This window comes from Podarcis pityusensis, assembly GCF_964106645.2.
Source record: "Podarcis pityusensis genome assembly, chromosome: 9".
NCBI classification, from domain to species: Eukaryota; Metazoa; Chordata; class Lepidosauria; order Squamata; family Lacertidae; genus Podarcis; species Podarcis pityusensis.
The window spans coordinates 74,554,964-74,676,859 of NC_138034.1; the positions used below are offsets into that span (position 1 = coordinate 74,554,964).

A 121,896-nucleotide genomic window follows, 5' to 3' on the forward strand; every position below is an offset into this window, starting at 1 on the left:
GAGCCACTTCCAGCCCCGACTTTACCTGCCCCACAGGTAAAGTCATATGAGATCAGCTATAGGGCAGGTGGGCTTGGCTGGCCAGGGTCGGGTCTACCCCACTCTCACAGTCCAGATTTGTCAAGAAAGGAACAGCTGAATGCACATATTTACGCTGGGCCATGAACATTAGGAAGGTTTTCTACAGGCTCCCAAAAGCAACAGTCTGGCCCCAACCTGCTTCATCCATGAGGTAGTGTAGCTGCTTTGGGTACTTCTCAGATTTGAGGACCCTAGGCCGCAACAGATGGTAGAGGTTGCAGTGTGCTCATCCAAGGAAGGGGTTAATTGCCTGAGTACAAAGGAGCAAGGCACATTCCAGAAGAGCTCCCAGAAGAACCAGTTGGGAAACGGGTGGTGCTGTGGTCTAAGCCACTGAGCCTAGGGCCTGCTGATTGGAAGGTCGCCGGTTCAAATCCCCGTGATGGGGTGAGCTCCGATTGCTCAGTCCAAGCTCCTGCCAACCTAGCAGTTTGAAAGCATGCAGTGCAAGTCGATAAATAGGGACCACTGCAGCGGGAAAGTAAACGGTGTTTCCGTGTGCTGCTCTGTTTTCTCCAGAAGCGGCTTAATCATGCTGGCCACATGACCCAGAAAAACTGTCTGTGGACAAATGTTGGCTGCCTCGGCCAGTAAAGTGGGATGAGTGCCGCAATCCCAGAGTTCTATGTGACTGGACTTAACCGTCTGGAGTCCTTTGCCTTTTTTTAACAAACCAGTTAAAAGTCTCTGAGCATTTCTTCAGGGACAACCCTACAGTGCCACTGGTTTCAATGGGAGAGAGTACATTAAATGTTTATCTCACCAACTGAAATCAGGAGGTGAAAGGGCTTAGTGGAGACCAGAACCTATCCTTTCCTTTTAAAGGTCTCCACTGAAATGAAGCAAGCAAGAGTGAATTGTAATTCTGCCCATTACCCTTTTATATTTTCCTAGAAGACTGGAACTTACACAGATAGGTCAGCATTATTGCCCCTATAACGGAGCCCATCACAAGCACTGCGCCAACATACAGGGAATATGAAGATTCGAAGAACTTTTTCACTTTTTCCTGCAAAGGTGTTAGTTCTCCTTGATGGACAGGAGGAGAGAAAATACTGCTTTAGCCATCAACAGACAACATCCCAGTGCCACCCCAGTCAAGAAATTCCTTATGATCTCTGGCAACCCATCTAGATCAACATATGGCAGTCAGCTTCCTAAACCCATGGTGGGGGGTTGCTCCACTGTGAAATGCCAGGGGGCCAGACCCTTGGAAGGTAAAGTGGATGAAGGAATCTGGCATGGAAGTATTGCTTCTTGAAGATACTTTTCTGCCCGTGTTCCCTGTCTGGAGGCCTCAGGAGCATGAAGAGACATCACCTGGGACTAGAAGGATCTTGGTCTGACCCAGCAAGCTCTTGCTATGTTCTCATAGAATAATAGACGAAGGCGGAAGGGACTACGAGGGTCATCTAGTCCAACCCCCTGCAATGCATGAATCTTTCCCCAATGTGGGTCTCAAACCCATGACCCTGAGATTAAGTGTCCCACTCTGCCCACTAAGCATAATGTTCTTATAGTGAAAGGTAGAGCTGAGGAGAGACTTCACGTCAAGAAGTTGATCCTCAACTAGCAGAGTGGATTGGACACCCTCAATGTGTCTGTTACCCTGGCCTGGAACAAGAACACAGCATACTCATGGGAAGATTGGGGTTGTGGAGTTCCATCTGGCTGCCCTCCATCAAGTAAGTGGAAGGGGCTGCAGCAGTGGATGGGTTGTAGTGAGGGTGAGGGCACATCAAGGAGAGCTTTCAGTTCCAGCTGGGGCTGTTCACTGCCAGCAGCAGATGGTGGACACAAACTCAAGTTCATTGCTCCTCAGTTGGACGTGGTGGATGCCCTGGACCTATAGAATATGCTTGTCCTCACTCTGGTCCTCCCCATCACAACTTTCCTTTACTGTTCCTTCCTCCTCCATGTGCTAATGAGCATACAGACCTGGTGCTTTTGCAGCCTTGTCTCCTGCGGGTGGTTCAGCTTTCTCTGGCTTATCTATATAAAGACAGGATGAGTATAGTAATGTTATATGATGAGATGAGATGATCAACATAAAAATAAACATCGAGCAACAGCCCGAAATATCTCAGCTCTGTCAATTGTCTACAGTACAATGTATTGGAGGGAACATATCAAGTCTGCAGATCTCTGTGTTCCTGTGAAGAGAAAATAGTAACCGAAGGGATTTACCTGGTGGCTTTTTAGGAGCCATTGAACTGGTTTCTTATTTTATTCGCAACCTGTGGGAGTATAAAGTAGACAGTGAAGTCAATGTGTTACTTAAAAGCAGAGTCACAATGGGCAATTCATAGGCAGTGTTGCCATGGAGACCCTCTCCCAGTTAATATAATTGTTAGAGGGAGTTACTGTAACAATGCACTTACCTGCATTTCTTATCCCTCTGATCTACCTCTCTACAATCCCACTATAGAACTCTGCAGGCATCTTTTAAAGTGTTGTGTGGTTCACAATAACACAATACATTTGTTAGTCTTTAAGCTGCCAAAATACTATGTATTGTTTTTGCTGCAGAAAGACTAATAAGGCAACTCTGAAGATGTTCTTATAATGCTAATTCCTTCATCCTTGACCATGATTGTTTAAAGCAGTTAAGGAATCACGGGTTCACTGCTTGTGCTATTAGAAAAGAATTTTGTGTCTCTCTCTCTCTCTCTCTCTCTCTCTCTCTCTCTCTCTCTCTCTCTGTGTGTGTGTGTGTGTGAGAGAGAGAGAGAGAGAGAGAGAGAGAGTACATATGTGCTTGTTGAACTTAATTCATTCTGGGAGTCCGTTCGACTCCAGGAACCATTTGAAAACCAAGGTACGGCTTTCAAATGGCTGCAGGAGCGTCCTGCCCGCTTGCATTTAAGAGCTTAATTCATTTAAGTTCTTAATTCATTTAAGAGCTTGCAGGGCAGCAGTTGAAGAAGGAGCAAAAAGGGTTTTCTTGTGTGTGTGTGTGTGTTTCTTTGTGGCTGATTGGCTGCTCTCCCTGTGCAAAGGTCAGAGGGGGCAGGTTTTCTGTTGAGGCAGGTGATTAGCTGTGGGAGGAGCTTATCAGAGCTTGCAGGGCAGCTTGATCCATCTTTTAGATTTAGGGGAGCTAGTCTCAAACGTTTGTTGGGGGAGACCTAGGTTTTTTTGTGGGGGGAGTTATTTTTCCTGTCTTCACGCTTTTTATGATGGAGGACCGCTGTAGCCACCCCCAACGACACGTTCTCAAGATGGAGGGGGAGGGAACAGCTGCAGTCGCCTGCGGTTCCTGGGCAATGTTTGCCATCTTGCCAAAGGTTGCAGGCAGCTTTACCTGCAGCAATTGCATGTTGATTGCCCTCTTAAAAGACAAAGTCCAGCAACTGGAGGAACGTGTAGCTACGCTCCAAAGAATTAGAGAGCTGGAGCTCTTCTTGGAAGCAACAGAGCACACCGTCTCCACCAAGGAGGAGACCGGGGACTACCCTGAGAAGGACGCTAGTTCACCAACACAGGAGCCAGATATATGGAGAAACGTGACTCAAAGAAGTAGGAGGCCCAGGGTTCGCTCTGATTGTTTAGAAATACACAATCGCTTTGAGGTCCTCTCCCCTAGCATGGAAGACGAAGAGCAGACTCCATTTGAGGATCTCTCCCTCATTACAGTCGATCAGGTATATGAAGACGAGCAGCAAAGTCAGTCCTCAGGGAATGTGCAGGCGACATTGGAGCGGACAGCTCACGGAAGAACCCCAACCAAACCTAAGAGGAGGCGTGTAGTGGTGATAGGGGATTCCCTACTGAGGGGAACAGAAGCAGTGATCTGTGGGCCTGACAAGATGTCTCGGAAAGTGTGCTGTCTCCCCAGGGCTAAGATCCAAGATGTAACTGAACAAATACCCCCTCCTCTTGGTTCATGTGGGAACCAATGACACTGCAAGCAATAGCCTCCAGAAGATCAAAAGAGACTACGAGGCTCTGGGCAGGAAATTGAAGCAATTAAATGCACAAATTGTCATCTCATCAGTCCTCCCAGTTGAACGACGTGGCCCAGGTACCATCCCAAACATACCAAACAGTCCATTGTATATAGCCAGGCACTACGTTACAGCCGCATCTGTTCCAATTCTACAGACAGAGACTCTCACCTAAGAGATCTGCAGCAAACCTTTTCAGAACTAAAATACCCAGCAGATGAAGTTAGACAACAGATCAACAGAGCCAGACTTATACCCAGAGAGAACTTGCTGCAAGACAGACCCAAAAAAGAAAATAACAGAACACCTCTAGTCATCACATACAGCTCCCAAGTTAAAACAGTACAACGCATCATCAGAGATCTACAACCTCTCCTGGACAATGACAGTTCTCTTTCTCAAGCTCTGGGAGGAAGACCTTTCATTGCCTACAGACAGCCACCCAATCTTAAACAACTCCTAACCCACAATAATACTACAACCAGACTTAACACGGACACTGGCACCAGAGCCTGCAATAAACCCAGATGCCAACTTTGCTGCCACATACACCCGGACAACACCATTACTGGCCCCAACAACATCACACATACCATCTCGGGACTATTCAATTGCTCATCATCTAACATTGTGTATGGCATCAAATGCCAACAGTGTCCTTCAGCTCTCTATATTGGACAAACAGGCCAAACCTTACGGCAAAGAATAAATGGACATAAATCTGACATCAAGAATCACAAAACAGAGAAACCAGTAGGAGAACACTTTAATCTCCCAGGACATTCTATACAAGATCTCAAAGTAGCTGTTTTACTACAAAGGAATTTCAGAAATAGACTGGAAAGAGAAGCTGCTGAATTGCAACTCATTACCAAACTTAAAACCATGGAGAAACCTGGTTTGAACAAAGACATTGGATTCTTATCCCATTATACATGACTAAGCCATTTCTCACCTTCTCACCCCTTGCCTTTTCCTGTAAGACCCATTACAGTCGTTAAGAGTCGTCAGCAGGCTCATCCCAGCTATCTGCCTATCTCCCATTCCCACCACCCTTCTGAGTAATACCCCTCCCCACCTTCTCACTATATAGAAGGATCTGGCAACTTCTGTTTCAGTGTATCTGAAGAAGTGTGCTTGCACACGAAAGCTCATACCAAGAACTAACTTAGTTGGTCTTAAAGGTGCTACTGGAAGGATTTTTTTTATTTTGACTATGGCAGACCAACACGGCTACCTATCTGTAGTTGTACCTCAGTTTTTGAACAGCTTAGTTCACAAAGAACTTGGAACTTGGAAGTAGGTGTTCCAGTTTGCGAACTTTTTTTGTAATCCGAATGGGCTCTGTTCTGAGTGTTGCACTTCCGTTTTGAGTGTCACACTTCCATTGCACACTTGCTTACTTCCCAGCCCAGCCTTCCCTCACTCAGTGCTGGGGCCGCAGGCAACACCCAGAACCAGAGGAGGGGGTAGATGTTGCTGCAGCAGCAGCAGCAGCAGCGGCGGAGGGACCTAGCACTGGTGTGTGTGTGTGTGTGTGTGTGTGTGTGTGAGAGAGAGAGAGAGAGAGAGAGAGAGAGAGAGACATCCCTTGCCTGCTCACTTGCCGCCTGGCCCGGCCTTTCTTCACTCAGCGCTGGGGCTGGGGTGGGTGCTGGTGATACCCAGAATCTGAGGAGGGTGGTTGATGCTGCAGAGGTGGTAGTGGAGGACGGACCCAGTGCCAGGGGGGGGGGGGTTGGCATCCCTTGTCCACTCGTTTGCCGCCTGGCGCTGGGACCCTCTGCCACCTTTGTCGCCTTATCATACCACAAGCAGGTATGGTTTCCGTATTGATTTCCATATCCTTCCAAATCTAATGATCTTGTGTTCTTTAAGGATAGCAATTCCCTTAACCAAATCAGACTGAGAACCCACCTCTTTCTTTAACATCCATTAATAATTTAAATTTAATCCTCTTTCCCCCTGCCAGATAAATTTTGATAACTCTTTTTGCCATTGTTTGAAGCAGCTCATATTACATTTCACTAGGATTGTCTGAAACAGAAATGACATCTTAGGAAAGATATTCATTTTTACCACCAAAATCATTCCCATTAGAGGAAAAAGATATATGCATGAAATTGGCTAGAATATACTGGAAAGGTGAATACGATACAATACTTGACTATACTACACTCAAATGCTGAAATGTTTCTTTGATTGTCCTTGAATCTTCCTACCACACTTCCCACCCTCTCCTGCCACACTATTGTAGCATGCAACCTCCTGTGCCTCTGTCTTTACACGAAAGGAAAACAGTGCCTAGTCTGGAGAGAACTGAATAAACAATTTCTACCCTAAAAGCTTCAGGAAAGAGAAGGCTGTGATCCTTTAGATAAACCTTGATCTAATATCACAGGAGTCCTTTCCAGACCTTGCAAGGTATCAGTAATCAAAAGGACAAACTAGAAACCAGATCTATCTGTTCTAACATTGCTAGGTAGATACACACAGTTAATCTATTGAAACGTACACAGACTGAATTCTTCCACACTTTATTTCACTGCCCAACTAAGCCTTTGCAGGTGTAAAACAATGGCTCTTTTCCAGCCTCGGAATAGCAGGATTGACAAGGTGGTATAGAGTGCAGATTATCAATTATTTCATCCACTTTTTAATAGGTTTCCTTTTGCAGATGCACCGTTTTAGGCCTTGGCACAAAACATCATGCCAACACTCATAAATTTTGTCGCAGCCCCTTGTGATGATGACACAGTTGTTCGAATCTGGTTTTGCAGGACCTTTATTTCTTGGACGATTAGTATCCCAGTAGCTGAAAAGGAGAGGAGAAACTACTCAGTCTGAATACTTATTTTATTGTGTACCTCTTAGAATCAAATACTTGCCTATCCTCCACACACTTATTCATTATTTTTGCAGTAACCCAGAGGAGTATTCTCTTTTGGTCTAGCAGACTCCCCTTCCTCTCTGCCCTACCCTGTAGTCAGAGCTTACACACTTTCTGCACTACCACCAACACCAGATGAGTCTCATTTTATTCCCCGTATCAAGAAGTTTTAATGATTGCTTTTTTATGTTTTGATATATGCTGTGAGCTGCCGAGAGTGGTTGGGGGAAACTAGCAGATGGGTGGGCTATTATTATTATTATTATTATTATTATTATTATTAGTGTCTGATTGGAAGGCAAATCATGTGCTAGCCTGCAGAAACATGTACATCCAGCCAGCACTTATTGTGCTTTCCTCAGGAAAATAAGGGGGGAAATATTCTTGCAGGCAAACCCTATAAATTAATAAATGGTAGGATTTTGATTATTTGGAGTGTTGAAGGGAAGATTGCAGGCCAGTGGAAAAATACAGGCTAAACCTCCTTTCCAAGGCAGTGCCTCAACTGTGACAAAGTTGCACGGAGTGATGGCCTGGGACTCGGGCTCGGACCCGGAACCAGAGGAGTCTCAATCCGCACTGGATCCTTTGCCTCAGGCGGCATCTGAACCTAGTCTGGGGCCTGATTCTGAAGAGCCTCAGTCTGCACAGGTTCTTCTGCAACAAGCACCAGCTGGTCCGTGTCAGGGGCCTGAGCCTGCTCTGGCTCCAGATGCAGGGATGACCTCGTTGCCTTCAGCTGGGCCATCACTTACAGCTGCTCCACTACCAGTTGGGTCAGGAGAGGCTGAGGCAGTCCCTGGGTCCATTAACCCACCGACATCTCCGGAGATGCAGAGACTAAGGTCTGAGAGAAGGAGAGACCTGAGTACTCGCAGGAGGAGTGCTTGCCTTTGGGCGAGACAGGGAGGTGAGTCACCGGGGGATCAGGACCAGCTGTTACCCTGACAAAGAAAAAAGGATGTCGGACCCCACCCCAGGTTGTGGGAGCAACATTGCTGTTTGCTAGAACCTGCCTGAGACCCTGAGCCTGACCTTGCCTGGTTTCCTGCCTCGTGTCCTGCCTTGGCCTGTCAGACTGATTCGGGACTGGACCTGGACCGTGTTGCTCGGGTCACCCCTGGGCCCAGCACACACAGCTTACAGAGAGGGCAATCCTAATACGCTCCTTTTGCAAGAGGACGGTCCTAATCAGATCCACCAAGCAATTTGATAGTAGCATTTTCCAGTCTTTGTCTTTTGTCCATTCAGAGAACAAAGCAGGAGAAGACAGAGAGGGAACAGGGGTTGTGGTAGGTGTGTCTACCATTGGCAAGTGCCACAGCTCAGTAGCAGAGCATCTGATTTGAAAGCAGAAAGTCATTTTATGACTTATTAAATGTCTGCTCTATGTTTGTGCTAGGGAAGTTGGGAAGAAGCTTTGAAAGTGGGATACTTTGCAGTTCACTGGGAAGGGGACATTTTTCAGGGTTTATAGCTGACATTTCCGCAGTTTTCTTTGTTGCATCTTTTGCTGTCTTAAATCTCTGCTGGGGTTCTCTCATCAAAGAGTACTCACCCCACACTTGGGTCTTGGCTTCCAGGATTCCCAACACACAGAGTGTGGGCTGCCTTTGCACTCTGATTGAAGCAGGGGTGTCCAAACTTTTTTCTAAGAGGGCCAGATTTGATGAAGTGAACGTGTGTGAGGACCGACCAAAGTTGTTGTCTTTTTTTTGGATTGAAGTTGTTTAGCTTTTTTTAGGATTTTACTCCAGAATATAAACTGCTGCATGGGCCATATTAAGCTAACTGGCGGACTGGATTAGGCCCCTGGGCCTGACTTTGGACATGCCTGGTAAAGCATCAGAGAAGCTTGAAAAGCAATTGCTTTGGTGCACCCCAGGTCCCTTCCCTCTGGACTGCTGGAGGAAGTGGAAGGGTGGTGGCGGCAACGGCCAGAGAATAAATCCCACTGGTTGCACTGCAGGGTTGTTGTGTTGCAGCTCGGCAACAAAGGTGGTGTGAGAGGCTCATTTAATCACACCTTTCCTGCCCGTGCATTTTGTTCTTTTCTATTTTAATTTTGTATTTTGTAAAGCACTTTGAAGCTCTCTGGAAACGAATTGGTCTATAAATTAAACCATCATAAAGAACAATATAAACACAGAAACATCTTGGCTCTCTTCAAATACTTATTGGTTATGAAAGTTCCCAGATGAGGAGGAGTTTGGACTTACAGAGTATCGATGCGAAAGCCCTTTTGATAGCAGCGCCAATCTGAGCCTACCATGTTAATTCCAATAAAATAATCAGTCGGTCTGGGCTTCACTATGGATACAGCAAAGGCCTACATCACAGAAAAGAAGAAAGTCTGGATAAGGGGGAAACAAAGGAGCAAAAATGCCTAGGTCTTGGTCTCATTGAGGAGCAGGAAATTTCAGCTGGTAGAAATGCAATGGACAGATTGATCACCAGAACAAGACAGTTTGCGCATGTAACACCAATCAGGGCACAACTGCACTGGCTGGTGATTAGTAGTCCAAATCGAAGTGCTGGTGTTGACCTATAAAGCTTTACATGGCTCAGGAGCCAATACCTTAAGGATTGCCTCTCCCCTTAGGAACCCACCATACCCCGTGCTTGTCATCTGAGGCCCTCCGCAATGTCCCAGAGAGGTTAGAAGGATTGCAAAAAGAGAAGGGGCCTTTTCTGTGGTGGCTCCCAATTATGGAATGTTCATCCCAGAGAGGCTTCTCTGGCGCCATCATTACATGCCTTTAGGCATCGGGCAAAACCATTCCTCTTTCCCCAGGCTGTAAAGTAATCTATAGCCTGTAAAAGTGTGGGGGAGAGGACTGTTATTATGATTGTTTTATTATTAGGCTGTCTGTTAGTATGCTTTTTTATTACTTCATGGCAGAGTGGGGATTGAAATCCCGGTTTCCCAGGTCTCATGTCTGTCCCTTATCAGTCTCTACAACCACGGCAGACGCCGAAATCTACCCCCAAAGTCACACTCCTCAATTGTCTCTGAAGAATTTATTGCATGATCTGCTCACCTGCTCCTCATCACTTTCAACACATAACAATTTTGTATCGTATTTCATCCTTTCGCAGTATTGTATGCACTGTTTCCAAGTCCTTGGGGTGGCAATGAAGTCAAATATATATAGGGCTCCATGCCAAACAATCCATTCCTCACGTAACCTGTGGTGAATGTCACCTTTGAGCAATGCCCAGAATGTGAGAGGAATAAAATGAGAGACAGGACAAGTGAGGTTGTAGTAGAAGCCAGCTTGTAGGACTCTGCAGAGTTTAAAACACTGATATTAGGGGGAACATTGGGAGGAGCTTGGGTGGGGGAACCACCCCCACTGAAGAAAATCTAGCATTGTCCTCAAAGACCCAGTAGGACCCACTGGCTACGCACTTAAAGAATAAAGTTGCTCAACTTCAGAGTGCATTTGTTTTCCCAAATGTTGCATTTCCTGTTGAAGAACCCAGGGGGTGGTCCCTGCAGCATTGAAAGAAGCAGTGGTGTGACCACTCCTAAAGAAAGCAGCTCTGGACCCTTTGGATTGGAACAGCTATGGGCCGTTGCCAATGTTCCCTTTTGGGGGAAGGTAGAGGAGAGGGCCATGGTAGATGCCCCAATGGCTAGAAGTGGCTTTTACCAGCTGCAGCTGGTTCAACAGGTCTGGTCATTCCTGAAACATGATTCCTTGCCACAACAGTTCATACTTTGCTCAGTTCAAGACTGGATTACTGCAAAATGCTCTATATGAGGCTTCCCTCGTGCTTGACCTGCTGTTGGTGCTGAATGCTGCAGCATGATTGCTGACAGGAGTGAGGCCTTTGCTCAGGGATCTGCACATAGTTTATTTGGTCTGAGAAGTACCATTCATTTCCTTCCCTCTTTCTCTTTTTGCACCCATTAAAAATTCACTAGCCAGCTTTCTAACAGATTTGGGTCCACAGCCCAAAGTACCAGACACAGACTGAGAGGTGCAAGGGAGCTCCACCAGGTCTCCTGTGAAATTCGACCTTGCTGTAGCCAATTCCTTCTAGACAGTTTCAGAACTGTTTTTGAGTACAGAGTATATACCAAAAAACCTAGAACGACCCACCATTTGAACAGTAGGAAAGAAAATATAGGAAACAAAAGCTGTAGTACTGACATGATGGGAAAGAAAATACTTTTTCCTTACTTCACAGGCTCAGGATGAATTTCCTTAGCATGGAAAGGAGGACATGTGGGGACTGGTCTTTGATTCATGAGTCAGGTTCAGTATTTGGCCCTCAGGACAAATGCCTCAACAGACATGCTAATGCACCAGTCCTCAAAGGACTATGGAATTAACCAGACATCAATAATAATAATAATAATAATAATAATAAATATTTATTTATTTTTTATAAGATATTTATTAAGATTTTTTAAAATATTACAAAAAAATGAAAAAAATAATAACAAAAATACAAAATAAAAATAGTTAAAAACACACAGATTTTCCATTACTTATTTTCCTTTGACTTATTTCCCGGACCTCCTCATACCTCCCTTTTTCGTATTCCACTTCAATCTGTTGGTTCAGCAAATCCTTTAAAAGTAATAATATTAGATTTTTACCTATTTATAACCCTTTTTTCATATTCCCTTAAAGCATTACAGCTGGAAACCACTTAATTACTATCCAACATCATTCTAACATTCATTAATTTTACAATATTTCTGTAGATAATCTTTGAATTTCTTCCAATCTTCTTCCACCGACTCTTCTCCCTGGTCTCGGATTCTGCCAGTCATTTCTGCCAGTTCCATATAGTCCATCAGCTTCATCTGCCATTCTTCCACAGTGGGTAAATCTTGTGTCTTCCAATACTTTGCAATGAGTATTCTTGCTGCTGTTGTGGCATACATAAAAAAAGTTCTGTCCTTCTTTGACACCAATTGGCCGACTATGCTTAGGAGAAAGGCCTCTGGTTTCTTCAAGAAGGTATGTTTAAATACCTTTTTCAGTTCATTATATATCATTTCCCAGAAGGCCTTAATCCTTGGGCATGTCCACCAAAGGTGAAAGAATGTACCTTCAGTTTCTTTACATTTCCAGCATTTATTGTCGGGCAAATGATAGATTTTTGCAAGCTTGACTGGGGTCATGTACCACCTGTATATCATTTTCATAATATTCTCTCTTAGGACATTACATGCCGTAAACTTCATACCTGTGGTCCATAACTGTTCCCAGTCACCAAACATAATATTATGTCCAACATCTTGTGCCCATTTAATCATAGCAGATTTCACCGTTTCATCCTGAGTATTCCATTTCAACAGCAAGTTATACATTCTTGACAAATTCTTAGTTTTGGGTTCTAACAGTTCTGTTTCTAATTTTGATTTTTCCACCTGGAAGCCAATTTTCTTGTCCAAATTATATGCCTCCATTATCTGATAATAATGAAGCCAGTCTCGCACTTTATTTTTTAGTTTCTCAAAACTCTGCAATTTCAGTCTATCTCCCTCTTGTTCCAGAATTTCCCAATATTTCGGCCAATTGGCTTCCATATTGAGCCTTTTCAGAGCTTTCGCTTCCATCGGTGACAGCCACCTTGGGGTTTTGTTTTCCAATAAATCCTTGTATCTTATCCAAACATTAAACAGTGCTTTCCTGACAATATGGTTTTTATTTTTTTATTTTTTATAAAAAAATTTATTAAAGTTTTGAACAACAAAGAAAGAAAAAAAACATACACAATACATATAACAAAAACACACACACACAAAAAAGCAAAATTCAACAATAAAAGAATAAAAAACATAACAATTAAAAACAATATCTCTTTTCCATTTCCATTTTTTAGTTACTTATTTTCTGGACTTCCTCATACCTCCCCCTTTTGTATTCCAATCCAAATTATTTGTCCAGCAATTTCTTTTCCACTTTTTTAATCCCAATCTTTAGCTTTAATAAAATATTGAATTATATAACTTCAACTTCTTTAAACCTGATCTTTAGTCTTAATATCATATAACGTGGAGATTTTTCCTCTTAATGTCAAATTTCCATTTCTTTAAACATCTTTAATCCTAATTTTTAATCTTAGTCTATCATTGACTTTAATCTGTACAGCTGGAAACCGCTTATTTTCAGTCCAACATCACTCTAACATTCTTTAATTTTACAATGTTTCTGAAGATAGTCTTTAAATTTCTTCCAGTCTTCCTCCATCGACTCTTCTCCCTGGTCACGGATTCTACCAGTCATTTCCGCCAATTCCATATAGTCCATAAGTTTCATCTGCCATTCCTCCAGCGTGGGAAGTTCTTGTGTCTTCCACTGACAATATGGTTTTTAAATGCTTTATGCGCTTTGACCTTGTCATACCACAGATATCCATGCCATCCAAATACATTGTTAAAACCTTCTAAATCCAAAATGTCTGTATTTTCAAGAAGTAGCCATTCTTTCAACCAGCAAAAAGCTGCTGATTCATAGTAAAGTTTAAAGTCTGGCAGGGCAAATCTACCCCTTTCCTTTGCATCAGTTAATATCTTAAATTTTATTCTGGGCTTCTTGCCCTGCCAGACAAATCTAGAAATATCTCTCTGCCACTTCTTGAAACAGTCCATCTTGTCCACAATTTGCAATGTTTGAAACAAAAACAGCATTCTAGGCAATACATTCATTTTTATCACGGCAATACGACCCAACAGTGAAAGCTTCAAATTTGACCAGATTTCTAAATCTTTTTTCACTTCCGTCCAACATTTTTCATAATTATCTTTAAATAAGTTCCCATTTTTGGCTGTCATATTAATCCCCAGGTATTTCACTTTCTTAACCACAGTCAGGCCTGTCTCATTCTGAAACCTCTCTCTTTCAATCAGTGTTAAATTTTTCTCTAAAACCTTAGTTTTTAACTTGTTCAGTTTAAATCCTGCCAGTTGACCAAATTCTTTAATTAGTTCTAAAACCCTTTTAGTACTAGATTCTGGCTCCTGTAACGTCAATACTAAGTCATCTGCAAATGCTCTCAGTTTGTACTGTTTGGCTCCGACCTGTATACCTTTAACCAACCGGTCCCTTCTAATCATATTCAGCAGAACCTCCAGGACCCATATAAAAAGCAGTGGGGAGATTGGGCACCCCTGTCGTGTCCCTTTTTCTATCTTAAATTCTTCCGTCACCACATTATTTACAATTAATTTAGCCTTTTGTTCAGAGTATATTGCACCTATACCATTTTCAAATCCTTGGCCTACCCCCATCCCCTGGAGGTTCTTCTTCATGAAGCTCCAAGAGATGTTGTCAAAGGCTTTCTCCGCGTCCACAAATATCAGAACTGCTTTAGTATTTATATTCACTTCTAGTTTTTCCAAAATATCAATTATATTTCTCAAAGTATCAGACAAGTGTCTTCCTGGGAGAAAGCCCGCTTGGTCTTTATGGATCTCTTCCATCAATACTTTTTTCAATCTCTTGGCCAAAATGTCTGCAAAAAATTTGTAATCCACATTAAGTAACGATATAGGGCGGTAGTTCTTAAGCTGAATCTTTTCAGTCTCTGTTTTCGGTATAAGTGTAATGTACGCCTCTTTCCACGACTCTGGTGCCCTTTTCCCTTCCAATATTTCATTACAGACTTCCTTCAAAGGTTGTAATAGCCACTCTTTCAAATATCTATAATATCTAGAAGTCAGCCCATCCGGTCCTGGAGATTTGCCCAATTGCATATTTTGAATGGCACCTTCTACTTCCTGTTCAGATATTTTATAGTTCAACATTAATTTGCTTTCTTGGGAGATTTTTTGTAGTCCATTTGTCTTCAAAAATTTGTCTATGTCCATTTCTTTCTGTGGCCCTTGTGTGTATAATTGTTTAAAATACCTCTGGAAACAGTTTCTAATCTCAATTGGGTTATGTATATTCTTTCCTTCCTCTTCTAAGTTTGTGATAGAATTTAATTTTTGTCTTTTTTTCATTTGCCAGGCCAGCAATTTCCCACATTTATTAGCTGATTCAAATGTTTTTTGTCTCATTTGTTTAATTTTCCATTCTATTTCCTGATTCATCATTTCCATATATTATACTTGATATAATTTTATTTCTCTCAAAATCTCCTGCGACTTTGGTTTTGCTCTCAGTTTCTTCTCACTTTCTTTTATTTTCTCCAAAATTTTATCTTCTCATTTTGACTTCTCTTCTTTATTGCATTCTGTTGTATCAGAAACCCTCTCATAACAGCTTTACTTGCGTCCCAGATTACTCTTTTTTCTACATTGGTGTTCATATTTATTTCAAAATAATCTCTCAAAGTTTTTTGGGCCTTTTTATAGACTTCTTCATCTCTAAATAAGGTGTCATTCATCCTCCATCTGAAGGAGCCAGTTGATATTTGTTTCATCTCCATCCTTACAGCGTTATGGTCGGAGCAGGTTTTTGGGCAGATTTCCACTTTCTTTATCTTTGGTGCCATTCCTCTAGTTACGCATATTTGGTCAATTCTAGTCCATGTCATCTTGGCTTCAGAAAAGAAAGTTCCCTCTCTTCCCAGGGGGTTCTTTACTCTCCAAATGTCCACTAAGTCCATATTGTCTGTCATCTCAAAAAATGTTTTTGGTAGTCTACCATCCTTGGTAACTACCTGTCTTTGTGCCTTGTCCATGTTTGTAGATACTACTCCATTCATATCCCCCATCAGAATCAGATTGTAATCCAAATAGTCCAATAAAGTCTCATGCAACTTTTTAAAGAATTCAGATTTCCCCTCATTCGGTGCATAAATTCCTACGATCAAAAATTTCTCTCCTTGAACTTGAATTTCAATTGCCAAAAATCTGCCTTGTTCATCTTTAAAAATTAATTTCGGTGATAGTCTCTCCTTTGCATATATCACAACTCCTCTTTTTTTAACTTTGTCATATGAGATAAACTCCTGTCCCAATCTTTTATTAATCAGTAGTTTCCTGTGTAGCCTTGTTACATGTTTTTCTTGTAAGCAAATCAAGTCCAATTGTTCCTTTTTTAGTAAATGAAAAACACTTTTTCTCTTTCGCGGAGAGTTCAAACCATTACAATTCCAACTTAACAGTTGCAGAGCCATGATGGGGTTACTTCGCTTTACCTCCAACTGTGCCAAGTGTCTGTTCTTGTTCTGTCGATGGTGTCTCTTTCTCTGGGCCGTGCAATCCAAAAGATAAGTTTGCTATGTCCAGTATTCCTTTTTCCAGTGCTTTTGGCTCTTCTCCGGATTCCGCTTCTTTCTGTAGGTCTTCTTCGTGATCTTTCAGAAACCTATCTTTATCGTTAACTGATCTTATTTTTATCTTTCTTCCTTTGTATTTAAAGGATAGGCCTTGAGGAAATTCCCACCTAAAGAGAATTCTGTTTCTTCTCAACAGGGCTACTAGGTCTCCATAGTTAAACCTTAAGTCCAAAAGATGTTTTGGAATGTCCTTAAATATCTCCACACTTGAGTCGTAAATTTCCAAGGTCTTTTGATAGTGCAGATTCAAAATTTTGTCTCTCTCCTCTTTTGTTCGAAGAGTAATCAAGCAGTCCCTAGCCTTGTTCCTCCTTTGTCCTCTTCCAAGTCTAAATGCATTCACTATCTTAAATTCTTCCTTCCCCAAGTCCTGTTGCCAAAAATCTGTAAATTCCTGTGTAAGGAATTCAGCCAAATTGTCTTTCTCACGTTCTGGTACAGCCCTGATTCTTAGATTTCTTTATTTCTCTTTCAATTCAATCATAGAGAATGTCAATCCGTGGTCCTCCAATTGCTTATATACCGGTGGTATCTTCTCTTGAGTAGCAGTTGCTATATCTTTTGCTTCTTCGGCTATCTTTCGGGTCGAAGCAGATTCCTGTAATAATTTTTCAATAGACTCTGTATTGGTATTCACCTTCTGTCCCAAATTATTAATGCTTGTAGTATTCAGGTCAATTTTAACTGATGCTTCAGCTACTTGTTTATTTGTCTCGGCTACCTGCTTAGCTAAATTTTCCAAAGATTCATTAATTTTTCCAAGTGCATGTGCCAAAACGTCTTCGGACGACATAACTTTTGGTTTGACCTGTGGAGGAGCAGCCCCTGATGTTCCAGATGCTCCAGATATTGAAGCCCTTCGCTGCTGCGCAGTATCTGTCCGATAGGGTCTGCCAGACCTGGTTGTTTTTTCCTGTGCCAGCTCTAACTTTCCTCTCCCATCTGCCATAACACTCTCATGAAAATTCAAGGTCGATCCCACAGTTGAAAGGTTGTTTTGGTATGGAATTTTCCTCTGACCCAGTTGTTATTGTAGCAATGTCAAACCTCCTCTAGGGGGACACAGTAACCGCCAAAGCTTGCAACTTTTAAAAATGAAAATAGTCCTTATAAGTCCCCCAATTCATCTAAAAACAACAGTTTCAGTTGCACTTAAACAGTTACTTTAGAACCAGGAGAGGTTCAGAAACACTGTATCTCTTTTGCAGAGTTAGCTGTCAAAAGTCTACTGCTTACCGATAGGCTTTCCACTGAACGACGTTCTTTATCTAGGGGCAGTCCGTTCCCAGGTTTTAGGCAGCGGATTTTAGCTTCCTTTTCCCCTTTTTTTTGCAGATAAATACAGTTCAAACCTTCCCCCCTCCTCTCCTGCAATCCGGAGGGGAGACCGCTTTCCAGATGTTAAGATTTAAGTCTTTTTCCAAACGTCTTTCCGAGTTTCCGCTTCTTTACAGTCTCTTTGCTTTGATCTATTTACAAGAAAGGAAGGCAGACTTCCTGTTTATACCTTCCCGCTTCGGTGTCGAATTAACTTGTTATTTCTCCTTTTAAATCCAATTTAATCCTACTCACGGGTAGTTGCTTTCAAAGTCCAATTGTCCCAGGAAAAAGTCAGCGCTCTCCGATAATGGCTGTGCGGCTTCACTCTGCGGAAGAAGCAGTTGACTCTCAGCACTGCGCCGCTCACCCCGTCCCGCTCCGGAGCCCTTAAAAGGGTCCCTTCGCAACTTGGGGGGGCACAAAAGGTGCCCGCCGAGTCCCCACGTTCACAGGCTTCCCCCGCCTGTGATTTTTAAAGGGCCCCCGCTTTGCCGCAGCGGTAAGACCCGATCCCGCGGAGCTAGTCCCTCTGAGACTCAGAGGGAATCCGTCATTAACGATGGCGCTGACCCGGAAGTCCTATAATAATAATAATAATAATAATAATAAAATAAATAAATAAAATAAAAATATTTATACCCCGCCCATCTGGCTAGGTTTCCACTGTAATGGAGATGTTGCCCTCATAGGCTCAACAACATGGCCTTTTGACTGTCCATACTATTTAAAATCCTGTACCTGATAGAGAACTTGTACATAGTACACAGAGAACTTGTGACCTTACCTATGTTGCTGGTTCGCAGCTTGAGATGGTCACCGTGCAGTTTCACAGGGAAGAGCCCTAGTGGGCCAGAGCTAGTATGCTCATCCCTACAGCCCTCTGCGCATGTGCTCACTTAAAACACCTGAAGAAAGCTACCCATTCTCTGTTTCCAGCTGTGCTAATCTGACTGATATGTCAGAATGGGATTGGCACCAGAATGTGCCATTCTAGCCTGTAATGGAAAAGAGAAGTCCATCCCAATGGTTCTGAAATCGCCTATTGCCTCAAAGGTTCTTGCACCTTGATCTTGACCAATAAAAGTGGTTTCTGAGTAACTTACTAATAGCCTGCTGTAGTTCACTGATTTTCTTTTTCTCTTCAGATATTGCCGCAGATATATTCTCAGCTTTCTTGAATTTTGTGATATCTAAGAGAGTGGCAACAATTGAAGTCGGGAGGAATCTCAAACAGCCATGTACAGATACTGAACAGCCATGTTTCTCAAGATCTAATATTTACTTTTCATATATAGGAACCTAGGAAGTTGCCTTATACAGAATCAGACCATTCATTAATCTAGATGAGAATTGTCTATGCTGACTAGCAATGGCTCTCCAGGGCTTCTGAAAGAGGTCATTCCCACCTCTGCCTGGAGATGCTGAAATTTGAAACTGGGACCTTTTTTAACACAACAACAACAATGGCATTTGCACATCCACTGCGCTGGACTCCTTTCCTAGAGCTTCTGGATAGCTCAGTCAGTAGAGCATGAGACTCTTAATCTCAGGGTTGTGGATTTGAACCCCCCATTGGGTGAAAGATTCTTGCACTGCATGGGGTTGAGCTAGAAGACCCTTGTAATCCCTTCCAACTCTGCAACTCCAAAACGTAGGTTAATCAGCCTCATATAACCCACATGTTTAACTCTAAATAATGCATTAAGGTGTTCAAGCCATAGAGTATGCTGTCTTGCCAGACTCAGCTACATTGGGAAGAAATAGGTAATCAAGCCTATTGTTTTTCCCCAGGCTGCTTGAGAAGCTCAGTATGTGGTGAGGTTTGATCTGGTTGCTCAAGCTCAAGCTCTTGGGTTCCTGTACCAATACTCTAGGAAATTCCTCCACATTGTTGCTAAGCTACGTTTTCCTGGTTTGATCTGGGTGCTCAAGCTCAGCCACATGCTCCTCATGAGCCACTCTTGAGTTCCTGTACCAATACTCTAGGAAATTCCTCCACATTGTTGCTAAGCTACGTTTTCCTGGTTTGATCTGGGTGCTCAAGCTCAGCCACATGCTCCTCATGAGCCACTCTTGAGTTCTTGTTCCAATACTCTAGGAAATTCCTCCACATTGTTGCTAAGCCAAGTTTCCCTGCCGGGCACCTTTTCTGAAGCACATGGCTCTGACCTTTGAAGAGTTTGTAAGCAAAGCATTCTTTAACTTACCAAGTGTGTGTTCTTGTTTACTGGGGGAAGAGGGAAACTTTGGAACTCACTTGGAAGAGCCTATTTTAAAGGTCTAGCAGCCTATACTTTCATGCTGACATTTGCTGAATATTTTGTGACTGTGAATCTCTGCTGGGTTCTCTCACCAATGGGTACTTGCCCCAAACTTGGAGATTGGAATTCAGGAATTTTCTTTCTTATATCAATATATTTTTCCACCAACACGGCACACACACACACACACACACACACACACACACACACCCCATGCTTCTGGAGAAGTTGAGAATAGAATGAGCTTGAGGCAACCCACCCATTCCTCTTCGACTTCCCTGAACTGAGTAATGAGAAGAAATGGTGGGCTGTGGAAGGAGCTTCTGTGCAGACAAAAAGTAACATATGACTTACCATCTGCCTCAAAAAGATCCGGAAAGGTGTCTTCTACCATTTGCAGAATCTTTGTCGTTCCTTCTTCAAATATGGCTCTCCTTTGCACTTCCTTAACATCTAAAGGTGATGATGGGGAAAGTTGTTCATTGCATGTGGGAGAATAGCTTTGCTTCCCCCAGCACCCCTTTGGAAGGGATTAAGTTGCATTTGGAATGAGACTTCTGTCGTATAAGTTCCAATATGTAATGTACTTCCCAAAATTCGTAAAGGAAGAATTTCTCCTCTAGGAAGGTTCATTTTCAAGCCTCAAGATCTAATTTAGAGTCCTTAGCCCAATATCTTCATAGATAGATAGATAGATATAGGAATGAGTGTGTGGGGGTGTGTGTATTCTGAATTGCAGAGGTGCCGGGCCCTTACAGGAGATGAACATGATGGCTCCCTCATCTTGACAAGGAGATCGAGACCTAGAATCCCCTCCTCCCTCCACCTGACACTTGACAGAGGTGTTCTCCAGGACGTCTGTGGGTACTCCAGCCTCTCGATACCCTTGGGAGTTGAAGAAAGCATTTCAGCCTTGCGAAGCTCTCCTTCCCCCAGAGGTGAAGCAACCTGCTCCGGTACCTGGAGCGGCATTCGTCCCAGGGGGTGTGGAGTGCCACCCACGGGGGACGTGGTGTGTGTCCCAGAGGTCATGGCACCCGTCCCGGGGGCATGGAATGCCACCCGTAGGGGTGGCGTGCTTCCTGGGGGGATGCATACCGCTGGGGTCGGGGGGGTGCATACGCGCCCCGGGGGACACTGCTGATTGGGGGTTGGCATTTTGCCCCCCCTTTTGGAATGACACCCAGTACAGCCGCCCCCCCTCCGCCATGGAATGCCCCAGTCTCCCCCTTGACTGAGTCTCTTTCAGTAGCAGGAGAGTTGCTGCCATCTTGCAGAGTGGAAAAAGAAAACCAATTATGTGTGGGATTTCAACCATCTCCCCAAGCTGTATCATACTGTACTTGCAGAGCCACTTCCAGCCCCGACTTTACCTGCCCCACAGGTAAAGTCATATGAGATCAGCTATAGGGCAGGTGGGCTTGGCTGGCCAGGGTCGGGTCTACCCCACTCTCACAGTCCAGATTTGTCAAGAAAGGAACAGCTGAATGCACATATTTACGCTGGGCCATGAACATTAGGAAGGTTTTCTACAGGCTCCCCAAAGCAACAGTCTGGCCCCCAACCTGCTTCATCCGTGAGGTAGTGTAGCTGCTTTGGGTACTTCTCAGATTTGAGGACCCTAGGCCGCAACAGATGGTAGAGGTTGCAGTGTGCTCATCCAAGGAAGGGGTTAATTGGCTGAGTACAAAGGAGCAAGGCACATTCCAGAAGAGCTCCCAGAAGAACCAGTTGGGAAACGGGTGGTGCTGTGGTCTAAGCCACTGAGCCTAGGGCCTGCTGATTGGAAGGTCGCCGGTTCGAATCCGGTGAGGGGGTGAGCTGCCATTGCTCAGTCCAAGCTCCTGCCAACCTAGCAGTTTGGAAGCATGCAGTGCAAGTTGATAAATAGGTACCACTGCAGCGCGAAGATAAACGGCGTTCTCGTGCTCTGCTCTGTTTTCGCCAGAAGTGGCTTAATCATGCTGGGCACATGACCCAGAAAAACTGTCTGTGGACAACTGTCGGCTGCCTCGGTCAGTAAAGTGGGATGAGCGCCGCAACCCCAGAGTTCTATGTGACTGGACTTAACCGTCTGGAGTCCTTTGCCTTTTTTTAACAAACCAGTTAAAAGTCTCTGAGCATTTCTTCAGGGACAACCCTACAGTGCCACTGGTTTCAATGGGAGAGAGTACATTAAATGTTTATCTCACCAACTGAAATCAGGAGGTGAAAGGGCTTAGTGGAGACCAGAACCTATCCTTTCCTTTTAAAGGTCTCCACTGAAATGAAGCAAGCAAGAGTGAATTGTAATTCTGCCCATTACCCTTTTATATTTTCCTAGAAGACTGGAACTTACACAGATAGGTCAGCATTATTGCCCCTATAACGGAGCCCATCACAAGCACTGCGCCAACATACAGGGAATATGAAGATTCGAAGAACTTTTTCACTTTTTCCTGCAAAGGTGTTAGTTCTCCTTGATGGACAGGAGGAGAGAAAATACTGCTTTAGCCATCAACAGACAACATCCCAGTGCCACCCCAGTCAAGAAATTCCTTATGATCTCTGGCAACCCATCTAGATCAACATATGGCAGTCAGCTTCCTAAACCCATGGTGGGGGGTTGCTCCACTGTGAAATGCCAGGGGGCCAGACCCTTGGAAGGTAAAGTGGATGAAGGAATCTGGCATGGAAGTATTGCTTCTTGAAGATACGTTTCTGCCCGTGTTCCCTGTCTGGAGGCCTCAGGAGCATACAGAGACATCACCTGGGACTAGAAGGATCTTGGTCTGACCCAGCAAGCTCTTGCTATGTTCTCATAGAATAATAGACGAAGGCGGAAGGGACTACGAGGGTCATCTAGTCCAACCCCCTGCAATGCATGAATCTTTCCCCAATGTGGGTCTCAAACCCATGACCCTGAGATTAAGTGTCCCACTCTGCCCACTAAGCATAATGTTCTTATAGTGAAAGGTAGAGCTGAGGAGAGACTTCACGTCAAGAAGTTGATCCTCAACTAGCAGAGTGGATTGGACACCCTCAATGTGTCTGTTACCCTGGCCTGGAACAAGAACACAGCATACTCATGGGAAGATTGGGGTTGTGGAGTTCCATCTGGCTGCCCTCCATCAAGTAAGTGGAAGGGGCTGCAGCAGTGGATGGGTTGTAGTGAGGGTGAGGGCACATCAAGGAGAGCTTTCAGTTCCAGCTGGGGCTGTTTACTGCCAGCAGCAGATGGTGGACACAAACTCAAGTTCATTGCTCCTCAGTTGGACGTGGTGGATGCCCTGGACCTATAGAATATGCTTGTCCTCACTCTGGTCCTCCCCATCACAACTTTCCTTTACTGTTCCTTCCTCCTCCATGTGCTAATGAACATACAGACCTGGTGCTTTTGCAGCCTTGTCTCCTGCGGGTGGTTCAGCTTTCTCTGGCTTATCTATATAAAGACAGGATGAGTATAGTAATGTTATATGATGAGATGAGATGATCAACATAAAAATAAACATCGAGCAACAGCCCGAAATATCTCAGCTCTGTCAATTGTCTACAGTACAATGTATTGGAGGGAACATATCAAGTCTGCAGATCTCTGTGTTCCTGTGAAGAGAAAATAGTAACCGAAGGGATTTACCTGGTGGCTTTTTAGGAGCCATTGAACTGGTTTCTTATTTTATTCGCAACCTGTGGGAGTATAAAGTAGACAGTGAAGTCAATGCGTTACTTAAAAGCAGAGTCACAATGGGCAATTCATAGGCAGTGTTGCCATGGAAACCCTCTCCCAGTTAATATAATTGTTAGAGGGAGTTACTGTAACAATGCACTTACCTGCATTTCTTATCCCTCTGATCTACCTCTCTACAATCCCACTATAGAACTCTGCAGGCATCTTTTAAAGTGTTGTGTGGTTCACAATAACACAATACATTTGTTAGTCTTTAAGCTGCCAAAATACTATGTATTGTTTTTGCTGCAGAAAGACTAATAAGGCAACTCTGAAGATGTTCTTATAATGCTAATTCCTTCATCCTTGACCATGATTGTTTAAAGCAGTTAAGGAATCACGGGTTCACTGCTTGTGCTATTAGAAAAGAATTTTGTGTGTGTGTCTCTCTCTCTCTCTCTGTCTGTGTGTGTGTGTGTGTGAGAGAGAGAGAGAGAGAGAGAGAGAGAGTGTACATATGTACTTTGCTTGTTGAACTTAATTCATTCTGGGAGTCTGTTCGACTCCAGGAACCATTTGAAAACCAAGGTACGGCTTTCAATTGGCTGCAGGAGCGTCCTACCTGCCATTGGAAGCCACGGAAGCCGTGTCGGAAGTTTGGCATCCAAAAAATGTTTGCAAACTGGAACACTTACTTCCGGGTTTGTGGTGTTTGGGAGCCAAGCTGTTTGATAACCAAGATAGCGCTGTAATGTACTTTGTAAAGGCTTGAGGAAATGATTTAGGAGCAGACATAGTATGAATAGCTTTGTTTGAGTAACCTTCCCTCTATCTTAGTTATGTTCAAATGCTATGGCAGGTTCTTCAGTTTGGCCCATAGTTGTTGACTTTTTTCAGCAAAAATGCAAAAAGAAAAAGAAAAAGAAAAATGGCACTTCCAACATAGGCTGCCATACACCCAGATTTTCCTGGACATTTGTCCGATTTTACGCCCGGTCACTGCTGTCAGCTGCAGTATTCCGTATATGTCCGGGTAACCCTATGGCAATCCTAAGCTAACTTCACAGCATGAACTTTGGCTCAACTCTAGATAGCATGAGATAGCTGCATAAGTTTGCATGAGACTTCCTGAAATGGTTTACTTCCAAACTACAAAGGTCAGGTTCATGTGCTTTTCCACAAGCATGGGCATTAAAACATGGGGTTAGTCACAAAGTAGTAAAAGTTCCTGAATTATTGATACCGGAATTCAAGAGTGGCTTGTGAGGACCATGTGGCATGAGCTGGAGCAACCACCTCCAACCTCTTTACACACTGAGCTTCTCAGTAGGCTTGGGGGGGGGGGGAACTGTAGGCTTGATTACCCATTTCATCCCAAGGTAAAGTAAGTGGAAATAAGTAAGCCTGGCCGGACAAATTAGCTATGGTATTAACCCATTTATGCATTAGAGTTAAGAATGTTGGTTAGGAGCTACCAGCATGAGTTTGACCAAACAGCGGGAGGCAGTGGAAGACAGGAGTGCCTGGCGTGCTCTGGTCCATGCGGTCACGAAGAGTCGGACACGACTAAACGACTAAACAACAACAATACAGAATTCTTTTAAAATTCAAATCTACTAACTTGGGGGACCATCCCGCCACATTCCATGATAAGACCTTCAATGTATTGTTGACCTGCAGAATTCCTTATTGGAGTTATAACCTCATAGTCAAACAAGACTTGAACTTCATGTTTTCCCCAGAGGTTTGCATGGCATTGGGTGCTAAAAACTCTATTGAACTGTTCTTTAAGGAATCATTATATCAATCCAGTTCTACAGTTTGATTTAATTCCCTACCTTTGTCCACAAACACAGACCCGCCTCCTATTAAAGGGTTAAAAACTCCTTTTTAGTAGTTGGAATTTGGCTTGTTGATTTCAGGTCAGCGAGGCCTAATTCTTCCGGATTAAGAAATCTTCTTTGGAGTCATTCAACAGAAGTTATAGAATAAAGCCACTTCCGACATCAGGAGGAGGTGGTGTTGCAGGCTTCCAGCCCCCGCGCGATCAGGGGAATCCTCGGGCCACGTCATCCCCTGAGCCAGCCAATCGGCTGGCTCGGGGTGTGTGGCTTGCCTCATTTAAGGCAAGCGTGGCTCTCGGGATCTCCCTCTTTGGTCTGTGCAGCTGCCGTGGTTGTTATGTAGATGTGTTGGGGGAGGGAGCCCCATTAGCTAAAGTGGTGCTTCAGGTTAAGAACAGTTTCAGGTTGAGAACGGACCTCCGGAACGAATTAAGTACTTAACCCGAGGTACCACTGTATTGGCTTTCTCTGGAGGCCAAAGTTGAATAAGGGTGTCTCGTAAGGAAGTCATTCTGCTAATGATGTATTCCAGTGACTGGTAAGGGAGGGCTTAAAAAAAAGCGTTTGAAGGTCTCTTTTCATCGAAGTGCCTGCTTGATCCTGGCACCCACAGAGATCAGCAGAGATCTTTCTTGGCATTTCCTGGCAGTTGGTCACTGAGTTTTAGTTTTGTTCTGACTGCTGCGGTGGCTGAAATTTAGATGACTATTTGGATGGTTCAGCTGTTGTTAGTTATTCTGGCTAATGACTTCATCAAATTCATAAATGTATGAATGAACAAAATGCGCATAAATTTTTAAATAAATAAATACATGACAGTTCAACTTCTGTCCCCTGGGTGATAGAAAAGCATTTCTACCCTAAATGCTTCAGGAAAGAGAGGGCTCTGATCCTGTTAGATCAGGGGTGTCAAACTGAAAGTCATCGGGGGCCGCATCAGCAGTTTGGTCACCCTCAAAGGGCCAGTTGTATCTGTAGGACTATGTGTCCACTCTTTATTATCATAAATTATTGTCACTGCATTCAATTATTACTGTTTTTTGTAATAATGTAAGTAATAACTAGCTCTGAAAGCAGAAACATAGTCAGAATAATGGTAAGTAGATATTCAAATGTACACAGCTGGCTATTGCGGATATTGCGAATTCTCACAGGTTCCTCTCCTTCTCCCTGGGAACAAAACTCCAGAAACAATAAGTGAACTAGGCAAGAATTAGCTTCCTCTTCTTGCCTTCCCCTCCCACCCCCAAACCAGTTGCTTCAAGATCTCTCCTACTCACTCTGCCTAACAGTAGGGCCGGCCCCAAACGCATCCTCGCCAGGCCCCTTTTCGCTCTTGTTTTTATTGCCAGGCTTCCACACCTGGGGGCTTCCGAGGGAAGCAGCAGACACACAGCCTGCCCATCTCCCTGCCTGCTGCGGAACAGCTCGGCCTCTCGGACCAAAGCAGGAACACGGAAGCCGCCTAAGCCGCGAGCAGCATCTGCTGCAACCCCTGGCAGGTGCTCCGAAGCCAATGCGCCGGCTGCTGCTGCTGCTGCCCGCCGTTTCCTTGGAGGGAGATGGAGCGCGCGCCCAGCGTCCCCTCTCCTTCTCCTCCTCCTCCTCCTCGCTGCCTGCCAGCTGGGCTGGCGGCTGGGAGGGAGCGGGGGAGGGGCCGGGGAGGGTGTGGAGAGGGGAGGGGGCAGGGCTGCCTGCTGCAGTCACTCTGCTGCCACATGCCCCAGTCCCGGGAGGGAGAGAGAAAAAGAAGGCGCTGCTCTGGCGGAGGGATACAGCGTGCCGTATAAAAAGCGCGCCACACAGCCTCACACCTACAGCATTTTTGGCGAAGCCTAACCGGAGCCCGGCTTCTTCTCACCCTGCCGCTCCCGTGCATTTGCTAGCTTCAGCGGCTGCGCTGGGGACTCGGTCAGGCCCGCGAGCTGGCGAGCTTGTGTGGCTGATCTTCGCGTTGGAGGAGGGGAGGCGGGCGGGCTGCGGCGCAGCAGGATCGCCGACCCTCTTTGGGCACAGCTGGCCCGGATCGGTGGTCTCTCTCGCCTGCCTTCCCCCACCCCATTCACGGCTGCCTGCGCTGCGGGGTCTGCTCGGATGTCCTAAGAGGGGGGTGGGGGGTGGCGAGGGAGCCCTGACTTGCGCTTTCGCTCCTGACCCTTGATCCTTCTTGCCCAACCCAAATCTTCACCCTCCAACTCAGGCACCCACGCGCCCTCTTCCCAGCTCCGGGGCTCGTTGCAGTTCTCGCTTCCTCTCCGCAGCAAAAGGAAGGGAGGGGAATAAAAACCCGGGGCTGCGGCCGGTTCCTGTCTTTCAGAGAAGCCGCTTGCCCGGAACTAGAATATAAGTAGATATTCAAATGTACACGGGCCACATGACGAGGTCTAGCGGGCCGGATTTGGCCCGCGGACCTTGTGTTTGACACCCGTGTGTTAGATAAACCTTGATCTAATATCACAGGAGTCCTTTCCAGACCTTGCAACATATCAGTAATCAAAAGGACAAACTAGAAACCAGATCTATCTGTTCTAACATTGCTAGGTAGATACACACAGTTAATCTATTGAAACGTACACAGTCTGAATTCTTCCACACTTTATTTCAGTACCCAACTAAGCCTTTGCAGGTGTAAAACAATGGCTCTTTTCCAGCCTCGGAATAGCAGGATTGACAAAGTGGCATAGATTGCAGATAATCAGTTATTTCATCCACTTTTGAATAGGATTCCTTTTGCAGATGCACCGTTTTAGGTCGTGGCAATAAACATCACGCCAACAACTATAAATATGCTCACAGCCCCTTTTGATGATGACACAGTTGGTTGTATCCGGTTTTGCAGGACCTTTATTTGCTGGAAGATTATAACCCCAGTAGCTGAAAAGGAGAGGAGAAACTACTCAGTCTGTATACTTATTTTATTGTGTACCTCTTAGAATCAAATACTTGCCTATCCTCCACACACTTATTCATTATTTTTGCAGTAACCCAGAGGAGTAACATTCAGAGGAGAATTCTCTTTTGGTCTAGAGCACTCCCCTGCCTCTCTGCCCTACCCTGTGGTCAGAGCTTACACACTTTCTGCTCTACCACCAACACCAGTTGAGTCTCATTTTATTCCCTGTATTGCAAAGTTTTTAATGATTGAATTTTTTTATGTTTTCATATATGTTGTGAACTGCCCAGAGTAGTTGGGGGAAACCAGCAGATGGGTGTGATATTATTATTATTATTATTATTATTATTATTATTTGTTTGGAAGGCAAATCATGTGCTAGCCTGCAGAAACACATATAGCACTTACTGTGCTTTCCTTATATAAATAAGGGGGGAAATATTCTTACAGGCAAACCCTATAAATTAATAAATGGTAGGATTTTGATTATTTGGAGTGTTGAAGGGAAGATTGCATGCCAGTGGAAAAATACAGGCTAAACCTCCTTTCCAAGGCAGTGCCTCAACTGTGACAAAGTTGCACGGAGTGATGGCCTGGGACTTGGGCTCGGACCCGGAACCAGAGGAGTCTCAATCCGCACCGGATCCTTTGCCTCAGGCGGCATCTGAACCTAGTCTGGGGCCTGATTCTGAAGAGCCTCAGTCTGCACAGGTTCTCCTGCAACAAGCACCAGCTGGTCCATGTCAGGGGCCTGAGCCTGCTCTGGCTCCAGATGCAGGGATGACCTCGTTGCCTTCAGCTGGGCCATCACTTATAGCTGCTCCACTACCAGTTGGGTCAGGAGAGGCTGAGGCAGTCCCTGGGTCCATTAACCCACCAACATCTCCCGAGATGCAGAGACTAAGGTCTGAGAGAAGGAGAGACCTGAGTACTTGCAGGAGGAGTGCTTGCCTTTGGGCGAGACAGGGAGGTGAGTCACCGGGGGATCAGGACCAGCTGTTACCCTGACAAAGATAAAAGGATGTCGGACCCCACCCCAGGTTGTGGGAGCAACTTTGCTGTTTGCTAGAACCTGCCTGAGACCCTGAGCCTGACCTTGCCTGGTTTCCTGCCTCGTGTCCTGCCTTGGCCTGTCAGACTGATTCGGGACTGGACCTGGACCGCGTTGCTCGGGTTACCCCCGGGCCCAGCACACACAGCTTACAGAGAGGGCAATCCTACTACGCTCCTTTTGCAAGAGGACGGTCCTAATCAGATCCACCAAGCAATTTGATAGTAGCATTTTCCAGTCTTTGTCTTTTGTCCATTCAGAGAACAAAGCAGAAGAAGACAGAGAGGGAACAGGGGTTGTGGTAGGTGTGTCTACCATTGGCAAGTGCCACAGTTCAGTAGCAGAGCCTCTGATTTGAAAGCAGAAAGTCATTTTATGACTTACTAAATGTGTGCTCTATGTTTGTGCTAGGGAAGTTGGGAAGAAGCTTTGAAAGTGGGATACTTTGCAGTTCACTGGGAAGGGGACATTTTTCAGGGTTTATAGCTGACATTTCCGCAGTTTTCTTTGTTGCGTCATTTGCTGTCTTAAATCTCTGCTGGGGTTCTCTCATCAAAGAGTACTCACCCCACACTTGGGTCTTGGCTTCCAGGATTCCCAACACACAGAGTGTGGGCTGCCTTTGCACTCTGATTAAAGCATCAGAGAAGATTGAAAAGCAGTTGCTTTGGTGCACCCCAGGTCCCTTCCCTCTGGAGTGCTGGGGGAAGTGGAAGGGTGGTGGCAGCAACGGCCAGAGAATAAATCCCACTGGTTGCGCTGCAGGGTTGTTGTGTTGCAGCTAGGCAACAAAGGTGGTGTGAGAGGCTCATTTAATGACACCTTTCCTGCCCGTGCATTTTGTTCTTTTCTATTTTAATTTTGTATTTTGTAAAGCACTTTGAAGCCCTCTGGAAACTAATTGGAATATAAATTAAATCATCATAATAAATAAAAATATAAGCACATATATATCTTGGCTCTCTTCAAATACTATTTGGTTATGAAAGTTCCCAGGTGATGAAGAATCTAGACTTACAGTTTCTTGATTCTAAACGATCTATCATAGCAATGCCATTCTGAGCCTACCATCGAAACTCCAATAAAATAATCGGTCGGTTTGTTCTTCACACTGGATACAGCAAAGGCCTACATCGCAGAAAAAAAGAAATTCTAGTTTTCCTCTTAAAACCTTCCACATAATGCCCCTTCCCCAGGAAGACAAAGTAGACTATATATTGTTCTGTGTGTAGCAGTAGCTCACAGTGGCAGGATTTATCATAAACTACAGTATACACAGCCGTTCAAATACCTGAATGCAGCCATCTTGACTCAAACATGGGGAGCTCACTACATCACTGAAAACTCTACAAAGTCAGTGTGTGTTTATGGAGAAAACCCTTCACCAAGAGCGGAGACTGCAAGCACAATGATGTGTCTTTTTCTTCTCTGTGTTGCTGTGAGGCTTGCTCTTGTATGATAGGGCTGCCATAAGTTTGAATTTTCCCAGACATTACCAGGATTTGAAAGGTAGAATAGAGATCCCATGGGGAATTTCTGAAATGTGGCACTATGCCCTGGATCTTAGGCAAGTCGATTGAAAAAAATCGTCATTGTTTTTTACTTTTTTTTTTGTAGCTGAAACTGACACAATGGCTGCTACATTGGCAGACCCTGTGCTCATAAAACCTTAAAATCTGCCAGTTGGTGTTCAGGTGAATACAGGTTAAGAGGGGTAAAGGGTGCTTCTGTGGGTGCAAATGTTTACGAGATTCCTTTGGGGAAAACATATATCCCTTTGGGGTGTCATTTTCTTCCCTCAAGAAAAGCAAGAAAAAATAGAGGGGTGAGTATGTTTATATCTTTTCAGTCCTTTTCAGGAGGTCTGAAAAGAATGGGAAAGGCCAATAAGAATGATAAGGCGGAAACGATGGAGCAAAAACGCCTAGGTCTTGGTCTCACTGAGCAGCAGAAAACTTCAGATGGTGAAAAATGCAATGGCCAGATTGATGACCAGAACAAGTTCCCCTTAGGAACCCACCACACCCTGGGCCTCTCTCTCTTTTATTATTTTTGAAGATTTTATTAGACAAACAGATTCTTAAAATACGTGCAATACCAACAAAATAACATTCACTATGTTATAAAGATGATAAAGAATATAAATGTAAAAAGAAAAGAATGGAAAAGAACAGAAGAAAGAAAAAACAAAGAGAAAGAAGAAGAACGAATAAAGGCAAAGACATAATGATATCCACTGTTTGAGTCAGCAAAGAAAAGAAACTTCCGACCATAGCCAGTGTACTAATTTACAATTAAACTATTATTTACACAGTTGTGCGAAGTTGTTTTTCGTTAACTTAATTTAACTTTCTCTAACAAATACTTTATATTGCATGGCTCATTCAATAGCTGCCAGAAAGCATCTGAGGCCTTTCTCAATGTCCCCCACCCCTGAGAGGTTAGGAGGATTGCAAAAAGAGAAGGGGCCTTTTCTGTGGTGGCTCCCCAATTATGGAATGTTCTTCCCAGAGTGCCATCATTACATGCATTTAGGCAAAGGGCAAATTAATCTATGGCCTGTAGAAGTGTGGGGGAGAGGACTGTTATTATGATCATTATTTTATTATCAGGCTGTCTGTTAGTATACTTTTTTATTATTTCATTGTGTTTCCATCTCTGATATTCTATAATGTGTTTTTAATGTTGTACACCACCCTGGACTCTTTTGATAAAGGAGTATTTTGATAAATGGAATAAATAAATAAATACTAATATGCCACCTTTTCCTCCAAAAGAGCTCAAGGTGCTGCATGACCTTGTCGTCTCCCCATTTGTCCTCACGACAGTCCCGTGGGGTAAGGTGGGATGAAAGGCAGTCCTGACCAGTAAGCTTCATGGCAGAGTGGGAATTCAAATGGTTTCCCAGGTCTCATTATTCCTGGTCTCTCCATACAATTGTATTGTGAACTTGAGTACTTGAAAAGAGGTTTCTGACTCTTGCTCATGGAGCAGAGGAGCAGGAAGCCATAATCCCACTTACACATGATGGCAAGTTACCCAGAGGATCAGGATGGAGCAGCATCCTGCTCTGATGGGTCAATCCTACCTCTTATATATGAAATGTATATATAATGCCAGAGGTGCAGCAAAAAATGTCTGTCCCTTACCAGTCTCTACAACCACAGCAGACGCTGAAATCTACCCCCAAAGTCACACTCCTCCATTGTCTCTTAAGAATTTATTCCATGATCTGCTCACCTCCTCCTCATCATTTTCAACACATAACAATTTTGTATCGTATTTCATGCTGTTGCAGAGTTGTATGCACTGTTTCCAAGTCCTTGGGGTGGCAATGAAGTCAAATGCATATAGGGCTCCATGCCAAATGATCCATTCTTCAGCTAACTTGCGGTGAATGTCATCTTTGAGCAATGCCCAGAATGTGTGAGGAATAAAAAGAGAGAAAGGACAAGTGAGGTTGTAGAAGAAGCCAGGACTCTGCAGAGTTTAAAACACTGATATTAGGGGGAACCTTGGGAGCAGCTTGGGTGGGGGAACCACCCCCACTGAAGAGAATCTAGCATTGTCCTCAAAGACCCACTAGGACCCACTGGCTACGCACTTAAAGGATAAAGTTGCTCAACTTCAGAGTGCATTTGTTTCTCCAAATGTTGCATCTCCAGTTGAAGAACCCAGTGGCTCTATAGAGGATGTTTCGTGGGATCAGTTTCACCTTATGCAATTAGCTGATGTGGAGAAGGTACTGGCAGCAATGCATCCAACCCCATGGCCCCTCAACTCCAATCCCTCCTGGTTTATCAAATCTATCAGAGGGGGCTGACTGGTTGGGTCCAGATTGTGGTTAATGCTTTGCTGCAACTCTGGACCCTTTGGATTGGAACAGCTATGGGCCATTGCCAATGTTCCCTTTTGGGGGAAGGTAGAGGAGAGAGTCACTAGCCAGCTTTCCAACAGATTTGGGTCAGCAGCCCAAAGTACCAGACACAGACTGAAAGGTGCAAGGGAGCTCCACCAGGTCTCCTGTGAAATTCGACCTTGCTATAGCCAATTCCTTCCAGACAGTTTCAGAACCGTTTTTGAGTACAGAGTAATATACCAAAAAAACTAGAATGACCCACTATTTGAACAGTAGGAAAGGAAAGATAGGAAACAAAAGCTGTACTACTGACATGATGGGAAAGAAAATACTTTTTTCTTATTTCACAGGCTCCTCTGTCCTTCCGCAGGATGAATTCCCTTAGCATAGAATGGAGGACATGTGGGGACTGGTCATTGATTCATGAGTCAGGCACAGTATTTGGCCTGCAGGACAAGTGCCTCAACAGACTACTGTGTTCTCCAAATCAGCCTCCTGATTTCATCATGCTAATACACCCACGTGTTCCTCAAAGGACTATGGGATTAACCAGACATCCAACAAAATGGCCTCTTTGACTGTGTCCATATTATTTATAATCCGGTACATAATAGAGAACTTGTACATTGTACACAGAGAACTTGTGATTTTCCCTATGTTGCTGGTTCTAAAAAATGTTGGGAGCCTCCATGAGGACATTCTTCTTGAGACCGTCACCCTGTAATTTCACAGGGAAGGGCCCTAGTGGGCCAGAGCTAGTATGCTCATCCCTACAGCCCTCTGCGCATGTGCTCACTTAAAACACCTGAAGAGAGCTACCCATTCTCTGTTTCCAGCTGTGCTAATCTGACTGATATTTCAAAATGGGATTGGCACCAGAATGTTCCATTCTAGCCTTTAATGGAAAAGAGAAGTCCGTCCCAATGGTTCTGAAATCGCCTATTGCCTCAAAGGTTCTGGCACCTTGACCTTGACCAATAAAAGTGGCTTTTGAGTAACTTACTAATAGCCTGCTGTAGTTCACTGATTTTCTTTCTCTCTTCGGCTATTGCCATAGATACATTCTCAGCTTTCTTGAATTTTGTGATATCTAAGAGAGTGGCAACAATTGAAGTTGGGAAGAATCTCAAACAGCCATGTACAGATACTGAGCAGCCATGTTTCTCAAAATATAATATTTACCTTTCATATATAGGAACCTAGGAAGTTGTCTTATACAGAATCAGACCATTCATTAATCTAGATGAGAATTGTCTATGCTAGCAATGGCTTTCCAGGGCTTCTGAAAGAGGTCATTCCCACCTCTGCCTGGAGATGCTGAAAATTGAACCTGGGGCCTTTTTTAGCACAACAACAACAATGGCATTTGCACATCCACTGAGCTGGACTCCTTTCCTGGAGCTTCTGGATAGCTCAGTCAGTAGAGCATGAGACTCTTAATCTCAGGGTTGTGGATTTGAACCCCCCATTGGGTGAAAGATTCTTGCACTGCATGGGGTTGAGCTAGAAGACCCTTGTGATCCCTTCCAACTCTGAAACTCCAAAACGTAGGTTAATCAGCCTCATATAACCCACATGTTTAACTCTAAATAATGCATTAAGGTGTTCAAGCCATAGAGTATGCTGTCCTGCCAGATTCAGCTACATTGGGAAGAAATAGGTAATCAAGCCTATTGTTTTTCCCCAGGCTACTTGAGAAGCTCAGTATGTGGTGAGGTTTGATCTGGTTGCTCAAGCTCAAGCTCTTGGGTTCCTGTACCAATACTCTAGGAAATTCCTCCACATTGTTGCTAAGCTACGTTTTCCTGGTTTGATCTGGGTGCTCAAGCTCAGCCACATGCTCCTCATGAGCCACTCTTGAGTTCCTGTACCAATACTCTAGGAAATTCCTCCACATTGTTGCTAAGCTACATTTTCCTGGTTTGATCTGATTGCTCAAGCTCAGCCACATGCTCCTCATGAGCCACTCTTGAGTTCCTGTACCAATACTCTAGGAAATTCCTCCACATTGTTGCTAAGCTACATTTTCCTGGTTTGATCTGATTGCTCAAGCTCAGCCACATGCTCCTCATGAGCCACTCTTGAGTTCCTGTACCAATACTCTAGGAAATTCCTCCACATTGTTGCTAAGCTACGTTTTCCTGGTTTGATCTGGGTGCTCAAGCTCAGCCACATGCTCCTCATGAGCCACTCTTGAGTTCTTGTTCCAATACTCTAGGATATTCCTCCACATTGTTGCTAAGCCAAGTTTCCCTGCCGGGCACCTTTTCTGAAGCACATGGCTCTGACCTTTGAAGAGTTTGTAAGCAAAGCATTCTTTAACTTACCAAGCGTGTGTTCTCGTTTGCTGGGGGAAGAGGGAAATTTTGGAACTCACTTGGAAGAGCCTATTTTAAAGGTCTAGCAGCCTATACTTTCATGCTGACATTTGTTGCATATTTTGTGAGTGTAAATCTCTGCTGGGTTTTCTCACCAATGGGTACTTGCCCCAAACTTGGATCTTGGAATTCAGGAATTTTCTTTCTTATATCAATATATATTTTTTCCACCAACACGCCACACACACACACACACACACCATGCTTATGGAGAAGTTGAGAATAGAATGAACTTGAGGCAACTCACCCATTCCTCTTTGACTTCTCTCAACTGAGCAATGAGTAGAAATCACATTTGGTGGGCCATGCAAGGAGCTCCTGAGCAGACAAAAAGTAACATATGACTTACCATCTGCCTGAAAAAGATCCGGATAGTTGACTTCTACCATTTTTAGAATCTTTGTCGTTCCTTCTTCAAATATGGCTCTCCTTCGCACTTCCTTAATATCTAAAGGTGATGATGGGGAATGTTGTTCAACGCATGCGGGAGAATAGCTTTGCTTCCCCCAGCACCCCTTTGGAAGGGATTAAGTTGCATTTGGAATGTGACTTCTGTGGTATAAGTTCCAGTTTACAATGTACTTCCCAAAATTTATAAAGGTAAAATTTCTCCACCAGGAAGACCCATTTTTCAGCCTCAAGATTTTGTTTAGAGTCCTTAGCCCAATATCTTCAGTATATATCTCCTTTCCCATGCAGGTTTTTAGGGAATTGCTTAGAAAACAGAAGCAGCAGGAAGTCGTAGGGATACAATACTATGTGAGTTTCCTGGGGAAAGAATTTCCGAGTAGACAAGCCTTTACTGCTATGGTAGGGGCTTTTGAGGGAAAAGAATTTGTGAGGACATTTTCCCCATCAGGTTCATGTAGAAGAAAGTGATGTAGGAAAGGAAGGGCGAGCCTTTTTGACCCAGCAGGCCAGATCCATCTCTCTTCCCAGCCCCAAGGGCTAACTTTGAAAAGTTGTTTGGGACAACTCACTTGTAAATCATCTGATGCTATAATGATTTGACCTGTCAAAGTTGTTAATGAGCTGAATACTGGGGACAAATGTGTGGTGAAGGTGATCATCCCAGGAGTTATGAAGTAGAATAAAACCCTGGCTCATGACTGAAGAAGGCCCCAATGTCTTTTCTGAGAGCAGCAATGCTTTTTCTGTGTGGAATGTATGAGAAGCAGAAGTACTGACAAAGCCTTAGTTGAGCTAAGAGAGTGCATCAGTGTGTAGATGGCACAAGATTTGTTACTCCATGTGGCCAGCAATGCTGAGTGACCTCTGTGAATCTCCTTTTAAGAATAATTTTTTATTAACCGACCACATCAAATCAAACCAAATTACATAAATTCGAAATTACACAGCCAAATTTTAAATTTTTGTTGGGGGTACCCATATTTCAAATTCCGAAGGGGATCCAATCAACTTGCTTCTTACTGCTGTTTTAATGTCCACAAATCTAACCTTATGATGTTCACAGCACTATCCAGTCCTTTCTTATTGTTTTTCCACATCTCTTGTTGTTATTTTCATATATTTTTCCTTTCTCTTTGTGACCTCTGATAGTCTCCGCAAGCTGGTTAGAACAGTTTGTAATCCTGCGTGGATATTATTTTTTTTATCCAGTAGCCATATCCAGACGTTTTCCATATAACATCACTTCCGTACATCAAAACAGTCTTAGCGTCATTAATCTTCACCAATCTGCCTCCTTTCTCAAAACCTCTGAGGAGATTCACTAGGAATGCAGTCTAAAAACAAGTCCGTTCTTCCTACCGGCTATAAATCCTTTGGCAAGATGGCGACTCCGAATTAATTGCTGCGCCATTCCCAAAAGCTCTTATTGCTTCTCGATCTCCATAAAGCATACTTTTGGTTAAAGTTTATCTCCACACAGACCTTAATCATCCTGCTTGGGTCAGTTCAACCGATGATTCTATTGAGGAGGGGTTCTTGTAAATCACATAGAAGGAAAGTAAAAAAGGTCCCCCCCCCCATTCAGTCCCGTTGTCAACATACCCAGCCTTTGGTGTATCTTCATTGTAAAATATTCCTGTTTCTCCAACCCGTCGTCTTCTTTTGCAGAGGTCACTTAAATTAGCAGACTTCACTCCCCTTCTTCACTTGAAATATGTGCATTTGCTTCTTTTGTAATTAATTATTCCAAATTGCTGCAACTAGTGCGCGACCAGAGACAGCGTCCAGGAGAGCCGATGTCCACACGGGGGCATTCTGCCTAGGGCCCTCATCCCCTTCTTTCGAATTAGGGGGTGATTTATGGGCACAGCAGGCAAGGGCAGTGTTCCCCATTTCCTTGGGGCAACAAGGGAGGCTGCCTACTCCCATAACAGCCTCTTAATTACCTCGTGTGGGTCGGAGAGATGGTATTGTCGGCCATCTTCCAATGCGCCCCCTAGTGGCCCCCCGACCTCTGTGAATCTCCTGATAAGGCTTGGAATCATATTAACCCCCTGAAACACTGCAAAAGTGTTTTGTGCAGGTGATTACTCCATGACCTGCCATTTGTGAGCTTTTCTGTTCTAGTTTACCCACACACATTTTGTACAGCTCTGATCACTTTCTTCCCAGGGGAAGTTCAGGTCATTTCCATTTCCCAGATTCATTTTCTGTTTGGATTTTCTGCTGCTGTGTTCAAAACAAATCTTTCCAAACAGATCTTAGCCATTTGAATTCTGTAGGGGTCATCTCCCACTTAGTGGGACTCTTTAAGAACCCCATTTTCAAAATACTGCTGTGCATTGTTTTGAAGGCACCTGACCACAAACATGTATACTCAATTCACACACACCCTTGACCTACCCCCACATTATATTATTATTAATAATAATAACAACAACAACAAAACAACTATTATTATTATTATTATTATTATTATTATTAATTAATTATTAATTATTATTTATTATTTACTTATTGCTCTCATGGTATCTTGTAGGGCTATCCTTGTTCCCATGAGATCTTGCAAGTTCATCCCAGTAAGCAACTCTGAGAACATAAAGGTCTTTCTGTGCCAAGAAAACCTGGTACTTGAAAGCTCTCTGCCTTGAGAACAATTATTTGTGGGGTTTCAATCAAGTGGTGTTTGACCACATAACGTTGGTAATAATATTTATTAAGTTTTCCGTTTTAATAATCCAATGAGAATCACAATAAAACATTTCAAATTACCATACAATAAAAAAGGCCAAATATATTGCCAAATTATATTTCTTTGGGTGACTTCCCATGCTCTGAATTTCGTGGAGTGCTAATCTAATATCACATTGTATTTCTTAATTAGTCAATAAACCATTCCAATGTTAATCCTTCACTTAATTTTCATTTATGTTTACAACCACTGGTCTGTTCAAACTTTCGTCTTCATAGTTCTGTGTGAAATATTTCCCCTTGTTGTTATCCACATTCCAGCAATTCCATTTTCAATTTCTGCCAGCAGGAGCCATAATACACCACATCCCAGACAAAAAGATACCATTAGCTCCTGGCAGCCATCTGGAAATCCCCTCTGCAGTCTTGCACCATCTTTCAACATTCTGCTACCTCTGCAAAAACAAAGTAGCTCCAATCCAGAATTTTTTCCTTCCTTCCACTGAGGGAACAGCAGTAGTGTTCTTTCAAACCCACTTACGTATTTCAAACTGTTGCCTTTTGGGGGAGATTTACCAGGTAAAACTGCAAATACATATATATCAAAATAGAATAAAAAAGGCTCACCTCCCCCTGGGGCTATACAATTAATCCATCAATTAATTCAACGAGTGGGTCAGTCCTTTGTACTGTTGTTTCTGCTCCTCAGCGATCTTTAGTTTCATTTCTGCTCCCGGAGATATTTTAACTGCATCATTGTCCGCCATTAATCCCGGGCAGATATCCAGAACTCTCCTCTTGGTCTCCTTCCAGCTGTTGATGAGGTAATGCCTCCACACTAAAACGATAGCTCCATCAGGAATTCCTTTAATCTTTCCCTTATTGATCATTGCCAGAATCATAGTCAAAATATCACACAATCCGTTTCGTAATTAAGATAGTGTCCACTTACATATTTGAAGTTTTGGTGACGGTGAAAGTCTCTCCCCAGATCAAATCCTTCTCAGTGGCTAATTAAATTTGCAAAATATTTTATCTCCGCTGGTTCAGGACATGCCTGTTAGTTAAGTATGAATTTTTATATAAAAAAACAGGTGTCCTCTGCTCCTGGCCCTGTCTTTGGAGAGTTGCCACAACTGTGCCATCTACATACAGCACCCCTTGCCCCCTCCTCCTTCTGGACGGGCAGCAGGCATTGGACAATCTGCGGGTGGAGTGCCTTCCCCGACCCGGGGTTGGGGGGGTTGGGAGAATAATTAATCCCATATTATCCTCTATTACCAGCACAGAAGGGCTCTGGTGTAATTGGCACAGCCAATTGCCATGGCAGACAAACAGGAAGCGCTTGACCACATAACATTGAAACTGCGCTAGTTAATTGTGCCCAAGATGTGATTGTACTGTGCCAGCAAAGCCACTTTCAGCCCAGCTCTGAATTCCCATGAGATCTCGTGAGAGCATCCTGGAGCCCCTTAAGCAATTCTGAGAGTTTAAAAGCTCTTTTTGTGCCAGGAAAACCGGGTGGTTTCATTTTTTTGCCAATTAATTTTTATAAATTTTCCAATTTTTTAACAGGTTAACAACCAATTAATTCAAATTAAACACACACACACAGGACTTTCTACCCCGCTTTAGAGATGCTTCTTTCTCCTTCGCTGCTCACAGTAAAGTGCTTAAAGAAAAATAATTCTAATACTTTCCCATCCATTCTCTATTTCAACTGGCTGTGCATGTTCAAATCCTGCTTAGACTTTTATTGAACTATTTTCCCAATTGATCAAATAGAATTGCTCTTCCTTTATCAATCAATACAGCTTGTTCACCATGCCTTTATGCCTTCATGACATTTTAATTGATAATAATAATGATGTTGTCAGGGGTTCAGGAGCAGAGGCACAGGAAAGGGAGGAAATAGAGAGCGAGGGGGAGGAGTCCGAAGGTAATGTTAGCGATGACAGCGGTCCGAGGTCTCTGAGTCTTTCCAGCGAATCGGAAGATTCACAGAAAGGGGCTCCCATGGTCAGAGCAAGGGGGGTGCCGAGGGGGACACCCCAGGAAGAAGGGGCCAGAGGGGACTCAGAGAGAAGCAGTTGGAAATCAGGACCAGCGTCCACACCAGAGTGCAGTAGGGGGGAGGAGTCCCAGGCATCGGGATCAGGCGGCGCACTGCCAGTGGGAGGACATGAGTCAGGATTGGCCACGCCTCCATCGGGGAGCGAGGAAACGGTCGAGAGGAAGGTTGAAGGCTGGGCGCGCGCGCCAAGTTCAAATGTACAGGAGGGCGGTGCAGTTGGCAGCCCGGATAGGGAGCCAGGTCCCAAAGCCCGCCGAAAAGACGGGGAGGAGTCAGGGGGGTCAACGTCAGCGTCAGAAGAATCCAGGAAGGAAGGGACCCCGGGGGGTAGCAGGACCCAGAGGAGAAAGGAGAGACGGAAGAGGTGGAGTAAGGCTAGAATCTTAAACTGGTGTACAGGGGGCGGAGACTCAGATGGAGCTTCGCCGATCTAACCATGAGACGTAGAGTTGCACGCAGCAGCTTGAGAATGGAAACTGTAACTCAATAAAGACTTTTGTTTAATGATCGCTGGCTAGCGTGATCCTCTGTGAGCTAGGATCTGGAAGCAGCTCTGACAGTAAGCTCCATCCCTTAAATTGTGGGCATCTACGGCCTCGCGGAGAGGAGAGAAAGCGGGTGCCTACTAGCGAGCTCACGAACGGCAGACAATATGACGGCCGAACAGCAGATAGCGGAACTCAGAGAAGCAGTGTCACGACTGAATGCCGAGGCTCTTGCATCCAGGAAGAGAGAGGAGGACGCAGCTGCCGCCTACAGGGATCTCCAGGTCAGGTTGGAAGTGCTTACGAAGCAAGGGCAACTGACACCCAAACCGGAGGGGATTGGGTTGGGGAGACGAACAGGCGGTCTGGTCTCTCACTTCGATGGGAATTTGCAACAGTACCCCAACTTTAGAGCAGATGTAATGTGTGCACTGCAACTGCTGAACAAAGACTTTAGAGATGAGCAAGAGAAGGTGGGATTCATCATGTCCCATTTGCATGGAGATGCTAAAGCATGGCTGCGCAATTTGTGGAGAGATAAGGATCCGGCGCTCCAAAATGCGGATGCCTTTATTAAAGCGATGGATGGGTGCTTTTTATCAAGCATTGACGTGGATCTTGCTCGGCAGCAGATACATGGACTGAAGCAAGGGAGGGCCAGCGTAAGGCAGTACCATGCCCGCTTTTTCGCTTTGGTCAGTGCTCTGGAATGGGACAGAGATTCGGCTCCTGTAAGAGACCTGTTTTGGGAGGGATTGCACGGCTCGGTTAAAGATGAAATTGCGAGGGGGGAGAGACCCCGGACCACGCAGGAGATCGTTCAGAGGGCGCTGGCGGTGGGGGTGCGGCTGGAAGAACGTCCGTGGAGCAGGGACGAAGGGCGTGGAGGGCGCGAACCAGCCAGGGGCTCCTCTTTCCTTCCCAGAGAAGCAGCGTGTGCGCAATCCACGCCTCCGCCAGGAGGAGGAGCGGAACCTATGGAGGTTGGAGGTGCAAGGGCTCAGTCAGCAGCCAGAGCCCTAGCACCGGCAGCAGTGAAAGCGAAGCCTCCTAGAGGGAACAGGAAGTGTTACATCTGCGATGATCCACAGCATATGGCGAAAGAGTGTCCCCAGAGGCTCCACAAGCACACTGCAGCCTCAGCAATGGTAACTGCAGCAACGCAGCAAGGAGAACCACAGCAGGGAAACGACGGAGTCTGGCTGGAGAAAGAGGCACTGGGGCCCAGCCAGACGTGTCAGTGAAGCAGTCCCCAGAGATTTTACAGCCCATGGACCCCCTCCCGCCCAAACCAGTAGTGAGGCTCACCGCGTCGCTCCAGCTGCCCAATGGAATCACCATGGACGTGCCAATCACCATTGACTCCGGAAGCAATGCGGACTTTATAGGGCAGGACTTTGTCGACCGGCACGCTATACAGTTGCTGCCTGCCACGCTGCCCCTGCAGGTTGTCACGGTGGATGGCAGGGAGCTGCTAGGGGGGCAAGTGGTGAAGCAGACGCCACCAATGGTGATGCGACTTGGGAATCACAGGGAAATCATCAGCTTCAATGTCACTCAACTATCGGACACGCCCATTGTATTGGGCATGAGTTGGCTGGACAAGCACAGCCCGACGCTGGCTTGGTACCAGAGGCAGCTGACCTTCGGCTCTTCCTTTTGCGCTGAACACTGCATCGTGCCCCGGCAGGAAGGAGAGGAAGAGGAGTCACAGCTGCAGCTAGGCACGCTGCAAGCGGTTCCCCACAAGTACGCAGAATTTTTGGAGGTTTTCTGCGAGAAGGAGGCAGACAGGCTACCCCCCCACAGACCATATGACTGCAAAATTGACCTGCTGCCGGGGGCGGCGCTGCCCAAAGGGAAGCTGTATTCCATGTCTGAGGACGAACTGCAGGAACTCAAAGAGTTCATAGATCATAATTTGGAGCGCGGTTTCATCCGAGAGTCCAAGGCAGCGGGGGGCAGTCCGGTATTCTTTGTTAAGAAGCGGGACACGCCCCAAAAAAGACTTGTAGTGGACTATCGCATTTTGAACAGTGTGACCAAGCCATCGGACTTCCCCATGCCCCGAATCGACGACCTCCTCGCAAAGGTACGGAAGGGCAGCGTGTTCACCAAGTTGGACCTGCGAGGGGCGTACAACCTCATTCGCATGCGGGAAGGAGATGAGTGGAAGACAGCCATGTTCACGCCCCTGGGCACCTACGAATATAGAGTTATGCCTTTTGGATTGCAAAATGGTTCCCACGTTTTTCAAGCTTTCATGCATCACGTGTTGGCGGGGCTCCTCTACAAGACGTGCGTCTGTTTCTTGGATGACATCCTGATCTTTTCGGAATCGCAGCAGGAGCATGACAGACACGTCAAGGAAGTGCTGAGCAGGCTACAGCAACATAGGCTTTACGCCAAGCTGGAGAAGTGCCAATTCGATGTGACGGAGGTGGATTTCCTGGGCTACAAGTTGTCTGACAAGGGGCTCGCCATGGACAGCGGCAAGGTTCGAGCAGTGTTGGATTGGAAAAGCCCACGCAACCGGAAGGAGGTCCAACGGTTTGTCGGCTTCGCGAACTTCTATCGCAAGTTTATCAAAGGCTTTGCCATGCAGACAGCGGCCATCACGGACACGCTCAGCTCCAAGAAAAAGAAGTTCATCTGGACAGAGCAGGCGGAGCAGTCCTTTCAGGCACTCAAGCGTCTCTTCGCGTCGGAAGAGCAGCTGCTTCATGTCAACCCCAGCAGGCTGATGAGGGTGGAGACAGACGCTTCGGACAGAGCCGTGGGAGCAGTCCTGCTGCAGAAAGACCCGCAGGGGGCTTGGAGGCCGGGAGCGTTTTACTCCAGGAAGCTCAGCAAGTCTGAACAGAACTACACCATCTGGGACAGGGAGTTGCTGGCCATTCATGCAGCATTCAAAGCGTGGAGGCACTTCCTGATCGGCGCCAAGCACACGGTGCAGGTCTGCACGGACCACAAGAATCTGGAGCACTGGCGCACGGCACAGTTCCTGAACCAGAGGCAGATACGTTGGGCTGAGTTCTTTGCGAACTTCGACTTCCGAATAGAGTATGTCCCGGGGGACACCAACATCATGGCGGATGCTCTCTCCCGTAAGCCACAGTATCTGGAGGAGGCAACGCCAGCGGCCGCCATGCACGTCTTCGCACCGACAGTGTGGGCGTGCGCTGCTGCAACAGTTGACCTGGAGGCGGTGCGACGAGCGTTGCAGGATGACTCCTTCGCGCAAGCAAAGATGGCAGAGGTGCGCAAGGGCACGGCAGCGACCGACGAGTTCCAGCTGCGAGATGGATTGCTCATCCGTAAAGGGGCCATCTACGTGCCGGGAGACGAACTTCGCGCCAAGGTACTGCAGCAGCTGCACGACGCGCCCACTGCCGGGCACTTTGGCAAGGAGAAGACGGTGGAATTAGTCGCCAGAGACTTCTGGTGGCCCGGAATGAGAGGGGAAGTCGCGGACTACGTGGCGAGGTGTGACACCTGCCAGAGGGCCAAACCAGTGCACAGACCGCCGGCCGGACTGCTGGAACCGCTGCAAACTCCGTTCGAACCATGGGAGAGAGTGGCCCTGGACTTTGTCACGGATCTGCCCAGCTCGAGGGGCAAGACGGCAGTGCTAGTGGTGGTGGACATGTTCACCAAAATGGCCCACTTCATTCCGTGCGCAAAGGTGGCCACAGCGGAACAGACCGCCAAACTGTTCATAGACCACGTGTTCAGGGTTCACGGTCTGCCACGGTCTATCCTGTCCGACCGGGGGCGACAGTTCATCTCGAACTTCTGGCAGAAGCTGATGGGTTTCCTGAACGTCAAGATCAACCTAGCGTCGGCAAGACACCCGCAGACCAACGGACAAGCGGAGCGAGTCAACGCCATCATGCAGCAGTACCTGAGATGCTACGCAAATCAGCAGCCGGCAACATGGGTGGACTACCTGCCGCTCGCTGAGTTCGCCTACAACAACACGAAGCACGTGTCCACAGGGGTGACACCGTTCTTCGCCAACAACGGGAGGCATCCCAGGACCTTCCCGGGATTAGAGAGACTGGGGGAGGGGGAGCCACAGGCAGCGGAAGCCTTAGCGTCAGAGTTGCAGGAGGTTCACGAACAGCTTCGGAGGCAGTTAGAACTAGCAAAGCACGCATACAAACTGCAGGCTGACAAGCACAGAAGGGTTGGGGAAGACATACAGGTGGGAGACTGGGTTTGGTTAGCAGCCCAGGCGGTGCCGGCCAGATCGTTAGCGAAGAAGAAGCTCGGACATAAGCAGCTAGGCCCTTACCAAGTCGAGGCACAGGTCAATCCAGTGGCCTTCCGGTTGACACTTCCGGAGGGATCCAGAATGCACCCAGTGTTCCATAGATCAGTGCTCACGCCCTACAAAGCACCTCACAGATTTCAGGAGCCGGGCACGGCACCAGACCCGCTCAGGGAGACGCCCCCAAGGAGGGGGTCGCCAAGGGGGGAACCCATCAACGAGGTCACAGAGATTTTAGACTCGAGATGGGGGGAAGAGGGTGTAGAATATTTCCTCGCCAGAGAAGGTACCCCGGCCAGCGCCAACAGTTGGGTGCCGGACTATGCCTTGGACGAGCCTCTTCTCAAGGACGAGTTTCATGCCCTTTTCCCACACAGGCCCATGCCAGCCGAGTATTTCGACGACTGGCTTTTCACACCCACATTTTCAGCCAGCACATTCCAGGGGTTCACCTCGGACGAGGAACCGGCACTAGAAACACGTTCCCCGGAGGGATCACCCTCGGGGTCGGCCTCAGACCGTTCCTATTGGTGGGACGATCGACCAGAGGAGCAGTGGCGCAGGAAGTGGCTGGGGGGTCCTTGGCAGGCAACGTCCCCGGAGGAGACTGGGGGAGAGACGGACATGGACGTGTTGGGGGAGGACCTTGGGTTCGAGCACGGCGGCAAAGAGATGGAAGCAGAGGAAATCGAGGTCGGCGAGAGCACGGAGGACGAGCCGGACTTATCCGGCTGGATGCACGCCACGGGGGACGAACTGTATCCGGCACTCACCCCCACAACGACGGAGCACCCAGTACCCACACCTGAAGGAGGGGAGGGGGGAAGGGGGGGCTTCGAGGGGGGGATGGATGTCAGGGGTTCAGGAGCAGAGGCACAGGAAAGGGAGGAAATAGAGAGCGAGGGGGAGGAGTCCGAAGGTAATGTTAGCGATGACAGCGGTCCGAGGTCTCTGAGTCTTTCCAGCGAATCGGAAGATTCACAGAAAGGGGCTCCCATGGTCAGAGCAAGGGGGGTGCCGAGGGGGACACCCCAGGAAGAAGGGGCCAGAGGGGACTCAGAGAGAAGCAGTTGGAAATCAGGACCAGCGTCCACACCAGAGTGCAGTAGGGGGGAGGAGTCCCAGGCATCGGGATCAGGCGGCGCACTGCCAGTGGGAGGACATGAGTCAGGATTGGCCACGCCTCCATCGGGGAGCGAGGAAACGGTCGAGAGGAAGGTTGAAGGCTGGGCGCGCGCGCCAAGTTCAAATGTACAGGAGGGCGGTGCAGTTGGCAGCCCGGATAGGGAGCCAGGTCCCAAAGCCCGCCGAAAAGACGGGGAGGAGTCAGGGGGGTCAACGTCAGCGTCAGAAGAATCCAGGAAGGAAGGGACCCCGGGGGGTAGCAGGACCCAGAGGAGAAAGGAGAGACGGAAGAGGTGGAGTAAGGCTAGAATCTTAAACTGGTGTACAGGGGGCGGAGACTCAGATGGAGCTTCGCCGATCTAACCATGAGACGTAGAGTTGCACGCAGCAGCTTGAGAATGGAAACTGTAACTCAATAAAGACTTTTGTTTAATGATCGCTGGCTAGCGTGATCCTCTGTGAGCTAGGATCTGGAAGCAGCTCTGACAGATGTGATCCGCTTTAGCCCTAGTATTCTATTCAAGTTTTACAATCCTCACAAACATTGGGGGAAATCTCCTGATCGACCTTGTTATGTAGTTTCTTTTTCACAAAACAGACCTACACTCTCTACTTTCCCCGGCTTAATGCATTCTGCTCCCATCATTCACTCCTTGGTATGCTGCTCACTAACCCCAACAAACCTTGATTTTATCCTAGGGTTGTCATGTTTCAAAAAATTGGATTTATTTATTTTTTGTCAAAGCTATTGGGTTACATACACATACACACACAATTGTGATTTTAAGCTATTTTTAAGGAAATACACCAACACCCACACCAGACAAGCATTTCGTGCGTCCAGATTTTCCTGGACAATTTAGCAATTTCCACCTGGACACTGTTTCCGATGGCCAAATCCCAGCTATGTTGGGGAAATTCTGGATGTATGGCAACCCTGTTTTATCTATTCTCTAGTCCCCATTAACCCTGTCCATGCCAAATGCTGGAGGGAGAATGAACTTTATACCTGTGAAACATACAAATCGCTTCTACCCTTCATATTGCCTGATTCATTCTTGTTTACAAACTACCTCCAATTTTTAAAATATCAACTACATAAAACTCAGAACTGCTTCTTCCTCTCTCTCCAATTAGGTGTTGAAAAACATTATTCTCCCACACCAAGCACCCAAGAGTCTCCAGTTCTGTTATACAGCTCTCTTTAAGCAAAAACAGTCTTTGACAGGGTCTCTTCTCTTTAATCTGCCGGCATCTGTTTGACCCCCATGGCCCTGCCCAGATCCAATACTGAATACGGAGGCAAGAATTGAACTTGTACTTGTGAATCTTTAACATGTTATAATACATTCCCCCACCAGCCCAGCCCACCCCTACCCCATTATGCCGCCAAAAACAGTACCACCACCTTCTGTCCTTTGTGTCGCCAGACTCAGTCTCCTTTTTCTTTGCATACCCACAGCTTAATGTTCACGACTGCTTCTCCCTCTCTGTCTGGGTGCTTTAATTAACAAAGATAGCATCCTTATTCCGCACAGATGGTTTATCACACTCGACTGTATACCCAGTTATAATCCATCTGCTCCTTTGCACATTCTTTTCCACAGGTCGGGGTAGGTCTGGAGAAGTCCCTCGTAATCCTTTGCAATAACACAACTCCACTCATTCCCTTTAATTGAGCAACTTGGCGAATGCATCCAACATAGTTAATTTGAGTTTTAAACCCTTTCTTCTGGAATCCTTAGAATTCCAATGCTCGGGGGTGGGGGAGCAGCTATAGAAAACCCTTGCAATTAAAATGACTTGAAACATTGTCTGCCCCTTCCTTCTTGAACGGGCTCGTCTTCGCAGGGATAACATCTTTATGAAAGGGGAATCTGAAGCGTAACACAGTTGTAGAATGAGGCTGTCTTTGTTAAACTCCTTCCATTCAGTGGCAATCCATGTTTTAATTCTTGCCATAAGCAGTCCTTATGCATTTTGTCTCAGACGTTCTGCTGCCAAGAATCTCAAGGTTGCCCATCGGAGTCCGTTTCGCAAAAGAGGAGATCATATTTCCAAAGTCCTGTCTCTTCCTCCCCTCCATTCATTCCAAACCACAGTCAATGTTGCCAACCAGGAGAGATTCCCCTACTAAACCATTTACAGTTTTTCCTGAGAGCTCCTCCTGCTCTCCACAACCAATCCTCCTTCAGCACTGCAAGTTGTAAATCTTTATAGCCTCCTCACTCCACAGTGCAAGTTGTAAACTGCATCAAGTCAATTAGAGGCGAGTTCTTCTCCCAGCAAACTCCCCTCCTTCGCAGTCTCAATGCAGTTCACAAAGCAGTTCAAATCTTCACACACCCAGTTTTAGCTCACAGACTTCCAGCCTCATAAATCTCCTTTAACAAACCTTACTTGAAGTGTCTTGAAGAGAGGGTAGATTTTAAACCTTGGAGACATATATACTAGTAAAAACAAAATAATACCTCTCTTTTATCCATTTTCTACTATGGCAGGAATTTTCAACTGAGCCTTGTTCCTTCCATTTCATCTTGTACAGAGCACTCCTTCAGTTTTCAATCCAATATTCCGAATTGCAAAGGTGCCTGGTCCTTACAGCGGATGGACACGAAGGCTTCCTCATCTTGACAAGGAGATCCAGACCCAGAGTCCCCTCCCCCATCCACCTGACACTTGGAAGAGGGTCTGTGGGTACTCCAGCCTCCTGATACCCTTGGGAGTTCAAGAAAGCATTCCAGCCTTGGGAAGCTCTCCTTCCCCTTTCCTGAGTCTCTCTCACTAACAGGAGAGCTGCCGCCATCTCGCAGACCGGAAAAGGAAACCAATTATGTGTGGGATTTCAACCATCTGCCCAAGGTGGATCATACTGTACCTGCAAAGCCACTTTCAGCCCCGACTTTACCTGCCCCACAGGCGAAGTCATATGAGATCAGCTATAGGGCAGGTGGGCTTGGCTTGGCTGACCAGGGTCGGGTTTACCCCACTCTCACAGTCCAGATTTGTCAAGAAAGGAACAGCTGAATGCACATATTTACGCTGGGCCATGAACATTAGGAAGGTTTTCTACAGCCTCCCCAAAGCAACAGTCTGGCCCCCAACCTGCTTCATCCGTGAGGTAGTGTAGCTGCTTTGGGTACTTCTCAGATTTGAGGACCCTAGGCCGCAACAGATGGTAGAGGTTGCAGTGTGCTCATCCAAGGAAGGGGTTAATCGCCTGAGTACAAAGGAGCAAGGCACATTCCAGAAGAACTCCCAGGGGGAGGGACAGAACTTTCAGGAGACAAACCCAGCACAGATTAAGCTAGCAAATCTCCCGTTTCTTTACCGTGCTATAGACAGAGACCTGAAAGAAAGTGTGGCTATGAATTTCAGATGAGAATGCTTCCTCTCTTCCAACGAAGGAGAAAGGAACAGGGGAATGGGAAATAGGATGGAAGGCTACAAATGTGGGCCCAGGAATTTATGTTGCCTTACAAACCAGTTAAAAGTCTTACATGTTTATCTCACCAACTGAAATCAGGGGGTGAAAGGGTTTAGTGGAGACCAGAACTTATCCTTTCCTTTTAAAGGTCTGCACTGAAATGAAGCAAGCAAGAGTGAATTGTAATTCTGCCCATTACCCTTTTATATTTTCATAGAAGACTGGAACTTACACAGATAGGTCAGCATTGCTGCCGCTATAATGGAGCCCATCAGAAGCACTGTGCCAACATACAGAGAATATGAAGATTCGAAGAATTTTTTCATACGTTGCTTGAAGGGTACTCGTTTTCCTTGATGGACAGGGAGAGAGAAAATTCTGCTTTAGCCATGAACAGACAACATCCCAGTGCCACCCCAGTCAGGAAATTTTCCCATATACTCTGGCAACCCATCTAGATCAACACATGGCAGTCAGCTTCCTAAACCCTTGGTGGGGGGTTGCTCCACTGTGAAATGCCAGGGGGCCAGACCCTTGGAAGGTTAAGTGGATGAAGGAACCTGGCATGGAAGTATTGCTTCTTGAAGATACTTTTCTGCCCATGTTCTCTGTCTGGGGAGGCCTCAGGAGCATGAAGAGACATCACCCAGGACTAGAAGGATCTTGGTCTGACCCAGCAAGCTCTTGCTATGTTCTCATAGAATAATAGACTAAGGCGGAAGGGACTACGAGGGTCATCTAGTCCAACCCCCTGCAATGCATGAATCTTTCCCCAATGTGGGTCTCAAACCCATGACCCTGAGATTAAGTGTCCCACTCTGCCCTCTAAGCATAATGTTCTTATAGTGAAAGGTAGAGCTGAGGAGAGACTTCACGTCAAAACCTTTGATCCTTAACTATGTTCTCACAGAATCATAGATTTGTAGAGGCATAATGGACCACGAGGGTCATCCAGTCCAACACCCTGCAATGCATGAATCTCTTCCCAGTGTGGGGCTTAAACCCATCACCCTGAGATTAAGTGCCCCACTCTACCCATGAAGCTTAATGTTCTTGTAGCAAAAGGTAGAGCTGAGAAGAGACTTCATGTCAAGACCTTTGATCCTCAACTAGCAGAGTGTCTGTTACCCCGGCCTGGAACAAGGACACAGCATACTCATGGGAAGATTGGGGTTGTGGAGTTCCGTCTGGCTGCCCTCCATCAAGTAAGTGGAAGGGGCTGCCGCAGTGGATGGGTTATATTGAGGACAAGGGCCCATCAAGGACAGCTTTCAGTTCAAGCTGGGACTGTTCACTGCCAGCAGCAGATGGTGGACACAAGCTCAAGTTCATTGCTCCTCAGTTGGACTTGGTGGATCCCCTGGACATATAGAAAATGCTTGTCCTCACTCTGGTCCACCCCATCATAACTTTCCTTTACTGTTCCTTCCTCCTCCATGTGCTAATGAGCATACAGACCTGATGCTTTTCTTGCTCGTTTTGCTGTTCTTTTTTTAGCTTTCACTAGCTTCATACCTATATAAAGACAGCATGAGCATAGTAATATGATGTGATATATGATATGATCAAGATAGAAATAAACATAGAGCAACAGCCTGAAATATCTCAGCTCGGTCAAGTGTCTACAGTACAATGTACTGGAGGGAACATATCAAGTCAGCAGATCTCTGTGTTCCTGTGAAGAGAAAATAGTAACTGAAGGGATTTACCTGGTAGCTTTTTAGGAGCCATTGAACTGGTTTCTTTTTTTATTCGCAACCTGTGACAGTATAAAGTAGACAGTGAAGTCAATGCGTTACTTAAAAGCAGAGTCACAATGGGCAATTCATAGGCAGTGTTGCCATGGGGACCCTCTCCCAGTTAATGTAATTGATAGAGTGAATTACTGTAACAATGCACTTACCTGCATTTCTTATCCCTCTGATCTACCTCTCTACAACTCCACTCCTGAATATCATCATCATCATCATCATCAACAACAACAACATCAACATAATTTTATTTGTATGCCACCTTTCCACAGTTAAAAGCAATGCTCAAGGCAGCTTACAACATGACAAGATTTGCATAATTACAAAAGTCCTAAACAATACATAAACCACATCAAAAAATACACAACCAAATGGAAAACAATTTCCACATAAATCAAAATCTAAAACTAAGAATACAGCATTAATGTCATAGTTTAAAATGACATAGGTAAAAAATAACAGCATTTTTTAAAAACCAACAAACCGGACTTTCGGTCAGCGCCATCAGCTAATGGCGGATTCCCTTTGATCTCAGAGGGGATCGGCTCCGTGGAAATCGGGTCCTGTGTGCTGCGGCAGAGCAGGGACCCTTAGAAATCGCAGGCAGTGAAGCCTGCGAACGTGGGGACTCGGCGGGCACCCTTCAGCGCCCCCCCAACTCGTGAGGAAGCCTTTTTCGAGGCTTCGGAGCGGAACGGGGGAGAGGCGCGGTGCTGTGAGTCGATTGCTGCTTTCACGGAGTGAAGCCGCATTGCCGTTGCTGGAGAGCGCTGATTTCCATCCTGGAACAATTGGATTTTAAAGGATTACCCGTGAGTAGGTGGAATTGGATTGCTAAAAGACTGACTGAATCGGGCATATTTTAAAAAGACTGACGGAATTGGAAGGGGGGGGAAAGGACTTAATTGGCTACTGCGGCGGGTGGTATAACCAGGAAGTCTGCCTCCCGTTCTGTAAATAGCGTAAAGCATAGAGACTTTAGAGCTAAAGCGCTGGAAATAAGTTTGAAAAGAGCTGTTTTCCGACTTGAAAACTTTTCTGAATCCACCCCTCTAAAACCTGGGAACGGTCTGCCAGTGAGCTAAGTCTATCGCTAAGACTATTGCTTTTAAACTTACGTCTCAGCTGTCAAAAGCTGTCAAAAGAAGGTTTTGCTGACAGCAAGTTGGATATATTGTGGCCAGCTTTGGTGAAAAAATAACTGGAAGGTAACTTAATTGGAACTGTTTTCTTTCTTCGGCTGGAGTTCCCTCTGTTACTTTAAGAAGAAAAGTTACTTCTTTGGACTATTGCAACAGTGTCCACCTAGGGGGACTTTTAGAAATTGCAACAAGGGGAATTTTCCACTGGTAAACAGGAATAGCCTATCTGAGAGTGACCTTGGCTTCTTCATTGTTATGGCAGATGGGAAAGAAAAATTAGACGCGTCAGTTTTGAGGTCTGGGAAAGCTTGGGGGCACTGAAGGCAATCATCTGCTGGCCTTCCTACGACATCAACACAATCTAAGTCCAGCGGAATGGCAGAAGAAGTTTTAGCGAATGCATTGGCCAAGATTAATGAAACTTTATTACAACTCAGCACGAAGGTTGATGAGACGAATAAGAAGGTTGAAGAGACGAATAAGAAAGTTGATACTGCAAATAAAAAAATTGATTTAAACACAGAAACACTAGATAATTTGGGGGAAAAGGTGAATAGCAACACAGAATCTATCCAGAAATTACTGCAGGAATCGAAATCGACACAGGAAAAAACTGCTGCCGTGGAATTTAAAGTAGAGCAGCTGGAAACTGAGAAGGTCCCAGGCCTACAGAAGGAAATTGCAGATCATAAGTTGACGCTGTCTATGATTGAACTGAAAGAAAAACAGACGAATTTAAGGATTAGAGCTATCCCTGAGTTGGAGACGGGCACCCTGACAGATTTTTTGACACAAGAATTTGCAGAATTTTGGAAATCGGAATTGAAACAAGAAGATTTTAAGATCGTGAGGGCCTTCAGGCTAGGAAAAGGAGGAAAAAAGATTAAAATAAGGGATTGCCTGATTACCCTCCGATCTAAAGAAGAAAGGGACAAAATTTTGGGTTTGCACTACCAGAAACCCTTGACAATTCTACAATCAAAAGTGGAAATCTTCAAAGACATACCGAAACATCTTTTGGATTTAAGACAAGACTTTGGAGATTTGGTGGCCCTGTTGAGAAAAAATAAGATCCTCTTCAGGTGGGAATTCCCTCAAGACCTATCTTTTAGTTTCAAAGGAAGAAAGATAAAAACAAGATCAGTGGAGGAAAAAAATAAGTTTCTGAGCACATACGAAGAAGACCTACAGAAAGGACTTGGAAAAGAGCCTGCCGCACTGGACAAGAGTCTACAAAAAAAAGGGAAATCAATGCCACTGACAGATACAGACAAATTATTGGGGGCTTTTGGGGTGAAGGAGAGTAAGTACATTATGACACTGCAAGTATTAAGCTGGAATGTTAATGGACTGAACTCCCGGGAAAAAAGGGGGAGAGTATTCCATATATTAAAAAAAGAACATTTGGACTTGATTTGTCTACAAGAAACGCACGTGACAAGGCTACATCGGAAAATTTTGACGAATAAAAGATTGGGAGAAGAATTTATTTCATCAGACAAAGTTAAAAAAAGAGGAGTAGTACTTTATGCAAAGGAAAGCCTGTCACCGAAATTTTTATTTAAAGATGACCAAGGAAGATTTATTGCAATTGAAATACAATTACAACGTCAGAAGTTCTTTATATTAGGCATCTATGCACCGAATGAGGGAAAATCAGAATTCTTTAAGAAACTGCATGAAATTTTACTGGACTATTTAGAGTACGACATGATCTTGATGGGAGATATGAATGGAGTAGTGTCTACAAATATGGATAAAGCCCAAAGACAAACGATGACGAAAGACGGCAGACTACCAAACACGTTTTTTGAAATGACTGACAATATGGATCTTGTTGATATTTGGAGAACAAAGAACCCCTTGGAAAGAGAAGGAACCTTCTTCTCTGAAGCTAAAATGACATGGACAAGAATAGACCAAATTTGGATAACTAGGGGACTGGCCCCGAAGATTAAAAAAGTGGAAATTTGCCCTAAAATTTGCTCTGATCATAATGCAGTGAAGATGCAAATGACATTAACGCCAATTGGTTCTTTCAGATGGAGGATGAATGACTCCCTGTTTAGGAATGAGGAAATTATTAAAAAGGCCCAGAAAAATTTGAGAGACTATTTTGAGATAAACATGAACACCACGACCGAAAAAAGAGTGATTTGGGATGCAAGTAAAGCAGTTATGAGAGGGTTTCTGATTCAACAAAATGCAATTAGGAAAAGAGTTCAAAATGAGAAAAGGGATAAATTTTTGGAGAAAATAAAGGATGGAGAAAAGACACTGAGGACGAAACCGAAATCACAGGAGATTTTAAAAGAGATAAAGCTATATCAAGTACAATATATGAAATTGACAAATCAGGAAATAGAATGGAAGATTAAACAGATGAGACAAAAGACATTTGAATCAGCAAATAAGTGTGGGAAACTGCTGGCATGGCAAATGAAAAAAAGACAAAAACTTAACACCATTACGAATTTGGTAGTGGAGGGAAAGAATATACAGAACCCTGCGGAGATTAGAAAGTGTTTTCAGAAGTATTTTAAACAGTTATACATGCAGGAGACTCAGAAAGAAATAGACATTGATCGGTTTCTGAGAACAAATGGATTACAAAAAATCTCTCAAGAGAGTAAATCAATGTTAAATTGTATAATAACTGACCAAGAGGTGGAAGGAGCCATTCAGAACATGAAATTGGGCAAATCTCCAGGGCCAGAGGGCTTGACTGCAAAGTACTATAAATCTCCGAAAGAATGGTTAATACAGCCTTTGAAAGAAGTTTGTAATGAAATATTAGGGGGGGGGGAAGGCACCCGAGTCGTGGAAAGAAGCTTATGTTACACTTATACCGAAAACAGAAGCGGAAAAGACACAGCTTAAGAACTACCGTCCCATATCTTTACTTAATGTGGATTACAAAATTTTTGCGGAAATCATGGTTAAAAGATTAAAAAAGGTATTGGTGGAAGAAATTCATAAGGACCAAGCGGGCTTTCTCCCGGGGAGGCATTTGTCAGATAATACGAGGAACATAATTAATATTTTAGAAAAACTACAAGTTAATATTAACACTAAAGCAGTTTTAATATTTGTGGATGCGGAGAAAGCCTTTGACAACATTTCTTGGAGTTTTATGAAGAAAAATCTACAGGGAATGGGGGTAGGCCAAGGTTTTGAAAACGGTATAGGTGCAATTTACTCAGAGCAAAAAGCTAAGTTAATTGTGAATAATGTAGTTACAGAAGAGTTTAAGATCGAGAAAGGAACAAGACAGGGTTGCCCAATCTCCCCATTGCTTTTTATATCGGTCCTGGAGGTTTTGCTTAATATGATCAGGAAAGACCAATTGGTTAAAGGTATACAACTCAGAGCTAAACAGTATAAATTGAAAGCTTTTGCTGATGATTTGGTTTTGACATTACAGGAGCCAGAATCAAGTACTAAAAGAGTATTGCAATTAATTCAAGAATTTGGTCAAGTAGCAGGATTTAAGCTGAATAAGTTGAAAACTAAGGTGTTAGAGAAAAATCTCACAGAGATTGAGAAAGAGAGGTTTCAGAAGGAGACAGGATTAATATTGGTTAAGAAAGTGAAATATCTAGGGGTTCATATGTCCGCTAAAAATGTGAACTTATTTAAAGATAACTATGAAAAATGTTGGACGGAAGTGAAAAGGGATTTGGAAATATGGTCAAAATTGAAGTTATCACTGTTGGGCCGAATTGCTGTGATAAAGATGAATGTATTGCCTAGGATGTTGTTTTTGTTTCAAACACTGCAAATTTTGGACAAGATGGACTGTTTCAAGAAATGGCAGAGAGATATTTCGAGATTTGTCTGGCAGGGCAAGAAACCTAGAATAAAATTTAAGATTTTAACTGATGCTAAAGAAAGAGGTGGATTTGCCCTGCCGGACCTTAAACTTTACTATGAATCAGCAGCATTTTGCTGGCTGAAAGATTGGCTGCTTCTTGAAAACACGGACATTTTGGATCTAGAAGGTTTCAACAATGTTTTTGGATGGCATGCATACTTGTGGTATGATAAGGTCAAAGCACACAAAGCCTTTAAGAACCATATTGTTAGGAAAGCATTGTTTAATGTCTGGGTGAGATATAAGGATTTGCTGGAAAGTAAAACACCAAGGTGGCTGTCACCAATGGAGGCTAAGGCTCTGAAAAAAATTAATATGGAAACAAAATGGCCAAAATATTGTGAAATTTTAGAACAAGATGGAGATAGATTAAAGCTGCAGAGCTTTGACAATTTAAAAACTAAAGTACGAGACTGGCTTCATTACTATCAAATAAGGGAGGCTTATAATTTAGATAAGAAAATTGGTTTTCAGGTGGAAAAATCAAAATTAGAAACAGAATTGTTAGATCCTAAAACCAAGAATTTGTCAAGAATGTATAACTTGCTGTTGAAATGGAATACTCAGGATGAAACGGTTAAATCTGTTATGATTAAATGGGCACAAGACGTTGGACATAATATTATGTTTGCTGACTGGGAACAGTTATGGACCACAGGTATTAAGTTTACGGCATGTAATGCCTTAAGAGAAAATATAATGAAAATGATTTACAGGTGGTACTTAACCCCAGTCAAGCTGGCAAAAATTTATCATTTGCGCAATGATAAATGTTGGAAATGTAAACTGAATGAGGGTACATTCTTTCACCTTTGGTGGACTTGCCCAAAGATCAAGGCCTTCTGGGAGATGATTTATAATGGAATGAAAAAGGTATTTAAGTATACCTTCCAGAAGAAACCAGAGGCCTTCCTTCTGGGCATGGTCGGACAATCGGTGCGAAGGGAGGATAGAACCTTTTTCATGTATGCTACAACAGCAGCAAGAATACTCATCGGAAAGTACTGGAAGACACAAGAATTACCCACCCGAGAAGAATGGCAGACGAAAATGATGGACTATATGGAATTGGCTGAGATGACTGGCAGAATTCGAGACCAGGGAGAAGGGTCGGTGGAAGAAGATTGGAAAAAATTTAAAATATATCTTCAAAAGCATTATAATATTAAAGAATGTTAGAAAGATGTTGGGAAAAGAAAATTAGGAAGTTTTGGTAGATATGAGATAAAGGATTAAGTAAAAATGAGTTGATGAAATTGATGAAATAGAGGATGTTTAATTATAATACTTTAAATTAAATTACGCAAATGAAAATAAGATTGGAAGGATGTGCTGAAAAAGAACGATCTGAACTAGAATACAAAACTGGGAGGTGAGAGGAGGTCAAGGAAATAAGTAAAGGGAAAAAGTTATGTAAAGGTTTAATTTGTTTTTGTCTTATTTTAATGCAATATTTTTGTATATTTCTTGTTCTGTTTTTTTATTGTATTTTATTGTTCTTTTTTTTCTTTTTTTCTTTTTATTCTATGCTCTGTTATGGTTATGGTCAAATTTTTCTGTGTATCTTGTACTGTTTTGTTTTCCGGTTTTTTTGTAATTTTAAATTTGGAATAAATATCATTTAAAAAAATAAAAATTAAAAAAATAAAAAATAAAAAACCAACAAAAAACCCAAAAACGGAGCCCTCTCTGACCAGCAGCAGCAGCAGCAGCAGCAGTCCTAGGCCCTAGGCGAGGTGGTGAGTGACAGGACTGGGGCCCTCAGGCGCTCAGCAGGAGAGTCTATCATGTCTATAGAATGCTGCAGGTATCTGTTAAAGTGTACAGTGGACGCTTGGGTTGCGAAAGTGATCTGTGTGGGATGCACCTTTGCAACCCGCAGCGTTTGCAACCCGCTTCTACACACGCGCGGGTTGCAATTCGGCACTTCTGTGCATGCACAAAGCACAATTTAGTGCTTTTGTGCATGCGCAACCGCTGAAACCTGGAAGTAACCCATTCCAGTACTTCCGGGATTCGGTGGTCTGTAACCCAAAAAAACACAACCTGAAGCGGCTGTAACCCGAGGTATGACTGTAGTGTGGTTCTCATTAACACAATACATTCTTTAGTCTTTAAGCTGCCAAAATAAAATGTATTGTTTTTAGTGCACAAAGACTAATAAGGAAACTCTGAAGATGTTTTTATACTGCTAATTCCTTCATACTCGACCATGAATTTTTTTAAGCAGTTAAGCAATCACTGTTTTGTGTGTGTGTGTGTGTGAGAGAGAGAGAGAGAGAGAGAGAGAGAGAGAGAGAGAGAGAGAAGAGAGAGAGAGAGAGAGAGAGAGAGAGAGAGAGAGAGGGAGACAGAGTGAGTACAGTCATATCTTGGTTGTCAAACTTAATCCCTTCCGGGAGTCTGTTCAACTCCCATAATAATAATAATAATAATAATAACAACAACAACAACAACAACAACAACTTATTATTTATACCCCGCCCATCTGGCTGGGTTTCCCCAGCCACTCTGGGTGGCTTCCAACAAAATATTAAAATACAATGGTCTGTTAAACATTAAAAGCTTCCCTAAACAGGGTTGCCTTCAGATGTCTTCTAAAAATCTGGTAGTTGTTTTTCTCTTTGACATCTGGTGGGAGGGTATTCCACAGGGCAGGTGCCACTACCGAGAAGGCCCTCTGCCTGGTTCCCTGTAACTTGGCTTCTCGCAGCAAGTGAACCGCTAGAAGGCCCTCGGCGCTGGACCTCAGTGTCCGGCAGAACGATGGAGGTGGAGACGCTCCTTCAGGTATACTGGACCGAGGCAGTTTCAGGCTTTAAAGGTCAGCACCAACACTTTGAATTGTGCTTGGAAACGTACTGGGAGCCAATGGAGATCTTTCAAGACCGTTGTTATGTGGTCTCTGCAGCCGCTCCCAGTCACCAGTCTAGCTACCGCATTCTGGATTAGTTGAAGTTTCCGGGTCACCTTCAAGGGTAGCCCCACATAGAGTGCATTGCAGTAGTCCACGCAGGAGATAACCAGAGCATGCACCACTCTGGCGAGACAGTCTGCGGGCAGGGAGGGTCTCAGCCTGTGTACCAGATGGAGCTGCTAGACAGCTGCCCTGAACACAGAATTGACCTGCGCCTCGATGGACAGCTGTGATCTCTCTGAACAGGGTGACTGGGCAGTAAAATAGCAAATGCATTTCAGTGTAAGCAAGTTCAGGGGTGGGGAGTGCTTTTTCACACAGTGCAGTTAAACTTGATCTCCCTCCCACAAGAAGAAGGGGTGACTGTCAAGCTTAGATGGTTTTGAAAATGATGTTCTGGCCCTCACTGGATGAAGAATTGGAACTTGAGGTATGGCTTCTGCCAAAATCATTCATGCCGAGATCAGTGCAGTACGTAGGTGAAAGAAAGTTCCAAGACTCGGCAGATGTGACACATGGCTAACAAGCTAAGACCTTGATCCAACAAGCAACCCCCCCACCTTATATGAAAGCATAGTAGGCACAAATTTAGCACTGCAAACAGGCAAGCAAACAGGAACTCGTTCTGGAGGGCTGGACCTGATCTGTCTGGCATCTTCATGACCTTGGTGAGAGTGGCAGCTTTGAACCAGACTGGATGCCCAACTCCTGCTGAGAGGATGGGCTAAGGGCAAGCTCTAGCAGCACCAGAGGGGGGTCAGGATTGGAGGCGAAACTGGCACAGGAGGTGTGGGTGGAGGGGGTGCAACGTGTCTAGGTGACATATGAGAGGACAGAGTGGAGCACTGGTACTCTCCCCAGGATCTAACTCCCTCCCAGGGTGATGCATCTCTCTTGAGGACCAGACAAGTCCTGCTGGTGGGCTTCTCAGTGAGGCGTCTGAACGGCCACTGCGAAGACAGAAATTTGGACAAGATTGTTTGGCCTTGCAGGAATCTTCTAATGTTCTTATGACAGAGATTTTTCATGTGCCTGGTAGGTCCAGCCTGTGCAAAATATTTGCCTGCCTTGAACCCATTGGAAGTTAGAGAAAGACTATTTTGCTTGAATCTGGGGGATGTTAACCTGTGATATTGCAGTAATTGTTTCATGCCCTGTACAAAATACAGGAAATAACTTGTTGGTGCACATTTTCAATTTATTTCAACAGATGGAACTGTTCTTCATTTTATTGTATCCAGTGTTATCTGACTGCTTTTCTGTAGGGATGGTTGATTCTTACATCTTAAGGCATGGCACCCATAAACTTCGGATCAGGTGACTTCTTACAAACATATTTTGTTTGCAAAAAGCAAGGATAGTCATGCCAGCAACTTCGCGGTGGACACACCCTGCTAACTAAAATACAGTCTTCACCCGTTTCGGCATCTGGCTGGCGACTGGATTTATCCCAATATCTGAAAAGAAGAGGCAGCACTAATTAGTCCAGGAAGGATGCTTATTTCATTTCTACCTTCCAGCATTATATAAATGTTAAAAACACACACACCCTCTTTTATATTCGTGATGGTTTGCTCAAAGGTTGGTTTCTTTTCTCAAATCATTCCCAAGAGTAGGATCAGAACCACTGTAATACATTGTCCACAAGGTCACACTCCTGTCTTGCTCAGCTGACTCAGTCCTGTTGCCAGGCCTGAACCCAGATTGGAACAACAATTACTATTGCTATTGTTGTTGTTTTTATATTTGTACCCCACCCATCTGACTGGGTTGCCCCAGCCACTCTGAGCAGCTTCCAACATATATGAAAACATAATAATCTAGATGATTTGTGTTCTCCCAAGAATGTGTGCAGCTGTTCCACCACAACCCTCTCCAGCACCTTCCCTCAAAAGGGGTATTTGTGACTGGTCAATAGTTCTTCCTGTCTTTAATTACACAACCTAAATTTGCCAATATGTGACGGAATCCCACCCCACAATAGCAACTGCTTAGAAGAGCCCTAACTCAGCATGTTTGACATGGATTAAGGAATGGATAGTATGAAAAAAACCCACACTAGATAGTTGGATCTGGAAGGATATGGTTGCCACGCATATCTGTGATATGAAAAAGTGAAGGTCCGTAAACGGCTTTTTTCCCCAGCCAGAACTTAACCAAACTCAGTTTCGGCACCTCTTAGGTGGGTGCCATTTCCATTCTAAGAGAACAAGGGAGGTGATCAGGGTGAGTTCCAGCACCTCTTTTTCTAGAAAAATACCACTATGCATAAAGACTTCTTAAATCACTCTGTGATGAATTTATCTGGATTATGGACCAGGTATAATTATCTACTTGAAAGGAAAACACCACTGTGGTTATCCCCCATAGAGGGTTGTGCTCAAAAAGAAATATGAAGGAGAATTGGGGGGCTTACAAAGATATATTGTTATGCTGAAAGCAGTTATAAGCTTAAAAAAAGAAAAGAAAAGCAAGACCTGGTAGTGGGTTGGTTTCAGTATCATCAAGTAAATGAACTATTTAAGAAGGATGTGTTTTATGGAACAAGGATCTGGTACTGAATGGGGTTGCTTGACAGTAATGAAAGTAATTCTAAAATATTATTAGAATGAGACACTAAAGATGAATTGGTTAAGGCAACAATGACACAGTGGGCCAAAGACCTAGGTCATAATATTGATATGGCTACTTGGGATAAGTTATGGAATTTACGGCTTGTTATACATTAAGAGAAAACTATCTTAAAATCATGTACAGGTGGCATTTAATGCTAAATAAACTTGCCAAGATGTATAAAAATGTGTTAAGTAAATGCTGGAGATTTAAGCAGGTAGATGAGTCTTTCTTTCATTTGCGGTGGATATGTAAAAAATCTAAAGATTTTTGGAAAATGATATTAATGAAATGAAGAAAATGTTTAAATGGGCTATTCCCCAAAGACCAGAAGCTTATAATATATATATTATAATCAAATCAAATTGCAGATAGGTTTCAAGATAAAAGCAGCGGAAGAAAAATGACCAAAAAGTTGTAAAAGAGAATTTTTCATAATAGATGAAAATATAATGCAGTAGAAAATGTCTGAACAAAAATGCTGTTGTGGTGAGGGTGGGAAGTCAGCTTAAGAAACAATGTATTTGATTTAAAGGTTATTGTGAAGATATGTGATATAAACCCTAACTAGAGCTATTTTTCTAGAAAAAGAGTTTGCTGGCTCTTACCATGTTCTTTTAGAATGGCAATGGCGACCACCTGAGAGGTGCCAGAAATGATTTCCTGTAAGTTCCCCCTGAAAAGAGCCCTGGTGAGTTAAATAGACAAACACAAAAAGAGGCTGCCAGTCTACCCTCATGTAGGAAGTGAAGCCAAACATGCTATTTGGAAACAGTCCTGCAGTTGCTGAGAGGCTCCCTCAGGCCACACCGTAACCATCCGTGTTTGTATCTGGCCTTTTTTCATGAGGGGTGTGTATACTGGTGTCAGAAGCAGGGACACATGATCTGAACCACCGAGGTGTGCCAAGGTCTTGACCCCATATGCCCGTCTAATGTTCGTATACACCTTGTCAAGAGTATTTTCTCCTTTTGTTGCACACTCAATGTGCTGATGGAATTTTGGGAGTACTGCCCTCACATCTGTGTGATTGAAGTCCCCCGCAATAATGTGCACAGCCTCTGGGTATCTGCTCAATTTAGCATTGATGTTTTCATGCATACTACTCATGGCCCTGCATGCATGTGCAGTTGGTGCTATGTACACCGCTGTTAACACCACTGTTGTAAATTCCCGGGGAAGATAGAAAGGTCTGCATTTAATTGTCACTTTCCATTTATAACTTCATTTTTGTTTCTCAGAATCTCAGCTTTATCATTTAGTTGCTTCATTTCTCCGTACATTTGTATAGTGGGTTCTTCTATTTCATCAGATGTTACTTCTAGTCTTGACATAGTTTCATCTAGATCCTCTATGTCATTTCTTATTCCACTTTTCCATTTCAATAATCTCTGGTTTACTTTCATTCCTCATTTCATTGACTGTTCCTTTTAATCTTTTCCATTTTTAATCTATTTTTTCCCCTTCAAAGTTTCTATTTTTCTATTGAGAGACTTTGTTTACTCTGCTATCATCTGCTTAAGAGCAGTCACAGAAAAAGGAGTTTCCAACTAACCATCAAGAAGAACTTTCTTACAGTAAGAGCTGTTGGACAGTGGAAAGACCTCACTCAAGAGGTGGTGGACTCTCCTTCCTTGGAGGTTTTTAAGCAGAGGTTGGGTGGCCATCTGTCATGGGTGCGTTAGCTGAGATTTCTGCATTGCAGGGGGTTGGACCAGAAGACCCTCAGGGATCCTTCCAAGTCTAAGATTCTATGATCATATGGTGTTCTCAAAGTGACCTGCAGAGATTCATTGATACTTGAGACACTTGAGAATTCAGCTTCTGGGTCCCATGTATCCAGGTCTAACAATGTCTGTGCCCCCGATCAAACATTGCCAAATACCAAGTATTAGTGTGTGTCCTTTTGGAGTGTTTCTGATGTGACTGGGCAGTAAGAACACTACCAGCCCACTCCTCATTGACAGAACAGTTAAAAATATTTGCAATGGAAGAAGAAGAAGAGTTTGGATTTGATATCCCGCTTTATCACTACCCTAAGGAGTCTCAAAGCGGCTAACATTCTCCTTTCCCTTCCACCCCCACAACAAACACTCTGTGAGGTGAGTGATCAGGGCTGAGAGACTTCAGAGAAATGTGACTAGCCCAAGGTCACCCAGCAGCTGCATGTGGAAGAGCGGGGAAGCGAACCAGGTTCACCAGATTACGAGACTACCACTCTTAACCACTACACCACACTGGTTCTCAATGGAAGCCTGTATCTTATAAAAAACAAAACCAGTGCTGGTTTCTAGATTCAAAGAATACCAGGAGCTCGTTTAAAAAAAAAAAGGAAATGGAATGCAGTGCAGGAGATAAGGAAATTTTGTTCACAAACTCACGTTACTTTAGCATCCACACCACTAACCCATTCGATACCATGAGGTTTCTTTGGGTTCTTCTTGACGCCAATCCAGAAATTGTGTCTCTTATTCCTAGCTTCTGTATCTATATAGATCTTCAACAGAACAGAACAAATCAGACTCAAAGTCTTTACTGGGCATGTAGGGCTATAAACAAAATTGTCATGTTTAGGAATGTTAGAGAATTCTGCTGGAAACAGAGGCAGAAATTGCTACTGTTTACTTATTTGTCCCGTGTATAGTTTGGAAATTTATTAAGTAGTTATTTTCTAAAATAAAAAAAATCCATTGTTCACCATCTAAGTCTCAAAGCAGCTTACAACAATAAAAACATACAAAATAAAAAAATTAAGCATAACTCTCAGGAATGTAAAATCTCAAAAATGTAACCAAAAAACCTTATACAGTGGTACCTCAGGATGCGAACGGGATCCGTTCCGGAGCCCCATTCGCATCCTGAATAGAAAGACTGCACGGGTCGCGTTTTGCCGCTTCCGCGCATGTGCGTGACATCATTTTGAGCATCTGCGCATGCGCGAGCAGCGAAACCCGGATGTAACACGCTCCATTACTTCCAGGTTGCCGCGGAGTGCAACCTGAAAGCGCTCAACCTGAAGCACATTCAACCCGAGGTATGACTGTAAAAGATCTGAAAAATATCTGTAATTCAATCCAAATATGATAGGTAATTGCTGCTGCTGCAGCTGCTGATTTCAATCTGGAAACAAAATATATTTGATTACATTTCCCCCAATTGAATTACATTTCATCTGGACTGAAATAAATGGAGTGGAATAATGTAATGAGGACATAATTTGTGTAATTATATAATAGTTTAAATTACTCAAGCCCATCAATAAGTGGTGCAATGTTTTGTTGTCAGACTTTGCGTGGATTGGTAGCAATGCTTCTGAATGCCAGCTGCTGGAGTATGTGGGAGGGGAAGAGTGCTTTAGTGCTTGGATCCCACTTGTGGGTTTCCCACAGGCATCTCTTTGGCCACTATGACAGCAGGATACTGGACTAGATGGGCCATTGGCCTGATCCAGCAGGCTCCTCTTATGTTCTTATGGGTTGTAGATATGCCATTCTGCATATCTTTGTTCCATTTGTGAGTCCTAGAGCGTGAAACAGGCACCACCAAAAGTGGAGAGAGCTGAAATTGTCTTGCATCCCTGGCTGCAGGTGACCTTTGTAGGCACCGAAAAGGAATAAAACTCATATGTATGGTGCAGCTGATCAATGGGACACCGTACAGTAGTGGGCAGCCTGAGGAAGCTCCATCAGACCTTGATTCCTGCCCATAAACCCTAGAGTGAGAGGCCAGGGTGAGGCCAGCAGGCTCAGGGGACCTTCTTTGTTGGGAGAGATGTTGGGGTCACCTGTGAGTTTGCTTGAGTCCTGGGTGAGAGCCAGGGATGGTGGGTTTACTCCTGAGAGAGTCATTAGACTAAGAGGTGTTCACTGTAGATAAAGGGTTAGCAAAATTCCAGTTCTGATATCAGTATATTTTTATTAGTGTTGTATGATCAATAGTTTGATTTTATACTTTTGTAATATTTGTGTTTTTAATCTGCTCTGCCCTGTTTAGAGATATTTCTATATATTAAGCAGTATAGAAATGGTTTAAAGGTAAAATAAAAATTGAAACCATTAGCCTGTGCAAGATTATTCCTAATTTGTATGTGTCCAGCTCACCTGTTCTTCCTGGGTTGTAATGGAAGCCAGCTGGGTATTAAACTCCTGACATCTATTCACAGCAGCTGGCCATGATACTTTGTCCTTGGAAAACAAGTAGATGTTCCATCTAAAGACCCTCCATCCTGAATTAAGTTTCTGCCGAATATCATCTTTGATCCAAGCCAGAAAAAGAGCAAAACAGAAGGAGATTTAGTGTAGTAGGTCTGTGCAGATTTTTCTGGTGCTTTTCTTCTAAAAATTAATAAATTACAAACTCAAAATGAATTACATGCATCTATTTCATTACAATCTCTCATAATGTATTTAAAGTAGCAGCTTATAAGTACATGAGAAGAGCTCTGCGGGATCAGGTCAAAATGGGCCCATGTAGGCGCTGTGGTCTAAACCACTGAGCCTCTTGGGCTTGCCAATTAGAAGGTCGGCGGTTTGAATCCCCACAACAGGGTGAGCTCCCATTACTCGGTCCCAGCTCCTGCCAAACCTAGCAGTTCGAAAGCATGCCAAAAAGTGCAAGTAGATAAATAGGTACCACTCCGGCGGGAAGGTAAACAGCGTTTCCGTACTCTGCTCTTGTTTCACCAGAAGCGGATTAGTCATGCTGGCCACATGACCCAGAAAAACTGTCTGCGGACAAACACCAACTCCCTCGGCCTGTAAAGCGAGATGAGCGCTGCAACCCCAGAGTCGTTCACGACTGGACTTAACTGTCAGGGGTCCTTTAACCTGCTTTCACAGCAGCCAAACAGATACCTCCATGGGAAGCCCACATGCAGGATTTAAGCACAACAGGACTCTCCTCAGTTGTGATTCTTAGCAACTGGGCCTCAGAGGCATCCCTACCTCGAGAATGTGGCCCTGGTTTCACTATGGAATGGCATGGTGAACTGGGCAGCTGCCATTATGACACCCAAGCCGCCTCTCCAGTGTTGTGGAGCTGACTGGTTCCTTGGTATTCTGGTGAGCTTTGTGCTATGAAGCGAGCCAGATGAAGACTAGAGCAGTGTTTCCCAACCTTGGGTCTTCAGCTGTTTTCGGACTACAATCCCCATCACCCCTGACCACTGATCTTGTTAGCTAGGGATGATGGGAGTTGTAGTCCAGAAATAGCTGGAGACCCAAGGTTGGGAAACACTGGACTAGAGCACAGGTGGCTCAAGATTATTTCTTCTTCTTCTTCTTCTTCTTCTTCTTCTTCTTCTTCTTCTTCTTCTTCATTTGTACCCCACTCATTTGGCTGGGTTGCCACTCTGGGCGGCTTCCAGCATATATAAAAACATAGTAAAACATTAAACCTTAAAAGCTTCCCTATACCGGGGTGCCTTCAGATGTTTCCTAAATGTTATATACAGTAGTACCTTGGGTTAAGAACTTAATTCGTTCCGGAGGTCCATTCTTAACCTGAAACTGTTCTTAACCTGAAGCACACTCCAGCTGCCGCCGTGTCACCACCACACAATTTCTGTTCTCATCCTGAAGCAAAGTTCTTAACCCGAAGTACTATTTCTGGGTTAGTGGAGTCTGTAACCTGAAGCGTCTGTGACCTGAAGCATCTGTAACCCGAGGTACCACTGTAATTACTCATCTCCTTAACAACTGATGGGAGGGCGTTCCACAGTGTGGGCGCCACTGCTGAGAAGGCTCTCTGCCTAGTTTCCTGTAGCTACACTTTTCACAGTGAGGGAACTGCCGGAAGGCCCTTGATGCTGGACCTCAGTGTCCGGGCAGAACAATGGGGGTGGAGACACTCCTTCAGGTATATAGGACCGAGGCCATTTAGGGCCGTTTAGACTTGCACTGAAGTCATCCACACACTGCTTGGAGGACATAACGATGCCAACAATGGGGCAGTTTTTTGTAACGCTGCAAAGACAGAAATAAAGGCATGTAAATACGTTTCTGTCTATCTCTTTCCCCTGCGGGGGGGGCAGGAAAGAGGGGGGGTGTTCTTCTCACGCTGAGAAGGATCGCCTATCGCGACCTCTGCCTGGAGCTTGCCGGGAAAGCAGACAGGGAGGTCAACAGGAGACCAAGCCGGGTGCCTGGGAGAGTTGTCAGTTTCTCCTGATAAAGGCTTGATTTCCGACAGTGCAAGCCGCAAGGAAGGATCATTGGGCAGCTTGCACTGCATTTTCTCTAGTGCAGGGGTCAGCAAACTTTTTCAGCAGGGGGCCAGTCCACTGTCCCTCAGACCTTGTGGGGGGCCGGACTATATTTTCAAGGGGGGAAAAGAAGAAAGAAAGAATTCCTATGCCCCACAAATAACCCAGAGATGCATTTTAAATAAAAGCGCACATTCTACTCATGAAAAAACATGCTGATTCCCAGACCGTCTGTGGGCCAGATTTAGAAGGTGATTGGGCCGGATCCGGTCCCTGAGCCTTAGTTTGCCTACCCATGTGCTAGTGACTATATGCCTGGCCACTTGCCTCGACTTCTGTCCCTCTTTGCTTCTTATATCTAACAGAAAGTGGTTAGTGCTTCATTGCATGAGGGGATGGTCCCTGCTGCCTTGAAAGAGGTGGTGGTGTGACTACTCCTAAATAAACTAGTCATAGATCCCTTAGACCAGGGTTTACCAAACTTGGGTCTCCAGCTGTTTTTGGACTACAGCTCCCATCATCTCTAGCTAGCAGGACCAGTGGTCAGGGATGGTGGGAGTTGTAGTCCCAAAACAGCTGGAGACCCAAGTTTGGAAAACCCTGCCTTAGACTTAAATCTATTCTGACCCATCACAAATACCTTCGGGGGTGGGGAGTTAGGGGGAGGTGATGGAAAAAATAGTGGTGAGGCAGCTACAGGGATTCTTGGATGACAGATTTAGATCCATTCGAATCTGGATTCAGGCCTGGTCATGGGACAGAGTTACCCTTGATTACATTGAGGGATGACCTCTGCAAGAGAACAGGACAAAGGGAGCACAACCTAGTTCCCGCTTCTTGATCTTTCTGTGGCTTTTGATACTACTGCCCATGGGATCCTTCTGGGCCAGCTCCATGGAATGGGGATGGGGGGCGCACTGTGCTGTAGTGGTCCAGAGAGTAGCATTGATCAAGTGCTTTTTTGCCCTCATGGTGGTTATTTTTTATTTATTTATATTATTTATTCAATTTATATACCACACATTATCAAAAGATCCCAGGGCAGTGTACAACATTAAAAACACATTGCAGAACAACAGTAATAAAAACATAATTTAAAGCATACTGAGAGACAGTCTAGAAGAAGAAGAGAAGAAGAAGAGTTTGGATTTGATATCCTGCTTTATCACTATCCTAGGGAGTCTCAAAGCGGCTAACATTCTCCTTTCCCTTCTTCTCCCACAACAAACACTCTGTGAAGTGAGTGGGGCAGAGAGACTTCAAAGAAGTGTGACTAGCCCAAGGTCACCCAGCAGCTGCATGTGGAGGAGTGGAGACGCGAACCCGGTTCACCAGATTACGAGTCTATCGCTCTTAACCACTACACCACACTGGCTATAATAATAAAGCCTAATAATAAAACAATCATAGTAACAACAGTCCTCTAACCCACACTTTCACGAGCCACAGATTATTTAACAGCCATAGGCCTGGGTAAAGAGGAATGTTTTTGCCTGGCACCTAAAGACATGTAATGATGGCACCAGGTGAGCCATTCTGGGGAGCCACCACAGAAAAGGCATGTTTTCATGTTGTCACCCTTCGCACACCTCTGGGATGGGGGGACATAGAGAAGGGCCTCAGAAGACAAGCTCAGGGTCCGGGTCAGTTTGCATGGGGAGAGGCAATCCTATTGAAGTCCTGAGCCATGCAAGGCTTTATAGTTCAACACCAACACTTTGAATTGGGCCCGGAAACTACTCAGCAGCCAATGCAGTTGTGCCAGGATTGGTGTTATATGCTCAAACTGTCTTGTTCCGGTGAACAATCTGGCCATTGCATTTTGCACCAGCTGAAGTTTCCAAACAGTCTTTGGAGGCAGTCCCAAGTATAACACATTGCAGTATTCCAACCTAGGGGCTACCAGGGCTTAGAATGCAGAAGTCAGGCTATCCCTGTCCAGATAGGGATGCAGCTGGACCACCAGCCGAAGCTGACAGAAGGCACTCCATGCCACCGAGTCCACTTGGACCTCAAGAGACAGGTGGTTACACTATTGAGTGCCACAGGGCACTATTTTATCCCCAATATTATTCAATGTTTATATGAAGCTGCTGGGAGTGGCCATTTGGAGTTTTGGGGGAAGGTGCCATCAGAACACTGATGACACTCCACTCTATTTCTCAGTAACATGTGAATCAGCAGAAGCTACACAGGCCTTTGACTGGTGCCTGGACACAGAGATGAGATGGATGAGAGGAAATAAGCCAAGCATGAATCCTGGGAATACAACAGCACTGTGTGGGAGTAGTTCACTTGGCCACAAAATTGGTACAACTGCCTGTTCTGGGTGGAGTTGCAATCCTTCTAAAGGAGCAGGTATGCAACTAGAGGTGCTCCTGGATTGAGCTTTGTCACTAGAGGAACAGCCTCCATAGCTAGAAGTGCCTTTTACCAGCTGTGCTTGGCCTACCCCAAGCAGCCCACCCCCAGACATTCGAGAGCCATGTCGAAAAGTGACCTTCAGGAGGTGCCGCCTAAGGGGAGGCTCCTTTTCCACTCTGGTTCTTCAGCACGGTGGTCTCAGCATTACTTACCAATTTCAACTTGCAGTTCTTCGTTTAGCATAGTCAGATTGACAAAGTAGTCCGATAAGTTCACAACCATGGCAAATTTCCCATAATCTAAAAGGTTTACAAGAATCCAGGTCAAGATCTTAAATCGCAATCTATATCTATTTCAAATCATCTCCCTACATTCTGCCATGCAGGGGAGCATCAGGCTTAATGTTGCATTTTAATCTTGTTTTTTAAGTTGTATTTCAATCAATTGTTTTTATACCTGATGTTAGCCGCCCTGAGCCTAGTCTTGGCTGGGGAGGGCGGGGTATAAATAAAATTTATTATTATTATTATTACTATTATTATTAGGCCCATGGGCACATTTGCATATTCTGAGAAAAATCAGGACACGGGCCTTGCGCCTCCTTCCCAAAGTCTGGGAAGCTTCTGCCCACCTAGTCCAGCATCCTGTTCTCACAGTGGCCAACAGTGGGAAACTTGCAAGCAGGATCCGAGCAGAAGAGAACCACCCCCTCCTGTGGCTTCCAGGAACTGAGATTCAGAATCATTGCTGCCTCCAAGTGTGGAGGCAGAGCAGTGTTAGAAATCAGCCAGGCGCTGGGCGCATTTTACACCATTTGCAAACAAGTGAAGATGCCCGGATGCCAGGACGGCACCTGACCTCTCCACCATCTGGAGGTGCATGCCTGGGGAAGAAGATGCAATGCTCTGACAGGGTGTGCGAGCTCACCCACCTCCTTACCAAAGCTGGGCAAAAGCTGCTCATGTTTTGGGAAGGAGGCGGGAGAGCTCTCGCACCCTGCAGAGCATTGCGCCTTCTTCTTTAAGTGCTTGCAATGGTTCCCATGTTTCTTTGGGGGAAGTCAAGCACTTGAAATGTGTGCTGAATGAGCTTTAAATGTATGTAAGGTAAAAGGTAAAGGTAAAGCACCCTGGACAGTTAAGACCAGTCAAAGGTGACTGTGGGGTTGCGGCGCTCATCTTGCTTTTCAGGCCGAGGGAACCAGCGTTTGTCCACAGACAGCTTTCCAGGTCATGTGGCCAGCAAGACTAAACCGATATTGGTGTGGATATGACCTTGTGCTCCTCATCAGTGTAAGGTGAAGGGGTACTACTTTGATGGGGCCTCTGGCACACTTTTCAACCCAGCCTTGGCCATCTCCTATTTTGAGAATTTAAGGACCAAATGCCCATGTGTGCATGTCAGAAGAAGCATGCAAAGCCCAGGGGAGGCGCAGGTATGGTGAACACGGCCAGGTGCAGCTTAGAGGGACCTGGAGCAAAGTAGCCTCTGATGAGCCTCTTACTCAGTCAGGGTTATTTGGTTGTGGGAAGCATTAGCACCAGTTTAGATGCCTGCTTAGTGTCACACAATGCTCACAATATAGCATCACTCTCAGGAACTGTAGGGAATTAATATGGCTCATAGATGCAGACATCTGGTGCTGCTTTAATCACTGAGCTGCAGGTGACTCTGGTAGACCCTGAGGTCTTAGGCAGTGATTTCTGAGCTCCACAGAGCGCTGTTAGCTAACGGGTCACAGTCTGCACCCCTGTCAGCTTGAGGCAGAGAAGCAGCAGGATAAGATTATAGAGCAAAAAGGGAAAGCCGAGGCGTGGCTACCCCAATGCTCAAGAGCATGGGTAGGCAAACTAAGGCCTGGGGGCCGGATCCGGCCCAATTGCCTTCTAAATCTGACCCGTGGAGCGTCCGGGAATCAGTGTGTTTTTACATGAGTAGAATGTGTGCTTTTATTTAAAATGCATCTCTGGGTTGTTTGTGGGGCATAGGAATTCATTCTTTTTTTCTTTTCTTTTTTCAAAATATAGTCCAGCCCCCCACAAGGTCTGAGGGACAGTGGACAGGCCCCCCTGCTGAAAAAGTTTGCTGACCCCTGCTCAAGATGCACGCCATGCTGACCCCCAGGATGCATGCTATGCTTCCGCGGGTCACGCTACGTGCCCAGGAAGCATGCCAGCCCTGCCCCCGCCTGCTGTCCACCCCCCGGTGCCAGAGCATGAAGCGCCACCACTGCTGATCAGAAGAGCCTAAGGATGTCTGATTGGTTTAGAATGACAACTGTGGGTTGCAATTGCTATGGGAAGTCTGATATAATTAATTGGTTGGTTATTTGTAATCATGTGTCTAGGTTAGAAGTGTGTAGGAGTAGATGCTTGTGAAGATCATTTCAGCCTCCCTCAGAATTTTTAGGAGGCTGACCCGATGGACTCCTTTATTCAGTAAAGTCCTATCTTTTCACTTGGAGCCTCCAACCCTTTCTTTCGGGTTTCTGCGAGGGTCATAGCCAGCCTAGGAAACTTTTTTAAAAAAATCTATAACACCGTCACATTTCACTGGCAATCCACCCCTTTCCCCTGCAGCCTTTATTCCAGCTGAGCAATTGGAATAGGCTTTTATTGTGAACCACTGCTATATTTTTATGACACGGTGGTGTATAAACATTTTCAGAAATGGAAAAATACTGGGGGAAACGACCCTAAGCAGTGTTGGGGAGACACTTGCAAAGAAGCTTTCTGAAAACTCTGACCAAAACACATTGCTTACCATTCAGACTGTTCCCCTTTGGGTAGTAGGTATCAGCAAAATCCCGAACCTTCTGCTGTGCTGCTAACACTTGCGCATGCTTTTTATAATTGAGAACATCTGAAAAGAAAGGAGGAATGAAAGGGTGGGCATACCAACACACTAGTTTTATGCCAGCTGGAAGTGTGGCTCTACCCTGTGTAAATATACCTGAAGGGGCTTGCATGTGGGGGGCCACCAGGTGGCGCATTGGAAGATGGCAGACAAAAACATCTCTCTGACCCATACGAGGTAATTAAGGGGCTGCTATGGGAAGTATGCAGTCTTCCTACCCCCCCCCCAAGGAGGTGGGGGGGCTGCCTTGCCAGCGGTGTTCACAATGCACCCCCTGATCCGAGAGATGGGGGTGCCGAACACTTGGCATGAGCCCTCGATGAAGTCAGATCTTCCTGACGCCGATTCCAATCAGCGCGCGCTGGTTAGCTTCAGCTCGGAATTATAATTGGAAACATAGGATTGGAATGAAGCTGAAGCACATACATCAAGTAACGTTCGAGAGATAAGACTGCTGATTAATGTATCTCTGTGACCGGGAGTGACGGACAGATAAGTAAATCTTCTGATGAATCACCATTAAGAGACTGTATGTTTGGAATGAAGGGGGGGTGGAGGAAAAAACTTTTTTCTTTGCACGATGTGATATTAATAACCCTTCACTCCAGATAGAAATAAGATCGTTGCGTTTTTACTAATCACAAGCAGGAATTCAAGAACTGTGTGGGATGGATTATAACAGGAGAGAGGATTGGTGAACGGTGAGAAAGAGGAAAATTCTTATGACGCAGTTAAAAAATGGCGTCTCGCCAAGACAGGCTTGTCGGAGAAAGAAGGACAGGGGGAGGAGAATCAGGACCATTGGTGAGAGAAGGAATGTTGGAACGCAATCTTGACCTGACAGAGCCTCCTGATTTATTTGGCAAGCCTGAGAAAAGTAAAGGACAGACCGAAGATTAAGTTTTTTTATGGAAGCGTTGAACAGAGGCTGTCCCTGAGTGATATGATCTTTGCAGAGTACAAAACCCACACAGAGGATGCCTGTTTTCAATCTGCTTGTGAAAATTATCAGAGATCGCAAAGAAAGGAATATACGATAACAACAAGAAGATGAAGAAAGTAATAAAGGACTATCTGGATTGAACTGGATAGAACTGTTTAATTAAAGCAGTAATATAAGTGATGTTTGGACTCGTTCAGAGTTTTGTACTCGTTCGGAGCTTGATGTATGAGTACCCCCAACAAAATTTAAAATTTGGCTGTATAATTTGGAACTAATGTGATTTGGATAATGTGATGTGATTGGCCTGTTAATAAAAATTATTTTAAAAAAAGAAGAAGAAGGGGCTTGCATGTGGAGCAGGTGGAAGGAGGAGGAGAGGTCAGGTTGGGGCAGCAAAGGGGGCCAAGTTGTGGTGGAATTGCACCATGCTAGACCGATGGGCAGTGGCTGAGGAGGTGCACCAGCCAGAGGGAAGGAGGAAGAAGAAGAAGAGTTTGGATTTGATATCCCGCTTTATCACTACCCTAAGGAGTCTCAAAGCGGCTAACATTCTCCTTTCCCTTCCTCCCCCACAACAAACACTCTGTGAGGTGAGTGAGGCTGAGAGACTTCAGAGAAGTGTGACTGGCCCAAGGTGTCATGGTATTGACGGAGAACGCAGGGGAAAAGGAGGAGAGACAAGCAGAGGAAGGGGGGCAGGAAGTGCCAATGGTGGAAAGGAGGGAACGTCAGGAGGAGGGAAGGATCTCAGATGTTGGAGCAGAGCCTCAACTCCACACAGGAAGCTCTGGCACGGACAGCGATGCAGTGCCGGTCCCATCTGCTCAGGAAAGGAGAGGGTTAAAGTGGAGGGGGCAGAGAGACATCAAATGAGAATGCCTCGCCTCTTCTGCTGGAAAAGGGGCAGACGTAAGTCACTCTGAGAATCTGATTCACAGGATTCGGACGGATAATTATGTGTGCTGCTTGTACATATGTAAAATAAAGGATGTATATATGTATCTCTGAGTGAGCAGAGGCATTTCTTGCGAAGAGCACTCACAAGCCATCACACAAGGTCACCCAGCAGCTGCATGTGGAGGAGTAGAGACGCGAACCCGGTTCCCCAGATTACGAGACTACCGCTCTTAACCACTACACCACAACACTGGAGGGGGTAAGGGAGAGGTTGCTCCTTCTCCCTTCTGCCTGTTGCTGTTCACGCAGGGCCAGGCTCCTTGTCAGTCACACCAACAGCAATGCAACCACCATTTGGGGTTGGCTGAGCTCAAATATGGGGGAAAACATGTCTCGTTTGAAGTCCGAACAGGACAGGGGACTCTTTTGTCTAAAACAGGGGCAATGCCATTTTTCTAGGGACAGGTGGTATCACTGCTGATTGCAACATGAATCTACACCTGCCTAGTTCTGGGGCAACGCCCAAAATCATGTCTGCACAGACGCCCGAAATCGTGGGCCCACAGAGAGATCTCCAGTGGAGTAAACCGGCCCAGGCAAGGTAAACCTTGCCTACCCCTGGCCTAGTTAGTCACTAAAAGTCTCTGAGCTGTTCAAAGGCAACACTGCAATGCCATTGAAATCTCTCTCTCTCTCTCAAAACTTCCAGGTTAGCACCTCCGGCAATGGCGGAATTCCTCTGATCGGGAGGAATCCGCTCCATGGAAATCAGGGTCTGGCCGCCACGGCGAAAGCGGAGACCCACTAAAAACCACAGGCGGGAGAAGCTTGTGGACATGTGATTCGGCTGGCACCTCTTGCGCCTCCCCTACTCGCGGGGAAACCCGGTTTCGGGGATCCGGAGCGACATGGGGTGAGTGGCGCGGTGCTTCGAATCGACTGCTTCTTTCACGGAGTGAAGCCGCATTGCTGTTGCCGGAGAGCGCTGACTTTTTCCTGTGGACAATTTGATCTTAAAACAACTACCCGTGAGTAGAACGGAAAATTGGATTTTTAAACGTCTTAATTTGGCACCGAAACGGGGAGGTTTCAAACAGGAAGTCCGCCTTCCCCTTTTGTAAATAGATTGAAGCAAAGAGGCTGCAAGCTAAAGCCTTGGAAAGCCTTTCATAAAGGATTAAACTTCCATCGGTTAAAGCATCAAAACCCCCTTGGAAGCAGGAGAAGAGGGGGGAAATTTAAGATCGCGTAAGCCTGCAGGAGAGAGTGAAGAAAGTCAAATTACCACCCCTCTGAATCTGGAAACGGGCTGCTAGTAAGACTGAAGTTTTGGATATGCTCATTGACTGTGAATAGATCGTCTGCTGACAGTAAGTTAAAGAAGAGAAATACATTGTTTCCATTGTCTCCTTCTGCGTTTAAAAAGGAGTAAAAGTAATTGAAAATAGAAACTAACTTTATTGTTTGAACTGCGCTTAAAAGGATTGATACAAATAGAAATTGTTTCCCCCTAGAGGAAGCCTTTGAAATTGTTACAAGAGTTGAGCTGGGGGAATTTCCACCTGCAAGATAAAACTGTGAGAATCTGGGATTGACCTTGGACTGTTAAGAATGTTGACAGAAGAAGCCTTAGTGGTTGCATTATGTAAGATTAATGATTCACTGGAACAGCTTCATAAGAAGATGGATGCGAGGACTATAAAAATTGATAACTTGGAACAAAAAGTGACTAATTTGGCACAAAAAGTCAATATTAATACAGAAATTATTCAGGAATCGATACAGGGATCTATTTTGACATGGCAAATTGAGGAGAAGGTGGGGGAGAAAGTTTTTGCTGTGGAACCTAAAGTGGTACAAGTGGAGAGGAAGAGAGCCCCAGCCTTACAGCTGCAATTTGATGATTATAAGTTGATGCCTTTCAAGACTGAATTTAGAGAAAGTCAGACTTTTAGGATTGGAGCCCCGCTTGGACTGGAGAAAGAAAGTTGGATAGATCCCCTCATGCAGGGGTTTATTGACGTTTGGGACCTGGACTTGGGTCAGGAGGAGACTGGAGTTGTGGGAACCGCCAGACTTGGAGGAACTTTGAAACACGACTGGAAATATCTTTTGAATTTCAGTTCTAACTATGGAGATTTGGCTGACTTGTCGAGAAGGAATAAAAGCATTACTAGATGGGAATTTCCCGGAGATCTACTTTTCAGCATCAAAGGAAGGAAAATAAGAACAAGATCAGAAGACAAAGTAAAGTGCATGTATAAATATGAAGAAGACTTGCAGAAGGGACCTGGAAAAGAGTTAAGAGCCTCGGATAGAAGATCACCAGGTTGATGGGCTATATGGAATTGACGGAAATGACTGGCAGAACCCGAGACCAGGGAGAAGAGACGGTGGAAGAATATTGGAAAAAGTTTAAAATATATATATGGAAATAATGTAAAATTAATGAGTGTTAGAAAAATGTTGGAAGGGAATTATACGGCTTTAGTAGAAATGTTTTAAGGAATTAAGCATAAATAAGTATTACAGTATTAATGGAAAATAAGGTTAAAATATGTTAAGATAATTACATGACAGAAAATAGAGAAAGGTGGAAAGGATTTGCTGAAACAATTAATAGAATTGGAACACAAAAAGGGAGGTGAGAGGAGGTCGATGAAACAAGGGAATGAAAGAGAGGATATTGAGATGGTATGATGTGTGTTTTTTGAATTGTTTTTGCTTTTGTTTTGTTTAATGTGTTAATGTTAATGTTGTGTTCTGTATTGTTTATATATTGTATTGTTTTATCTTTTGCTTTTCTTCTTCTTTTCTTTTCTTTTTTTTGTAAGGTTTAAAAGCAATAAATATTATTTTTTTAAAAAGAAATCTCTCTCTCTCTCTCTCATGTGTGTGTGTTTGTGTGTGTGTTTGTGTGTGTGTGTGTGTGTGTGTGTGTGTGTGTAAAATTGGACTCTCATCTCGTTCACTGAAATCAAAGGGAAGAAAAGGGGCTTCTTCTAGTTGCCATTCTTTTCTCTCTTTCTTTTTTCAAGGGTTCTTTACACTGAAGTTAAACCAGCCAAGGCGATGGGGGGGTCCTTTGCTAGAAGAGTTAAACTTACACAGTGTGACCAATGCAACTGTTCCGAGCAAGAGGATCGTGGCAGCGCATGCGGCGGCAGCTTTACCCACAGGGGAGTTGACCCACGTTACTCCCCGTTTCCAAAGATCGTCGGTCTTACCTTAGAGGACAAGAGGACAGAAAACCTCACTTTTACCACCCCGCAGGGAAGCGATGGGCACAGTCAGTGCAAAACAGAACTCCACACCCTGCCCATCATAGTGATGACAAGTGGATGTGGCTTTGGGGGGGAAGCCATCTTGAGCAAAACTGGGCTCCTTGGTGGGCCAGGATTGGCCCGCAGGCCAGAGGTTCTGCACCACTAGTTTAGGGGGACACCTAGGCTCTCAACAGCTTTCTCTTTGGAGAGCTGACTAGGCGCCCAATAGCTAAGCAGGATCACAGTCCTCAGTTGCAGGCAACTCCACAGCAGGCCAGGAAGCCTGCACCAAATCCTTTGCACTGCACAACATGCACTTACTTGGAGTCTCAATACCTGCCTCCTCTTAGCAAAAGCAACGCTCCCACAGTTATCATCATCTCTGACAAACCTTCCTCACAGTGTTGCTATGGTGAGAAAGGAAAAGGAAGAGTTGTGCCTTGAAGTCCTGGGAAGAAGGACCAGATGGAAAGGAGGTGAATGGCTTGGAAGTCTGTGACCTACAGCGCCAAATCCATTATGCGCATGCACGTGCACACACTATTGGGGCTTTGATTCCTATACGGGCCACCTGCAAATTCCTGCATTGCAGAGTGCCAGGGGTGGGAGGGTGGGGTGGACTAGAAGATCCTTGGAGTGCCTTCAGACTCTGACTCTGTGATTCTGTGTGACCTTTTCCCAAGGACCTCAAGGCAGTGAACCTCATTCCTCTTCTTCCTGTTAATGATTACAACAAGCTGTAGGCACAGGCAGCTTTTTAAGCAGAAGCTCAATGGCCATCTCTCATGGATGCTTTAGCTGAGATTCCAGCATTGCAGGGGGCTGGACTAGATGACCCTTGGGGTTCCTTCCAACTCTATGATTTTATGAAAAATGTTAAATGTCAAAGAAATGATTGTGTAGATACCCTACCTCATATTCCCATACTGTAATATGAATTTGGTTAATTTTCTCCCTCTCTCTCTTAAACAATATATCATATATATATTTTTTTTTTGGGGGGGGGGGATAATATAGGATGGCAGTTTTAGCAGGAAACATACCATGACTTCCCTTTCGGAAATTGTAACATGTGGGACACACCTGTCTAGAAATACACTTTCTCCCATCTATGCCTCCCTACCCCACAATTGTTTTTCTTATGGTGCCCCCACTAGAATTTCCTTCCATGTGCTTTGGAGCATACAGACCCTTGGCTGCTGGTTCTGCTGGTGCTTTCTTGGCAGCAGTTTCGGGCTTTTTACGTTGCGGGAGGTTCTTTTTCCCTTTCCCCTTTATATCTGAAAAAGAGCAATGGAAGCTTAATGTATACATGCTTATCAATATGGAGCCGCATCCAGCAATACCTAAACAATACCATGAAAGTTATATAGATAACAAAATACCCTTTAAACCAGGGTCAGCCTGCTCATTGGCCCTGAGGAGGACATTGGCTCAGGTGGCAGCCTATGAACACCTGAAAATGGTGGCAGACCTGGGCCCCTGAAGAACATGCTGCTCACTCCTGCCCAGGAAAATTAGGGTTATCACTGCCTGATCCTCTCCAGCCCCCATTTCCCTTCCCAACCACCTTCAGCACCATAGGGTTTCCCCAGGCCACCTCCAGTTGCCTCTGATTCTGCCCCTGATTCTGGACTGCTCTCTGCCACAGCCTCTTCTTGCTCACTAAACCTTGTTGCCTCTTCAGCTTTCAATACCTCCTTCTCCCCGTCTGCTCCCTCTTCTCCCTCTGACCACTCATCGTCATCCCACCACCAACCCCCTGGCTCTGAGCCTTGTTCCCTTGGCAGTTCACTAGTTGGTACCTCCCGCCACCCCCTGCATTCAGCCAGTCCATGACATTCCTCCTCCCTGGGGAGTTCTACCAGGGTGACACTGGGACTCCAGTGGACTGGCTGTAACAGGAAGGGAGTGCAACTCGTACAGCACGTTGGCGACAAATATTCACACAGTTGTTCACAAATAATTTTACACCATTTCCAAATATGTGAGAAAGAGACAGTTGCTTACAAAGTGCCACAAAAACTTACAAACTACCTAAAATAAAGTGAACTTGCAATATCAGATTTTACTAGGTTCTTACAAATTCTTGACTCAGCTATTCAGTCTTGTATGCTTAAGCCACTTTAATGAGGGTGAAAGAGGAGAGCACAAAATATGGTTTGAAGCTCAACATCAAAAAAAACTAAGATCATGGCCACCGATCCCATCACCTCCTGGCAAATAGAAGGGGAAGAAATGGAGGCAGTGAGAGATTTTACTTTCTTGGGCTCCATGATCACTGCAGATGGTGACAGTCACAAAATTAAAAGACGCCTGCTTCTTGGGAGGAAAGCAATGACAAACCTAGACAGCATCTTAAAAAGCAGAGACCTTGCCTACAAAGGTCCGTATAGTTAAAGCTATGGTTTTCCAAGTAGTGATGTATGGAAGTGAGAGCTGGACCATAAAGAAGGCTGATCGCCGAAGAATTTATGCTTTTGAATTCTGGTGCTGGAGGAGACTCTTGAGAGTCCCATGGACTGCAAGAAGATCAAACCGATCCATTCTGAAGGAAATCAGCCCGGAGTGCTCACTGGAAGGACAGATCCTGAAGCTGAGGCTCCAATACTTTGGCCACCTCTGAGAAGAGAAGACTCCCTGGAAAAGACCCTGATGTTGGGAAAGATGGAGGGCACAATGAGAAGGGGACGACAGAGGATGAGATGGTGGGACAGTGTCCTTGAAGCTACCAGCATGAGTTTGACCAAACTGTGGGAGGCAGTGGAAGACAGGAGTGCCTGGCGTGCTCTGGTCCAGGGGGTCACGAAGAGTCAAACACGACTAAACGACTAAACAACAACAATGTTTAAGCCAAGAAATTGTCTCTTCAAAGATATTTAGCACTAGTAGACGCAACAATGGCACAAGACAACTGAAGAAGCCCATAAAACTGTGCTCAGGGAGTGTGCTATCCGCCAACCCCAACAAATCGGCCCCACTGGGGGCAAAACAGCAGCCCCTCAACTGCATGGACTGCTAGGGCGAAACGGGGCTAGAACGCTGACACCCTGTCATATTTATTACTCCATATGCTGCTTCATCAGCACCTCACAGAAACTGGGAACAACGTTGAACTTACCCTTTCCTTGAATCTCCTTGAACTTATTTTAAAAAACAAGAAAAAAATTGAAAAAATGAGTGTAAAATTATTTTTGAACAGTTGTGTGAATATTTGTCGCCAATGTGCTGTACGAGTTGCACTATCTTTATTAATGGCACAGGTTGCATTTTTCTAGCAAGAGTAACAGGAAGGGAGGCAGGTAGGTGGGGCTGGTTGAAGGCAGCCCGGTGTTGGTGGGGAAGTGCCCCGTTTGCTGGTTAGAGCATGGTGCTGATAACGCCACGGTTGCAGGTTCGATCCTCGTAAGGGACAGCTGCATATTCCTGCATTGCAGTGGGTTGGACTAGATGATCCTCAGGGTCCCTTCCAACTCTACAATTCTATGATTCATGTTTGCCTTAAAGAATCAGCTCCCTTGGGGCCCAAATGGGAGCAGAGAAGCTCCAGCTTAGCATTCTACTAGCACATCCCTCCCTTGAGAGGCAATGGGGCAAAAGGGAGCCACCACCACCTCCTCAGGGAGGACCTGCAGCCAGAGACAAAATGGCCTGCATGCTTGTGAGAAGGAAGAGGGAAAAGACCAGAAACAACTTACCCGCCTTTGCCATTTTAGGTTGTCATTTTGATTGCTGTCTCTGAGTGTGGATTGTTGTTCTCTATTCTTTCCCTACAATCACATAATGTGGGCAGGGCATGGAGTGGAGAAAGAATATCTTAGGGCAAATGCAGCATTTGAAAACCGGTCACATGAGTTCTCCATATGTCGCAAAGTTGGCATTAATAATAATAATAATAATAATAATTATTTATGCCCCGCCCTCCCCAGCCAGAGCCAGGCTCAGGGCAGCTAACAACAATAAAATTACAGTAAAATTACAGTAAAAACATAATGGGGGGGGGACCAATTTAAAATACAGGTTAAAATGAAATTTAAAATGCAGCCTCCAAGATGTGCTATTATGTCTCCCCTCCCCTTTGTGCATACTTCAAGCAGCTGGTAGAGTCTGAAAGATATATTTGAAGGGAAAACCTGCACCTTGCAATCTTTTAACTGCTGTAAATTAGCTAGGGAGTTGGCCTAAAGAACTTTCAGGATCCTCCTCCTTCAATTCTATAGGCTGCATTCAACTGAATCCTCAAGAACGGAGCGAAGATGGGAAGGAGGAGGAAATGAGCAAACTCGTAATAAAATAAGATAAAGGAGAGATGGACAGTGGGCAGCACTCTGAGATGACCCCTGACCACTGGTCCTGCTAGCTAGGGATGATGGGAGTTGTAGTCTAACAACAGCTGGAGACCCAAGTTTGAGAGACCCTGATGTAGACGATGAAGAAGTACAAAGAAGAAGGTACAAAATACAATATAATCTAATGCCTGGTTGCATTAAGAATCGTTTAGGGAAATTTAATGAAGGCAAATCAATAGAATTCTTCATTCAAAGATGCAGCACAAACCTTGCCAAAGGTTGCAGGCAGCTTTACCTGCAGCAATTGCATGTTGATTGCCCTCTTAAAAGACAAAGTCCAGCAACTGGAGGAACGTGTATCTACACGCCAAAGAATTAGAGAGCTTGAGCTCTTCTTGGAAGCAACAGAGCACACTGTCTCCACCAAGGAGGAGACAGGGGACTCCCCTGAGAAGGAGGCTAGTTCACCAACACAGGAGCCAGATATATGGAGAAACGTGACTCAAAGAAGTAGGAGGCCCAGGGTTCGCTCTGATTGTTTAGAAATACACAATCGCTTTGAGGTCCTCTCCCCTAGCATGGAAGACGAAGAGCAGACTCCATTTGAGGATCTCTCCCTCATTACAGTCGATCAGGTATATGAAGACGAGCAGCAAAGTCAGTCCTCAGGGAATGTGCAGGCGACCTTGGAACGGACAGCTCACGGAAGGACCCCGAACAAACCTAAGAGGAGGCGTGAAGTGGTGATAGGGGATTCCCTACTGAGGGGAACAGAAGCAGTGATCTGTGGGCCTAACAAGATGTCTCGGGAAGTGTGCTGTCTCCCTGGGGCTAAGATCCAAGATGTAACTGAACGACTGCAAGGAATCATAAAACCCACTGACAAATACCCCTTCCTCTTGGTTCATGTGGGAACCAATGACACTGCAAGCAATAGCCTCCAGAAGATCAAAAGAGACTACGAGGCTCTGGGCAGGAAATTGAAGCAATTAAATGCACAGATTGTCATCTCATCTGTCCTCCCAGTTGAACGACGTGGCCCAGGGAGAGAGGGAAAAATAGTGGAAGTGAACAGCTGGCTTCGCAAATGGTGTAAACAGGAACGGTTTGGATTCTTAGATCACGGACTGCAGTTTCTTGAAGATGGACTTCTGGCAAGCGATGGGCTGCACCTCACAACGGTTGGGAGAAATGTTTTTGCCAAAAATCTCAGAAACCTCATCAGGAGGGCTTTAAACTGACTAATGTGGGGGAGGGAGACAGTGCTCCTGAAGGTAGGAGTCTATCAATTGATGAAGATGATCATCCAAATGTCATAGACCAAATGGAGCAAACAGCACGCAGACCTAGTGGTAGGAGGAAAAAATCCTTAAATAAGAGACACGGGGGAATGATTAATGGACTTCAATGTCTGTACACTAATGCGCAAAGCATGGGAAATAAACAAGATGAGCTTGAGCTCTTGGTACAGCAAACTAAATATGACATAATAGGCATCACTGAAACCTGGTGGGATAAGTCCCATGATTGGAATGTAATAATGGAGGGATACAATCTATTTCAGAGAAACAGACCAGACAAGAAAGGAGGAGGAGTGGCGTTATATGTCAGGGATGTGTATACCTGTGAAGAGATCCAAGATTTAGAACCTCAAAGCCAAAGTGAGAGCATTTGGGTCAAAATTAAGGGAGAGAAGAATAACAGTGACCTCATTGTGGGAGTTTATTATAGATCCCCAAGCCAAACGGAGGACATAGATGATGCCTTCCTGGAACAGATGGCCAAGCATGCAAAAAGAAGGGAGATAGTAGTAATGGGGGACTTCAATTACCCGGATATTTGTTGGATGTCAAACTCAGCCAAGAGCATAAGGTCAAACAGATTCCTCACTGGCCTTGCAGACAACTTCATTGTCCAGAAAGTGGGAGAAGCAACAAGAGGAACAGCCATTTTAGATCTGGTCCTAACCAATGTGGATGACCTGGTTAGTGGGGTACAAGTGGAAGGATCATTAGGCGCGAGTGATCATGCTCTTCTGAAGTTTACTATACAGCGGAAAGGAGCAGCCAAGCATACTAGGACTCAATTTCTTGACTTTAAGAAAGCTGACTTCATAAAACTTAGGGAAGTGCTGGGTGAGATCCCATGGACAGTAATACTAAAAGGAAAGGGAGTTCATGATGGCTGGGAGTTTGTTAAGAGGGAGATACTAAAAGCACAACGTCAGGCAATACCAATGAGATGGAAACATGGAAGGTGCCTAAAGAAGCCAGGGTGGCTATCTAAAGAACTTTTAACTGAGTTAAGATTAAAAAAGGATGTGTACAAAAAATGGAAAAGGGGGGAAACCACCAAAGAGGAATTCAAACAAATAGCCAGCACGTGTAGACACAAAGTCAGAAAAGCTAAAGCACAGAATGAACTCAGGCTTGCTAGAGAGGTTAAAAGCAACAAAAAAGGCTTTTATGGGTATGTTCGTAGCAAAAGGAAGAACAAAGAAACAGTGGGGTCACTCAGAGGAGAAGATGGTGAAATGCAAACAGGGGACACAGAAAGGGCTGAACTCCTCAATGCCTTCTTTGCCTCAGTCTTCTCCGATAAAGAAAACAATGCCCGACCTGAAGAATTTGGAGCAAATGATTCAGCAGAGGAAACACAGCCCAGAATAACTAAGGAGATAGTACAAGAATACTTGGCTAGTTTAGATGTATTCAAGTCTCCAGGGCCAGATGAACTGCATCCAAGAGTATTAAAAGAACTGGCAGATGTGATCTCAGAACCACTGGCAGTCATCTTTGAGAATTCCTGGAGAAGAGGCGAAGTCCCGGCAGACTGGAGGAGGGCAAATGTTGTCCCTATTTTCAAAAAGGGGAAAAGAGAGGACCCAAATAATTACCGCCCAGTCAGTCTGACATCAATACCAGGGAAGATTCTGGAGCAGATCATTAAGCAAACAGTCTGTGAGCACCTAGAAAGGAATGCTGTGATCACCAATAGTCAGCATGGATTTCTGAAAAATAAGTCATGTCAGACTAACCTGATCTCGTTTTTTGACAGAATTACAAGCCTGGTAGATGAAGGGAACGCAGTGGATGTAGCCTACCTTGATTTCAGCAAGGCATTTGACAAGGTGCCCCATGATATTCTTGTAAAGAAGCTGGTAAAATGCGGTCTTGACTATGCTACTACTCAGTGGATTTGTAACTGGCTGACTGACCGAACCCAAAGGGTGCTCATCAATGGTTCCTCTTCATCCTGGAGAAGAGTGACTAGTGGGGTGCCACAGGGTTCTGTCTTGGGCCCGGTCTTATTCAACATCTTTATCAACGACTTGGATGATGGACTCAAGGGCATCCTGATCAAATTTGCAGATGACACCAAACTGGGAGGGGTGGCTAACACCCCAGAGGACAGGATCACACTTCAAAACGACCTTGACAGATTAGAGAACTGGGCCAAAACAAACAAGATGAATTTTAACAGGGAGAAATGTAAAGTATTGCACTTGGGCAAAAAAAATGCGAGGCACAAATACAAGATGGGTGATACCTGGCTTGAGAGCAGTACATTTGAAAAGGATCTAGGAGTCTTGGTTGACCACAAACTTGACATGAGCCAACAGTGTGACGCGGCAGCTAAAAAAGCCAATGCAATTCTGGGCTGCATCAATAGGAGTATAGCATCTAGATCAAGGGAAGTAATAGTGCCACTGTATTCTGCCCTGGTCAGACCTCACCTGGAGTACTGTGTCCAGTTCTGGGCACCACAGTTCAAGAAGGACACTGACAAACTGGAACGTGTCCAGAGGAGGGCAACCAAAATGGTCAAAGGCCTGGAAACGATGCCTTATGAGGAACGGCTAAGGGAGCTGGGCATGTTTAGCCTGGAGAAGAGGAGGTTAAGGGGTGATATGATAGCCATGTTCAAATATATAAAAGGATGTCACATAGAGGAGGGAGAAAGGTTGTTTTCTGCTGCTCCGGAGAAGCGGACACGGAGCAATGGATCCAAACTACAAGAAAGAAGATTCCACCTAAACATTAGGAAGAACTTCCTGACAGTAAGAGCTGTTCGACAGTGGAATTTGCTGCCAAGGAGTGTGGTGGAGTCTCCTTCTTTGGAGGTCTTTAAGCAGAGGCTTGACAACCATATGTCAGGAGTGCTCTGATGGTGTTTCCTGCTTGGCAGGGGGTTGGACTCGACGGCCCTTGTGGTCTCTTCCAGCTCTATGATTCTATGATTCTATGTTACCATAAAACTTAACATGGGTGTCAGTTCTTAAAAAATCGGTGTCCCAGATCTTATCTAAGCATATCTCAATCCTAGCTCTCTTGCCTCTTTCCACCAGGTGTTGCTCACTCACCTGGCTGTCTCCTGGGGCACCTCTTCACTTCCCTGCTTAGTATTTCTTCCTCTTTTCCAAGGGTGCATGAGGGGCCAAGTAGAATGGCTCCACTGTTGTACTGGCAGAGCTCTTGGCCAATCAGGGACTGGAAGAAAGCGAATCAGGGAAGTTCTGGAACATTCTGCATCACAGAGAAAGATGGGTGAGGCTGTTGACAGAAGGACCCCAGGTGGAGAGAAGACAAGTGTAACAGGGTGCCACAACATCCAAAAAGGAGCAATGTACGGTAGGGAAATGTTATTACTACATAGTCAGATTCTAAATTGTATCCTCAAGCCTTTCAAAAGTGTTTTATACTGTACATTAGTGTTACATACATGTTTTAAACAAATAAATGTCACATTTGTGTTTTGCGTCAGGAGATGGAATTTGATCACTAGGTCTTCAATATAATTTTTATCATGTGTGTATTTCTTTTTTTTGATAGCAGAAAGAACAGTGAACCCCCAAAGAAACGGAACTGCTCTAAATAATCAGAGTTAAATGCGAAGGAATTGGCATTATGATAACCACGTTTTCAGAGTAGCCATGTTAGTCTTGTGCGACAAAAACAAGAAATATTAATTTGGCACTACAAACACATGTAGCATTGTTCTATTGTGGGCTACATGCCACTTTAACAGACAAATGCTGTGTTATCATGAGTAGTTTATAGAAATGATTTGGCTGAAACGCAAGGTCAGAGGAAAATGAAAAGTGCCCACAAATATCTTAACAGTGTGATTTACAGGTTACAATAATATTAATTTTTTTGGGGGGGGGGGAGTCCCCAATGCCAGCACTGTCTATGCAATAACCCATTGTGACTCCCCTTTTAATTTAAATATTGACTTAGCAATCTACTTTATGGTCCCACATATAGAGAAGAAAATGAGACACCAATTCAAATGGCCCCTAAAAATCCACCAGGTAAGTTCCTTCCATTACTATTTCCTCTTCCTAGGAAGACAAATGATCTAAGCCACAGGCTTCAATGAAGCTCAGATGGTCACAGTTGTGAAAGGGTGCTGCGAAGACCTGCCAATGAAACAACCCAGTGCTCCCCGTGGGGACCTGATATTGCTGCCCCCCAGCCTCACCCCCAGTCCCATGCAGGTGAACTGCAGAGACACTGACACGGGAATCATAGAATCATAGACTCATAGAATTGCAGAGTCGTCTAGTCCAGTGCCCTGCAATGCAGGAATCTCAGCTGAAGCATTCATGGGAAAGGGGTGCCTCCATGGAGCTGTCCTGCTATGAGGGCTGCTACTTCCACAAGCTCATCAGCAGCACCTTCCCCTTCCTTCCTTTCTTTCTTTCTTTCTTTCTTTCTTTCTTTCTTTCTTTCTTTCTTTCTTTCTTCCTTTTTTTTTTTTTAAATTTAATTGCATTTTTCAGAAATGGACAATAAAACTATGCAGACTACATGAAAAGCCTTGCACAAAGAGATTGCCTCACAGGGTTCTTGTGGGAATTAAATGAAGGTGAGAGTTATTATTATTGGACCACAGTGACACGTGCTTTAGTTACATCACGATTGGATTGCTGTAACGTGCCTTTGAAAAGTGCTCGGAAACTTTAACTGAGTCAAAGAGCTGCTGTCTGGGGCTGGTTATAGGGAGAACATGACTCCCTTGTTAGAACAGTTCAGCTGCATGGGCATAGCCAAGGAGGGGGTGGCCGGGGGGGGGGGCTGGCTTCCCTTAGATCCTCAAAAAGTTTTGGAAAGCATAAAAAAATCTCCAATGAACTGCCCCCCACTCCCACAGAAGCTACTGGTCTGTTTCTGTGCACCATTCAAAGCACTGGTTGTGACCTATAAAGCCCACTATGACTTACCGTAAGTCCAAGCTATCTGGTATAATTCTGTGAAAAGAAATATTTATGGAAATGTTGGCCCAGCTCCAGTTTCTAGTGAACATATATTGTAATTTTCCAGATCCAGCTCCCAAGAAAGATGCAGGTAAGGATCATGCTTATGCTGCAAACATATAAACTGTCTTTATTGTTGCATTTTTAATTGTTGTTGCCCACCCTGGGACTTTAGGGTTAAAGGTGGGTAGGAATATAAGAAAGCCAGTGGCCCATCAAGTCCAGCACCCTGTTCACACCATGGCAGCCTGCTGCTGTAATGTGTTCAAGCCCAGAGATCCGAGCTCAATGGCGCCAACTGGAACCGTACAGACCCGTTGGGAGCTTGCTTTTGACCTCAGTGGGAACTCATGACGTCCTGGTCATCCCCAGGACCTTCTTTGGGGGGTTCGTTGCCTACAAGCTGCCCCCAAACTCCCAAAAGCAGCAGCCAGTTCGCTGCAATAGTGAGCCTTGCTTCCTTTCCCCCTCGCTGAAGTCCCTTCGCAGCGTTCTTTTATACGTGTGTAGATTCCACCATGGCCACAGATTTGCCTCCAAAATGAGCTGAGTCACAAGGAGCACCATGTTGGCTCCCCTGCTGCTCTGTAAGATAGCATCTCTCTGGTCTGTTGAGGCCACCCGGGGAAGACAGAGAGATACATGTCCTGAAGAAACCATGCTTTCACACTAGCTTCCTCCATCCACTTAGCCTTGCAATAATAATAATAATAATAATAATAATAATAATAATAATAATAATTTATACCCCGCCCATCTGGCTGGCTTTCCCCGGCCACTCTGGGCAGCTTCCAACAAAACACTAAAATACAATAACCTATTAAACATTAAAAGCTTCCCTAAACAGGGCTGCCTTCAGATATCTTCTAAAAGTTTGGTAGTTGTTGTTCTCTTTGACATCTGGTGGGAGGGCGTTCCACAGTGCGGGTGCCACTACTGAGAAGGCCCTCTGCCTGGTTCCCTGTAACTTGGCTTCTCGCAGCGAGGGAACCGCCAGAAGGCCCTTGGCGCTGGACCTTGCAAGGATACAGCCCCTGAGCAGTTGGCTGCCCCATTGACTTAGAAAGCTGCCTGTCACTTGTTGATCTAGATGCGATGCCACAGAGTATAGAATAGAATCATAGAATAGAATCATAGAATCATAGAGTTGGAATAGACCACAAGGGCCATCGAGTCCAACCCCCTGCCAAGCAGGAAACACCATCAGAGCACTCCTGACATATGGTTGTCAAGCCTCTGCTTAAAGACCTCCAAAGAAGGAGACTCCACCACACTCCTTGGCAGCAAATTCCACTGTCAAACAGCTCTTACTGTCAGGAAGTTCTTCCTAATGTTTAGGTGGAATCTTCTTTCTTGTAGTTTGGATCCATTGCTCCGTGTCCGCTTCTCTGGAGCAGCAGAAAACAACCTTTCTCCCTCCTCTATGTGACATCCTTTTATATATTTGAACATGGCTATCATATCACCCCTTAACCTCCTCTTCTCCAGGCTAAACATGCCCAGCTCCCTTAGCCGTTCCTCATAAGGCATCGTTTCCAGGCCTTTGACCATTTTGATTGCCCTCCTCTGGACACGTTCCAGTTTGTCAGTGTCCTTCTTGAACTGTGGTGCCCAGAACTGGACACAGTACTCCAGGTGAGAAATGAAAAGTATGAAAAGCTTGTTTACTGTGATGAGAGTGGGATGAATCACTGGTTGTTAAATCAGAATTTTCTGTCCTCTTGCCTCTTAAGCAACACCAGCTGAAGACAAGAGTTTCTTTAAAACGCCCCGTGGTGAAGCTGTAGTCGTATTTTTTCTCTTCCTCCTGTTTCTCGCCTCTGTTATGATGGCCGGTCTATGTAAGTTAAACTTTTTCAAATACATAAAACACTTCAGAATGACTGTGGTGGCCTTTACTTCAGTGTGAAGAGAAGGAATAATCCAGTCTCTGCTAAGGTCCTTTATCCATTGATTTCAGTGTGTGAACTAAACATGTGATTAAAATCTCTACTGTTGATATCAATGGCACATTTTTCTGTTCTCAAATAATTTGTCAAGACACTTTCTGTGCTTTGCAGGCTAATAGGACTTCATGGAGTGAATTAGGGCTGGGTTGAAAAGGACTATTTCTCAAGCATTTCACCCACCTCAAAACCAGCTGTTCAGTTTCATAACAGCCAACTTTTTGTTCTTCTGAGCCCTGCTCTGAGGTGCTTTTTCAATTTTGTGAAATTCAGAATGTCTCTCCATGGAGGGTGCCATTATACTGTTCAGTAGCTGAATACAGTACCGATAGGTATAAACATAGAGCTTTACAAAGTGGGAAGATCATTCCTCCAGTAGTTGATTTACTCAAGAAGTATGATTACTATTATATGAAAGTCTTGTGAAGGCATCATTTGCCAAGCTCAGGCCTGGATTTATGTTCTCAATGTTTTGTTGTCATGTTCATTGTTTAGTATTACTCTGTATATTCTGTGAGCTGGTGCTCTGGCTATCTTTTGGGGTTGAAGATCTGGATGTCATCAACAATGATGTGCCATCTCCCCTTGGGCTGAGCCATGGCATGGAATCAGCCTATGGGGAAATTATTTCTAGGACATGGGAAGCCTTGACTAAGAATCAGGCCTAGCATTTGTGGCTTGGGAGTGAGAATGGAGCTGCTGGTTGTGAAGGAAAAAATAGGTATAAAAAGAGAATTCCCTGGAGGCCAAGATCCAGGTTTGGGGCAACTACTTTTTGCTTCAAGAACCCCAGCAGAGATTTAATATCACAAATATGCAGCCTGGTAAAGCGTGGACATATAGGCTGTTAGACCTTTAAAATATGCCCTTCTTCAGTTCCTTCCAAAGTTTCCCACTTCATCCAGCATAGAAAAAGACCACACATTTGGTAAGTTAAAATTGGTTTACTCACAAACTCTTCAAAGGTCAAATTCATGTGCTTTCGCATACAGCAGTAAGAAAACACAGGCAGCCAAACTTAGATTAGTTCCAAAGTGATGAAAGCTCCTAAGTTATTGCTATAGGAACACAAGGATGGCTTGTAGAAAATCATGCATTCTGAACTTGGAGCAACTAGCTCAGACATCTTTAAATGCAGGCGTTCACAAGGTAGATGAGGGAACAATAGGCTTGACTTTTTTTTCCCTCCCCAGGGTGAGTGTGAGTGATATAATGCCTTCATGTATTATTAGACATGTTGGTTGTAGGAGGCTGGTTATCCCACAAGAGCCATGCCATTCTCTGGCAAATGACTGTTGGTTGTTGGAGCACCGTTTATTTCCCCCCCAACGTCTTCTCTTTTTTAGATTGTACATTATGGGCAGAACGCCGGTCATTCTTCTCTGGAGTAAAACAGATTCGGAATTTTGTTGAAGGATATGATCCATCTTCTGTAGGCGTGGATGGTAAGCAATGTGAAGCAGTAGGAATGTGAAGGGATTCTCCTTTTTCCTTCTGCCCAACCCTGGGGTATTTTCTCCCAGCAGAAGTGATTTCAGGGATGCAGCTTAGCTGGAATTAAAACTGCTTTGGCAAAAGTTTGATGCAGTGTAAAGTGATGAGCAGACGGTGGGTCTTTTGAGGGCGGTATTGATTTATTTTCAGCATTTAGATCCCATCCTTCACTTATAGGTTGCTGGGCAGATCACAGCACAGAACGATCTACATGACACCCCACATGTATAACTTGGTAACAAAAACTTTTTAAAAGACAATCGCTGAGAGACCTGGCAGAAGAAGAAAAATCTGCCAACCTAAAATCGAAAATCAATGGGAGTGGGAAGTTCACCTGGCTCCCCTTTCTCTACACAAACACCTACATTCACAACATCCAAAAACCACAAACCCAAGAACCCGTGTCTCCTGGAGGGACCCTGTGTTGGCCTGAGGCATCCCAGCAGGAAAGCAACATACAAGGGATTCGAAATCAGATACATTACATGGACAGTTATAGCTGTTGAATGGCCTCTTTAAATGTGAAGGTTCATGTGTATTTATTTAAGGGCCAGAGCAAATAATGTGACCCAGTTTTACAGCTGTGAAACAGTATAGCAGGTGTTGTTAAGTTGTGTTAATTAAGCTGTGTCAGCAATTGGGTATAGTATATAAAGAGCAGCACCTAGCTCTCTCAGTACCCTGGGGGTAGGATTGGTGGTGCTTATTGATATATTATAATGTAAAAGGAGTTTTTGTTTTTGTTATTAAAACCTAGCTAAAGTTATTTTGCATTCCTTGTGATGTGTGGTCTCCCCGGCAAGCTCTCTGCAGTGCAACTAATCTGCAAATAGCCAACACTAGCACTTGTCCACACTGGAGTTTTCTGTGTGTTTGCATTTAAGTTGCATGGTCTACTCTACGTGATGTTACCCTCAAGCAACAGCAATTGTGATGCTTTCCCCCCTGTAAATTCGGGTTTATCCAATATAGGAATAATCCAGTGTTAGGGTAGTGGTTTTCAACCAGTGTGCCGTGGCACCCTGGGGTGCCTTGAATGATGGTTAGGGGTGCCGCGGGCAACACTGTCCCTCTTTCCCTCCCTCTGATGCCCTCTCACATCTCTGCCTCCCAATGGCTTGCACAGCTGTTCGTTGCAGCAGCCCTGGCTACAAGCTCCCCAAGCAAATGGTGCCTCTGGGGTTGGCCAGGTGGTGCTGGTTGCCAGGAGCTGAAGTGGGCTTGAAGCAAGCAAGCAAGTGGGCGAGGGAGCCCAGACAGCCAGTTCACCTGCCCTTGCTGTTGGGAATGGACAGACAAGTCCCAGGCCCCTGTGAGGCAGTGTGAGGAAGCATCTCTCTTTGGGGTGGGGGTGGGGGCAGCTCAGAGACCAGGGGTGGCAGCAGTGACTGCCCGGAAGACTCTCGAGGAGAGGAGAAGAGAAAGGAGAGGAGGCTGAGGGAACACTTCACAAGGGAGAGTGTTCACAAAAGGGTGAGAGGCTGCCAGATCTGCAGGCAAGGGGTAACGTAACTGGACTCCTGAGCCCCACAGGGCTGCCACAGAATGTAGTTGGTCAAGGGAGCCGTGGACTCAAAAGGTTGAGGTAGGGGGAATCAGGCTCCAAACTGCTCTACTTGAAGTTGCAAATGCTTTGTTCTGCTACTGTATTTCTGGTTTGGTGGAACGATAGTCACTTTCTGCTGCTCCCCTTTCTATGCCCACTGTGCCCTCCGAAGTTTCATCCCATCTCCTGCAGTTCTCACAATTATTTAAAATATGCTCTGCTGGATCCCTCAGATTTGCACAAAATCAGAAGCATGCGTGTACATAATGTGCACTGCTACCATTTCCATAGATGACACTGAACAGAGAGAGGGATTGCTGTTGCAGCTGCTGGGCCAACTCTTGTCTGGCATTTTTTATTACAGACCTTGCTTATTCAGGTATGCATACAAAGGCTATTTGCAGGGGTGGCGCTATGGTCTAAACCACCGAGCCTCTTGGGCTTGCAGATATTAAGGTCAGCGGTTCCGCCCAATGGAGTGAGCTCCCGTTGCTCTGTCCCAGCTCCTGCCAACCTAGCAGTTTGAAAGCATACCAGATCAAGTAGATAAATAGGTATTGCTGTGGCAGGAAGGTAAATGGCATTTCCATGCGCTCTGGTTTCCATCACGGTGTTCCGTTGCACCAGAAGCTATTTAGTCATGCTTGCCACATGACCTGGAAAGCTGTCAGTGGGCAAAAACCAGCTCCTTCAGCCTAAAAAGCAATACAGTGGACGCTCGGGTTGCAAACGTGATCCATGCGGGAGGCATGTTCACAACCCGCAGTGCCACATCTGCACATGCGCGGGTTGTGATTCTGCGCATGCACGACCACCGAAACCCAGAAGTAACCCGTTCTGGTACTTCCAGGTTGTGGGGCGTCCATAACCCAAAAAACCCGCAACCAGTAGCGTCTGTAACCTGAGGTGTGACTGTATGAGCACTGCACCCCATAGTTGCCTTTGACTGGACTTAACCATCCAGGGGTCCTTTACCTTTACCTTTCATATGTAGGGGTACCAACAGGATTCTCCTGTTTGCCACAACTTTGACTTTGCTCATTGGCGGAAAAAACTGAAAGTGGAGCAGGTTTCTTTCACAATGAAATTGTGTTAAATAACGCCTGTTGCTGCTTTCGTTGGATAAATAAATAAAAGTTTACAAATAGTGCCAGCATTTTCTCCATCCATCATAGATGATAGACATAACTAATGGTGCAAAGCAGCCCTATGCCCTGTACTGGCATTAATCTCTAGAACTATGTGTTCCCAGAGGGCTTTTGTTACTGGATTGGTGCTGCTGTCCAAAGTTCTGCTTCTTGTTTCATGCCAGGGTGTGGCAAACTCTTGAGAAATGGTTTCTTAATAATTCCCCAGATTTGAATTGTTTCAAACCTTTTAGACCTTGAAATACTCGCTGTAGCTCAAGGCTTAGCAGACGAACTGCTCAACTCGACTCTCCTAAACGATGAAATTAAATCTGATATTGGTGAGTTACTTTGCGACTGTGGTGCTGAAAAACTGGAGCACAGGGGGAACTCGCTCTGAGGCTCAGCACCTGATTAAAAAGAAATCCTCTTTTACAGAGCTCCTGGAGGTGCAGATGTCCTACCATCCAATGCACACAGCCCCTTAGCTGTAGTTGAAGCTGGTTCTGAGATGTATGTTTGGTTGAAAACACAATATTTAGTGCATTTTTTTTTCTCAATCTCCGCTCCAGAAAGTAAATTGAATTTACCAGCTTTGGGAATAGGAAAGGAAGCTGTTTCCGTTGGAAGAGTAAAATTGCCAATGGAAATATATAAGCTGAAATCACATTTCTGTATTTGGGTTATTGGCCACATTGGTCATAAGGCAAATGAAGAGTAGAACCCAAAGTGCAACCTGGGTTGTATGCAGCAGAAGAGCACTTAGGAGAAGAAGCCAGGCTGGATGAGGAAGTGAGTTGGGAGAGGGGTTAGCAGCCTGCAGCAGTTCTATGTAGCTGATTGCAGCTTCTGAGAGCTCATAACCAGGAGCTCCTGACCTTGAAGATGTATAAAGATGTATAAAGATACCCATTTAGGGGCTCTGAATCTGCCTGAAACTGGGAAGGACTGAATCTCTGCGTTGGGGGCTACTATGTTTGCAGTTTTCAGGCACCTTGTGAAACAGAAAACAAAAAGTTATGGTTATCATGCTTTCCCAATGCAAGTCAAAGGGAGAGTTGAAACTTACATTTTCCAAATATTGCTTCGGATTTTGGATCCAAGGGGAGCAACTTTCCCTGGATCCAAGGTTCTGAATTGGGCACTGGAGCAAGGGGGGGAGGGTCTTGCTCAGCCCTACTGGTATAGAAATCCATTGATGGACACACACCCCAAAAGGGGAAGGAAAGTAATGATATCACAGTGAAGATAGATCTTTGTCTACTAGTCAGATAAACATGCTCATGTAGTTACCTACACAGAGTTTAGGCTTATTACAGGATTGCAGCTTTGATATGATGTACTGGGGTGATCTGTAATTCAGCGAGCAATACATTTTGCCTGATAGGCTCTTGCTTTTTAATCTGCAAGAATGTATAAGCTGGCTTCTACTGAATATCCTCCTTTCTTTTCTCTTTCTGCTATTCCTGCATTGCTGCCTTGGCCCAAGACAAGATTGCTGAATTGCTGAAGGACCCACAATGGAAGATGCATAACAGGGCCTTGTACTACTTTTCCAACGGGAAACAATCATGGGAAGAGTCCAGAAAGCATTGTATTAAGAAAAAAAACTTCGTTAATTTCTGTCAGCAATGGTGAAGAACAGGTTAGCAGAACACTGGGATGCATAAAAGGCAAAGAAAAAGTCTCACAGGTTTTTTTGGGGGGGAGGGGGGTTGCACATGAGCATTTTATTGCTTCCAACTCTCCTGTGATCAGAAGAAAGGTGGAGGGGCACCTTTACAAGGTCCATGCTCCAATGAAGGGAGCATACTAGAGGTGTACAGAAATAGAAGCAACAACAGACAATTTAGACAAAATATTACACAGTTACACATTAAAATGTTACATTAATGCAACATTACTAATAAGCTCTTAATACAGGATGGCAAATATGGTCTAATAGGCATTACTGAAACCCGGTGGGATAAGAGTCATGACTGGAATGTAGAAATTGAGGGTTATAACATGTTCAAAAGGAACAGACCAAACAGGAAGGGGAGAGGAGCAGCATTATATGTAAAGGATATGTACACTTGTGGCGAGATCCATGACCTGGAGCATAGAAAACAGGATGAGCGTATATGGGTAAAAATTGTAGGTGAGGGAAAGAACAGTGGTCTTACTGTGGGTGTCTGCTATAGCCCTTCAGACAGAGGACTTTGATAAGGACTTCCTAGAGCAGATGACCAAACATTCAAAAAGGAGAGAGATAGTAGTCATGGGAGACTTCAGCTACCCTGATATTTGTTAGAATTCAAACTCTTCCAAGAATGGAAGGTCCAACAAATTCCTCCATTGCCTCACTGACAATTTCATTTCTCAGAAGGTGGAATATGCAACAAGGGAATCATCCCTCTCAGACCTGTTCAAAAAGGGAGGAACTGATGGACAAAGTGGAAGTACTGGCAATCTTGGGAGGAAGTGATCATGTTCTCCTGGGTTTCATAAGAGAGAGGCAAAGAAAAACTGAGTGTAGTTGGGCATGCACTCTGGACTTTAAGAAGGCTGATTTCAAAAAGCTTAAGGAATTGCTGTGTGAATCCCATGGTCAGAAATACTCAAAGAGAAGGGGGGCAGGTCCAAGATGGCTTGGATTTTCTTAAAGGTGAAGTATAGAAGGCACAAATGAAGACAATTGCAACAAGGAGGAAAAGTGGGAGGCACCTAAAGAAACTGTGTGGCTGCATAAGGAGCTTATACGGTAGTTGATCTACCAGCTCTTAGGAAAGGATGCTGTCATTATTAAGATCCAGCGTGGGTTTCTCAAAAACAAGTTGGTGTGATGAATCTCATTTCCTTTTTTGATGGAGTTACAAGCTTGGAGTATCAGGGGAATGCTGTGGACATCGTGTACCTTGATTTCAGTAAGGCTTTTGACAAAGTCCCCCATGATATTCTTGCAAGGAAGCTGGTAAAATGTGGGCTGAATGATATCAATAGTCTGAGCCATTCAGATATTCCAGAGGTAATCCAGGGCTTCAACTGGAGCACCAGTCATATCATCCAGTAAAACCAGCAGAGCTGTCTGAAAAGCCAGTGGATCCATTAGCCTCCAAGACCATCCAAATAGGTCTTCTGCCTCTTCAGAGGAGAGAAGATCTCAATAGGAAGCATTCTGACCATGACAAGGGGCTGATATGAATATCCCCCACTTTCAGATCACCTTGTTCCTGCCTACTTGAGAAATAGGTCCAGAATGTGGCCTGCCACACGCCTTGGGCCAGTAACTCTCAGTTTGCATTTCTTAGTACAAAAAGTATTGATCAGATGTGTGGAGATCTTTCCTATTCTAATTCAATAAGGTTCTGGAACCTTCTCTGTGTGAAAGAAACAAGCAGAAAGTTCATGATGTTTGGGTTATGCTTTCAGAGAAGCTGAGTACAGCCGGCTTAAACTGGTTCTCTTATCTTTTTCAGTCAAGGTCACGCTGGCTATAAAAGTAGGGCCAGAAGGAGCCTGGGTCTCACTCTCTCTTTCTGTCTCTTTTCCGTCTGGTGTGCTGTTCTGCACATAGTATGCTTAGTGTTAAGGTTTAGGCTTATTATAAATTATTGTAAGTTTAAGTTAGGTTTGCTGCAACTGGATTTCTTATGGACAGTGCCAATCCTGAATGTATTGGATTTGTGACCACCATTATGCTAATTTGCCTTCAGTAGCAGTAAAGCTCTGCTGGATGAAATTAAATTGCCTCTGGTCTATTTTGGGGGGGAATCCTGCAATTTGTTTACATTTTTACTCTGCAAACTATACATTGGAATCTACTCTGGAACAATGTTGAGTAGAAGTAAGTCCTGAGCCATCCCAGAGCCGGTCACCTCAGCATGGATGTTTAAGTTCCTAAAAACCAGCAGTCTGAGTGTCCTCTATCAGCTCAGGCAGGGAGGCTGCTGGGCAGAGAGGCAGGTGGAAAATTAGCAGAACCCCATTTCTGTCCCAGCTGCCCAATGCCAGGAACACACAATCTAGCTCCCCTCATTAATTGGACAGAGAGCCTGGAGAGAGGGAATTTCTGTAGACCACAGCAACTCCTCCTCCCTGACCCTCCAGTCTGCCCTGACGCTGCACTGAGTTCCCAGGTGGGCACAGCTGGGTGAGACTTAGTCCTCACACCTTGACCGCTGCCAAAGAAGCAGGTGGGAAATCAGCAAAATCCCGTATCTGTCTCAACTGCCCAATGCCAGGAATACACAATCTAGCTCCTCTTTTTATAGGATAAGCTTTAAAGAACTCGAGCCTGCTTCATCAGATGCATCGGACAAAGTGGACTTTAGTTCCCTAAAGCTTAAGCCATAATAAAAAGCGATTGTCTTTAAGTTATCACAAGATTAGTATTATTTTACAGGTCTGTAATGTTTTAGTGTCTCCCTGGGGATGAGCCACTCTCTGGAAACCTTTGAAAGGGGAATCTAGACACTCATTTCTTCTTTCTGGTTGTGCTTTTTTGCAGGACTTTATAAACAATGAAGGAGCTAAGTTTAAGAAACACTTCTGGATAGGACTAAGGAAGAATAACAAAAAACTGAATGGATTGGAATGGCTTGATGGTTCAGCAGTTCTTGAAGTGTGAGTTTGTATATAAACATTCTTAATGCCTTCATTGCAGACAGACTCCCAGAAATCCATTTTCATTTGTCAACTTTTAATTTGTCAATAGGGTCTAGAAACTTAGCTCTTGTCACTTTTGTTTGCACTCAGATTTTGAAACTTTCCCGTGTTAGTTCAGGCACAGGGATCTGCTCTTCATTATGCATGGACCTAGCTTAATCCATTAACTTCAATAGGTCTGATTAGAATTAGCAGTGAATACCACCCATGACTTGTTTCTATTCAAGTAGATGGCAAGTGGAAGCCAATGGGTTTTCTTTAGGGGTGAGGGAAGTTAACTGATAGTGGTTTGTTTGGAGAGAAACAAAACATGTGTTTGGGTTCACACATTATAAAAAGCCAGACACGGGTTTCTTTCTGGCTTGTTTCCTCTGCTAACAAGAGGAACATTCTAAAACATTGGGTTTTTAGTTTAAAAAATTGTAAAGGAGGTGCAAGGGGGGGGTATTTAATAGCTGCAAGACATTTAGTAGCCATTTGAAACTGTTATCATTGATTGCTTTGTTTTCTCAGGAGCCCTTGGTGAGAAACCTATCTCCGCAATGTTCCTGCATACGTATATTTATTGCTCCAACGAAGAAAATAAAGCAAACATTTAGTTTGAATTGATTTGTGCTGCCATCTTTTTTTCAGATTCTGGGATACTGAGATGAAGCAGCCCAGCGCATCGCCAGATGACAACTGTGTTTATATCACACAGAAATGCAGACATAGATATTGTTGGCACGATGCTGCCTGTTGGCACAAAATGTCATTTATCTGCAAGAAGGCTCCAGATCAGAAATGGGAGAGGTAGAAGCCTTTAAAGGAATAAAAATGTGCTCTTTGATTTCTGTTCAAAATGAGCCTAAACCCATCTGGGTGCTTCAAAAGCACCCAGGTCCTTTAAATCAATCAAGTAAAGTATTACATGTGCAACACCACTTGTGTTCTTACTTTGTATCTATTATTTTGACATTCACTATCTATACAGTGGTACCTCGGGTTACACACGCCTCAGGTTACATACGCTTCAGGTTACAGACTCCGCTAACCCAGAAATAGTACCTCGGGTTAAGAACTTTGCTTCAGGATGAGAACAGAAATCGTGCTCCAGCGGCGCGGCAGCAGCAGGAGGCCCCATTAGCTAAAGTGGTGCTTCAGGTTAAGAATAGTTTCAGGTTAAGAACGGACCTCCAGAACGAATTAAGTGCTTAACCTGAGGTGCCACTGTACACTACAAGTTGCACAAAAAGGGCAATAGCGATGTCACAGAACAGGGCTTCCCAAAGAGAGATTGATGGCTGTTCTTTGCTGACCACTTCAGAACAGCAATACCTTTTAATTATTAGAAAGCAGGCAGCTGGTGGGTCTGGAACCACTGGTGAGAAGAAATCTCTCTCGGTTTCTGATTAAGTGAAGCGGGAATATGGAGGAACTCCCTTAGGCATGTTTAGGGCGCCTCTCAAGTTACTAGGAGACCACATTTTGGTCACATCAATACCAGACACTCAAAGCACATTCCTTTCCCACAAAGGATCCCAGGAACTGTAGTTTAGGTAGAAGGTAAAGGTAAACGATCCCTGGACAGTTAAGACCAGTGAAAGGTGACTGTGGGGTTGCGACGCTCATCTTGCTTTTCAGGCCGAGGGAACCAGCGTTTGTCCACAGACAGCTTTCCAGGTCATGTGGCCAGCAAGACTAAACCGCTATTGGTGTGGATATGACCTTGTGCTCCTCACCAGCCTAAGTTGAAGGGGTACTACTTCGATGGGGCCTCTGGCACAGTTTTCAACCCAGCCTTGGCCATCTCCTATTTTGAGAATTTAAGGACCAAATGCCCATGTGTGCATGTCAGAAGAAGCATGCAAAGCCCAGGGGAGGCGCAGGTATGGTGAACACGGCCAGGTGCAGCTTAGAGGGACCTGGAGCAAAGTAGCTTCTGATGAGCCTCTTACTCGGTCAGGGTTATTTGGTTGTGGGAAGCATTAGCACCAGTCTAGATGCCTGCTTAGTGTCACACAATGCTCACAATATAGCATCACTCTCAGGAACTGTAGGGAATTAATATGGCTCATAGATGCAGACATCTGGTGCTGCTTTGATCATTGAGTTGCAGGTGACTCTGGTAGACCCTGAGGAAGGATCTTAGGCAGTGATTTCTGAGCTCCACAGGGAGCCATCTGTTATATAAGCATTAATATACAACACATCCCCCCCCCCGAAAAGTCTGCAATATATATATATATAGATTGAGATTTTATTTTTAAAATGCTGAGTAAGACCATTACAGGCTTTGTGACAAAAGTAATTTCCAGCCTAAAGTATGTCTAGGATTGATTCTGGGATCATTTATTTGCTAATAAATTAAAACTGTTTTATCGCTGAATCAAAGCAAATGACTACTATCTTGCATTCCCCTGTTCCTTTCTCTTTTAACATTCATTTCCAGAGAGAGGGAGGGAGGGAGAAAGAAAGAGCATTATTTTATGAAAATCATAGCCACACTTTCTTTCAGAACTCTTTCCATAACACACTATAGACCTCTGAATGAACATTCAGTGTGTTCCAAGGCCCCATGACACTTCAGTTGCCTATGGAGTAAATAACCAAACAAGACATTATATAGGTTGATGGACTTGAAAAGGCCTTCAGATCTCTTAACTCGTGTATGGTGAATCCATAGCAGCACTCCCGCAACCTTAACAGTTCTTTGTGATGTCAGCAGAACTGTGCGTGGTCTTCTCCACCGAGGTGCAAGTGGGTCTTCTTTCCACTATTTGACCCACACTTCAGTACTTCCACTTTGTCCCTCAGTTCCTCCCTTTTTGAACAGGTCTGAGAGAGATGATTCCCTTGTTGCATATTCCACCTTCTGAGAAATGAAATTGTCAGTGAGGCAACTGAGGAATTTGTTGGACCTTCCATTCTTGAAAGAGTTTGAATTCCAACAGATATCAGGGTAGTTGAAGTCTCCCATGACTGCTATCTCTCTCCTTTTTGAATGTTTGGTCATCCTCTCTACGAAGGCATTATCAAAGTCCTCTGCCTTCGAGGGCTATAGCAGACACCCTCAGTAAATAAATAAATAAATAAATTTTATTTGTATCCTGCTCTCCCCAGCCAAAGCCAGGCTCAGAGCGGCTAACATTACATAAATAAGACAAAATGCATAATACAATATACAATATGCAAATAAAATAACATTCAACATATATTAAAACAATACAGAATAATATTAAATATAAGCAGTTCAAAATTAAACAGAAATCCACTCAACAGTTACAATAAGTAATTTCTAAACTCCAATCAATAAAACAACAGCAAACCACAGTGCACAACATAATACAATACAAAATGAGAAGCAGAGACAGGAGGGTGGAGCAAGGCAGGTGGAAGGAGGCCTTGCCTGATGGAGTCTCCCCCCTCACAGTTCTTCCTCCAGGCACAGCTTCCTTATGAAGAATCCCAGGACCAGGGGGTGGGGCAAGGCAGGCGGAAGAAGGCCTTGCCTGGTGAAGTCTCTCCCCTCATAGTAAGACCACTGTTCTTTCCCTCACCTACAATTTTTACCCATATACGTTCATCCTGTTTTCTATGCTCCAGGTCATGGATCTCGCCACAAGTGTACATATCCTTTGCATATAATGCTGCTCCTCTCCCCTTCCTGTTTGGTCTGTTCCTTTTGAACATGTTATAACCCTCAATTTCTACATTCCATTCATGAGTCTCATCCCACCAGGTTTCAGTCATGCCTATTAGACCGTATTTGCCATCCTGTATGAAGAGCTTATTAGTAACATTGTATTAATGTAACATTTTAATGTGTAACTGTGTAATATTTTGTCTAAATTGTCTGTTGTTGCTTTTATTTCTGCACACCTCTAATATGCTCCCTTCATTGGAGCACAGACCTTGTGAAGGTGTGCCCCTCCACCTTTTTTCTGATTACAGGAGAGTTGGAGGCAATGAAATGTTCATGTGCAAAAAACAAAAAACAAAACAAAACACCTGTGAGACTTTTTCTTTGCCTTTTATGCATCCCAGTGTTCTGCTAACCTGTTCTTCACCATTGCTGACAGAAATTAACGAAGTTTTTTTCTTAATACAATGCTTTCCGGACTCTTCCCACGATTGTTTCTCGTTGGGAAAGTAGTACAAGGCCCTGTTATGCATCTTCCATTGTGGGTCCTTCAGCAATTCAGCAATCTTGTCTTGGGCCAAGGCAGCGATGCAAGAGTAGCAGAAAGAGAAAAGAAAGGAGGGTATTCAGTAGAAGCCAGCTTATGCGTTCATGCAGATTAAAAAGCAAGAGCCTATCAGGTCAAAATGTATTGCTCGCTGAATTACAGATCACCCCAGTACATCATATCAAAGCTGCAATCCTGTAATAAGCCTAAACTCTGTGTAGGTAACTACATGAGCATGTTTATTTGACTAATAGCCATAGATCAATTGCTTCGGAGACTCCCAACTTCGATAGCCAGATCTGCTCAGTTTCCAGACTGCCAATTGGAAGAACTCTGACATCGGGGTGGAGGACAGATCCCCTTACACCTCTTTTCCTGTCTTGTGCCAAAGCTCTTTCCTTGCAGCATCTTTGCAAACTGTAGTAACAATTCTTTTTGGGGGGAAAGCAATATAGTAGATATGAAATGAACATTTTCCCTGGGTTTTTCCTTTCTGTGGAATTCCTATTAGGCATGGCAGATAGCCAATCAGGAAAGAGCATAAGTTGAGTGGGAGGTGTTCCTAGAATGTAGAAGGCTCTACATCACAAGGAAAGCGGTTCTAGGTATTGGGGGGATGAAAGAAACTCATGAAGAAACAGAGGCAGAGAGAAACTTGGAAGCAATACTGTCTCTACAAGGAAAGGCTATGATATTGTGGTATTTTAATTTCAGAAAAAGGCAGCTATGGCTATCGTCCCCTTACGGTGTTCCTTACGGTGAACATCCCAGGGGCCATAATCTACACCAGATCTCTCCAGAATCAAAGACAGAGCTCCAACCACAGAGCGGGACATCTGATGTCAGATCCGCACCCCCTACTGCCATGGAAACCTCTGCAGCCCTAGCCCAGCAATGTTAGAGGCTGGGATCCAATAACTAAATGCTAAAAAATGGAACATTGTTTGGTGAAAGTTTGGTCTAATGTCAGAGGAGGGCCATGAGATGACTTGGATCCAAAGGATCTAATGCCTTCTTGTTTAGGGAAGTTTTTAATGTTTGATGTTTTATTGTGCTTTTAATTTTATGTTGGGAGCCATCCAGAGTGGCTGGGGAAACCCAGCCAGATGGGTAGGGTATAAATAATAAATTATTATTATTATTCACACAACATATTCCCAAAGTGGGGTGGGGTGGGAATGGATGGTGCTCTTTTCAATACTACAATCAAGCTGCCATGTTTTTATCAAATCTGTTTTATCTTAAACTAGCAAACACAGTAAATATTGTTTCCACTTGTGATATACCAGTGGGTCAGTGCTCAGGCAATCCGAAGTGTCGTCGCTAAATCTCTTAGTCATCGAGCTGTCAAGATCTATTGCAACAGAATTTCACTGAATTAACACGTAGAAGAAGAAAAACTAAAATTAAAAATACATTGAGAATGCATAATTAAAGCATACCTTTGTAGTAAATGATATACAAAAGAAGACAGTATGTAAATGGCTTAAAGCAGGGGTATAGCTACAAGAAGAAATGTGAGACTATAACTAGTCCATTCACACATACATAGTTGATATCCCCAGTCCCACTAATACAAATAATAATAATAATAAAATTCTATAGAAACTTACCTGCCAAATTTGGGGGAGCTGCCCTACCAGCTGCCCCCACAAGTGGCCCTGCAAAGTGTGGTTGGGGTGGGAGGGGATGATGGTCTTCTCAATACCACAATCAACCTGCCATGTATTTAAATAAGGCAGGTCTGGGATGTTAGTGCTGCAGCTGAAGACCCCACTGCTCTGTGACTCCTCTTTAAACACCAGACCCTCAGCAGATCAGATGACATGAGGCACCAGTACAATCAACACACATGAAATGGCGGAGGCAGGTAGGTAGCTTCAGACTTTTGTTTTCTCTTCAGGAAAATTCATTGTCTCTGGCCACAGTTCATTCATGGTGGTGGTGGTGGGCCTCTATACTGCTCTTCCAAGTAAGTAAGCTGGGCACCATTTCCCATTCCTCCCTGTACTTGTTGCCCGTGGCGGAGCTTCATGCTCCGGCACTGGGGGGGTGGAGAGGAGGTGGGGGAGGGGCTGGTACACATCCTGGGGGCGGGGCACGCCGCCCACAGGGGCCTGGTGCACATCCTGGGGCGGGGCATGTGCCTGCAGGGGCGTGGTGCATATCCTGGGGGTGGGGCACACCGCCTGCAGGGGTATGGCGCCCAGCGCGGGCAGGGGGGCAGCCGCGATGTCACCCTACCAGGATCGCGCTGCCGGGGGCGGTGCGCTCCCCCCGCACTCCTCTTCTTCCGCCAGTGCTTGTTGCATGCAGCACCGCTTCCATTCCAATGCTATTATTCCTCATCTGCTAAAACGTAAGTTACTCACCTTCCTGTCCGTTGCGGTGAAAATGTGGAACTTACATAATTGACATAAGTTAAATTATTCCACCCCACTCATTTGAGTGCAAAGTAAGCACAGTGCTGCTCTGGGCTCCTTTAGCAGAAAGGGCGAGAGAAATCTCTAAAATTAAATAAAAATAATAATTCATCTACTGAACATTGCTGTACATTGATGGAAATGTGTGTGTGATGCTTCTGCTTCCCACCCCAAACAGCAACTGCGAAAACAACAGGAAATGTGAAACCAGCAGCAACAGCAAAGCAGCCAAGAAGATTCAGTCGAGTCAATAAGTTATTCCAACGGAAGAAAAGTGTGCCAAAGGCAGCGCCAGGGGAAAAGCCAACATTTAAGGGTCTGTAGTAGCTTGTTGTTCACAGGATGGAAGGAAAGCAGAAGAAAGGGAGGTTGGTGGATGGGAAGGATCTGGACCCAGTCATGATGGCAACGCGTGCCATGAGTGGGAAAGCCTGATCAGCTCTTTGGGCCCAGAGGGGAAACCCACTGGGGAAGGACACAGCACATGTGGAATTTGCTGCCACATAGCTCAGTTGATTAGAGCATGGTGCAGATAATGCCAAAGTCGCAGGTTTGATCCCCATGTGGGACAACTGCACATTCCTGCATTACAAGGGGTTGGACTTGACAACCCCAACTCTACAATTCTATGATTCTTTGATGGAGTGATGGCCACCAACTTGGAAAATGTGCTGGTCCCGGGGGATTACCGTGCGACGTAGTCCGAGTCCAGTCCGAGGTCGAGGGTGTGGTATGGGGGCTGTCTGTCAAGGCTGAAGTGGGGTCCAAGGCAAGGAGTCGGGTGAGGTCAGGAACTGTGGCAGAAGAGCAGGACAGGGTGCCGGCAGGAACAGGTTACCAACAATGTTGCTCCCGCAACCTGGGACTGGGCTGGCTGGCTTTTATCTCCTCTGAGGCATAGGGCAGCCCTGTTCCACAGGTGACTCGCCTCTCCTGGTCTGGAGGCAAGCACTCCTCCTACAGGAATTTAGTTCCCTCCGCCTTTCTGCTCTGAGCCTCTGCAGCTGATGAGGCTGAGAGTGGAGCACCTGCAGGTAATGGGTCCTAGATCACCTCCGGAGCCAGAGCAGATTCAGCTGGTGTCTGCTCCTGAGGATCCGGCACAGGTGAGAGCCCTTCAGGTTCAAGCCCCAGCCCTGGCTCAGCTGGTCCTGAAGGTGGGGACTTCTGTGCAGGCTGGGATTCCTCAGGTTCAGCCTCTGAATCCGATTCCCAGGCCATCACAGAAAACTTTTAGAGGGACTTATGCAAATTCATGCCAGATTAGGCTATTGGTGCCTACTAGCCACAATGCCTGTGTTAGACCTCCACTGTTGGAGGGAGCAAGCCTCTCAGTGCCAGTTCCTGGACATTCCCTGCAGGTGGGGAGAGTGCTCCTGTACTCACAACCTGCTTGTGGTGCATCTGACCGGCTTCTGTGAGAACAGGATGCTTGACTAGATGGGCCTTGGGTCTCATCCAGCTCTTCTGATGTTCTTAGGAGCAAAAATCTGGTGTTTGAGTCCACTCCCTTGCTGGCTATGACACACACTGTGTGAAATCCATGTTGCAGATATTAATATTGTGCAGTCTGAAGCATTGCACAGGCCCATGACAATATTGTTCAAATTTTACTAGCAGAACTCTTCAAAATAAAACAGATCCAAATGATACATCCAAAGATATTCATACAATGTCTTGTGCTGTTCAGCACAGGCTCAGCACCTTAGAAAATATGAAATGATCCAAACAGACCTAGAAGCAGAGGTCTGTCTCTCCCACAGCCTTCATTCCAGCCTCCATCGGCCTTAGGCGGCTTACTCTCCCTTCAGGAGAGCTTTATTTACATATTCGCTCCATGGAGTTTGGACTCAAAGGCAACTTCCTTCAAAATGGAGATTTGCTTGTCGAGCTGAACAGGTTACTGTGAAAATCTTGTTTGTTGGGATTGCAGTGGGATGTTGGCTATGGATGATTAAAGCATCATTTTCTTTTCTCTTGTCCTTCAAGAAAAGCTCGTTGGGGCAAAAGCAATCCTCTATTCTCCGTACGCTCTATATGCTGCCATGATGGTTCTTGTGGGCTGCATCGTTGTCTCAACTATTATGATCGTCTTGTGTAAGTAACACTTGCAGGGAGCACGGTGGAAACCTTCAGGTTTACTCTGGCTTCTCTGCTTCACTGTCAACCTTTCGAAAAGAGAAGGCGCAGTCCAAACTCTGCCGAGGCCCACTTCCTCTCTGAAATATACTCAGAGTCGCAAAGTGATTTCATGCTCTTTATTCAGCTCATAGTGGTGAGGAGGAATGAATAAATGTCCCCTCACAGTATCTGCTTTATATACATTATTTACACAATGGGCTGCACATGATTGGCTAATTCTGGAATTCTACTGTAAGCCAATCAGGTTGTGGATTCACTTCTATCTGGAGCAGGATTGGGTGGTTCCTGCCAACCAATCATACTGCTGCATTGTTCTAGGACCAATCAGACTGCTGCATTCTGAATCCTATTGTTCTAGGACCAATCAGACTGCTGCCTTTTGGATCCTATTGTTCTAGGACCAATCAGACTGCTACAGTTTGGATCCTATTCAACTCAGTACATAACACCCCTCCCCTCTAAGTTCCAGTCCTGCCCGGGAGGTCGCATTCATAGTCCTCAAGGTATGCCGGCGGCCTACGTGTGCGTTGTGGCCTGGGGTGTTCCCTGGTCCGGGCTCCGGGTTCTGGCTCGTGTTCCAAGGATGCTGGCTGTGATGCGGCTGTTTGGTCTGGTGCAACCGGCTCGCTCAGTCGTGGTTCTGGTTCCGGTGTCCTTTCGGCCTCACGGGTCCTCTCTGTATTTACTGATTCTGCCTCTCCTGCTGGCCCCTCCTGCTCTATGGGCCTCACTGCCCCGCTGTTCCCTTGGGACTCCTCTGACCTGTCCTCCTCCTGGTTTTCTCCCGGGAATCGTCGCCGTATCTGGTCGCAGTGGCGGCGCCAGCATTGCCCCCCATCCGTTAGCACCTCGTACGACACGGGGCCAGTGACCCTGGTGATTGTGGCGGGTACCCATGCTGGGCCTGCCCCAAAATTCTTTGCGTACACTGGGTCCTGGGCCTCGAAGGTCCGGGGGTTCCTGCCTTCCCCCACCACTACCTCATCCTGAGCTCTATCGGGGTGAAGGCGGTCCAATCTGATTGCAAGGCGCCGACCCATTAGTAGTTCAGCGGGGCTCCGGCCAGTCGTTGAGCTAGGGCCTTCATTCTTACTACCCCTGGATGTGTCTCGTGTAGGGCTGTGAGGACCCTTTTGCAGAGGGGCTGGGGAACAACGACTCTGCTTCCCCATAACAGGCACCCCTTGTGGGCCGACAGTTCATGTTTGCGGGTTGTGTAGCCGGCGAATTCTGGCCCGGGGCTGCTGCTGGGCCATCCCCTCCACACCCAGTCCAGGACCCGGGAGATGACCCTATCTTTCTTGGAATGGTGTGCAACTTCTTGTGCCTGAATGGGGCGGTCGGGAAGCAGCTCCAGGCTCATAACCTCTTGTGCAGGTGCTGGGTCAGGGCCTGTTTCCGGTAGTGGTAGCCTGCTGAGGGCGTCCGCATGGCCCATCGCCTTCCCAGGTCGGTGAATCAGTGCATACTGGTAGCTGGCAAGGAAAATTGACCACCTGAGGACGCGAGGAGACAGCACTTGGGGGGTCTGCTTTTCGGGGGCAAACAAGCCAAGCAACGGCTTGTGGTCAGTCACCACGGTGAAGGGCCGCCCGTACAAGAAATCATGGAATTTTTTTACTCCCTTTACGATTGCCAGACCCTCCTTGTCGATTTGCGAGTAGTTCCGCTCGGTTGTGTTGAGTGTCTGGGAAAAGTACGCCACCGGTACCTCTCTTCCATCCGGGAGTTGGTGCCCCAGGACAGCTCCAATGCCATAGGGTGAGGCGTCGCATGCTAGCACCACCGGCAGCCTCTCGTCGAAGTGTGCCAAGACCGAGTTTGAGACAAGCAAGTCCTTGACTGCCTGGAATGCGGCCTCCTGGCGCTGGCCCCACACCCAAGGGGCCCGCTTGTCCAGGAGTCTGTGTAGGGGCTCCGCTACCGCCGCCTTGTGGGGAAGGAAGGAATGGTAAAAGTTCAATAGTCCCAAGAAGGCCTGAAGTTCAGTCTTGCTCTTGGGCGCTGGGGCATCACAAATGGCCCGTACCTTGTCCCCAGTCGGGTGGACCCCTTCTGCGTCCACCATGAATCCCAGAAAGTCCACCTGAGGCACTCCTAGTAGACATTTTTCCCGCTTCACCTTGAGACCCGCCGTCTGGAAACGGTGCAGAACGGTGCGGAGGCGGTCCTCAAACTCCTCTGGTGTGGGGCCGGCAATCAACACATCATCGAAGAAGGGGGTGACGCCAGGAATCCCTTTAAGGAGAGAGTCCATTATATTCTGGAATATGCCTGGTGCCACGCTGACACCGAATTGCAGCCGCTTTACCCTGAACGCTCCTCTGTGCGTCACAATCGTCTGTGCCTCTGCTGTGGCCTCATCTACTGGCAGCTGTTGATATGCTTGGGCCAAGTCCAGCTTGCCAAAAATTTTCGACCCAGCCAGGGTGGCAAGGACATGGCTGACCACTGGCACTGGGTATGCGTGGGCCGTGAGGGCCTTGTTTATGGTACATTTGTAGTCTGCGCAGATGCGGACCGAACCATTAGGCTTGACGGGTGTGACGATTGGGGTTTCCCAGGGAGCATTAGGCACCGGCTCCAGCACTCCTTGCTCTACGAGTCGGTCCAATTCCTCGTCTATACGGGGTTTCAAGGCGAACGGGACCCGGCGGGCCTTGAGCCTGACCGGTCGTACTGCGGGGTCAAGCTGTAGCGCAATGGGGGGGCCCGTATACTGTCCCAATTTCCCATCGAAAACCCCTGGAAATTCCTTGCATATGGCGTCCACGTCCACTTGTAAGCTAGTGTGGTTCACCCCGGTGACAGCTAGCCCCAGTGGTCCAAACCATGCCAATCCCAGTAAGCTAATGTAGGGGCCCTTGACCACAAGCAAGTCCAGTTGCCGCGTCCGCCCTCGGTATTGCACCCTGAAGGTCCCCACCCCCATTGTGGGGACCTTACGTTTCTGGAAGTCCCGGAGGGTGAATGGGGCCGGCCTGAGTTTGGGACCCCCAGTGGGACACAGTTTCCTTAAGGTCCTTGCCGAGATTATGGATAGAGTTGAACCCGTGTCAAGCTCCATGCGGCATGGGGCCCCCTCTATCTGTACCTCTACATAAATTTTCTCTACGTTGGGGTGGGGCAACTGGTATACCTGGAAGTCCGTGAGCTCCGTCGAGTTGCCTTGGTGCGTTGGGCCCCGGGACCTGGGGCTCTTGGATTGGTCATCTGATGCCTGGTGTCGGGTGGGCCGAGCCCGACACACCCGGGCGATGTGTCCCGATTTTCTGCACTGCCTGCACTCTGCGTTGCGGAAACGGCAGGTCCTCCTCTCGTGACTCTCCCCGCAGCTTGCGCAGTTCCCTCCTTCTCGTCGAGGCAGCTGTGGTCTGTGCGCTGCTTGAGTGCGCTGCTGTACTCGGTGCACCTCCTCCCTGTCGGATCCTGAGTCGTCGGTGAGGTCTTCATGGTGGACCCTCGGTTGGGATGGCAGGCTCGGCCGTGCCTCTTGGGTCGACCTCTCGGCAGCTTCTGTTGCCAGGGCCTCCTCCAGAGCGACCTGGAACGTTAGGTCCTTCTTAGCGTAGAGGCGCCGTTGCAGCTTCTCATCCTTCAGGCCACCGACGAGGCGGTCACGAAGCATGTTCTCCAGCTCTGAGAAGTTGCAGAACCGGGCGGCTTGGCGGAGAGAGGTCACAAACCCAGTTATGGTTTCCCCAGGGGCTTGCCGCTTTGCGTAGAAGGCATTTCGACGAGCCACCACTGAGGGCTGCGGCGAAAAGTGCCCCTTCAGCTGTTCCATTATTGTTTTGTATGGAACAGTAGCGACGTCTTCAGGCGCAAGGAGAGCCCGGGCGATTTCAAACGTCTCCTCTCCGCAGACGCTGAAGAATATCGCCCTCTTCTTGGCGTCTTCTTCGTCGGTGACCCCTTTGGCTTCTAGGAGGAAGGTGAAACGGGAGGCGTACGCTTCCCAGTCTCCAGATGCTGGGTTGAATGGCGAGAAGCTGCTGTTGGCTGCCATTCTGAGTTCCTTGTGCCCCGGAGCTGAAGCCTGGATACACGGTGCGAGGCAGCGGTGCGGCAGTTGGCGGTGCTGCGGTGCTGTGTGTGGCAGTCAGCTCAGCGGGATCCCATCCTCGTCGCCAGTGAAATATACTCAGAGTCGCAAAGTGATTTCATGCTCTTTATTCAGCTCATAGTGGTGAGGAGGAATGAATAAATGTCCCCTCACAGTATCTGCTTTATATACATTATTTACACAATGGGCTGCACATGATTGGCTAATTCTGGAATTCTACTGTAAGCCAATCAGGTTGTGGATTCACTTCTATCTGGAGCAGGATTGGGTGGTTCCTGCCAACCAATCATACTGCTGCATTGTTCTAGGACCAATCAGACTGCTGCATTCTGAATCCTATTGTTCTAGGACCAATCAGACTGCTGCCTTTTGGATCCTATTGTTCTAGGACCAATCAGACTGCTACAGTTTGGATCCTATTCAACTCAGTACATAACACTCTCATTGGTTTCAGTAGGTGAGGTAAAGGCCTGGCTAAATCTTTCCCATTGAAATCAATTTTTATCCACTGCTGCCCCTCAATAACCGCTTAAATACTTGGTGTGGACATGACAGTTACTCCGATGTGAACAAAACTGAAATATACTCGAGTGTGGATTTCATGCTCTTTATTCAGCTCATAGTAGTGAGGAATTGAAGTTCCCCCGAAATGTCTGCTTTATATATATTATTTACACAAGGGGCTCCACGTGATTGGCTAATTCTAGGATTCTCCTGTAGGCCAATCAGGTTGCGGATTCACTTCCACCTAGAGTTGGATTGGGTGGCTCCTGCGAACCAATCAGACTGCTGCATTCTGGATCCTATTGTTTTTTTTTAAAAAATATTTAATCATGGATCCTATTGTTCTAGGACCAACCAGACTGCTGCATTCTGAATCCTATTGTTCTAGGACCAATCAGGCTGCTGCATTTTGGATCCTATTCAACTCAGTACATAACAAAACCCATTGCCTTTTTTAAACTTGTTGTTATCTTTAGCTTGTTGTTTAAGCAGGGGCGATACTAGGCTTTATTTCACCCAGGTGAACGCCTCCATTTGGCAAACACACCCAATGCCCATTTGTGTGCACCCAGTCAGGCTTGGAGCCTCAATGGCGTTCCTCTGGAGGCCTCATCCCATGCGAAAAACCTGGCTAGCCCCCTTCCCCCTTTGTAGTTACAGCTCTGTCCTAAGTGAGCTGTGAAGGCTTCTTCCTGTCTCAGCTTGTGTGGCTGGAGAAATCTACAATAGCCCATGCTCTGCGTGTGAAAGCGAAGCTGTACTTCCACTTGGCATGACTAGTATCAGAACATTTGTATAAATTTCCCCCTCTCACCTTTCCATTAGTTAACCGTGAAATGAGAAAAAGAACCATCTTTCTCAAAGGAGTGAATGAGATTTCAGATTACATGGGCAGGAAGTATCCAGATCTCCAGAGTTTGGAAGGTAAGCAACGAGTTGCAGCTGGGATGCTGGGCCTCCCCACTCAGCCCCTCCAATCTTATTTTCTCCCAGCAGAGCATATTCCCACTGGTATGTCTCTGTTGGGACAGAAACCACAGGGTGATGGGTGGGTTGCAGTGGTATATCGGTGGGTAGAATAAGTTTTTATTTTAACTGTCTTCTGCCAGGCATCTGGGAATCCGAAACCCCCCCCCCCGACACACACACACAACAGGCAGCCAGGGAAAAATAGACAGCAAAAGCTCTTAAAGGTAAAGGGACCCCTGACAGTTAGGTCCAGTTGTGACCAACTCTGGGGTTGCGGCGCTCATCTCTCTGTATTGGCCAAGGGAGCTGGCATACCGCTTCTGGGTCATGTGGCCAGCATGACTAAGCCGCTTCTGGCGAACCAGAGCAGCGCACGAAAACGCCGTTTACCTTTCCGCAGGAGCGGTACCTATTTCTCTACTTGCACTTTGATGTGCTTTCGAACTGCTAGGTGGCCAGGAGCAGGGACCGAGCAACAGGAGCTCACCCCGTCGCGGCAATTCGAACTGCCGACCTTCTGATCGGCAAGAGCTTTTGCTGTGGTTTAACCACAGCAAAAGCTCTTACCAATGTCTTTTATTCAATATTCACAGAGAGAGGCTTAGAAAGGCAGCCTCTAGGAGTAATGGCGTTGCTCAGAGTAATCTCCTCCCTTCTTCCCTTCTCGCTTGTCAACAGCCCCACCCCCCTTACAGTGGCTGCTTAAGGCCATTTGTCTCTTAGCTCTCTGCTCTCCTACTTTCACTGCTTTCCGGGTTCTGGGAGAAGGGGAGTCTGGAATGCTTTCTAGTGATAACATGTCAGCCAGCTGCCCCAGCACTGCTTCCTATCCCCTTCTCCCATTCTTTCCCAACTTTGCCCCTCCTCTATCTCTGAGCTGTGACCTTCTGCAAACCACTATTGTAAATCTATACTGTCTTCCTCTTCTCTGAAAGTTTGAGGATGAGGTCTCCACCATTCCTCCTCAGTCCAGTCCCTGACACTGTCTGTCTGTCTCGTCCCTCATCCCAAATGGAGCCCAGGGCAGCAAATTCACCCATAGAAACTCTTTTTTTAATGTTTGGGTGGGGTGAGTGCTCTAAAAGCAGTTACAGTTAGGACATCTTTTAAAAAGTACATTTAAAGCAATAAAAAAATTCTCTCTACCAGTGATCTCAGGGGTGCCCGGAACAATGTCCTTCAGCCATTAAATGTTTGGGTAAACAGGAATGTTTTCAAATTCCTCCCAAAAAACAATTACAGAGACAGTCTCACAAACAGGGGGCCACCACTGGAAAGGTCCTATCATAAGATAACATCAACCTGGCAGCCCTTGGCGGTCGCACCACCACAAAGGCCTTGCTTGATGATCATAGGGTCCATGATGGTTGATATTGTGGAAGGTGCAACGTTCGCAAGGAGGATGGTACGTAACATGAGGTTCCACTGTACTCACCTGTAGTCTTGCTGACATAGCCCTATCTAACTTTGTTTACTGCTAACGTCTATTGTGCCTTTGTGGCCTTTGCCTGGATACATTTTGTTCCAATGCTGTTATCAACAGAGCTGTTTGAGTTTATGTGATAGGGGGTGGTGGTAATTGACTTCCACTACCTCAAAGCTGAGTGGGGATTGGAACACACACAAACAAAATAAGGATAAGACTGTAGCTAGTTGCTTGAGATTTCCCTGACTTGAATTTTTGCACTCTTTTAAGATGTTGACAGAATTAAGGTAGCTACGAATTTATCATTGAAGCTGGCTGAAGAGAACAAAAAAAATAAGGAACTGCAAGTTGCAATTGGTAAGTTACTCTGAGACTGTGATGCTGAATAATGCAGGGAGAGCCCATTACAAAACAAAAACAAAAACCTGTTATTGACTTTAGAGGGGCGCTGCCAACCTCTGTATCTGCCACTCAACTTAAACTGGTTCCAAAAACCTGTCTGCAAGATGCCAAGCAGTGGAAATCTCTTCTGCAACCACTGCTGTTCAAATGCTGTTCTTTATATATCACACTCAAAAACAGTTCTGAAAGCTTTTAAAATGAATGAGCCACATACAGGTCTAATTTTACAGCAGACCTGGCAGAGCTCACACATACCTCTGAACCTGTGTCTGGTACTTTTGTCTGTCTGTGTAGATTTGTTAGAAAACTGGCTAACAAATTTTCAATGCATGTAAAAAGAGAAACAGAAGAAAATGAATTATATATCTCGGGGAAAATAGGCTAATGTTGTTGGTGGTTAGAATAAACAATTGAATCCTGTTGCAAACTTTCTTCTTAACATAGCTCATTAATGTAACTCGTTAATATAATATATAATAAAATATACTGAGACTATGTAGTGCAGTGGTACCTCGGGTTAAGTACTTAATTCATTCCGGAGGTCCGTTCTTAACCTGAAACTGTTCTTAACCTGAAGCACCACTTTAATGGGGCCTCCCGCTGCCGCTGCACCACCGGAGCACAATTTCTGTTCTCATCCTAAAGCAAAGTTTTTAACCCGAGGTAATATTTTTGGTTAGCGGAGTCTGTAACCGGAAGTGTATGTAACCTGAAGCATATGTAACCCGAGGTACCACTGTATAACAAGGTCTTGGTATATCACCTGTTTCACATTATAAATAATGCTTAAAGCTCTGCAGAGACATTCGAGCTATTTTCTGATGAATATCCTTTCTCTCTCTCTCTCTCTCTCTCTCTCTCTCTCTCTCTCTTTATTCCTCACATATTTGTGGCTTGACGAAAAGATGACATTTTGGGAAGGCTTGAGCAACATTGGACGGTGTATAACAAGAAGTTATACTTGTTTGATATCTTTAAACCACCCAGAACTTGGCAAGACTGTGCAGATTATTGTGCGGGAAAACCTTTCTCCGGAATGATTAATGTTGGAAGTAGAGATGAGGAGGTTGGTTGGATGCTGGAATACACACAAAGCAGGGACAACCCATCACAGTATGATGACTACATGGCCTTCAAGTCCTATAACAGCTGCTTCTTGCTCCTCTCCTCCACGAGCAGTAAGAAGTCACATTGACCAGAGGAAACTCCATGGGTTTGTGATGTTTTCTGTAATATCCATTAAGGAGGAGGAGAGCTAGAGCTAGTCACAAAGCAGTTACTCATTCCCCAGTAAGCAATAGTGTGCTAACTCTACCCTCTACCCACTGGCTACACATTGACTGCCAGCATTAAAACAGAAGATTATATCACTTTATTTGGACAGTCACAAATTAAAGTTCAAACTAGATGGGGGTACTGTGGCGATCACACAGGGTCCCCGGTCGTTTGACGGTCTATTGATCCCTGTGCCACCACTGTGATTGCCTATTCGCTGCCACCAACCCGTTTCTCTCGGGTACACACGGAGTCCAGACAGTTGTTAACATTAACAAATAATCAAGTTTTTTTTTAATAAGCATGAACAAGTTTAAGGTTTCAGTTAATTTTTCTTGTCAATTTCTTAATCGTGGTTTCTTTACTGACCTATACGTTCCTAACAACTTCAAACTGATTATCCCAACTATCTATCTGACCCCACCTAACAGTTCCTCTCACTCCCTCACCACACAACTCGACCAACCCACAGACTTATCCTCCCTCTTCCTTCTCCAGCTCCCAACTCCCAGCTGACTTCCACACAACTCCAACTCTAACTCTAACTCCTCCCCTTGGGTTCCCGCTGGCCAATCACTTCACACTCATTTAACCCTTTCCTTATGACCCACCTAGGAGGGCAAACGCCACAGGTACCTTTTTTGGGGGGAAGCAGCTCCCCAAAGTTGAGGTGAAGAGGAGTGGTGGGGCTGTTTTTCAATGTGGTGGCCTGAGGAGGATCTAATTACCATATTTTTCGCTCCATAAGACACACCTAGTTTTTGGTGGAGGAAAACAAGAAAAAAAATATTCTGAATCTCAGAAGCCAGAACAGCAAGAGGGATTGCTGCGCAGTGAAAGCAGCGATCCCTCTTCCTGTTCTGGCTTCTGGGATAGCTGCACAGCCTGCATTCGCTCCATAAGACGCACACACATTTCCCCTTACTTTTTATGAGGGAAAAAGCGAGTCTTATAGAGCAAAAAATACGGTATTTTTCTTACTTAAAAGCAAAGCAATGGTTAAGCGGTGCTCCAGATGTCTGCAAACAAGCGCCTTGAAACTGGCGAAATTGTGTGACAGCAGCTGGAATACTGGCACACAGTTCTGGTTGCCTCACCTCAAAAAGCATATTGCTGGGCATGCAAAACGACCGAGCAGGTGGAGCAATGACTCTGTGAGGAAGGATCACATGAAAGAGGTGTATGCAATTTTGCTTCATGTAGAAGAGGAAGAAGAGTTTGGATTTGATATCCCACTTTATCACTACCCTAAAGGACCGTATAGTTAAAGTCATGGATTTCCCAGTAGTGATGTATGGAAGTGAGAGCTGGAACATAAAGAAGGCTGATAGCTGAAGAATTGATGCTTTTGAATTATGGTGCTGGAGGAGACTCCCATGGACTTCAAGAAGATCCAACCTCTCCATTCTGAAGGAAATCAGCCCTGAGTGCTCACAGGAAGGACAGATCGTGAAGCTGAGGCTCCAATGCTTTGGCCACCTCATGAGAAGAGAAGACTCCCTGGAAAAGACCCTGATGTTGGGAAAGATGGAGGGCACAAGGAGAAGGGGACGACAGAGGACGAGATGGTTGGATAGTGTTCGAGAAGCTACCAGCATGAGTCTGACCAAACTGTGGGAGGCAGTGGAAGACAGGAGTGCCTGGCGTTCTCTGGTCCAGGGGGTCACGAAGAGTCAGACACGACTAAACAACTAAACAACAACAAAGGAGTCTCAAAGCGGCTAACATTCTCCTTTCCCTTCCTCCCCCACAACAAACACTCTGTGAGGTGAGTGAGGCTGAGAGACTTCAGAGAAGTGTGACTGGCCCAAGGTCACCCAGCAGCTGCATGTGGAGGAGCGGAGACGCGAACCCGGTTCCCCATATTACGAGTCCACCGCTCTTAACCACTACACCACACACTGGTAGAGAAAGAGCGTAGAGAAAAGTCTTTCTCCTTGTCTCATAATGCCAGAACTTAGGGACATCCAATGAAGCCAAACTTTGGAAGATTCAGGCCAGACAAAAGAACTTCACACAACACATAATGAATTTGCTCCCACTGGAAGTAGTGATGGCTACTAACTTGGATGGTCTAAAAAGAAGTTTAGACAAATTTGTGGGAGAAAGGTATATCAATGGCTAATAGACACAAAGAATATATTATGCTTCCACTGTTGGAGGTATTATTCCACTCAGTACCAGTTCCTGGGAATCCCAGGTGAGAAGAATGTTGTTGCACTCTCAGTCCTCTAGTAGGCTTCTCATAGGCATATGGCTGGCCATTGTGAGAACAAGATCCTGGCCTAGATGGCCCCATCTATCAGTAATTGATTAGCGTACTTTCTCCTCCAGCAGGAGAAAGACCATGCTTCCACTGGAACCTCCTGGACGGAGTCTTCAGAACCAGAGGAGAGCAATGTGACCTACTGAGACCTTGAGGGAGGTGGCAAAATGGGGTCCTCTGGTGTGACTGATCTGTCCTCTAAGCCTTCCATGAATTTTGTATGCATTGGGGCCTCTTTTCAGACATTTCAAGGAAATATGCACAGGGCAAGGGCAAATCCTGCTATTGTGATGTCCCCCCCCCCCATTATATCCCCACTAAATATCTGTAAGGAGCTATTGTCTTATTGGGCAAGGGATGTTGTCCAAAAAACATTTAAGAAATATATATATAGCTTTTTTGTTTGTCTGTTTTCAGTAAATATTTCATTATTTTCTTCTGCAGTTATATTTGGAATCACAACTCAAAGGCTCAACTTCTGATTTCTGGATTGGAATGTATAAAAGGGGTCACAGCTGGTCATGGATTGATGCAACCCATTGGTTTACTGAGAAGTAAGTCTAAACAAATTTCTTCTAAGGTCTGGGTTATACAACATTGTGTGTGTGTGTGTGTGTGTGTGTGTAAAATGTATATATATGTGTGATGAGTATGAGTTACTCGTGCGTAAACTGGTGCCTCTCTAGGCTAATTTGCCTTGTTAAACCTTTCTGACTGCACAGCCCTTTCTAATCATGACTGTCTCAGTCACTGGCAGAATCCGTCAGTGGGCGTTTCTTGAATCTCTTCCAACATAAGAGTTGTTTGACACCCAGTCTCCTCCTCCTCTCACTGCGCGGGAGCCTTCTGCGCAGGGAGGGTGTAGGTAGCGGAGGACCTGTCCCCTCCTCACTGAGTTCCAGTGAAGAGTCCGGGAGCCCTCTCTCCGATTTCCCCATCTGCCCACTTTTGTTCCTGGTGTTGCGCTTAAATGCTTCCCCCTCCACTGAGCTGCTTCTCCCCCTGCTGCTGGGTCCTTCTCCAGCATCATCTAGGAGCCTCCCCTTCACCTCCCGCTCCGATGTCAGTTCCCTGACAATATGTGTGTATGATTTTTTGGGAAACCAAACCCAGTGGTGGATATATGCCAAGATCCACCACTGGGTTTGGTTTCCAGAAAACCTAGATATTCATTTCAAATTTGAAAGGGAAGTTTGTAAAAGGCTAGGACTGTGTTGTCTTGGAACATGTATATGTTCTCAGGGCACAATGTGCAATCCAGCTGAAAGGCCATTTCGGGAGAAGAAAAGGCGGTGCCTGGGGAGCCATCGCCACAGTTGCCAGACCATGCTGGCCAGAGGATGTGGCTTTGCTCAACTCCTCCAGCTCAAAGAAAAACCTTTCTCTGCAGCCCACACCATCTCCATGCCATAGAAGCCAGCGGACATCTAAATTGATTCATGCTTCCTCTTCTTTTCAGATACTGGATGCCTGGGCAGCCAGATAACAAGGGCTTTGCACGTCCAGGAACTGAGAACTGCGTTGGACTAATTAAAAATTGTGCTACCCAGCTGAAATGTTGGCATGATGCCCTCTGCTCTTCTAAAAAAAAATGCATTTGTAAGATGCTTCCTCAAGAGAAGTGGCTTACATGAAACTGGATTCTAAGATCTCTGTAAAAAAACAACAACCAATGACGATGGAAAAAGCCCACCCCCTTAAAAAATAAATAAATGCAGAGGCAACTAAAATGGGTGGTTATTCGGCTCAACGCTCTGACATCAGGTCCTAAGAATACATCGCTTCTGCTTTCCTGAGGCTTAAACAAGACACCTTATTTGCCAACTGCAAAAACTTAAGTAGCTTCATGAAATAAAGCATAGAAGAATCCAACCACACTCCATTTGCTATTGTACTTAATTGAGATGAGAATCCTGAAGTTAGGTTGTGAGGGAGAACCAATGTTGTTGAATCACCCATCCAGAAATGAGCAATGCTCTTAAACTGCTCCATCACGTTCCAAACAAAACAAAACAAAACAAAAGAACCCCTCCCAATTTACTCTGCCTGCTCCCAGTTTGGGTTGGTGTTATCCACCTCCCCCCACTTTAGTGCCTGTTTGAAACTGGGAAAGTGTTGGGTCCTTCAGAGCCAAGCCCTCCCTGCCCCCCCCTCCTCCCAGCATGCTCCCAGACTCAGTGGCGGAGCTTCATGCTCCGGACAGGGGGCGGAGA

At 45.3% G+C, this 121,896-nt stretch overlaps 6 protein-coding genes and 1 long non-coding RNA gene across 14 annotated transcripts in view; 2 read left to right on the forward strand and 5 right to left on the reverse strand.

Moving 5' to 3' along the window:
* LOC308485368 (uncharacterized protein) overlaps positions 1 to 2,375 on the reverse strand; it is a 33,879-nt gene extending 31,504 nt beyond the window's left edge. Inside the window, exons 1-3 of one of the 2 annotated variants that reach the window (XM_081021210.1) lie at positions 2,269 to 2,375; positions 2,020 to 2,073; positions 991 to 1,110 (exon numbers count right to left, since the gene is read on the reverse strand). In XM_081021210.1, coding sequence (XP_080877336.1) covers positions 991 to 1,110; positions 2,020 to 2,073; positions 2,269 to 2,290 — 196 coding nt within the window. In that variant the 5' untranslated portion in view covers positions 2,291 to 2,375. The remainder of the gene's footprint in view (positions 1 to 990; positions 1,111 to 2,019; positions 2,074 to 2,268) is intronic. The other variant, XM_081021209.1, reaches the window with a different exon arrangement.
* Positions 2,376 to 6,549: 4,174 nt separating this feature from the next.
* On the reverse strand, positions 6,550 to 23,474 carry LOC308485369 (uncharacterized protein). The gene is made up of 8 exons (XM_081021211.1): positions 23,368 to 23,474; positions 23,119 to 23,172; positions 22,090 to 22,209; positions 20,106 to 20,204; positions 18,594 to 18,680; positions 9,960 to 10,123; positions 9,138 to 9,247; positions 6,550 to 6,843 (listed from the first exon to the last, which is right to left on the reverse strand). Exons 1-8 carry the CDS (start codon positions 23,387 to 23,389, stop codon positions 6,669 to 6,671), a joined length of 831 nt encoding a protein of 276 aa, XP_080877337.1. The 5' UTR covers positions 23,390 to 23,474; the 3' UTR covers positions 6,550 to 6,668.
* A 4,347-nt stretch (positions 23,475 to 27,821) lies between these two features.
* LOC308485367 (uncharacterized protein) lies at positions 27,822 to 51,706 on the reverse strand. Of its 3 annotated transcripts, XM_081021206.1 has the most exons (8): positions 51,618 to 51,705; positions 51,367 to 51,423; positions 50,141 to 50,260; positions 35,772 to 35,870; positions 34,048 to 34,134; positions 32,426 to 32,589; positions 30,204 to 30,313; positions 27,822 to 28,115 (listed from the first exon to the last, which is right to left on the reverse strand). In XM_081021206.1, the coding sequence occupies exons 1-8, from the start codon at positions 51,637 to 51,639 to the stop codon at positions 27,941 to 27,943; spliced, it is 834 nt and encodes a 277-aa protein (XP_080877332.1). In that variant the 5' UTR covers positions 51,640 to 51,705; the 3' UTR covers positions 27,822 to 27,940. The 3 variants fall into 3 exon arrangements, with proteins under 3 accessions (XP_080877332.1, XP_080877334.1, XP_080877333.1); XM_081021208.1 differs by lacking the exon at positions 34,048 to 34,134 and having other exon boundaries at positions 51,618 to 51,706; XM_081021207.1 differs by lacking the exon at positions 51,367 to 51,423 and having other exon boundaries at positions 51,618 to 51,682.
* Positions 51,707 to 60,769: 9,063 nt separating this feature from the next.
* Positions 60,770 to 87,471, reverse strand: LOC308485363 (C-type lectin domain family 4 member D-like). Of its 2 annotated transcripts, XM_081021195.1 has the most exons (10): positions 87,386 to 87,471; positions 82,432 to 82,503; positions 79,924 to 80,013; positions 78,575 to 78,694; positions 73,535 to 73,633; positions 70,984 to 71,070; positions 66,306 to 66,457; positions 64,587 to 64,702; positions 61,142 to 61,285; positions 60,938 to 61,049 (listed from the first exon to the last, which is right to left on the reverse strand). In XM_081021195.1, exons 2-9 carry the CDS (start codon positions 82,442 to 82,444, stop codon positions 61,168 to 61,170), a joined length of 795 nt encoding a protein of 264 aa, XP_080877321.1. In that variant the 5' UTR covers positions 82,445 to 82,503; positions 87,386 to 87,471; the 3' UTR covers positions 60,938 to 61,049; positions 61,142 to 61,167. The 2 variants fall into 2 exon arrangements, with proteins under 2 accessions (XP_080877320.1, XP_080877321.1); XM_081021194.1 differs by lacking the exon at positions 61,142 to 61,285 and having other exon boundaries at positions 60,770 to 61,049.
* A 43-nt stretch (positions 87,472 to 87,514) lies between these two features.
* On the forward strand, positions 87,515 to 100,964 carry LOC308485392 (uncharacterized protein). 3 transcript variants are annotated; one of them, XM_081021259.1, is made up of 9 exons: positions 87,519 to 87,653; positions 88,290 to 88,336; positions 89,349 to 89,372; positions 91,015 to 91,122; positions 92,574 to 92,672; positions 95,649 to 95,735; positions 96,884 to 97,039; positions 99,884 to 99,999; positions 100,675 to 100,964. In XM_081021259.1, exons 2-7 carry the CDS (start codon positions 88,315 to 88,317, stop codon positions 97,030 to 97,032), a joined length of 489 nt encoding a protein of 162 aa, XP_080877385.1. In that variant the 5' UTR covers positions 87,519 to 87,653; positions 88,290 to 88,314; the 3' UTR covers positions 97,033 to 97,039; positions 99,884 to 99,999; positions 100,675 to 100,964. The 3 variants fall into 3 exon arrangements, with proteins under 3 accessions (XP_080877386.1, XP_080877385.1, XP_080877384.1); XM_081021260.1 differs by lacking the exon at positions 89,349 to 89,372 and having other exon boundaries at positions 87,515 to 87,653; XM_081021258.1 differs by lacking the exon at positions 88,290 to 88,336 and having other exon boundaries at positions 87,554 to 87,653.
* A 1,080-nt stretch (positions 100,965 to 102,044) lies between these two features.
* LOC308485594 lies at positions 102,045 to 105,906 on the reverse strand. Its single transcript, XR_013990641.1, has 3 exons — positions 105,497 to 105,906; positions 104,080 to 104,234; positions 102,045 to 102,895 (listed from the first exon to the last, which is right to left on the reverse strand). It is a non-coding gene; the product is annotated as an uncharacterized lncRNA (long non-coding RNA).
* LOC308485593 (uncharacterized protein) lies at positions 104,778 to 121,560 on the forward strand. Of its 2 annotated transcripts, none has more exons than XM_081021446.1 (9): positions 104,778 to 104,888; positions 105,951 to 106,080; positions 106,812 to 106,949; positions 108,623 to 108,730; positions 114,171 to 114,269; positions 116,011 to 116,097; positions 117,048 to 117,208; positions 120,128 to 120,237; positions 121,143 to 121,560. In XM_081021446.1, the coding sequence occupies exons 2-9, from the start codon at positions 106,068 to 106,070 to the stop codon at positions 121,315 to 121,317; spliced, it is 891 nt and encodes a 296-aa protein (XP_080877572.1). In that variant the 5' UTR covers positions 104,778 to 104,888; positions 105,951 to 106,067; the 3' UTR covers positions 121,318 to 121,560. The 2 variants fall into 2 exon arrangements, with proteins under 2 accessions (XP_080877572.1, XP_080877571.1); XM_081021445.1 differs by having other exon boundaries at positions 104,799 to 104,909; positions 105,949 to 106,080.
* Positions 121,561 to 121,896: the final 336 nt, after the last annotated feature.

Coding starts and splice junctions, on each gene's coding strand:
- LOC308485392 (XM_081021258.1), top strand. CDS start 87,566: ATGGGTGAGGCTGTTGACAGAAGGACCCCAGGTGGAGAGAAGACAAGT. Junction 91,123..92,573: donor TGTTATGATGGCCGGTCTAT/GTAAGTTAAACT, acceptor TCTCTTTTTTAG/ATTGTACATTATGGGCAGAA. Junction 92,673..95,648: donor ATCTTCTGTAGGCGTGGATG/GTAAGCAATGTG, acceptor CAAACCTTTTAG/ACCTTGAAATACTCGCTGTA.
- LOC308485363 (XM_081021194.1), bottom strand. Junction 78,695..79,923: donor AGCAGAACCAGCAGCCAAGG/GTCTGTATGCTC, acceptor TTGTCCTCTAAG/GTAAGACCGACGATCTTTGG. Junction 64,703..66,305: donor TTACAACCCAGGAAGAACAG/GTGAGCTGGACA, acceptor GTTCTGTTGAAG/ATCTATATAGATACAGAAGC.
- LOC308485369 (XM_081021211.1), bottom strand. CDS start 23,389: ATGGCTCCTAAAAAGCCACCAG. Junction 20,205..22,089: donor AATAATGCTGACCTATCTGT/GTAAGTTCCAGT, acceptor CATCACCTTTAG/ATGTTAAGGAAGTGCAAAGG. Junction 10,124..18,593: donor TGAACTACAGCAGGCTATTA/GTAAGTTACTCA, acceptor CATTGCTCAAAG/GTGACATTCACCACAGGTTA.
- LOC308485367 (XM_081021206.1), bottom strand. CDS start 51,639: ATGGCTCCTAAAAAGCTACCAG. Junction 32,590..34,047: donor TGAACTACAGCAGGCTATTA/GTAAGTTACTCA, acceptor CATTGCTCAAAG/ATGACATTCACCGCAAGTTA. Junction 30,314..32,425: donor TTGAAAATGATGAGGAGGAG/GTGAGCAGATCA, acceptor TCTGCGATGTAG/GCCTTTGCTGTATCCAGTGT.
- LOC308485593 (XM_081021446.1), top strand. Junction 116,098..117,047: donor GGAACTGCAAGTTGCAATTG/GTAAGTTACTCT, acceptor CTTGACGAAAAG/ATGACATTTTGGGAAGGCTT. Junction 120,238..121,142: donor ACCCATTGGTTTACTGAGAA/GTAAGTCTAAAC, acceptor TCTTCTTTTCAG/ATACTGGATGCCTGGGCAGC.